This window comes from Mercenaria mercenaria, chromosome 18 (assembly GCF_021730395.1).
Source record: "Mercenaria mercenaria strain notata chromosome 18, MADL_Memer_1, whole genome shotgun sequence".
NCBI lineage: Eukaryota > Metazoa > Mollusca > Bivalvia > Venerida > Veneridae > Mercenaria > Mercenaria mercenaria.
The window spans coordinates 18,935,865-19,080,043 of NC_069378.1; the positions used below are offsets into that span (position 1 = coordinate 18,935,865).

Below are 144,179 nucleotides of genomic sequence, written 5' to 3' on the forward strand. Positions count from 1 at the left end.
TAACACTACACTTTGCTTGGCTAAGAAAAAGAAGTACGAAAATTAATTTCTGATGTCATGCATTCAATAATATGCATACTATTACAACGAATTCATTTATTAATGTCTATTTGGTTGTTCTTTAATACTTAATATTAGTTTGAAAAATGTCATCTTATTTCGGACGCTTAATGTCTTGTCAAGTTTAAGTTAGTAATATATTTGATAAAATAAGTATTGCTGAATAAGTCCAGACTGAAAGGAAATTCATCAAGAAATCATTGAATACAGTAGGAATCGAAGGAAAAACTTGCTAGAGTTATATTCCAGTTTCTATTTCCAGTGTCATGAAAGTAAACGCTTTCAGAATGAGCTATAACACTACTGGTCAGGTTGTACAACATGTGACTTGAAAAGAGTACAGTGTTACTACGACGTGATATTGTATGCCATGTTTGTTGCAATTATTCCTCAAGCCATTTTTACAAAATTAGATATAACCAAATATAGAAACTTAATTATGGATTTTACAATATAAAAGATTCAGTGAGAAATAATGGAGAACAATTGTTTTCTTTAGACAGCGAACGTAAGGCATCATATCCATCATCTGTAGAATATTGAAAACCTACATTTGTACTGACAGATTAGGTTTCATTCCATCTGTAATCTTTGAAATTCCGCAAATTGAGACACATTACTTGTTTAATAATTGTTTCCTTTCCTAAGTTAATCATACATACATAAAATACTATTTGTTTATAAGGCTTTTTAAAACCTCGTATTTAAATGTTATTAAAAACATAAAACCTCTCTTTATGATTTAGTGCAATAAACCGACAAAAAATACATCTTAAAGTTAAAAAATAAAAATAAAAAACATCCTGAAAAAGTTGATCTCAGTGAGGGTTGAACTCACAATAGAAAAGAACTGAAAAAGAAAATCAGTCAAGAGATTTAACCACTGTTTTACAGCGTCTACATAATGGAAAATTCAGCCGTCGTATTTAAAACAAGAGGGCCAAAATCGCCCTAGATCGCTCACCTGAGAAACAAACAATAACATTGTAAATATGTTTGACCTAGTGATTTCATGGAAACAAATATTCTGACCAATTTTCATTAAGATTGGACCAAAAATGTGGTCTCTTAAGTGTAAACAAGTACTTTCTTCACTTTGACCAAGTGACCTAGTTTTTGAGCGAAGATGACCCACATTCAAACTTGACCTAGATTTGATCAAGGCAATCATTCTGACCAAATTTCATGAAACACAATTGAAAATTACAGCCTCTATCACATACAAAACGTTTTTCTTTGAATTGTCCTAGCGACCTAGTTTTTGACACAAGATGACCAATATTCAAACCTGACCTTAACTTCATCAAAGCTATCATGCTGACCAAATTTCATGAAGATCAAAAGAAAAATACAGTGTATCGCATACACAAGGTTTTTCTTTGATTTGACCTAGTGACCTAATTTTTGACCATAGATTACCCATATTCTAACTTGACCTAGATTTCATCAAGGCAATCATTCTGACTAAATTTTATGAATATCCCATGTAAAATGTAGCCCCTATTGAGTACACAAGGTTTTTCTGTAACCTGAACGGGTGACCTAGTTTTTAACCCTAGATAACCCATATTCAAATTTGACCTAGACTTTATCCAGACAAACATTCTGGTCAAATTTCATGAAGATCCAATGTAAAATGCAGCCCTTACTGCATACACAAGGTATTTCTTTGATTTGACCTAGTGACCTAATATTTGATTCCAGATGACCCATATTTAAACCTGACCTAGATTTTATCAAGGCAATCATTTTGACTAAAATTCATGAAGATCAATTGAAGAAAGCAGCCTCTATCGCATCACAAAGTTTTTCTTTGATTTGAACTAGTGACCTAGTTTTAAACCCCAGATGACCCATTTCCAAAACTGACCTAGATTTCATCAAGGTAATCATTCTGACCAAAATTCATGAAGATCAATTGAAAAATACAGTCTCTATTACATACAAAAGGGTTTTCTTTGATTTGACCTAGTGATCTAGTTTTTGATCTCAAATAACCCATTTTCAAACTTGGCCTAGAGAAATCAAGGTTATCATTCTCACCAAATTTCATGAAGATCAGTTGAAAAATACAGCCTCTATCGCATACACAATGTTTTTCTTTTATTTGACCTAGTGACCTAGTTTTTGAGCCCAGATGACCTATTTTCGAACTTATCCTAGATTTCATCAAGGTAATTATTCTGACCAAAATTCATGAAAATCAATTAAAAAATACAGCTTCTATCGCATACACAATGTTTTTCTTTGATTTGACCAAGTGATCTAGTTTTTGACCCCAGACGACCCGTTTTCAAACTTGGCCTAGGTTTTAACAAGGTTATCATTCTGACAAAATTTAATGAAGATCAGTTGAAAAATACAGCCTCTATCGCATACACAAGCTAAATGTTGACAGACGACAGACAGACAGGCAGACGACAGACAGACGACGGACGCCGGACATCAAGCGATCATAAAAACTCACCTGAGCTCAGGTGAGCCAAAAAGTTTTGTCAAAGAACGTTATCTTAAAAAATAAAAGGAACATGTAGATGTGATTTTGGTAGAAAATAAGAAGCTGAAATGCGCGCTTTAGTAATTTTGTATTGCAAATCTCTTTGTTACACTTGCAGTAAAGTTTTACGTAACAGTACCGGCAAAGAAGGATAATTTTAAACAAAAGTATTAAATGATGAGGAACAAAAAACACGAAAAAATAGCAAGTACCAAACACATAAAACCCAAACCTATTGTCTACCTTATCTATTGTTAAAATAATACTTTACACACTTTACACACTTACACTTTACACTTTACTTTCTGCCTCAGAATTACCAAGTCCTTTGAAAACATTCTACTGTACAATACTTTAAAAAGACAATAAACATACTGTATACCCACAGTTCATGAAAAAAATGAATTTGATACTATATTAATCGTTTGACCATGGTTGTCAAAGATAAACGGTTTAGTCTTTTTTTAAAATAATTTATGAAAAATAGAGACACTAATGCTGCATAAGAAATATGGAAATCCTTTAACATTGGCACATCTAACTTACGTCTCAAACAAATGATAAACAACATATTTAACTTTTTTTATTAAATTTACATATCTTTGACAATGATGGCAATGAAATTAATCCAATAGACCAGAGTTAAACAAACTTGGACCTCTGACTGAAAATTTATATAAAATGTCTTACCTCTTAGCCTTGTCCTTTGGAGTAGAAGAGTTTTAAAAGTGTCTGACTTGAACAGCAAATCTGGCAGAGGATTAGTAGTCAATGCTTTATGTAAAGTCTCATAAGTTTGGAGTAGACGATTTAAACAAAAAGTTGATATATTGATATATGTAACTCTAAACACTAAACTGACTCTTGTGAGCTAATGGGATACGGCTTGACAAATACTACTAGCATATGCTTCATGTAAAAGTTCTTAAAAACTAATAAATAAAATTTATCACAAAATAGAAACATAAAACGCAACAAAGCAACATAATAGCAGACTCGGTTTGACTAAGTCTGTTTATGAGATGTAATAAAATGTGCAACGCCCTGCACGCCCCTTGCACCTAAAGGGACAACGATATATCAAATGGTTTCTGAGAATAATTCCTCTTAAACTGGTTCACTGGTTTTAGCTCTGTCCTGTTCTTAATGTAATCAAGCAAATCCATTTACTAGAAATTGAAAGAGATTCATGCAGATTCGGATACAAATTTTATTTAAAGTCAGTAGTACATAAATAGACAACATTAGCTATGTATAGCTATTGATCGAATACATTTATAATAACATAATAAATGTGTACCTATTAAATAGAATAAAAATATTAGCACACCACAGTACTACATACAAATTTGTTTAACCTGAAATACATAAGAGTTGTCTGACCAAGTTGGTTAAATTATATCTACAGGTTCATGAGAAAAATCCATTGAAGATGGTAGAGAACAGACGCCAGCTCATCCATCGCCTTAAAATCTCAATATCTCTCATTATCGCCTATTTTACATAGACTCTGTCTATTTTACAGGATGATAAAAACACTTGAGTACATGTTATGAATATAAAGTAATTCTCATTTGACAGAAATAAATTACAATTTTCCTAGCATAATGACATGAACCGTCTTAATTTCAAAACCACCGATAGTATCGGATCTAATTATACCTTCAATGACAATAAATTGTCTAAACGAAACTAGTTTTTCTCCTTCAGACAAAAGAGATCATGTAAACAGGCTTTAAACGTTCAGTCACGTGTATGGATAATGTGTTTAGGACAAAAATATTGTTTTCGAGGACCATCTGCTTCTTATTGATATGAGCGTACCCTTCCGCTTAGCTCAATAGGGAGAACGCAGGTCTACGGATCTCGGGGTCGTGAGGTCGATCCTTTGGCGGGGCGTATGTTCTCTTTGACGATTTAATAGAAGACATTGTGTCTGAAATCATTCATCCTCCATGGGGATTTTGGCAGTTACTTGTGGAGAGCAGGTTTGTACTGGTACAGAATCGAGGAACACTGGTTAGGTTAACTGCACGCCATTACATAACTGAAATACTGTTGAAAGACGGCGTAAAACCCAAAACAAACAAACAACAGTAACATTTCTATTAAATTAGGGTTAAAAATCCTGTTTTATTTTGTGATAAATTTGATAAACCGGAAGTAATGGCGTAACGTCATTTATCTGAATAGCATAGAATCATGTCTGGTAACGAGAATCATTTGATAAATAAATGGCACCCCTTGAGTAAATCTATTAAAACATCAACGTTTGAATCTTTCTAAAGATAAAATTACTAGCAGAAAGTTTGACACAATAAATAATTCCACATACTGTCTTAAAATCAGTTTGAAACAAGCGGATCTGTTTAATTATGGGGCAAATATTTAAAAAAAAAACAAGCACACGGACCAATACATATTATTTTGTCATATTATAGACCATATTTATATTCATAATTGTGAGAAGCGTCATTAAAATATACAATGTAGAATTATTTCCATTCGCGAAAATATCATCAAAATTGTGATTTTTCCATAGACTCTCATTATCAAAACTTATACGAGGTCCAAATTCAGTCTAGCACATATTCCCATATTTTGTTATTTGCCGAATTATCTAATTTGATTTCAATCAAATTCTACCCTGTAGACAAAAGATATATGAATGTACATATCTACTATAAAAATATGTCACTCTAAAACACTACACTCTAGATAATACAAGAGGGTCATCATGGTCCTTAGGTGCTCACCTAACCTTGAAATTATTATTATTATTATACCAGATTTATATAGCGCCCTTTTCATGATCAATTTCACGTTCAAAGGCGCTTTACATAGATCAAATGCAGCCACATATACAGGGCGCATAATTCATCCTCTACTAGTACAGACACAGAGCGATCTGACCAGAGGGACAGAGTGAGACAAAGCCCCCACGACAGAGAGATCAGAAATCAGATACAGGCTTGTCCGGCTAACTTGGCCTAGCTCGTTGCGAATAGACAGCCTGGTTCTTTAACGTGCCCAGTGTATAGCACTGATACACGCAAGGATTGCCTGGGTTCCTGACCAGTACACTTCCAGTTGGGTGGGAAACACTGAAAAGCGTTTCTGAAAATTCCCGAGTAGCTGCCGGGGATCGAACCCCCGACGTCAGGATTGGAAGGCCAGTGTGCAAACCACTGAGCTATCCGTCCACCACAAATTGATTATGTATATCAGGACACAATGTATCACGAAAGGAAATGACAGCTGTATGTGTTTAGTAATATGGTATATACGACAAATACAAAAATCTGCAAATGCAACACAAGAGATATTTAATTTACATAAACAAGGTGAAATAATGATATAAACATTTAGATGAAAAACATATAAAAAATTAAATCACCGTTCAAGGTACTCATATAATCATCTGCAGCTTCACTCTAAAACACGACAAGATAATATAAGAGGGTCATCATGGTCCTAAGGTGCTCAGCTAACCTTGAAATTGATTATGTATGTCAGGACACAATGTATGATGAAAGGAAATAACAGTTGTATGTGTTTAGTAATATGGTATATATGACAAATACAAAAATCTGCAAATGCAACACAAAATGCCACACAAGAGATATTTAATTTAAATAAACAAGATGAAATAATGATATAAACATTTAGATGAAATAATCATATAAAAATTTAGATCACCATTCAAGGTATAATCCTTAAATTGTATATTACATAGCAGTTTGAAATCTACTACACTTTTCAGACACTTGCCATTTTATTTTATGTGATAAGGCGGGTAGGGGCAGGAAGACATGGTGTAACTATTTTATTTAAAAATTGGACTTTAAATTTGCTTGTAAGATATTATCCTTGCTTCAACATATTGGAAACCAAATTCTGCTCTCTTTGTGTATGTATTTATTTCCTTCGTATTGATAAGACCGTAATGATAATTTTGGCTTAAAAACTCACTAGAATTCGGCATTTGGCTTTTGAAATATTCAAAAGCATCTATGGTACCACTTCCTGCAATGATCTCACACCTTATTTTACAATTGCCTATTAAAAGTATTTTTCATCCATGGATAATTCGTCATTATAATTGAGCCGCGCCATGAGAAAACCAACATAGTGGCTTTGCGACCAGCATGGATCCAGACCAACCTGCGCATCCGTGCAGTCTGGCCAGGATCCATGCTGTTCGCTAACAGTTTCTCTAATTACAACAGGCTTTGAAAACAAACAGCATGGATCCTGACCAGACTGCGCGATCCATGCTGGTCGCAAAACCACTATGTTGGTTTTCTCATGGCGCGGCTCATTTAACTTTAAGCTACAGTTATTGACAACAAAAGTTTCGGTTTTGTGTTAAAATCACCTTGCACGATGTCTATACACACCTTGCATTATTTCTATGTACAGTAATTCTGTTTTACCGAAATAAAATTTTGACTGAAAAATAAAGGTGAGCTTTTTCAAACTGTTTCGCTTCGATTTAAGTCAAGTAAGTCATACATAAGTAAATATGGTAGCATTTGCGTAATTACATATAAGTTCCAAAGGTCCATGTCTGCACATTTAAATTTTTTTGTTAAAATCCAAGTGTTTTTTTCCGGGGGCGTATGTTCCCGAACCCACATAATTAATCCCTGAACATCAATGTTTGACTGGTTTTGCCCCTGGTGGTTCAGTTTCTTGTGATAAATCTTACTTTCACACCAATAAAAACAAATTATTGACTCCAAATACAATCCCAGTCTACCCCCACCACAGAAGTTCAAATGAGCGGACCGTTATGTAAGAGTTGCAGACATGTCCGGGTTTTGCAAATTACAGTCATGTCAGAAGATTTCGTTTATGTTGATTTATTTTTTTTTTTACATTTAAAAATTTAAAAGTATAGTGAAAAAATGCTACAGGTTTGCTCAAGACCCCTCACGCGTTCTATGAGAAGAATCATTTAAAATTTCTTCTTTAGAATTGTTAGCCTTTTTGGAATATTGATTTACAAAATGAGAAAGGTCTTTATTAGGACGCTACATATTAAGTACGGTGAAGATCCATCACGAGGTACATGAAAAAATAGCATCCAAGTTTTGGAAATATCAGTCAAGGAGTCATTTAAAGGTGTCACATAATGATAGAGCGCGGGCAATCTTTCAGATATTTCAGCATTACGTTCGTTCATCTAATACTGTTAAGGGTAGAAAATTCAAATACTTCTTAGAAATACTAATCATTTTGTTTATATGTTTAGGTCATTGTTGATATTTATAACCCCAGCAAATTTCGTAACGGGGGAATGCTTTATCCATAAAGTTTTGGCCTAAATAAATTTGTTTTCTATTATATCATAGATTTGATTGACTTAAATTATTTTGTTATTGTTTTCGATGGAACTTTCATCAATTGTTCCGAAATTTTAATAACTTTGTTTACCTGGTCAGCATATTGTTGTTGTTTACAGCTTTAGCAAAGTGAATCACAGTCGAAATGTTATGTCTGCTAGATTTAATCTTAATTATTTTGTTTGTTTCATTACCTGTTATTTATTTGCGAAAGTACTCGGTAGTAATTGATTCTACAAATTTTGTTTCCGGTTATTGATTGACATGTTTTTGAAATTGCTATGAATATTTTGAAATACTTATAAACATGTTATTGAAATGCATTTATAGACTAGAATCAAGGTGACTGAATTGGAGTTAAAGAAAATGTTTTACAGAAAGGGAGAAAGATAATTGAACAATAGCAGAGAGAGTTAGTGCGAGGGTGTTAGAGGGTTGAGGAGATGGAAGAATTTGAAGGGGTTGGAGTGGTTAGGTTAATGTAACATTGAATTTTTGGTATGAAGAATAACATATCTAAAACTTTGGTTTGGGACAAAATCATTTAGAAGCTGACGTATTTATACCTGGATTCTTAGTTGATGTCATCTTGTAAATTAACCTTTGTATATGTTTACTGCTGACTTTCTTAATCTATGCAACTTACAAAGAGGCGTGAGATGTTACAAAGATGTTTCTTTTTTTTTTTGATTTGGCGATCCCGATTAAAGGGCCAAGCGGAACCATCTGATCAAATTTGAGAGAGGTTTATACAAGAATGTCACAGGCCAAGTTTGGTGATATCCATCAAATGGTTCATTTATAAGGTGTAGATTGAAAATATTTCGCTTTAGCTCTTAACAGAAGCTCAGCGAAACCATATAAACAAAATTGAGACCGCTCTATAAAAAGATTCTACAAAACATGTTTGGTGAATATTCTTCAAGCGATTCATGAGAAGAAGTCGTTTAAAGATTTTTCTAGTTTTAGCTCTGGTAAAACTTTAGAATCAAGACAATGACATATCAATCCTCGCTTTGTTCTTTTTTTCTGCAGAGGTTATAGGTTGCGAAATGTTATATGGCAAAATCGTCTGTAAACAAGAATTAATTATGAAACATCATGTGACAAAAACTTACACTGTTTCTCTTGAGGCTTGTTCAAACCGAGTCTACTATTCTATTGCTTAGTTGACTTCCATGCTTCGAAGAGATTACTTTACAGAATTATTCACATGTACGTTTCCCCACTTTCCTGCTCCTAAAACAGGTTTATCATTCTTAGCACTTTTAAACTTTACAAAATGACATTCTGCTTTCTGCGCTTCCACGCCGATGTCGTGCAGTGTCTCTTGCAGATTTACGCAGTCATCTCAACGTTTCTTTTATGGTAGTAAACATTTTACGCTTCTTAAACCTAAACTTTCTATCTTCTCCTTTCATTTCTTTCCATTCTGGAGTAGTATATTTCTCACATGTACGCAGTCAATAGGACAATTTGATAATTAATAATAAAAAGGAAAGGTTTTTCAGAGAAAAAAGCCTAAATGACAAACGATGGCAGTTATTATATAACAGCAGATATAGAATATAATGTTAGAAAGGAATTATGTTTTAGTTTTTATTATTAACTAATCAAGGATATGTGCTAGCAAATGTAAAAAAACACCTTGATTAAAAACGTATAATAAACTTATAGTAATTAACTTCGCTACGCTAAAAACTTGGAAGCAATATTATAAAATGCTTTGTCTGAGTGTAATTAAATACGACAACAAACACAAACAAAACACGAATGAGCATGTTAAAACACATATGCCTATTTTGCCCTTGCAAAGGTGAAAAATAACAGAATTAGATTCAGTTTAAAACAACATATGCACAGGATCAGTGTAAAAAATCAGAAACAAGTAACAACAAAAATATTTATTTCAATAATTACGCCAGGGAATGCTAATGCACAGATATAATAATATGCTGCATTATCAAAACATAATGTTTTATAACGTAATGTTACTGAATTTTATGTTGATACTTTTTTTTCAATAATGCGATTTCATGTCAAAAATTGCCGATCGCGATTTGCTGTTAAAGATGTAATTTGCAAACTTCGTAACTTTCTCAGTTATAGGCATTACCGATCATTATTTAAAAGAAAACATCTCAAATATCTGTTGTAATGATTGGATACTAGGTTACGTGGGTCAAGGACTACGTCAGATGAACAAAACAGGACTTTGGTGACCCTCGTGTTTAATCATCTTCTTTGTCCCCTTTAATTCTTTTTTCTTTAAGACGTAGGGGATTTGGAGAGTTTTCAAGATATTTTATTTCTCACCTGAAAGTGCGCACACACGGTGACTGTACACGTTTCTACTCGCGAAATATTAGATGTCAACATATTTCTGGTTTGGTAACAACATTATAGACACTTTTAGTGGTATGACTGAATGGCTTAATTACAAAATAAATTAAACAATACATTTCAAACACTTTCGTTGACATGATTTAATTGTTCAATGAAATGTTATTCCATTTTATGTTTTCACTGCAAATATCTTCGTTATTAAAGCTTATCAAAGTCCTTTGAAAGACAAATATAAACACAACATGCAAGGAATCATGCATTTGTAAACAGGGATATTATCGCCTACATGACGCACAAATGTCAGAATAACATAGCTAACTAACAGCATAGTATGTTATTCATAACATTTTTTTTTCGTAAGGGAACTAGTATGTTTACAAACACTTGGTTAAAACAGACACAGTTTAATCTACTTTTCATTCATTAGCTCGACTATTCATAGAATAGTAGAGCTATTGGACTCACCCATGCGTCGGCGTCCGCGTCGGCGTCTGCGTCGGCGTCCGCGTCGGCGTCCGCGTCCGCGTCCCGATTTGGTTAAGTTTTTGTATGTAAGCTGGTATCTCAGCAACCACTTGTGGGAATGGATTGAAACTTCACACACTTATTCACTGTGATAAACTGACTTACATTGCACAGGTTCTATAACTCTATTTTGCTTTTTTACAAAATTATGCCCCTTTTTTGACTTAGAAATTTTTGGTTAAGGTTTTGTATGTAAGCTGGTATCTCAGTAACCACTTGTGGGAATGGATTGAAACTTCACACACTTATTCACTCTGATAAACTGACTTACATTGCACAGGTTCCATAACTCTTTTTTGCTTTTTTACAAAATTATGCCCCTTTTTCGACTTAGAATTTTTTGGTTAAGGTTTTGTATGTAAGCTGGTATCTCAGTAACCACTTGTGGGAATGGATTAAAACTTCACATACTTATTCACTCTGATAAACTGACTTACATTGCACAGGTTCCATAACTCTTTTTTGCTTTTTTACAAAATTATGCCCCTTTTTCGACTTAGAATTTTTTGGTTAAGGTTTTGTATGTAAGCTGGTATCTCAGTACTCACTAATTGGAATGGATTGAAACTTCACACACTTGTTAACTGTCATGATCTGACATGCACAAAGCAGGTCCCATAACTTTATTTTTCTGTTTTACAAAATTATGCCCCTTTTTCAACATAGAAATTTTTGGTTAAGTTTTTGTATGTAAGCTGGTATCTCAGTATCCACTAATGGGAAAGGATTGAAACTTCACACACTTGTTCACTGTCATGATATGACATGCAGTGCAAAGGGTCAATAACTCAACTTTGCATTTTACAAAATTATGCCCCTTTTTAAACTTAGGAGTTTTGGGTTAAATTCTTATATGTAAGCTGGTATCTCAGTACCCACTAATGGGAATGGATTGAAACTTCACACACTTGTCCACTGTCATGAGCTGATAAGCACTATGCAGGTTCCATAACCCTATTTTGCTTTTTTTAAATTATGCCCCTTTTTCGACTTTCGTATTCATTCAGTCAACAAGGCTGTTGAATAGTCGAGCGTTGCTGTCCTCCGACAGCTCTTGTTTTTAAGGAGCAATTACCTCTCATAAATTGCAGACATAGGCTTTCGAATCCTCTAAAAATGTCGAATAAATACCTTCTAATTTCAGAGAGAAAAAACCTCTCAAAAGCAAAATTTAACTTCCAATAATGCTTCCGTGAAAACTTCATTGAAAACAGTAATTTGATCATTATTTAGTTGTTCGTGTTGTTTCACATTATCTTTGTAACGTATGAAACGAATATAGAGAGTAAAAACATATACGGAAAGCCTTTATTAAACCCATCCCTACTGATAAAACAATGCCGTATAACTCTTCACTTTGGTTTCTCAATAGAGGCTGTAAACGATATGGCTTTGTTGATATTGACTGAGTAATAAGTTATTTTGTAAACATTTCAGTGTAATGCTTACTAGTATATCTTTATCGTCATGTGTTAAAACAGCTATAATAGTAAATGACGTACCATACATATATATGTCAGGCTGCATACCACCAGATATATTCCGTCGTCATAGGTTAAGATAGGGTTAGGTATGCTCTATAGTGATGTGACGAGTATTTCTGAAAACAAAACATTAGCATGAGGAAAAAGCAAGCATGTTTGTTACAAAGTACCGAGGTAAATAAAGTCAATTCTTAGATGAATTTACTTTTAAAAAATAAAGAAACTCTCAATTTTATTCTAGAATGATAAATCTATTCGTAGCAGACATACTTTGTCAGGTCTAAATGAAGTTTTGAAATTAAACACCGAGAAGACAAGACAAAGTTTACTGAAAGACATCTTTCTTTCTATTACATAAAAGTTACCAGTCGGTAAGAAATTTAAGACGATAAATTATAGTCACGTTTACATATTTTTGTTGTTTATCTCATCTAAAAGTCAACTGTATTACGTTTGTAACAGCATATCTATTCTATTTTTAATGCATCTTTGACCTTTAAACTTTAAAGTTTTACAAAATATTCAGTTTACTTCATCATGTCTTAAAACAGTTTTACATAGAGTTAAAAAAAGATCGATCATCTAATATTTGAAAATATATTTTAAAAGGCTTTCGAGATATCATAGGAAGGTATTTAACATATCTTTTACAATTATTGCTCGATACCTGATACTATTTAGAAGAGGGTTACTCCAAAAACAGGAAACTCTTTAAGATATTATTTATTATATCAAAATAAATTTCATAGTACAATTCTGGATGTTGCACGAGGATTTTTCTAAACAAATGAAATGAAAATAGACATTCCCTTTTTTGACCGGTTTCAAACTAAGCGTTCCAAATAATCGAGTTTGTAATGAAAAATACCTTTGTAGTACGAGAGTGCTCAGACTCTGTTCTACAGTATCCCGGCACAACCTAATTTCGAACACCTCAAGGATTTTCCTTTTATACCTGAACGTATGTGTGCAATAAATTTGATTCGTATGCATCATCAATTTAACATTTCTAAGCACAATATTTGTACACAAGTATTGCATTATATGATGACCTACTTTAATTGTTTTCATTAGATAAAATGGCGGATGCTTACCTCATTCCCAGGTAGATTTCCAACCTCTTTTCGAACTCTTTATGGCACATGTTGTAAAAGTATACTTCAGGTAAAAAGTTTGCATCCAGTCAATAAAACAAATTGATTAAACACAGAAACAGTCAGTTTTAACAATTAACTAGTGTTTTTAACATATTTACATTGTCAAACATATTGTATTTTGCTTTATTCAGTGGTACACTTTGGGCAATAGAAGGGGTCTCCAACTGGACTGCAAAATTTCAAATGTACCCAGCCATTACATTTATCACATTGGCCCCAGTTTACTAGTATTAACTGAGGATACTTATCAAACTCTACAGACTAGACACTTTTACACATGATACATTTCTCTGATTCTTCTATGTCACTACCATCAGATGATTCATCCTCTAACATAACAACTTTTGTTTTCTTTTTGCATGTAATTTGGAAGTACTTGGGGCTGCTGGTCTCTTTGAGGGAACTTTTGATGATGTTGACTGCATTTCAGCTTTTTTAGATTTAGAATTTGTACCATTTTTGTCACAGTGTTCCTTTATTTTTTCAAGCACATGGTCTTCAGTGATAGCCTTTCCCCCAACCACCTTACTGAGTGTTTTTCTTACTTTGGAGACTTGAACATTTTTAAGTATTTCACCACCTCTATTCTCTAGGAAACTTTCAGCTGACTTGCTAAGATCTTGTGCAGATTTCAATGTAGCCTGAGAATCAGTTACTGGAAATGTAGTAGCAGGGGCAACTGAAAAGTCCTCAACAACATTTGGGTTAAAAGGATAAATACCACACCTTCTAAATGATGACTGTATATTATTGGCAGTAAGTGTCTTGGCATATACCTTACATGCAAGACGGCACACATCATACCTTGTGATGACTTTTCCTCCTGATTCACGCAAGTAATGGTGACAAGTCGCATTCCAGGCCATTTCAAAGGGGCCATAGCACCCTACATCTAAAGGCTGTAAGAGGTGGCTGCAATGTGGTGGTAAAACAAACAATATTATACCATTTTCCTTTGCCCATTCAATTAACCCAATTGACATATGACTTTTATGTCCATAATAAAGAATCAGGACATTGCTGTTATTCTGGATAGGTAAGTATTTAATGATATGGGATTTCAAGTAACTTGAAAAAATTTCTGTGTTTGACCAACCACTTGAAGAAATAGTACCATCAGCACCTGTTGAAGCACCATCTAATAGCTGTGGAAGCTTCCTAGCTCCTGGGAACACAAAATAAGGTGGGATAACTTGCCCAACACCATTACAACATCCAATTAATGTTACAGTTTGAGACTTCCCAGATGTAATGGCCTGTGTTTTATTAACAACACCAGATATGACTTTAGGTGGTTTATGCTCTGTGTGTAGTCCCTTCTCATCGATGTTGAAGATCAAGTGAGGCTTGTCTGTAAGGTCATACTTTTGCAAAATATTCCCTAACTCTAAAAAGTAATAGCACTTCTAGTGGCACTTTTGGCCCTACATATTTCAAGACTTCTTGGCTTTTTAACGTTTAATTCTGGCCACCTATTTAGGAAACTATAAAGCTACCTGTCAGTAGGTGCATGGTCTTTGTCTCTTAAACCCAGGAAAACTGCATAGTCTGTGGCCAAAGGGGCAGTCTCCATAAGGCTGTTTTCCTGGTACAAACAGATTTTGATATATTTTTGCTAACAGTTAGCCTTATGAATGGGCCTTACATCCCAGAAGTAGTTAGCCTATCGGAGCTTTAGTTTTGAGAGAATTATGTCTTAAGTGTGGGTGGGGTAATTCCATACTTGTCCTGCCTTACGTAACAAATAGGTGAATTTCAATGTTTTTATATCAGCTGAACTAAACGTAAAGGGGTATAATGTGTACACTATAAACACATACTGACATGATGTGGGACATTTGATTCTGCAGCATACCTTTACAAAAATATGCCACTTCATGCGCACTTTGTAGAATCTTATACATTTTGCATCTACCCTCTTTGCGGAAAACCACAACATTTCTTGATACAAGAAGAGAGACAAACCCCATTTATTGAGAATACTTGTTAATGACTAGACATTGCAGAATTATGGGGATTTTTCTGTGCTTTACCTGTGAAGTGACTTATTTGCCCTTGACTGCAGAAAAAGACATGGGAAAAATTCAGAAAATGCCAACTTTCTTATTTCACAATTTCAATTATTTTTATTTGTAAAAGTAACCACTGCTTAATGAAATGTACTGTACTTGACTCTTAAAATCCTATTTTAATTCTTTTAATTCTCAGTTGCTATTAATTTGATATTGTCATACAGCCTTTACACTCTCTTAGCGTTGCTGTACTGGTGAAAGCAATGGGGAAAAGATACATACTTTGCAATTAAATATAAGAGCCTGGTGTATATTTACTCCTTGTGTTATGTTTTCTGTTTCAACTTTCTGATATTTCATCGTCTTTATGTTATTCTGCATAACCATCACGTGAGGAGTTATGCACTTTCGGTGCCCCATACCTCAGATGCAGCATCTGTCAAAGCTATCATGAGTTTGTCATGTGTATTGGGATGGCTTTAATTTTGCTGCTGGCATTTAAAACTTAAATAATAAGTTATAATAACGCCTGTTTTTATAATAGTTATAATAACGCCTGTTTTTATAAATATGTTAGTTCTCTATTTTGGCGAAAGCTTTGTCATATTGGCATATTATAACAGAAGAAGGGGATGATGGTGGATCTAGTTCTGAAGTGCTGACATTATTATTTGATTGCCGTTCCCTTAAGATGGAGTTAGGCAAGGAGGAAGCTTGAATCCCGTAACATTTATCACACAGGTAATTACTCTCACTAACTTTTGATTTTGATATTGAAGGTAAAACACAAATATCATGTTCATTCAATCTTCTTAGTCGGGACAAACGCCCATATCTGACTTTACAGCCTCTGCAGATTTTGCCTCTTGACTTTGCCACATCATATTGAAAACAAAATGTATACAAATATAAACTTGTTATTATATATGCAGAACAATAACCTCCTAGGTTTTATATTCAATTCTTTGAATTAAAGTATTAACAGTGCATAACTACAATATATAATCTACCAGAACATACACGGTAATGATTTACATAGCATGTGTTATGCAAAATAAAAAAAAAACTTGCATAATTCATTAAATATTGGTGCAAAAGTTATGCACCATTTGTCATATGATGTGGGTGACGATGTGGAACAACTACTTAAAGTTTGGATTAAATATGCATTTCATAATAACTCAGCTATAGTGAAAATGCATCAAAATTAACCTTAAATTCTAAGTAACAGGGGGCTTAATTCATGAAAATATTGTGCCAGAGTTATGCACCTTGTGTTTTATGATGTGGGTAATGATGTGGAACAATTATTTTAAGTTTAAATCAGATCCATGCAGTAATAACAGAGATAGAGTGAAAGTGCATCAAAACTTTAACCTGAAATTCTAAGTAAAAAGGGGGAACAATTTATGAAAAATTTGTGCCAGAGTTATGCACCTTGTGCCATATGATGTGGATGATGATGTTGAACAACTACTTTAAGTTTGAATCAAATCAATTCAGTAATAATAGAGTTAGAGTGAAAGTTCATCAAAACTTTAACCTGACATTCTAAGTATAAATGGGGAATAATTCATGAAAAAAAAATTGTGCCAGAGTTATGCATCTTGCTTCATATGATGAGGGTGATGATGTTGAACAACTGTTTTTAAAGTTTGAATCGAATCGATTCAGTAATTACAGAGGTAGAGTGGAAGTGCATCAAAACTTTAACGTGAAATCTAAATGAAAAGGGAGGGATAAATAATGAAAAATTTGTACTAGAGTTATGGCCATTAGGTCAGATGATGCGGGTGATGATGAGGAATAACTATTTTAAGTTTGAATCAAATCCATCAAGTAATTACAGAGATAAGTAGAAAAAAAGAGAGAGTTTAAAAATAACTTTAACCAAGGTGAGGACGCGGAGAGACGCCGACGCTGACACCAGTCGAGTAGGATAGCTCTCCTTATACTTCGTATAGTGGAGCTAAAAATGATATTTAGTTAAATATGATATGATTCGTTCAGCCAGAATTTTTTTTACACATGAATGGATTGAAATTCTGAAATAAGAAAATTTGGTATTTTCTGCATTTTTCTCATGTCTTTTTTCTGCAGTCAAGGGCAAATAAGTCACTTCACAGGCAAAGCACAGAAAAATCCCAACAATTCTGCAATGTCTAGTCATTAACAAGTATTCTCAATAAATGGGATTTGTCTTTCTTCTAGTGTCAAGAAATGTTGTGGTTTTCCGCAAAGATGGTAGATGCAAAATGTGTAAGATTCTACAAAGTGCATATGAAGTGGCATATTTTTGTAAAGGTATGCTGCAGAATCAAATGTCCCACATCATGTCAGTATGTGTTTATAGTGTACACATTATACCCCATTACTTTTAGTTCAGCTGATATAAAAACATTGAAATCCACCTATTTGTTACGTAAGGCAGGACAAGTATGCAATTACCCCACCCACACTTAAGACATAATTCTCTCAAAACTAAAGCTCCGAATGGCAAACTATTTCCGGGATGCAAGGCCCATTCATAAGGCTAACTGTTAGCAAAAATATATCAAAATCTGTTTGTAGCAGGAAAACAGCCTTATGGAGACTGCCCCTTTATTGTTTCACTGCGGCTATATCCATATCCTACCTCTGCCATTGTAGTTAAATGACCAGCCAATAATGATTCTTGTTCCATGGTAAACAGAGGGGATGTTTCAGACTTAACAACGTCAACATTTACTTTACCATTCACTCTGTCAATGAGTGTTGTAACTGGAACACCATACTTTCTAGCAGTCCCTCTTATGGATAAACCTGTTTCTTTGACAGCTATGTAGGCACTTGACAAAGACTGGGTATCATATGACCTGTAAGACCCCCTCTGGTCAACTTTTATCTGAAGATATAAAGGGACATTTGAAAAAGAAAATTGAAACTTTATCATCAGTTCATAACATATGCACTAACTTGTAACGTAGTTTTTTACTGGTAGTATACATTTTAACACTATTCCGTATACCTGGGAATAAGGTAAACTTAACTTGATTGCAGACGCCAGCTGTCAAAAGTTTGAGTGCTCTTAAAATATATTTTTGGAACTTTTGAAGTTTATTACTGATTGGTATTAGCAAAATGGCTGAAAATAGGTAAGGGCATTATATTTTGACATGTAACTTACCTTTCTTACTTCCATTATCTACGTTTGAATTTGCGTGACATTTCGCCGGGTGTTTACAAACAAAAAATCACGTGACCTGTCAAAATGGCCGATTGTGTTGCGTCATTTCCTGTTTACATGCATGTGTTCGGATATATGTTGTGTTCGAATTTAAGTTGTGTGGGGATATGTGAGCAAATATCCTGTGTAGATTGTTCAGAATGTTTGGGTTTTCTTCATGAATGTCATTTGTTGTTGTAAATTTAGCGATTTGTATTGTATTCCTTTGTGTTAATATACCTACTTAGTGCGCATATGTTTACATTAACAATTATCCCTGTTTTCTGTGTGGAGTGTTGTTTTCGTGGATATGTTCTTTGAATTTGGATTTTCATGATGGATTTTTGTCTTAATTTTCCAAGCTTCGTTGGACCAGGATTAAATCATTAAAAATTGTCACAACTGTAATATGTCACAAGTATAAATGGATGATATAGGACAAAATTTGCAACTGATTTATTGAAAGAGCGATATTTGCAAGATTCTATTTTAACATGTTCAAATTACACATTTGTTTTTGATAAGAGTGTTTAAACATAATTCAGATAATTAGTGAACGTCTGGCCAGTAATATATGGATCAAGTGTCTTGCCTGTTATGGTTTTCCAGGGATAAGCAAAAGAGCAAGAACCATATCTCCAGCATTACATACACCAACAGAATCGAAGTCAAAGACGTGTCATCTTCAGGGACGAATTTCTAACAGGTTTCAAGACTGCACTGACATTGTGACAGTACACTTATCTTGCCCCCAATTAGAAACAGGTTATATTGTTTTGTATGGTGCCTGTGTTCAGTTAATGACTCGTCTTGTTTTAGGGGTCAGGATGTCAGAGGTCAATGTCACAGTGATCTTGAAACTGAAAACGGTATTCGCTACAGAAAACATTACCGTGTAATCAGTCGTCAAACGTCATAGTCCTACTTGATCTCGAGAACGAAAATTATTTCTGCTTTACAACTGAAGAACATTAATTTTGTTCGTGTTTTTTTTTTCTTCATCGTGGAGAAAGGTATAATGTGTTTTACTAACAGCTCTTGTTCAAATTGGCTGAGTCCAAGGGATACCTGTGCAAACTCTGTAACAGCAAACAACAAACAATGATGAACGCCCTCATCCCACTCGTTTTCTACATAACAACAGTATGGCCTAGCGAATTCGTTCTAATGCAGCTTGACTTTGTTTGTGATAGACTGAAGTCATACATTATTTGACTCCTATCTATTGGATGACATCTTGAAAATATAAGACATAAAATTAAAAACTTTACAGACTTGACTGATTTTGGTACACAAATGTGAAATATATATTAAGAATCTTAAAATAGTTTTGGCCTTGATATTCCATAAAAAATTGCTTAAGTAAAACATGTTGAAGCACGCAGGATTGTTGAAAGGTATCCATATCTTGCTATTCTGTAAAGAGTTAGCATGGTCGTTTATTCAAAGGGAGGGCTACTCTAATTAGGGATAGGCTGTAAAGGGTGTTATGAAGTGTTAAAGTTGGTTTTCTTGATTTACATTACATGTCTTCTGTTACCATTGCATTTGTTAGATATTCACCTAGCGGGGATATTTTTCATTGACATTATCCTGTGACTTTGGAACATGGTGTGGGGTAAGAATGAGGTCAGGTGCACCATAAACCAGTTTAAGCTCCCTAGTGGTGTTTTTGCAACTGACCGTTCCAAGGCGGTGCCCAGTTGTTTTCCTTAATTTGTTCGTTTCGTCCTCTTGTGTTTGCTTTTGTGTCTGTGTGTTGGTCTTGTGCACGTCCGCATGCGGTTTGGAAACACGGCGTTTTTGGAACGTGGCTATCCCTAGTGGATATTTATCTTTGATCATTAGATGGCTGTATGTAGACGCTTGCACTGTTCTACCTTTACCTGAAAAAATGTATACAAAATCTCGAGGTTTGTCCTTTTAAAGACATTTTAATGGACTATGTTTCATTTCGGAGTTAAGTTGTGAAATGATAAAGGAAAATTCAATAATTCATTAGTTGTTACGTAAACGAGATAACATCTGGAGGTAGCATATTAGTATCTCGTTTTGTCACTTAGAGTCACCTGTCCATCACACTTCAGTAGTCATATCGTACAACTAGCAAAACATGGAAATGTACAGTAAGACACATTTTCAAATTGTAGATGGTACAGGTGACAAATTAAGCTTTTGAGGTCCACATAGAGATAAAGGTGTCCCGCAATTCATATTTGTAAGTTTAAAAAATTTGCTTAACCATCAATTTATGATGAATATACAGCCGAAGCGATATGACTATGAACAGTATTAATAACAGAAATTATGGAGTGAATTGTTTTGACCGTCACTGTTTTCATGCAGCAGACAAATGCATGCATTTAACATTAAATTAGAACAAAACTACTTTGCACGTAAAAATTGTCATTCAGGACCTCAGAAGTGTGCACTGGTTTTATCCCTTGTCAACCAGTAAATCCATGATGATCATCAGAAAACATGTATAATAAGTAGGGATATGATTCTAATGACAGGTGTAAGGTGTACGCGGATGGTTTGATACTTTGAAAGCATAGAATAATGATTTTACGTTGGTTATAAATCTATTTCAGATATACTTCTCCAACTACAAAGTATGTCTCTCCAAGAGAACCTTTTTGTTACCACTTTTTAGCATTATATAACATCATGAAAGTCAGTGGGAGTGGGTGCAATACATGACTGGTGATTCATATTAGGTAGAAAATGGAGAAAATTATATTATATATCAAATGCTGAATTGCTCAATTTAGTGACAAGACGCAGGAAGGTAATCACTAGAAACAATATACATAGGAGAATGTTTTAAATAACACTAATCACTACTCGATCCTATTCATATCACAGTTCTGTTAGTATATAAAGAATATTAGATTACTGTCTGTCTGAACTTAAGTTTATTCAGCAAGTCGAAGAAAGGTATATCCCGAGGTTCTGCCGAGGAATCGGACGAGCTAAACAAACTTAAGAAAGACAGTTACCTAAAATTCTATTTATCCTATAACCAATTAAACCTGCTAAGAGTAAAACATTTCTTTTTGGTACAAAAATAATCAATTTGCATTTTACTACGTACCTGCCTACCTACCTACCTTCCAGTCTGAATTGTAAATTCCTCCGCCCATGCACGCTTCAGTTAAACACACGATTGGTTAGATATTACGAACAAAAACATCAATCGTTACCTTACAGTCTGACTTCTGTTAAATATAAATTATAGATGCTAACCAGGCATTCAACTGCGAAACAAGATGGCGTTGGGTCATTGGGTGTGTGTGTGTGCGTGTGCGTGTGTGCGTGTGTGTGTGTGCGTGTGTGTGTGTGACGGGGTGTGGGGGGAGGGGGAGTTGTGATGTTTGAACGATCATCACATCTTCGGAAATCTTGATACAGTTCAAAGTTCATTAAGTAGTAGTCCGTCAGCACCTGCAGTGTTAAGGCAAGGTGATGTACAGTCAACATTTACACGGCAACATAGCGAAATAAAGGGATTACCTGTGCATTTACATATCTCAGATTACCTAATTATATTTAATGCCATAAATGATAGTTTTCACGCCCGCCTCTGTGTGCAGATCCTATAACCGAGTAATATTTTTGTAATTAGATTTTGTCTTAGCCTATCCTGTACTGCTTCATACCCTACAATGCCTCTCTCTCTTTATAGAGTACTAACATTCGACGAATTACGCATATTTCCTAGTAATTTCTTTCAGAGGTAAATAATTCGAGGTCACTCGGCTTATTTCTTTTGAGCCGCAGACAACGTTGGTAAGAAATTATGAATTGTTCTTTAACATATTTTTAGTAAACGATCTCTCTCTCTCTCTCTCTCTCTCTTTCTCTGTCTATCTGTCTCTCCCTTTCTCTCTCTCTCTCTCACTGTACGTCTCTTTATAGAGTACTAAGGTACGATACAAAATTACGTATACAAGTACTCTTGTGAAAAGGTCAAAACTTCCATAAACACATATAAATACATATCTCAAAATATCTCGAAAACACAACGTAACACTATTCACGTTCAAATGAACTAATTATAAAGTACAGTTCTGAAACGCCGCTATACAGATAACAGATTCACTAATTAAATTACATTATCAATTCCGAGAAAATCTCCTTTCAACTTAATTAGTTTTGTTTTCTGACAAGGTGTTTTTAATTTCACGCCTACAAACGCTACGCAGTGCCAAGAATGTAATTAAAATTGATATCTATGATCTATGTAGAGCAGGTACATTAATTTTATATTACTTTAACGGGCATATTGTATTGCTTCAATGGGTATTTCTGTATTGCTTCAATGGGTTCTTTTGTATTCCTTCAATGGGTGGTTTGTAATTGTTTCAACGCGTATTTTTGTTTTGCTTCAACGGGTATTTTTATATTGCTTTAACGGGTATTTTTGTATTGCTTCAAAGTGTTATTTGGGATTGCTTAAACAGATATTTTTGTATTGCTTCAATTTGTGATTCATACATTAAATATGTCGTGAAGCACTGGTTTTGTTATTACGAACATTTAATAGTCAATCAAGTGACACGTACTTGACTTGTAATGATACCGGCTATTATTTTAATAAAGTGTTTAAAATGTTTTGCAAGTTAGTGCATGAATTGAGAATTTGAAATTACGGTATGCAGTACATTTGCAAATTGTTTTGGCTATGAGAAAGTGTCTGATCCTTTGCATTTAAGTTACAAACACATTGTGATTAGCTTAACAAAGCTGTATTTTATAACGTATAAATTGCGATGTTATAAGCAGTAATTCGTGTTGGTAAGAAGTTAAGATGTTAATTCATGTTGCTAAAAGCTGCGATATTATAAGCAAACTGGTAATTTGCGTTGCTAAGAAATTGCGATTTTATAAGCAATCCTGTAGGAAATTGCGATATTATAAGCAAACGGTAATTCGTGTTACTAAGAAAGTGCAATCATTCAAGCAAATTGCTAAGAAATTGCGATTTTAGAAACAATATAATTTGCGTTTCCATTTGATAATAAAAAGTTTATTCACACAAATAGAATTTTTCATTTGATAAGCCGCGAGTCCACAAGCATTGTAAACAACTGTTATTATCTTCGGTAATATTAATCAGCAAAAACTACATTGCATGTTATCAACGAAATGTTCGTTAAAGTTAATGTTTGATCCATTTTTTCTGCAGGAAGGGTTTACCCTGATTTCTCTGTAAACATGAAACAATATCATTCATGACAATGACATACATCATTTTTATAGGGTGGTTATAGGAACGTTTAAATTTTCAAAATATCAGATTACTTTTTAATTTGTCAAAAATCAATTTTGATGGGGGTATTTTTCATTGTAAATCACATTCATTCTGGACACCAAAACTATAAAGTTTTGTGTTTATTCGTTGACTACGGAAGCCTCAAAGGACCTTCAGCTACAAGAAAATAAGTAAGCATCAGCACTATTTACCTATTTCTAATCATTTCCTGTTGCCAGGCTCATCTACGCTTTTCTATTTTGGATGTTTCTGACGGAACCAGCGGAGGACTCTGTGATAAACAGTTATTAAATCCCACCGTGATTGAACTGTTTTGATATTTTCCTTCTGGCCTATTTCGTCGTGACCTTAAGAGTGTTTCTCTTACTGTTCTGTCTTCTGAAAAGGTCTTGATTACACGCGGTTTGGTTCTGCTCTTTGTATAAATTTACCAAAAATATTTATATATTTTTCAAAATGTTGCCATTGAATGTGACAGGGATTTACCTGGCAGGGATATTTTTTATTGGCACTATGGACCTTGGTAATGGTTTGGCGCACACCATGAATCAGTTTAATCACCCCTTTTGCCACTAACCGTTCCAAGGCAGTCCTCTATTTGTTCGTTTTGTCCTGGTGAGTTTGCTTTACGTGCGTGCGTGATTGTGTGTGTTTGTTTGTGTAAGGCGCATGCATGTTCACGTGCTGTGGTTTGGGAAGGCTGTGTTTCAGGAATGTGATTTTCCCTGTTTGATATTCATCCTTATGATTTACTGTTTTCATTTAGTCTAGCATATTGAAACGTTTGAAGGAGTTTTTGTTTCACTTAACGTTATGGAGACAGACATAAACATGAAACATTATTTCCTAACTGAACTTGTAACTCATATTAATGACCAGACCTAGGGTAATTAAAAATGTAATTGTAATTAATTGCTATTAAATTACATTTCCTAAGTAACTGAATTGAATTTGTAATTGGGTCATTTATAAATTGCATGTAATTGTAATTTAATTAATTACATTTCAATTACTTTCCAATTATATGGCACATGCTATTCCTGTTTGTTGAACAAATAGTATATATATGTTTATTACCAGTGGCACTTCACTTTAACATGCTAATTTGCATTTTATAGCTGTGAAAAACAACAAAAGAATATTATGGTAGGTGTAAATCCCTTGGACATAGCTCCTTTGTTCTGATAGAACCAACTGGTAATCTTTAATGATGTTTGGAACTATGTTTTAGGAGAAAATGATCAAATTATGATTTGAAATTGTTATTTGCATCATTATTATTTAGATTTTTATCAGAGCAAAAATTGAAATGCTTAGCATTTAGTTTTATCATTTTTTATCTGTGATAAAATTCGTTGTATTAAATGACACAATAAACATAGCATTTGACACCACAGTTCTAACAAGATAAAAATATAATTATCATTGTAGACATTATTCTACAGTTTTAGTGATATAGTTATTCTAGGATGGCTCATGAATGTTTTACAACTTATTTCAAGATGGTCCTTTGGATAACATGTAGTGTCAAGGATAAAAACTTTAAATATATGTTTAAAATGAAAATGATTAAATACTGAACTATACTAGTTAAATTTGATACATGTTGCAGAAGCTTGATCCTATAAACTTCAGAGAAATTCAGACCTCAGAGTAATACCTGACTTCACATGCATCATCTGTAACCGAATTCTGCTTGACAATGTATTAACTATTAATGAGGGCTGATTTCTAGCTCATTTTGCAATAATATAAAAGACTTAGAGCTGTTCTCCCGCAAACACATATTTTATTTTTCGCTTAAATTCAATTTTGAAATAATTGAAATCAGTTTACAGGTGAATTATCATGTATATGTAGTACAAAATAAAGAACTTTGCTACAGTGTTCATGTAAGAAGCACCACATTTGGTATTGTAATTGAATGAAATTAATTACAATTTGCAATGTAATTGTAATTTAATTAATTACATTGCTAAATTTTATGTAATGGTAATTGTAATTTAATTGGACATTTCTCAATGTAATTGTTATTTAATTAATTACATTTTAAAGTAATTGACCCCAGGTCTGTTAATGACAGAGTTTGTGATACTGTTTGTGAGTCTGCAACTAGTTTGCTTCATTGCGTTCGATGCTTCCGAATGATCTTATAGCTTTTACTAACTATCGGCGGCAAAAGATCTCCCCATACTTGAACTCCCAGTGTTGTTATGACTTCCGATCCTTTTAGAAAATGGAGTCAGTTCAATGTTTCTAAACAAGAGAGTTCCGCGTAAATGCTCGAAAGCGAGACTGGCGTTTAGTGGAGGCTATAAGACTGAAAATAGGCTCGAATTGTACACTTTTTATAAGAGTTTGGATCTTTATCTGATACATTACTATTATCTATAACGAAACATTTTAGATGTAGAACCCGCCTCTATCCACTCTTTTATGATCAATTATAAGGGACAGTGTTATGTCCCTTGAAACCATTTATAAAAGGCATTGGTATACAAAACCCACCATATACTTATTTATGTAATATAAATGTTCCATCATTTTATGCGAAATGTATATCGGAGGAAATTATTAAACAGTCTGGGGGCTCAGAAATGAAAAAAAATGTGCATATATATGAGAGTTACGGTCTTTGAATTTGTTAAATTATAGAAAAATTTGACAACACTTATAATGGTACATTTAAAGTTAGGTTTTTGAATAGTTCTGTTTAGCTGTCTTTCCGAAAACGATGTTATAAGTAGTATAGGACATGCTCATGGGTTGTAAACCCCTATTTTTATCCCCCCACCCCTCCTTCGAAAGAGGAGGGGTATATTGTTTTGCAGATGTCGGTCGGTCTGTCTGTCGGTCGGTTGGTATGTTGACCAATCGGTTTCCGGATGATAACTCAAGAACGTTTGGGCCTAGGACCGTGAAAGTTAAAAGGTAGTTGGTCATAACGAGCAAATGACCCCTATTGACTTTGAGATCAGTAGGTCAAAGGTCAAGGTCACAGTGACCCGAAACAATTAAACGGTTTCTGGATAATAACTTGGGCCTAGGATCACAAAACTTGATACGGAGGTTGATTATGATAAGCAGATCACCCCTATTGATTTTGTGTTTAGAAGGTCAAAGGTCACAGTGACCCAGAACAGTTAAACAGTTTCTGGACGATAACTTGGAAATGCTTGGGTCTAGGATCACAAAACTTAATAGGGAGATTGATCATGGCTAGCAGGTGAGTTCTTTTTATTTTGAGGTCAGTAGGTCAAAGGTCAAGGTCACATTGACTAAGAACATGTATACGCTTTCCAGATGATAACTCAAGAATGTATAGGCCTAAAATCATGAAAGTTTACAAGAAGGTTGGTCATGACCAGCAGATTACCCATATTGATTTTGAGATCACTAGGTCACAGGTCAAGGTCACAGTGACCAAGAACAATTAAATGGTTTCCGGACGAATATTTAAGAACGCTTGGGCCTAGGATCACGAAACTTTATAGATTGGTTGATCATTACAAACAGATGACCTCTGTTGATTTTAAAATCAGAAGGTCAAAGGTCAAGGTCACAGTGACCCGGAACATTTGGACCGTTTTTGGATGACAACTACAGAACGCTTGGGCCTAGGATCACGAAATTTGATAGAGAGGTTGAAGACCACTATTGATTTTGAGGTCAGTAGGTCAAAGGTCAAGGTCACAATGACTCAGAACAGTAAAACATAAATCTGCCAAATAACTAGAGAATGCTTTTGTCTAAGACCACTTATGACTGGTAAATGACCAATAATTATTGACTTGAGGTCAGTACGTCAAACGTCCAGTGCACAGTGACCAAATAATTTCTGTTCCTTGTGCAGTCACTGAATGCATCAAGGGGCATTTCGTGTTCTACGGCTCTTGTTCAATATTTCAGTCTGTCTGTCTGTCCGTCTCTATACCCGTCAATTTCTTAACATATTTATCAGATTCTTGTCTTCTGCGTCGTTATTTCAGATTTGTTTAAATTTGCGTAGGTATCATTTCATTTGATAGTACAGAAATATCCAACCGATTTTCCTCAAGGCCAAGAACAAGTTTAAACCTTCAGATCAAGGTCAGATGTGAAAAAGGCCAATAAATTATACAAACATAATTATTACCCTTACGCTTGTCATTATTACAAAAGCTCTAAGATGTTCCCTTAACGTAAGCTTATCCTTTGCAGGACAAGATTTTAATAAGATTTAACCATAAAACAATATTATACACGTAACGTTTTAAATTCAAGTTAATCAGGAGTCAAAGGCAAAAATAATCTTGTAGTATCAGCAAACGCAAAGTCTAAAATGTCTTGTTATAAAAGAAGATGTCAAAACCTTTCTCTACCGACCTACATGCGTACAATGTAATCACGTTGTTACGTTTTGAAACATGATTTTACGGTTGCTTAGAGCCGTCGTAATCCCATTTTGTTGTTTCCACGTCACAGGTCATGTCACCAATTTTGACAAAAAAAATGACACATTAGATACTTTTATATAAAAATAATTTCTATATCAACTGTTTTACTATTCCAAAAACTTTGTAGATGGACACAATGTTAGTGTTTCTATTTGTCAACAGAATAAAGGTCAGTGTCATCTGAGAAGAATTGCATTTTGACATTCTTATTCCTTTTCGCAAGTATTTAACCAATTATTATTTTTATAAAAAGAATGCAGCATCCTTTATTCAGATCTCATGGTATTACTTTACTTCAATTTTATATTGTGTTAACGCCAATTGTATATGCCCCATTTGAAAATGAGACATATTTTGTCTGTCCGCCTCAAAGCATGACTCCACATTTTGTCTCAATACATGCATACATTGAGCTAAATTTAAAAACAAGTGTCAATGAGAATTACAAAACGAGTTGTCAGGTGATTAGAGGGACGTTATTGCCCTTGCATTTATTCACATTTTCATGTTCTTCACATTTTATCGTCACTTGTAAAAAACATGATTAATACATGTAAAAAACCTTGCCACGAAATGTCAACTGATATATACTCTTTTATTTACAACTTGTTTTTTTTTGTATTCAGCCCGTTAAAACAAATTTCATTTCGTCGATGATAACATCTGAAACTCGTCTTCAAATATTTTGCGTGATGTTTTAATTCTTATATACGTAATAATTTCAGCATGTCGTCAGGTATAAAGGTTGCCTTTGGTTTATCTATGGTGGCTAATTTAGGATGTTTCGTAATGTTGCGTTGGCTTGGACGCTGTCATCATGGCACACACACCAACACACCATAACAAACTTTTAAAAGTTGTGTGTGTTTTTTTTTTCGACAAAACGAAACTGATAAAGTTACTCAGAACACGACAGAAGGATACATTTAATTTCGTATTTAACAGAGAGCACGAGTAACGGAAAAACTTTCATACACTTGATGGATTCTAAAACGTTCACTGGAAGATAATAAGGCGCAGCTGTTGGCGAGAAAGTGTTTTCTTTGCAGTGGAGAGAGAACGTCATCCACTTGCTCAAAGTTACTTATGAATTTTAAGTCCCTAAAGAGAGGATTCTATATGGATGGAAAAAAAGTTAACATTTTTAAAGAAAAATTCTAGAAAGAAACTAGAAAAGCATGCCAGTAATATTCTTAAGCAAACGCGACGAATGGCAAATAACGTCACGGTGTTATCGGCTCTCCAGAGACATATCTAGTGAATTACTACCTTCGTACCTGTAAGAAATGTCTAAGGTTCAAAAATCATTATAATTTTGGCTACAGTAAGTCGATTGTAAGCAGTTTTGCAAAGTTTGATAGAACGGTTATTATTACTTTTCTTATTTCTATTACTTTTCAAGGGACAGATGTAAGTACTCGAAAGGCCGTCAATTTCTGTGATAATGTCCCTGATGCGAAACCAAGGTGCGGAGAACACTTTAAAATCAGGACTAAGCCTAATTTGCGGAAAACGGTATCACTTTTGCATTAAATGTGAAAATGACATTCCATGTTTTTCTTAAAATGGTGTTCATAATAAAATTGTGATAAGAAAATACCAGTTTTACCTGGGTTGAAGCAATTTTCACGAAATGCAAGTTTTTCTTTATAGGTTAGAATGTACTGAATGTCTCTGCTACTATTTGCAATGTAAAATGACAATGCATAGCATCTTAGTGTCAGCATTTCTCTTCTTGCGAGATAGTCCTTGTCTTGAAGGTCTGTCTATAGACAATCAATAAATAACAAAAAACATTGGGTTTTCCATAATGCAGTGAAACATGGTCACGTGACTGAGATACATGATAAAAACGATAATATTGTGTAGGAAGACATCAGAAGGTACCTACATTCACTTTGATTCTACCCAACAGGTTATACACAGACTTAGAACAATGTAACGTCACATAGCTTTAAACATCCACAGACATTCTTCTTTACAATAAGTATCGATACAACTTATATCTGGGATGAAAATGATCTTTGCTAGGCGGGAAAATAGCACTATATACTAATATGGACTACTTTCGGTGTAACCACAGAGGCATAATCGGCGAATTTTGTTCCTTATTTGAATACTTTCACAGAAATCTCCACCTTCTTTTGAGTAGTGAATAGTTCCGTTGTAACAATGTCGTCAAGCTGGCTTTGACGCTTTGCCTTATTTCATATGAATGTCTTACTGGCTATCATCTGCATGTTTGTAAACAGTATTTTTCAATATTTACAAATGAATACGTGCATATTAGTAATGAATACAATTTGTCACGGTCCATTGGTTTTTACCATAAGCTTCAGAACATTATATGAGAAAATTGCAATGAATTTGTCAACTAAAAATGTTTAAGAAAAGTCTACTTATGTCTACACTGATATTTTATCCACATTTGTATCAATTCTAGTTGGCACGGCTTCAACCTTGTTCTTTACATGCATTTTTACAAAATAGGTCAATGTGTACATGTTTTACATGCAGAATTGCTTAAATCAATAAAGTTTGACACGCTCCAGTAATTTTGCAACAAACATCAAACAAATATACGTATCACGTCGGCATTTAGAAGACAAATATTTGTACAAAATATTTTTCGAATTAAACAAAAAATGTTATGACAAGTACAGTGAAAATCTCCACTGGTAAATTTTCATAAAAATCGGTCTATATTTTGATAAATCATGCAGCGATGGGTTCTACATCAGAATTGTAATATTATGATATAATACGCAAGAATCATACAAACAAACACTCTTCTACAAAGTGCACACTCTTTCGGCTTGTAACCTACACTTGTTTTACATTCCATAACCAAATAATAACCTGAGTCAGTCAAACAGAGTCTACTGACATTTTGCTCAGTAGTGCTATATACTTCTAAAGAATCATATCATAGTCCTTTTTTTTAAATATGTAAACCATTTAGTAGCAACTTTCTTCAGTCAATAAACTCTCAAATACTTATAAAATTAAATACGGACGAGCAAAACAGCTTGCAGTCTGTCAGTAAAGTTTGGTCACATTGACTTTGCATATTTTTGTATGTTCTGTTTCTGTAAAGTTGTTTCTTTCTGTTATCCGAAATCGTTTATCCGATAACTCCCAGAAACGCATTTTTTAATTTATATTTCACTGTGGTAGAATCTTGTTTTATTTTCCTGTTGTTACAATGGATATGTTAAACACGCTGATGATGCACAACCTATAACGCTATCTATAATGACAGAAGCGTTTATTTAAATTCTTAATATAAGCAGTCAGAATAACTTTTGTTCCAAAAGATCAACCATTGTAATGGTTTCGGAAAGGTGAAGGACTATCTTATTTAAACACTTTATAGTTCAAGATCGTTCCATGACATCTAATGTCAAATATGCAGCTCTAGACAGTAGATATGGAATCATACTGATTGTTCCTTGTGCATGGTGTTTTAGATAAAAGAGACTCGTTGTTACGTACTTCAAAGTTAAATACAGCTAAAGGTTAAAGGTAAAAAAGTTACAGCTGTATATCATGTTTGGTCTGTAACTTCTTTATACATGTATGCATATACAAAAGAACTTGTAACAAAAGTCACTAATGCCTAACTCTTTTGTATTTCGAATATCTCGTAAGGAGGTTATCAATTCATAATAGCTCGTCATTTTAACTTATGGGGTTGAACTAATTCCAACATAAACTGCTTGATGTGGAATAAATAATATATAAGGACATGAAATAAAAAAGTAAGTCCTCAAAAAATTTCATATTTTGCATTTAGAATTCTGAAGTAACCTCTAATACGTATTGTTACTGTTACTGTGTACCATATGTTGTACTGTTGTACTACTGGAATACTATAGCATAAATGTTTGCTTGTTATATCAGAAAAAAAGAAGATATTTTAAGATTTCTAGGAAGTACTTAGTATTTTACCATCTTTGTCAAAAAGCGTCGGGAAGTCAAAATTCAGAACATAGGTGTCGACATTCAGAACAGAGAATTTCTAACCATATTTATACGCACATATTTCTCGTCAACATTTGTGTTAAAAGGAGTTGAACGCTAAGCATGTGTATCTCAAAGTCAGAAACAAGGAAAAAGGATCAAAGGATTCGTAAAATAAAATGTATTCATAATAATACTGCAGATGAAAATATCATTTGTTGCTCGAAATTCATAAAGAGCTACAGCATTTATTTCAAAGATGCTTCTTGAACAGCTTTATTATGTATTGCGTGCCTGAGAATAAAAAAACAATATGAAACAAATATTTCGTTTAATTGATTTTATTTTAGAGAAAAATGCAGTAGTTAAAATCTAAACGAAGCTGCCTACTTCCAGTGGTTGTCTAGGATTTCCTTTGATGTCTTTTTTTCCTGTAATGCATTAGTAACTAAAGATTAAAAATCATCGATAAACCTTTCTTTTGGAATTAGTTTGAGGTTCTTACATAATTTCTAGTAATATAACCGGTCTATTAAGATAGCCAGAATGTCACACAGAATGTATGTTTGTTATCTAACTTATAAACTTATCTAAAATTAATAATAATTAAGTTTAAAATTGGTCCAGACACGTTTCAGTTTAACTGTTATTCATAACACTAATTTAAAACCCTTTGTTTTAGTTTGAATGTATAGCCAGCACATCACTGCTATTTCTTTATAAAACATTTCGACAGTGCCATTCGACCAAGATTGGACAACAATTGATCAGGAACTACAAAGGTTTCCTTAATTCTGTTAGAGGTAATGACTTATAATTAAACACACTATTTCATTATCTGTACGATTCTAATCAACACTTTTCTGCTTTTTTGTCTTCAAAGCGTTCATTTTACCATTGTTATATTTGTTAAAATGTAATGTATTTTGTGCACAAGATAATCTGCTAACAATTGTTTATCTTGTGTATAAGTTGGGTTGCTGTCATTCATTAACTGTTAGTACTTGTTAGAAATGTCCAAAAGTTAAAAAGTCTTTAAGAGACACGAATTTGTTTCAGTGGCATACAAATAGATATTTCGTTGAAGTATTTATCACAATGTGAGACCAGGGCTCCATCTACACAACCAAGGTCATAGGGAACAATTGTGTTTTTGATGATGTACTTCCTTGTACATGCTATATTTTCTACACAATGTTTAGAAGCGCAATAGAAATTCTGAGGACTATTGTTCTGATTGGCCATATTTATACTTCGATAGAATTTTATGGCTGCTACGACTGACGAACATATAAACACGACTAAAATACTCCATTATTTCAGTTGAAATGTGACCAAATTGCATATTGCAATTTGACTGTAAGTTGTAGTTTTATAGGAAAAATAATGAGTATACCAGCAAAAATAATTGACAGCTTTCATAAAGCAGACGATAATAAAATGGGACAAAATGGCAATGACTTCCTTGTTTCTTGATTAAAAATATTTATGTAATAACTCATCAGGATAGGCTAGTATCAAAAATCATATTGCCGACAATAAAAACATTAAAAAAATAGTAAAGTCTCAATCAATGATAAGATTCTACTGAAATTCTTATGGTTAATCTGTATTTTCAACTTTATAACGTAATAAGAACCAAATTACAAATATCAGACAAGGAAATTCCGGACATGCTACAGTAAGATAAATGGCACGGGAAGAAGATTAGAGACAAAATAAATGGTACAAGTCATTAAAATTATTTTGCAAGGTCTTTTCGAAAAGACTCGATCCTTTCTACGCTTATTCGTCGTTTCCAGCAAAAAAAAAGAGGAACAAAGGTCAAGTAAATGTTTATCTTGTTTGTCATGCAATATATAGAAAACATATATTATATTATAATACATACTAATCCAGGAAATAAACATTCTTTTTCTAAATGAAAGAATAAACCGAAATGTAAATTTATCACGAAAACCTAATGATAAATTGCATTCAGATCTATCTAAAAGTAAATAAAAATCTTTTCTAAGGGATCATTTGCGAGCTTTATCCTGAAATTGTTTCACTCAGTGTCTTTTTTTTAAATTTTATTTGACAACTCATTTTAGAAATAAGATAAAAACTTGTTCTAGAACCTTTCACAATGTGTAAAAAATATGTAAAAAGATCCTGCAGCCCTGACAGTCATAAGCGGAACTCTGTTATATCAAAATGAATGCGCTCCATGGTTACAAAATACCATAAAACATAACAAAGCACGAATTCCAACACACGGCACTTAAGGTTATGATATATATATAAATTAACTGTATACGTGGAGCTACATTGATAAGTAAATTTCATACAGTAACAGTTGATTGTGGAAAAAACGTCCAGTGTTTTAGTTGAAGTACACATTAACATAGTGTTTTGCTTTACATGTATTAAGTATGTACTATCTTAAACCTAATGCATCGTACTGTTAATACACATAACTTGTTAATTGATCGTTAACGGATACTTTTTTCCCAATTTGATGAGGATTTTCTACATTAAGTGTAAATACCTAAAGATAAAATGTTTTAGTGAAAAATGGGCATTGGATCTTTAAAGAAATCGGTCAGTAGTATAAACTGAATATCATGTCAAAATTGTCTTAAATACAACACTATACCATGATAAGGAAACTTTTTTTTTTTTTTTTTTTTTTTTTGAAATAAAATGTGATAAGGAAACTTGATACATTTTATTTCAAAAGTAAGACGGTTGGCTTGCAGATGAGCAGAGCTATTATTATTACTGGTTTTATACCGAAATTATTTAGCACCCTTTTCATGATAAACACTTTCAAAGGAACTTTACATACAAGGGCAGCCGCACCGGCTGAGAGAGAGAGACAGAGACACAGAGAGAGAGAGAGACAGAGAGACAGAGAGAGACAGAGAGAGAGGGAGATCCAAGCAACTGTGAACATAAATTGTATCCCTTTAAGTTATCTGATTTCTCTTCTAGAAAACCAAAAAGCCTTCTTTCAATTAAATGAGAGTTGTGGTCTCAGCGTTTAATTTCAATATATTTGTTGTGGTTTCATTCTTCGTTCAGTCAGATAATAACCTAGGTTTATCTTCTTAGACTGTATCTAAAAAGTTGGATGCATATCTAATTAATGTCGCACCACCAAAATATAGGTCACGTTTGATGTCGAAGGACCTCCAGGCATTAATATATCACAGACGGGTACCTAGGTAGAACAGCCGACCTTTTGTAAGTCACCTGGATGGTATACTCACATGAACGAATTATACATCCAAAGCGAGGTTTTGAACCCATAGGAGTTAATTCTAGTGATATGAAGCCTAACATAAGGTACGACACGCAGTGCAAAGTATTACACTGCCATGATTTCCTAAGTCCCGAGATATCACTTGACAATAAAAATATAAGCATTACACTGAATGAATTGCAAAATGACCCCGTTTAAGTCATTGTTAAACTAATAATGTACTATTAATGATGTACTGACCCATTTGCGGGCATAATTCTTCTACTACTTTGATACAAAAATGTTAATATACAGATGCTCCTATCTCTATTCTGAAACCAAAAGCGAGAACTCATTTTAAATTCAAATGTTACTCAGAAAAAGTTATTTAACTTTTCATACAGAATTATACATGTATATCTACTATTCTAAATAGGTTTTTGCTTCGTCGATGTGAATGCATCAGACCTTTTTTAATTAATTCCTTTTCAACAAATACTTTTTTTGTTAATCGCAATATTACCTAAACGTATGTCAATACGACTTGAAACTCAACAAAAACTAGTGTCCGTTTTTGTCCACGTTTATGGGAAATAAATCATTTATAGCCAACTAACGCCTGTCAAATCAAAGTTATCAATAAAAGGCTACTTTAGTTCTGAAGCAAAGCTGATTTCTGTAAAACTGCTATTTACGCAGAAACATCTTTGAAATAACTGCCACATTGCAAGGGAAGAAATTAATGGAAGCGTTTTTTTTTAATTCTGCACGACTTCGCTGTCAAACGTCACGAAAGAAAATAACCACACTTTGTGATAGTATAATGCCTTAACACAACGATATCATACAATCGTAGAGATCAATATTTTAACATTTCATATGCAAAATGAAAAAAAAAAAGAAAGAAAACAATGACGTGTATATTTTTTATTTATTGAATAGTGCACAAGAATGTGTCATTGTTTCCAAACAACGCTGTATGTTTACTAACAAAACTGATTTTTAAATTGCTCCTACCGAATTTAAGTAGAAATGTTGGTTACACTTTTTCTATTTTATTATCACAGCAGCGATGTTTGTGCCGTGTGGCGGCCGTAAAAAGTCACCCCGTACATTCAATCAGGGCTGTTATATTTCGATCTTCTCAGATCGTTCAGCACGACTTATATGTCGTGTTACTGGTACTGTTTAGTTTCTCAGCATGAACAGTTCGGCCTGGGTGGTTCCAATACTCCCGCTTTCATAGCTTTGGATATTGTTTAATCACCCCTTGGATATGGTGCCTTCTTTTTAATTTTGTCTTTTGGCAGTTCCTGTGATACGCAGGCTCCATAACCTCAGATCCCCTTTCTAAATTCCAGTTTGTTTAGTTCTGTTCATTGTTTTCTCGTTTAGGGCAAACCCATTATTTTAACTGGGGACCATACGCCGCTTTTCATGGAATTACACACTAGTGTAGCATTGAAGGTTCAATGTGCACCGCCGTATGAACACATCTGCGGATGTCTCTAAATTGTTTTTTGTACTTTTAGCATGTGTAAATGTTGAGTTATGCTCAACCCGGGGCTAGAGGGCGTGGACGGTAGCATGCATTTCCACCACCGTCCATGAACAGGCTCAATCAAACCGAGCCTGCAACATTTTCTTTTTTGTTGTGTTGAGCGACCTGTGGAGTTTCCACTTTTTCTATTTTACTACAACCAAACCAAGAGGTGACCATTGATCAATAAAAAGACCTTTTAAATGCTTAACTTAATCTAAGTTATTAAATAAAATATGAGAAGCATTTAGGCTTATGGAATATTACATAGATCTTTAGAAAATTGTGCCGACTAGTTATCAGATTAACGCCGTTTTTAAAACTACCTTTACTTTTTTTGACCTTGTAGATGATAGGAGAGTCAGGTCTGTAAAATATATGGAATAGCCATCTTTTGTGTCAGTAAAAAAATGATGGAAATAAGAAAGAATGTTAGTTTTGCGCTTCACAAGATAACAGACATCAATGATATTAATTTATTGCGTTTGATGATTTTGACGTCTTGTGCAAACTGCAGAGCATATAACATCATTCATTTATGAGTAGCGTGAGTGTAGAAGAGCATTTAGGCGAGTCTTGTGACGTATGGAATGGGTTTTTGACGCCGTCAATGTTATTCACTGGGAATTCAGCTAGTGTTTATAAGTTTATAGATGGTTTTGTGAAAAAGCGAAATGAAATGATAACTTAGCACTAAATACATATCGATGCTTCAGGCGCAAAAATGTTTACAGCATTGATGTAAAGAGGTAAAGAGGCAGTGCACTGTGGTGACGATATTAGACTTTGAGAGCCCTAAAATAAGGAAGTGTTACGTTATTCAAACCTTGACTTTGTATTCAAAGTGAAACTGTTGAATAACGATAGACACGGAAATTTGCTGTTCATATGTACTTCAGATACATGTACTCAAGTCAAATATTTACGCTTATTGCAATAGGATTTTCTTATTAACTTAGTGCAATGTCCTTTTGCGTGATCGAAAATAGTTATTTTACAGTTCTTAGCATGGCTCGACATTTTATGACTTATTCGAGCTATCTTTGTACTTATTCGAGCTATCTTTGTAATGGAAGCGCTACATTCAGCCTGTCTTTACAATGAACTGTACTTAAAGTGATTATATAGACTGAAAACAGCTTGGAATTTCTAATTGTCACAGGTCTTGTTTAGATACATTATGGCGTCATATCATGACGCATTTTAAGTGCAGAACTGTTCCATTAACTACACAGTCCATTGATATCCAAATTCTACTTGGTGGGTTATTATATCTAGTATGTGTTTCGTTGATGAAATATAGAAGAGAGCAAACAAACGTACGTAACTACAAAAGAAACGACAGGAGTCCATAAACATTTAAGAAATGTAAAATCATGTTCCGTTACAAAAGAATATCTTTGGCTACATGTTAGACTTACAAAATCTGTTGAGATCAAGTAACCTGCAATAATGTTTATTTCTTCCTTCATATTAAACCCTTTCCTCTCTAGGCTCAGAGTCAGAGATAAGAGAATTTGTAATTATTTTCAGAAAGTGCTATTAAAGAGAAATCTAAAGGACTGTAACGACTGATGCTAGTCTAGCTACTTGTTAGATGTATACATTATTAAAACACACTTAAACCAAATTACTTCAAGTCGTTTTCATTAGACTGAATTTGACTTAGAAGTCCTTTAATCTAGACCATTAATTAAAAATAAATTTAAAAATATGACACGCCTTGCTTGTAGTAGCATCGATTTCTATAAAACCCGATACAACCTAATGCGCGAGGAATGTCTCCAGCGTAGTATTATCGTATATTTGCACGGAGACATATGCTTCTGTTCAGTGTCACAGTAAATACTGAATGAATGTTTGCACAACATTAACACTCAAATATACGTTACCTGGTGTAAAAATAAATTTAATTGCACTGACTTTTTTAAGTACTGCTGTAAAATGATTAAATATAACAGATTATATAACAGATAGATGTATTAATTAAAACTAAATAATGTTCAATATGAGCAGAACGATGGAGATGTTTGGTGAAAAAGATGAAAACGATGAAAAAATACATCGTTTACCAACAGTGCCTATTTTCGATGAATTTATATGGATTGATACGCGAGAAAAACGCGATTACGGTACTGATACATCGTTGTTAAGGAATATTACACAAACATGTTGTGGAAACCTTGAACAAAATGTGGAGTCCACTATACTTTATGTACCAGATTATTTGTATATCATTTATTCATCATACATTTCCTTAATTTTTGTGCTTGGTTTAAGCCAGAATGCTGTTACTCTGTATGTATTTATTAAGGAGCGGTGCTTAAGAAGATCACACAATGTGTTCATTGTTGGACTTGCCTTGAGTGATATATTAATGTGTTTGTCTAGCACATGGATGGTAATAGTGTCATCTGTTTATCATCGATGGATATTTGGATATGCAGGTAAATTATATTTTATTGGCATTTTTTAATATTTGGATGAGCTAACTATTAGATAGTTTTAAAGTATGTTTTGTGTATGGCATTATTTAGCTAACACAGTGAGCTATATTTATATATATGATCATGCTATTTTGGATATATTGGTATCTTCTTTTTTAAATGTTTCATTTGTCAAGAAAGTAAACTACCCCTGTCTGAGATTCATGCATGGTTCACGCAAGTGATATGTGGTTTAATTAATGATACTACGATACATGTACTGTAGCTAGAAGAGGACAATCACATGAATTTGAATTTAAAGTGCTGAGTTACATTTTACCGGAAAGAGTATGTCCTTTTCAGACATGTTGGTCATTACTTTATCATTAAAGTATATAGCATGCTCGCAAAAAAGCAGATTTAAATTCGGTCAATAATGATGGTTCAATGATATGTTCGAATTAGGTACTATTAATACAAATGTCTCCAAATTGTTTTTACCTGAACGAAATAATGTCTTTCAATTGAAGACAATTTTTCTTTTTAAATATTTTTTTTTATGCTATTATATCCTAGCTCAGAAAGGCACGTATTTGCTTTTATTGCTAAATTTAACGTATATTATATTTAGGTCTAACTTTGAAATAATGAATTTCTTTTGTTTCATACATACTACTATTTCATGTAACGGTAACCCAACCCTTGTGGCTAATATTTTAAAGTTAAATGATAAAATTCGTCGATTTGTCACTTTATATTTACTTTCTTCGGTTTCATGGCAAATACACAATGAATATATATATACACACAAACTTTCATCCGACATATATTGTTATCACATTTTCCTATTTAGACACTTCTTTCGAAACATTCTAACTAAGGATCTTGTTTACTTTACTTTACCCTTAACAAGTGAAATGTAGAACGTATATATATATATATCATAATTTAGCATTTGATGCTAACAAACGTTACAAATGAATCTAGTCACAAACAACGATTTATTACTGTCAAATTTCCTAATTAGTAAAACAAAAGAAAAAAGAAATGATTACAGCCATTTTGGTCAGAAGGCATTAAGTTCACTATAGTTTTGTTTGGAAATTTAACTTTCCTAGAACATATCATTTTAAAAGGCGTTTTTGAACAGGGTATTCTTTTTTTAAGGAAAACCAATGGGGATTTTAAGTTTCAATGTCCTTAAATTCTGTGTTCTAGTAAATAGGTAATCAAAATGTTGAAAGATGAGAAACTATATGTAAGGTCTATTTTATCAGAAGTTTATTTTCACTGTTAATTGAGATATATGAGATTACTAAAACTAACACCCCCTTAGGGTGTATGGTCGTTACACACAAACAGTGTTTAGATTATTTACATTTACTCTCTTTTGTGCGAACTGACAACAGGCCTTTTTTTCATCAATTTGGGAATGACACCGACACCGGTGGAATTGGGAAAATGATCTCGGATATTATCTTAATTGGGACAATTTGTAAATTACCAAAATCTACATAAATGTGTTTTTGTGTGAAATATTAATGAATTGCATTTCAGTAATTGTTCAACAGTATTATAATTTACCTAAGTATACATACAAATTAGCAAAACTATCTTAAAACAGCAAAAACCCTAAAAGGTATAATCATTTGGGAATTTTAAATTCAACTTTGGGAAAAACCATACTTTTTGGCATTGGGATTACCTCCTTTTACCGGAGGTAGATTTATAGGGAAAAAAAGCCCTGGACAACATTCCAAAATACTTATTATATGTGTAATAAACTATATATTGTTAAGCCATCTACGAGTATATAGGCGTTGCCCGTAAATTCTGTGAGAATATTATGTACCAAATACTTGTAATCTGCTGTTCAAAATTACTAAATTTACCAATATACGATGTCAACACCTTGCTGTAGCGTGCTGATTACATTGACATGCTTAATCAACGCATTGGGACAACTGAATATTTGAATTTGGCTGAAATGTTTCTGTTTTATGAAGATGACTATGTGAATTATTGCCACTCGTTGACAAAAATAACCGAATTTACGGTCAGTTCATCAACAAGTATATAAACTGCGCATGGAAAACGAATTTTGCAACCTAACGCTTAATAGTCTTGTGTTGTAGCTACTTAGCTAACTGAGTTAATTTTCATGCTTGTTTTGAAATTAACTTTGATCTCGGACGAAATTAACTGTGTGTTATTTTAATCTAAAATCATGCATTCCCGGGGAGATTTTATAACAGCTTTTTCAGGTTGACGTTGAATCTAGGAATTGTGAAGGTATTGCTTCAAACAAGGACTCGGCAGTTAACCTGTAGTTATTAAAGGCTGTCTTTAATTTTGTGTTTTCTTATGAAAACCTTGATAGAAACATGTAGTTGATCCTTGAAATTCGTTGCAAATAAATACTACATACAAATGAAATGTTATGAAATGACATTTTTTGTTAATTATTTTAATGGAGGTTGTCTTTAAGAGAAAGACAATCCATTTTATTTATGAAGTTAATACTGGTGTAGTATTCTCTAAATGCTTTGATTTTATCTAATTATAATAGAGAAGAAAATATCTTCCTTTAAAGATAATTGAAACTTTTGCTAAGAGTACTTTAGTTGTAAAACCATTAAACTCATGGTCACATTTCTTTACTCATGTGACTCCATCGGAGAATTTATTAGGTAATTGCATCGATTCTAACTTTTATTCTGTGAAGAAGAGGTAATACGGTTCACCCTGGCGTAGCCCGGTGAAATACACACGCGGCATATAACCGATCCGATATATTTAAACATGGTATTGTTATCTATTATTTTGATTACAATATTTCCCTTAAATATACTCGAAGATAAGACAGGAATCACCATTCATGGTGCATTTATGGCGCCAAATGTAGTAAATCGATAAGATGTCAATGCCTAACCGTGTTTTAACAGTGCCAAAACACGGAAAGTAACACTAGAAAAATATTAGCTTACTCAGTTTGACTGAGTTCGTTCAGGAAAGATAATGAAATATTCAACACCCCTTACGCCCCTTATTGCCAGCTTAAGCGGCATTCTGTTACAATAAAATTCAGGATCAGAAAATATAACGACAGTGAGTTCAGTTATATCAGAAACTTATCTATATATTTCAGAAAGTAAATGGTACAAAACCTGCAAAATAGAAAAGATTATTTTTCTTTTTTTTTTCTCTTTACAAAGATTAGTTGTATGCAACACCTGATGCTTACAAGACTGATGGAAATTATATCATCCTTCTTTTCATTCAGAATCACGAGTATGAACCTTCAGCTGTTTACATTTCCTTGTGAATGGTAATTTATCTTTTCAACCTTACACATGTTTATACAACTAAGGTGTGTCTACTTCTGTTAGTTATATATTGAAAAAGCAGTGGAACCCATCGCATGGCGAAAAACAATAGATTGGGTCTGTAGAGGAAACTATCTGCCCTTGTAGAGAAATATTCGTTATCCAGAAGTGTTGTACGGCTGGTCTACTTTACGGTGACGGATTATTTTTTCTGTGTTGCCTTTGTTCAGTGGTTTATTGACTTTAACACATAACCTTTATTATTATATAATTTTTGTTTTGACTTAGAGAAACGCTTTTTGATCTGTAATAATCTGCCAAAACATGAGTAGATCAAACTGACAAATAGCTCGGGACGATGTACATAAACATAATAAATTTTGTTTTATTGGGTTTGACGTTACACCGACACAATTATAGGTCATATGGCAACTTTCCAGCTTTGATGGGGGTGGGGCGGGGAAGACCCCAGGCGCCCCTCCGTGCATTATTTCATCACGGGCGGAAACCTGGGTAGAACCACCGACCTTCCGAAAGCCAGCTGGATGGCTTCGTCACATGAAAAATTGAACTCCCCGAGTGAGGCTAGAACCCACAGCGGTGTGGGGCAGGTAGTTTGAAGTCAGCGACCTTAACCACTCGGTCAAGGAGACCCCTATACTATAATGTTAATGCCAAAGAAACATTTTAAAAACATGAAATATACAATAAACAATATTAAATTGTAAATGTTACGACATATCTCCCTATACTTGGAAGCACCGTTTTTATACGTTTGAGAACACGTGATCTATTCAGCGTGTCTGTATCTATAAGCTTCAGCTAGGATGCCGCCCGAGGAGTGCTGCATGTTTCATAACATCAAATAAACAGACTCAGTCAAACTGAATGCGGTCTTGTTGCTTGGTTGAGTTCTTTGCCTACAACGGATCTTTATACATTTTATTGATACTACATACTACATCCATTGGATCTAATGACCATAGAACATGCGCTGTAAAAGGTCAATATAAAAAACAAAGAAAATATCAAACAGGGAATGCCATGTTCCAAAAACGCAGCCTCCCCAAAACGAAACCCGCAGCACACAGACGTGCACACTACAAACACACACACACACACACGCACGCACTCGCATACAAAGCAAACACACGAGGACAAAACGAACAAATAAAGGCATTTGGCACGGTCAGTGGTAAAAACACAACTGGGGAGCTTAAACCGGTTATGCCTTTTTGTTTCCATTACGTGTGTAAGAGATTCACCTGGAGGGGATTACTTTTATTTACACTGTCCCATGTCTTTGGAACATGGTGGGGGTAAGAGTGAGGTTAGGTGCACCATAAACCGGTTTAAGCTCCCCAGTGGTTTTTTTTGCCACTGACCGTTCCAAGGCGGTGCCCCACTGTGTTCCTTTGTTTGTTCGTTTTGTCCTTATGTGTTGGCTTTGTGTGCGTGTGTGTTGTTCGTTTTGTCCTTATGTGTTGGCTTTGAGTGTGTGTGTGTGTGTGTGTGTGTGTGTGTGTGTGTGGTGCACGCGTCTGCGTGCTGGGGGTTTCGTTTTGAGGAGGCTACGTTTTTGGTGCGTGGCATTCCCTGTTTGATATTTTTCTTTGTTTTTTATGGTGCACACCCAACCTCACTCAAGCCATATTTAACCTTTACCCTGTTACGTTTCTAGAACTGACTGTTCTATCATTCAGTTTTGACAGTACCATCTATTACTTGAAGGGATGTTCACTGAAAATTTACTGACCGAATAGCGAATAGTGCAGACCAGCATCTTGGTCTGTACGGTCGTAGAGGCAAAATTACTTGGCGCCAGCAGGCTAAAGGTTAAGATAAATATACATGGATAGCCAATGCACATAAAACATTCGCCGTATAAGGCCAGTATAAGCTATATCAAAGAGAAGTATACATGAAAAAGGCACACTGCTAAGGGACGTAGAGCATGAGCAGAAAAGGAGTTAATATAAGCCATATCAAAGACATATACACGTGAAACCCCCCCCCAAAAAAAACCAAGGACCATAGAACATGCGCCTTGAAAAGTCAATATTAGCCATATCGTAGACAAATACATGTGGAAAAGAGTATTCGCCGTAAAATGTCAATATAAGTCATGTTATTTATGTTCAGTCAACGGAAAATATTATAATTCACTTTCTGTTTCGTATAGAAAGAAACACGTTTATTTTCGTATAAAACAAAATTGGTTCAATTATATCAAGGACGGCCTAGCTCGCCACATTACCAGATCATCTGACGGCATTAATAAAAAATGATCACACTGCGTTTTTCGAAAGCAAATCTTTCCAAATTGGTTAACAGAAAATTTCAAAAGGAAATCTTTAGAAGGAAAGATAAAACGGGATACTTGTTTTTGCATTTTGATGCATGAGTTTGCACGTCTACACCAGTTGGCATCGCTACGATTATCCTTATTTTTTTTCTTGACCGTCTTAAGTTTACTTTATAATGTCAAGTATATAAAACCGTCACAGCTAAGTTCACTTAGCACTCATTTAGGTACGTCTGAAAGCCGGTTCTAAGCTGTCTTTTGCGTTGATAAAAAATAACAATATAATATCCGAATCAGTGCTTGAATAATGTCTCTTGATAGGCTGTCCTTTATGTTGATAAAAATAACAGTAAATCCTTGACCCAGTGCCTGAAGAATGTCCCTTGATAGGCTGTCTTTTGTGTTGATAAATAACAATATAATCCTTAAATCAGTGCTTGAAGAATGTTTCTTGATACAAATAACAATGTCATTTTCAAACAGACATTTTGAATTTCCTCTTTTTACATGAACGCAGTACATTAAAGATGGTATTTCTTTAAAGTTTATTGGCACCTCCTTAGAACCTAGTATTTAGTATAGATTCCAATATCTACAATATATTATTAAAATTCTATACCTTACCTTTTTAGGTTGTGTGTATTATGGATTTTCCACGACATTACTGGGCATAACTCAAATATCTTTACTCGCAACAATAGCTCTAGACAGATACCTCGTTATTGTCAGACCAACGCACAACACCATCGGTATGAACAAAGCAGTTATCATGGTTTTGTGTTGCTATGGTTATGGATGTTTATGGGCAGTTTTACCAGGTAATTGACTTGACTGAAACCTCGGCTACTTTTTTTCTATAATAAAATCCGTGTCTTTATTACGATATGTTTATATTTTACTACGATATGACATATTTCTGCTGTGCAGTGGATTTTAACCATGGATTTCTTATTCCCACTTAATTTACATACATTTAGGACAAAAGTCACATTCAAAGAACGTAGCCACCCCCAAAGCACCAAACCGTAAATCTCAAATTACTGTGACACACGAACTTCTTCTGTGATCCCTTGATCCCTTGTCTTATTCACAATTCATAAGGACAAAATAAACATTTTCAGTAAGGCAGATTCGTACGATTTATTTTTGTTTATTTTATTCATAGACTTACACCTTTACAGTTTGTTTCACATTGTGCGAATGAAAATCATTTTTATTTAATCCTGCCTCATTTATCACTTCGAAAAGACACTATTCACCTGTTGTATGAACTTTATATACCTTTCTTCACTCTTTAGCAATTGGTTGGAGTTCTTATCAATTGGAGGGCATTCGACTTAGATGTGCCATAAATTGGAGAAGCAAACGGCCAATAGATTTATCATACTCGATGTCCATACTGGTATTAGCGTGGGTTGTTCCCCTTGGAGTGATACTATTCTGTTATGGAGGTATATGTACCTTGGTAAGTATTTCCTTTATCTGATAACAACACAAGGCTTAGTATATACAAGACAAGTTATATTCAATCTTCTGCGTAGCTGGAAATGTTCCATGAAACTTATTATTTTTATTCTAGGTAAGATAGTTTATGTATTTATATAATAGAAAAAAGTATGGGTTCAAGAGAACAATTTGTCTATTTTGAGAAGGCGTAAAACGTAATTATTCGAGTGATATTTACTCTTTCTAATTTGTATGAGGACACAAGAAAGACAAAAATCCGATAGGAATGAAAACGTTCTTAGAACGTTCCTAGAACGTCTTGGGGTACCATTTTTGATTGACAGCTTAACCCCGCCTTAGCAGCGTTATACAGTGGCATATGACGTCTCTTAATGTTCTGAATTTCCCTTATACTTAAATACCATATATCAATAAAATTCAAATCAATTTAAAACAAAACGTAAAATGCAAAATGTAAATTGAAACAATGCCCCCCGTGTAACTTATTTTGACAATTCTGTACTTTTTGGTAGTGTGACAGTAGTATGTTTATTGTATTTGTTTGTAGATATACCAAGAGAAAGAAAAACCCCTAAGAGCAATGATGAGGAAGGGAAAATCCACCAAACACAGACGTCGAGAACAACGAGTGGCAATTACAGTTCTCCTTATGATTGGTAATGTTTAAAAAATTGAGAAAAATTAAAACGTTCTTCATCAATTTCAATTCTTGAGGTTTAAGTTGTATTCAAATTTCAATTGCTATTTGACGATAAATTGTAATATTGTTTAGATATTTACTATTTACTCTAAGACTATGTTATCAGAAATAGTAATATACAGTCATAGTATCGAAAAAGCCATTATTACCGTATTTACAACATTTCATTCGTGAGCTTTCAAAATTAATTCTAATTGTTATTGTTTTGAGATACTGAAAACGTCTTTGCCACTCTTACTGAGGATAATCTTGTCAACATTTAGTTAATTGCGCAAGAGTGTGAACATTGTTTGACAGCTGGTTATTGCTTTGTAATGGAAAACACTTCAAATCACAAAAAGGACCGATAGAAATGGATATGCTCCAATAACGCGAAATGGAACCCAACAGTAGTTTATGAATTTACTTTTTCTTGAGTAACATGTACATAAACGTAATACTGACACACATACAACGTGGACTAAACAAACAAATTAAACAGCTGGAGACCAGTTGCAAAAACATCACTGAGTAGTTAAAACTGAACTGACAAACTGTGAACAAAATCCTTTTCTTGAATATAAGTATTTCGTGACAGGAACATTCAATAATATTCCTCCTCTATAAAACCTGTAACTTCAACAAAAGTTGATCGTCTTATAGATTTTATTATCTTGTTTAACAAACAAGTTACTACAACTGTTATTTCATGACGCGGACATCTAGAAAATTACTATTATTTCAAGTCATTGAGTGCAAGTTTGTTTTAAATTGATGTACACAATAACTTTCACTTTTAAAGGTAAAGTCTTACTTTTTCACGCGTCTTAATTTCAAACTTGTGTTCAGCTTACTTATTTTTTTTTTCATGATTAAATTTCTATCTATTTACAGGTGCTTTCTTCTTGAGCTGGACTCCATACTCTATTGTTACCATAATCGTGATATTCGGAAAACTAGATGATGTGCCAGTCTCTGTTATTATGATTCCAACATTAATGGCGAAATCATCAATCATTTGGAACCCATTAATTTATGTGGTTAGACATAATGAATTCCGGAAAGCGTGCGTGCGACACGTGCCATGTATATCATGGATCAAAAATACGTTCATTCTGTCACCATCGACAACGAATACAACTTCGAATTCTGTATAGTTCATAGAGTTATAGAGATTTTGTACATGAAACCCATCTTTATTTTGTAATGCATTTTATCGCCACATTAACCATTAAAACTGTAATTACATTTTGTGGACTTACGTATGTTTGTTTCGGGTTAATACTCAAGTGATATGTTTCTGTTTTACCATGATTCAACCACTCTGTAGTGAACTTGGTAATACATCTATTCATATGTTATTCTTAATATTGCCTTAACTACTTTAATGAAAATTATCCTTCTTTTTGAAACATTTGCTTGGTCTAGTATTCGAAAGTCAAATAGTTGTAAAGATGACATGATGAATGTTGCAGGAAGTGTTTAAAGCTTCTAGTACTATTTATTACTATCTGTTTTGGAAGATCAAACCATGGTCAAATAATGTTTAAATATGTTTGGACGTCTGCTGTCCAAATGCATTTAATGGTGTACACACGTCTACAATTGAAAACTACATCAAACCTATGTCTTTAAGGTCAGTAAATTAATCGATTAAATGTTCACAATGGTTGTATCTTTGATTGTTTTAACAAGCAGCAACAGCTATCAATGTTTATCCAAGTTTGCTTTCAAAACAGCTGTCAATATTTTGTGGTAGACAGTGAGAGGTGCCAGTTGTCTGCTTATAATTTTGAATAACTTTTACACCTTGCCAAATATGTAGAGCAGACTTTTCTTGTTTAAACGCGCCGTGCCTTCAGCGTTAGTGATTGATTTCAGCTGAGAAAATCGAGCGCTTAATTTAAAGTAGGTTTTAAAAACAAATATCTGTTGACATATTTACTGTATTTAGAAACTGTGTTAAACTGTGATAGTCATATAATGCTCAATGTGCGTGATATGTAAGTATTATATACATGTATTTCTTAAGTATATTTAAAATGTTAGTCTTTCCTTGTCAGTCATTTAAGACCAATGTAAATACATGAACATGAAAGTTTAGTATAACTTTAACTTTGTACTTTACCATTCTGTACACCATATTTGTTTGATTAAAGGTTTAAAACGTTTCGGTCTTTCGTTATTTCTATAGGTATTGCAACTAAATTATGACTGTGGCACAATACTTGATATACACGTCTACTGCGATGGCGTTTATAAATACAAGGCATGTATGATTTGACATTATTATAAGCAAATGTGTTTGAGGACAAAGTACCGACGTCACGAAGGAGGTGATTCAATATTGGGAGACGTTGCGAGAAATGTGTTTTATTAAAACACATTTGATATTAGCGAAAAAAAGACCAGCAATGTAGCAGTACTACAGATATAAAAGCTGTTTGATGAATAATAAAGTCTATAAGAAGACTATTAAGAAGCATGGAGCACTAAAAGCAAAGTAATAGAGGATTCAGTTGAATTGAGTGTATTCATGAGAGGTAAGGAAACGTGCAACACGTCCTCTAGCTTAAGACATAGGTTTAGGAGCAGAGGTGAAAGCCAGGAGGGCCGCCCCCAAGTAAGACAGTGTTCGTTGGTCCAGCATATGCTTTGTCCTCCCACACTTTTGACCCCAAACATATTTTCTCAGTAAAACGCAGTAGATTAAGAGAAAAAAAAGCTAATTTGAGAGAGGATAAGGTTTGAAATGATATCTATTGTCAATAAGGGCAAGAAAATTTCTTCTTTGTTTTTGGTTGTCCGAAGGAAAACATGAATAGGTTTAGCTGGTCCGTCCGCCCATTTACCCGAATTCATAGGCCCATCACTTCATAATATACTTCATAATTATATCACAGCAAGGTTACCTATCAGCCGCCCTTTTGTTATGCTATTATGTTTATTTTGTGAACACAAAACTGAAAGATCTTTGGCTATGGCCTAACTTTAAACAGTATCCACATTCACTTCCAAGACAAAGCAAATAGCGCATATAGAAGTAACTGAATAATTCCCATTTGTGACAGGAATCTTCGTTATGATCTAGATAAATTCTATATTTTTCACAGATCTAGCCTTAATCAGATCTAAACTGACGTAACATCATTCCTTGTCGAATTACACAGAACACGGCCATCGATAGCAAACAACTTTGGAATAATCGCGATAGAAAAGCTGGTCTTAGCGTGTAAGTTGCTTAGTGTACAGAAAGCAAGGTAAAAAGCCTCCACGGTACTCGGCCGCTTCTGTATTTTACGTCGATTTCACAAATAAAATCCTATTGACCAGTCAAGAACAGCCGGCGTAAAAATAAATGATATTCATAGAACAACTGTCATTCGTCATATATTGATTTAATTTTCAGCATTTTATGTATTTCTTTATTATTCATACAAAATTAGAAATCAAATAAATTAGTTAAATCCAGAAATCCATACATTTTGCTATCTAGACATGCATTGTTGTCTTTTTGAAACCTTAGAACGGAGGGACATTTTAGTACTTTACGAGTAACGAGCTGAATATAAGAATTGTAAAAAAATCATAGTTTTGCATGTATCTGTGACACTAACATCCGTAAGCAATGGATGAAGTGGAAACAGTTTATTACTGCCAAAATTGTTGAAATTTCCTTCTTACTACATGTCGAATTTTTTTTTTTTAAAAATCGTACCAGAAAACTGCAAACATCTGTTACAGTTAAACTTATCACGTATACTGTACTGAACATTTGTTTCTAAAGTTTAAACATTAGAATTGGTCAATGTCAGTCATTTCGGTCAAGATACAAGTGAGTATGGTTTGATAATTTTTTGTACATTTTTTCCTGGGAAGTAGAAGGCTTTAAAAAGAATATTCACTTTAGACGGAAATTACATAGATTTTCGATGTACATATTTTTTCTCATATGTTCCTAGTTAACATGACTTAGCACTTGATTTGTGTGTGAATTACTTTGACATGTTTAATCAGCGCGTCGAGAAAACTGAAAGGTAGATTTTGAATTCGGTAGATATATTTCTGTTTTATGTCGATGACGTCGTGCTTTAATATCACTCGCTGACAGTTGAAAAGAAGCAAAGAATAACCGAATTTACATATTATATTATTTTATGTAAACAGATACCCTGTTATTTGTACAAAATTTAGTTTTATACAACCGTTCAGGTGACACAATTTATTTCAAGAAGAGAATCAAACACATTCGACCAGATAAAGAATATGAAAAAGTAGCCCCACAACGTTCACTTCGTTATATTACACTTATAACTAGCTTTGACATTTGTGCAGTAACTCGAATTATGTATGTAGTACATGTATTACTTAAGTTTGCCGTAAGACAAAACGTGAAAAAATCTACTTAAAAGAAGAAAAACCGACGTACTCCAGATCCAACTTGAATATCTACGACCTCACCTAGATTAGCTTGAAAGCCACCGGTGATGTGAATATGGAATGGACTGCTCAATCTATTCAAAATGATCAGACTGAATGCGGTTATTGATGTAACTGTGGCTTGACTCTATAACTCATCCGCATTGTTCTTGGACTGACATGGCCATTTTTATTTAATGTTTCTGAAATAAAAACGAGCGTTTTCTGAATTATTCTTATGACTCTAGTAGCAGGTAAACCCGCAACCAAACGTCAGTTTGATTTGACATTTTATTAGATAACAAAACCTAATTATTTCTCAAGAGTTTTGGAGCGTACTTTTGTATTTGCGATTTAAACATACATTTGTAAAGATTATACTTTTATCCATAAATTTAGCAAAAGAATGAAGCAGACGTGAAGCTCTATCTTGTATCCTATCCGCGGCAGAGGCATCCTTATTATTTATCAAAATTCTGTCCGAGTACATCTGCTAATAAAAATCTTTTAGTATATTTATTATCAAAAGATACATAATAGTTTACAGAGAAAATGGTAAGAGCAAAACATTATTTTCCCTTAATGGTATTCGGTTTGGGGCGTATATATACCGGTAATACAGTACGTGCTAGACATTTGCAATCTGACTGAAAAATATCATATTTAAGGTAATCTATCGAAAACCTACGGATATATTTGCTACTAGTATTCGGCAACAAAAAGGGTTGCACTGAACAATCCATTTGTCTAAAGGAAATAGATTTATATCCACGCATTCGCAGATGGATAGGGTGACTTAACTGAATAGCACCACTAACGGCTTGATTGATAAAATAAAATAACTGAAAATTGCTACGAGTCTGAATGCTAATAAGCGAGAACTTAGAGGCACTTTCACAAAGTTTTACCTATTTTTGGGAGGTATAACATTCGTTTTAGCAAATATTTCAGCGACTCATTTTAAATGCAATTTGATTTACATTGCTCTCTGTAGCATTTTAAATTGTGTGATATTGAAGATGTTTTGATGTACTACGTGTTTCAAAAACCTTTATCTTAGACTATTTTACTTGCATTATAAATAATAATTAGGTCCTAAAACTATCTCTGTAGACAAGTAATTCTGTACTTCGTTTAATATTTAATATCAGAACGAAATGTTGTGATGTTGTCAGACAATTTTGTATTACTCGTAGTCGTAATTACTGGACAAATTATTCTTATTTCGGGAAAATGCTTTCAGTTTTGTCTTTAATAACACAAGTTACAGAATGCGGTGAAAGGCGTGTGTCTCGAGATTGATAATTGATACTATAAAACTTGCTTTACCGTTGATTTAACATACATTTAAATATAAACTATTACTGGAACAGACATTCGTCGTATGACTAGCTTCAACAAACTAAACTCAATTCTAAACAGTTGGTATTTCAAATCTTTGAAATATACTGCGGCTCGTCGAATTTATAATGCCCTTTGCAATAAAGTAGGATACGGCAGAATTTCAGATATCATCAACTGCCTGTTTTATATATGTACTCGTTGACTGAAATGTTAAAATCACATTAATAGAAATTACATTGTCTTCGGCAACAGTATTCTTATCGTAAGCTCATTAATCAAACATGGTGAAGGCTCTTATACAGTCTGTTTACAGAAACGGAAAAAATCGAATTTACTGAACGAAATTCACTAAGATAAATGCACTAATGAACACCACATATTTTAACAACTGAAATTGCAAACATGAATCAGTGTTAACAGACCTTAAAACAAGGAAGTTAGTTATGATCTAATAGTCTTATAGAGGATAATTTTTCTGGTGGTCTCTACCGAAAAATGCACAAATTAATTAAAGTCCAGAAGATATGCATATATATAATATAAACACCAAAAAATATCAATCATATAATTCCAAGTAAATATGTATCCGCACCTAATTTTCCTCTTTTTCTTCTTTTTTCTTTAATTTTTTATGAATTTGCTCTCCACAACAACACTTTGTAAAACAATCTCTCATCAAATTGTGAATCAAAATCATGATGATCGTATAGGAAAGTTTCCGTTTCGACTTAAGAAAGGTACTGCCACTTTATCGTGTGACATTTTCAGCTTGCCGATTCCGTTTTTCTTTGATGACATAAAGAGAAAACTTTCTGTTTCAAGACACTACATTTTTGAGTTTAAAATGTCCCAGATTGCAGTTTTAGTGAGACCTGTCCCCTATTATCTGCAAATGTGTGTCCTGAAACAAATGTATATTTTTAAAGCATGTGACCAGACGAAAATAATGGTGGTAAGAAAAGTTTCTCGGTACCGTAAACTTTTTTCCCCTAATCTGAGCTGAATCTAGATGGATGGGTGCCGTTTCCATGCCGTCTGATTTCCGATACCTTAATAAGATTTAAGACCCGACTGTCTACACTGAGCTAGGAAAATCGATTCAACAATATATTTATGTTACACAATAATTACTTGTACGCAGGAATTCTTAGTTTTATAGACATCATAAATAAGAAGTTGAACATAAATGCCTTTAAAGTACATCTGCCTATTTTATCCAGACAACGTACCCGGGCCACATTACCACACTGGCTGTGCTATTTTATGGTTGACTGCTTTCTTCAATTGTGTTTATCTATTCTGTTGAACGTATGTCTTTCTTTTAGATAAACAATTACAGTATTAAAAGTGATATCATTGTTCAGGCTATGATGATCAAAATTGATTGGGTGATTGTCTTTGACCAGTAAATAAACTCAGTTGTTTGAGAGGTTAATGCCTCTGTAGACTCGAGACTGAAAACTGTTTCGTTAAATCTAATTAAATATACCACTAGTAGGTTTGGGGACGAGTACGTCAACGTGCAATATATAGACTGAAATGGTTTTAGTCAAGGTTGGGCATCTGCCAACATATGTACGATAATTGTTTGTGATCAAGAAGTGGTCTTAATTGTTCTAGTTGCCATCTAGTCAAAGGTTCTTGAGACTAGATTTATATACGTAGTAATCTCAGGTTTCCTTTGTAGTGGTAAGATGTAATTTCTTTTACTCTTTGTTGAACTGTCTTAATGAATTAAGTTTTGAATCCTTCTTTTTCCGGTGAATAAGAATATATATGCGTCGATATTTCTTGACACTTCACGAAATTGTTGTAGTTTTAGTAGCAAGGAATCGTGTAACTACCTGAAAAATCAAACATAATATTATAATTTATTTTACATACGTGATTGCTTGAAATTTTAGGATTATGTTCGAGAAATCGAGAAAAAGACAACCATTAAATGCATAATCCAAGTGAGTACGGAAAAATGTCTAGAAGATGCAGTTACATGTATCTAGGTTCACTTCGTGGTTACACCTAAAAAGGTTTATTCAGGAGGCGATTATAAATCATTCACAAATAAAACTGATTAGTCGTCACATGACATTTAATTGTGACGGTGCGACGTTTAACCCAACAGAACGAAAAAAACTACTGTTGCATCTTTATTGTATATAAATTAGAATAACAGATGTTTATTCCTTAATGCAGATGCCTTCAATTATTTAGAATGCTGACTGGTGAATACCAGTTGCTAGTAATTTAAGAAAACAGAACACGATATATTGCACAATGCAGTAATATCATTGTGTCTTGCCCATGCATAAAAGCCTGTTTGTCGTAAGTAAATGTACAACTTATGTTTCTGTTTATCTGTTCGTTTGTTTGAGTGGTTAATTACCGTTTCTCCGAGGCATTTCAGTTATGTCATGGCAGTCAGTATGCTAACCTCAACAGGTTAACCTCAACAGTGATCTTGAATTCTGTTCTGGTACCAGGTAGATACAAAATTCTCTACACGAATCACAGTCAGTTCGTCAAGGAGAACACCTACTACGTCCGGAAAAACGAATTTAGAAAGTCGCCCTCATAGTTTTGTGTTGTAGCTACTGAGCTAACTGCGTTGACTTGTATGCTAGTTAGGAATTAAATTTTGGTCTCTGAGGAAATTAGCTGTGTGTCATTTTAATCTAACTTCTTGTGTTCCCAATGGTGAATTTGTGCAAGTTAACCAGATTGAATGATATTTTTTTGTAGAATATTTCTATTGTTGTAACAATTTTATTGACTTTTTCAGAGCGAACATTAAGGACTCAGTTAACCTGAAGTTTGTCTTGCACTGTATATGTTTTGATAATGAACACCTTGTTAAAAACACGAAACTCTTTGCAAATAAGTACTGCATACAAAGGAACAGTTTATCATATGCAATTGTTTTTAAAAAGTTTAATGAATATATTCTTACAGAGAGAGAGAGAGAGAGAGAGAGAGAGAGGGAGAGAGAGAGAGAGAGAGTCAATTTATCTATTGAGTTAATACTGTAGTATCCTCCAAATACTTTTATTCAGAGAAGCAAATGTTCATTGTCACGTTTTTACAAATGTGACTGCTTGAGACCATTTATTAGGTAAATGTAATTACATCGATTCGCGGATCGTACTTTTTTCATCATTATTTAATTAGAATTTATTGTCCATCAAAACACAGGTATTTTACTGGAAACATAATGAAGAATACAAGTCTAAGGATAATATGGATATCCATTCGGGAAATAAGTTTTCACAGCATTCGCAATGATTTCAATTATCAATGACGACATGGTTTCAGTCTGGTATTATATGTCCCAGAATTCAGTTTATCACTTTAACTTAGAAATGTAAGAAGATACATTGGAAATCTGGAACGCAACCAAGCAATACAACAACACTGATTCAAACTGGATCTGTCTGGTTCTTTTCGAAACTTTCTTTTTTTTCATAATTGTTTGATCTCCTGGGGTATTTATATAGTGCCTCTAGTTCGAGTTGTCTGTCTGTCTGTCTGTCTGTCTGTCGCGTTGATAAATCTGTCTTGCATTTAGAATAATCCTTTAACAGTTTTTGTCATAGTTTATTCACACTAAGTACTTGGTTGCAGTAACATGTCTAGCTATGCATATTGAACGCGTGATTCAATTTAGTTATTTTATCGCAGTTTAAATATTTACTTTTTAATATATATATTAAATTAGTTGCACATGTTATTTTTATGGTGTAGCCGAACTGTGATTATGGCGTTTTTCAATTTCTGGGATTACAAAGTACATTAGTGGGAACATCACTGTTTTCATGCAGAAGAATGCATTGGACAATGATTTACAACAAAAATACTTTGCATATAAATTTGTAATGCAGAACCTCAAAATTGTGCACATTTATTTTATTTCTTGTCACCCAGTAAATCCATTTTCATCATCAGAAAACATGTATATCTAGTAGGGGTATAATATTAATAACAGGTGTAAGACATTTTACCTTTACCTTGCTAACTTTTTAAAATGGACTAGTCTGTCATTCAATTTTGGCAGTACCATTTATTACTCGAAGGGGTGTTTAAAAATTTACTGACTGAATAGCGAACAGTGCAGACCAAGATCAGCCTGCACATATTTGCAAGCTTATTTTGTTCTGCACTGTTCGCAAAGGCAGAATCACTTGTCATCAGCAGACTAAAGGTGCGCGGATGTTTTGATATTTTAAATGTAGAAAGCATAGAAATGAGTTTATGTTTGTAACAAATGTATTTCAGACATACCTTTCAGGCTACACAGTACGTCTCTCCACATGAAACGGTTTGCTATCACTTTTTTCATTATATAACATTAAAATTCAGTGGGTGCAGAACTAGAATAATGACTCAAATTGCGATGAAAACGAAGAAAGACAATCATATATCAATACTGTAGTGACAAGATGCAGGAAGGTAATCACTAGAAATAATATAGAAAACCACTATTCGAGCTTATTAATATCGGAGTTCTGCCACTATAAAAACATGTACAAACAAATATGTATCTCAAATTATCTAGTTATGTTTAATTCCATATGTGATTGTTCACATGCTCTCCTTTTTATGCAGATCCTATTATAATATTAATAAGTACTAATATAGTAATATTATATTTAATCAGGGTTTGTCTAGACTATCCTTTTCGTATTTCGAATTTAATTATCAGTCCTACGTTCAACTAGTAATTACTTTCAAAACTTCCGGGTCAATTTATTTTTAAAGGGACTAACCAGATCGCACGACAACAGAGAATTAAACGAAGATTTCAACATATCATGGAATTGTTGCTATATTTCTTAAGAAGACCTTAAAACATAATTTTTGAACTCCATACAGATAACAGAGTCACAAATTAAGTTCATTGGTAAAACCGAGAAAATCTCCTTTCATCTAAATTAGTTTTGTTTTCTGCCTTTTTTAATTTCAATGTATCAGATCTCTCCGTGTAAAAGATCTTTTCGCATTCTATCCCTCTTTAACCTTAATCATGTTAGTTCTCTACAGTTTATACAATGAAATGGAAAGTCAACGTATTTAACACAACCATGGAATGTGCGACTAGGGCTGCGTTTACATTTCATTTTCATTAGGAGACAACGGTTCATTTGTTTGATGATGTACTTCCTTGTACAAGCCATATTTTCTACACAATGTTTCCAAGTACAATAGAAATTTAAGGGGTTATTGTAAAAAGGCAAATGTTCTGAATCGGCATTCCTTAGAGTACTCATGTTTAATTTAATGTAGAAAAGGCAAAACATTATATTAAAGTTTCGTTTTACTTCTTGCATTACTATTTAATATTCTAATAAAACAAAGATAAAAACTCAACATAACATTATAACGAAACAGTGTGATTAATGTGTTACGGCTTATATGATGTCAAAAGTGTATGACCTGTTTCTTCCATGATAATTCTAACTCTGACAGAAGACATTTAATGGTCATATGACCCGATTTTATACTTTGATAATTTTACAGCTGCTTCCACTCACGCACATCCATACGCGACTAAATCCTCATCCTCATCTTAATCCAGTTGAATGTGACATAATTTATTGTAATGATTTTACTTATTGGAAAACAATTATGAGTACAGCAACCAAAATAATTGAAAGCTTTCATAGAGCAGACGACAATTAAAGTGAACAAAACGGCAATGATCCTCTTGTTTCTTGATAAAATGTTTTGATGTAAGAACTAATTTTCTAAAATCATTTCCTACACAGCTGTCACAGCGTTGACATGAAAATCGGGAAAGGCTGGTATTAAAATGTATATTAACGACAGTAAAAACATCGTAAAAAAGTTGAGTCTCAATCAACTGAGATAAGGCTCTACTGAAATTACGATGATTTAAAACGTATTTAATAACAAATAACAAGGAAGTGCCAGGCATGATACAGTAAGATGAATGGCGCAGTTCATTTGTTGGGAAAAAACATTCAGACAAAACAAATTGTTAAAATGTTTGGAATTATTTTCCACGGACTTTTCGAAAAGACCCAATCCTTTCTACGCTTGTCGGTCGTTTGCAGCAACAAAAGTATCAGATGTAAACAAAATGTTTATCTTGTTTGTAATGCAATATATAGAAATCATATCATATCATGTCATATCATATCATATCATATCATATCATATCATATCATATCATGTCATGTCATGTCATGTCATGTCATGTCATATTATATCATATCATATCATATTATGATCCAGGAAATAAACATTCGAAATGTAAATCTATAATGATAACCTTATGATAAATTGAAATCAAATCTATCTAAAAGTAAATACAAACCTTTTCTATTGGATCATATGCGAATTCCTTACCTTCATAAGCGGAACTCTATCATATCCATGTTTACAAGAGACCAGACAAACACACGGAGTCCAAGTACGGGATGACTTTTTACAGCCAACGCACGGCACTCAATGTTATGATATGTATAAATTAACTCTATACGTGGAGCTATATTCATAATTTAATATCATGCAGTAGCAGCCGATTGTTGATAAACAGTTTCCAGTGTTTTAATTGAAGTACACATTAACATAGTGTTTACAGGTATTAAGTGTACTATTTTAACCCTAATGCATTGTACTGTTAAGGAGGTAGGTTACCTTTATATTTGTATATGCGCATGTCCAACCGGAAGCTAACGTGACGATTTACGACGACGTTTACGACAAACTAAATGTGTTTGTATATTCATTCTTCTGAAAACAAATCATAGACCTGTCTTCGATCTGACGCTTTATGGTTTAATAATGCAGAAATAATGAATAAATTGCCACAGAAACGCTTCAAAACAATGTTGCCTTAAAATGACGTCATTGACGTCATGACGTTATGTGTCAGTTACCGCGCAAAATTAATAGTTTTTATCTTGAAAGAAGGTAATTCTGTGCATTTTCTTTATTCAAACTATTTTCAAATAACCATTATTTGCTGAAATATTTTTTTATGAATCTTTTGCTCTGAATAATAATCAATATTTTGCTTCTTTTATGTAGTTATATTGAAATGTTATGCGGAATGTAAGAAAATGGATGATGGTAACCAATGTTATTTGGAATATATTTGGGTGAGAGGTTGCTTGTTACGGCCATTTTCAAAAAAAAAAATCTAGCAGTTTGATTTGTAATACCTATTTTACAGGTTCCGTTGATAATTTGTTACTTATATACTAAAACTAAGATCTAAAATTGTTCAAATTTCAGTAGAAAATTGTGGTTTCTTGAATTGAATTGATGTTACCATGGAAACGAAGCCCGTGACCTATGTATCTAAATGTAAAATTCAAAAGCGTTGACACTAGTCTATTTAAGAAACACAGCTTCGGCTTTTTATTTTCATTTCAACAATATCCATGAGAATAAAAGTAGAATGCTGAACGATTTTTCCATGAAAAATGCCAGACGAGGGGTACTGCTGTAAGTATTCTAAGCTTAGAAATTTGTTTGAATAAATGCAGATAACACGAAAATATAACTTACGTTAGAAATAATATGTTTTAAAGCTACATCAACTAGAAAGATAATCTTATTCAATATTATTTTATAAGAATTACGACAAAAAGCAAGATATAAGCCATTTTAAACATCTCTGTTGCCATGGTTACTTTAAACTTTAAGAAAAATAGGGTACCATGTATAGTGCTTGGTATTTTGCTAATAATATTACCCAAATATTCCATGTTGGTCATTAACAGAATGGCACTGAAGCCGTCGAAAACCCCTATTTTTATACATAGTTGTTTAAAAATGAGAGAAAATGCGTTACCATGGAAACACGAGCCCCGCGACACATACTTTTTAAGCTTATATTAGAAAGCTAACGCGCATACTAGTAAAATTATAGATTATGCTGACTTCTACGGACATCAGTGAAACTAAAATACACTGAAAAGAGTTAAATATCCGTATTTTCCTTCTTCTTTCAATATGAAATAGCTTTGGAGGGTCATGTTCTTCAAACCTGGATAAAAAATGAAGTTGAAGGGACAGAGACAAAGAAAACTGAGATTTTAGCAGTTAAAACTTCATATTACACGAAATACAAAAAGATGCTGCGGTTCAACTAATTTGAATTTACCCTTGTAACAAGGTAACCTACCTCCTTAATACACATAGCATGTCAATTAAATGTTGAAGCATTTTCATGAAACTCTGGGACTGTCTGATTAGATCAGCTATAGTTTCATTATGTTAAGATATAGTATTAACTTGTTTAAAGCTGTGTTCTTTTGTCAGTTTGCTGTATTCTCTTGTCTGATGATCATATTGTCTTATTAAAGTGACATGTCTTTATGTTAACATACAGTATCAACAACAACATTGCGTTGAACAAGTTAATGCTCTATGTTAACGTAATAGTTCGTCAAAGTGACAAGATAATATGGACTGTAGACAAGACAGTATATCAAACGGACAAAGTAACACAGAATTAAACAAGTTAATACTGTATATTAACATAATGACATGTCCGTTTGACAAGATAATATGGTCAGTAGACAAGACAGTATAGCAAACAGACAAAACACACATCTTTAAACAAGTTTATACTCTATGTAAACATAATGACATGTCCGTTTGACAAGAATAGTATGGTCAGTAGACAAGACAGTATAGAAAACAGACACAGACAAAATAACACATCTTTTAACAAGTTAATACTGTATGTTAGCAAAATGACATGTCTGTTTGACAAGATAATATGATCAGTAGACAAGACTGTATGGCAAATAGACCAAATAACACATCTTTAAACAAAATAATACTGTATGCAAACATAATGACATGTCTGTTTGACAAGATAATATGATCAGTAGACAAGACTGTATGGCAAATAGACCAAACAACACATCTTTAAACAAGATAATACTGTATGCAAACATAATGACATGTCTGTTTGACAAGATAATATGATCAATAGACAATACTGTATAGCAAATAGACCAAATAACACATCTTTAAACAAGATAATACTGCATGTAAACATAATGACATGTCCGTTTGACAATATAATATGATCAGTAGACAAGACTGTATAGCAAATCGACAAAATAACACATCTTTAAACAAGATGATACTGTATGTAAACATAATGACATGTCTGTTTGACAATATAATATGATCAGTAGACAAGACTGTATAGCAAATCGACAAAATAGCACATCTTTAAACAAGATAATACTGTATGTAAACATAATGAGACAAGATAATCTGATCAGTAGACATGACAGTATAACAAATGGAAAATAACACAGCTTTAAACAAATTAATACCTAACGTTAACATAACGGCATGTTTGTTTGACAAAATAATATGGTCAGTAGACAAGACAGTACAGCAAACCGACAAAATAACACAACTTTTAACAAGTTAATACTGCATGTTAACATAATAAAACTATAGCTGACCACATCAGACGGTTTTTTACATTTTTTTTAAATAGTTGCATACAATTGATGAGGATTTTCTAAATTTAGTGTAAATACCTAAAGATAAAATACTTTGCTGAAAAATGGGCATTGGATAATTATTTCTGTAGGCTTTCTACATCAGTTTAAGTTTTCAAATTTATTTTCGTCCATACATTGTTAAAAAAGGTGTACATTTTTTTCATAATAGTCACTCTGTTCCCAACCAATACAACATAATCCTAACCCAAGACGACGGAGGTAAATAAAGTTATATGAATAAAATCTGTAATGAGTGCAACTCCCATTACACCCATAGCTTTGGCATAAGCGGAATTCTATTACAATAAAAGTGTTTGTGCCATGATCCCAAAGGGCCAGAAAATATAACTACACTGAATCCAAATACGGTGAAACATTTTACAACCACCACACGGCTCTTTAGGATGTAAGAAACGAACTTTTTAAAACCTTTTCATTCTCTTTGAGCTTGCAGAACATTATTTTCCAACACAAACAAGAGTAGAAAAAGCACAGGTTACCGAACTCGTTTTAATTTTATAGGGCAATTTCTTCACCCGCTGTTTAAGCATTCCTGAAATTTTGTAAAATTGAACAAAACATGGTGGTACTTTATAAAACATATAGGGATTTCAGGTCTTACAGTTTAACATGAATACAAGGGGATGTCAGTATTATATGAGCATAATGTCAATAACAAATATCTTTTATTTTTACATGTTGATATATTAACCCCATGGCCACCCACTTTATTTTAAATGAATAAAAAAAACATGTTCAGATCAACAACCAAAAACAATATGACGTTAAGATTTTCAACATATTTTGCAGCTTTGATGACACACAATAATGTTTCAAATGGAGAGAAAAATATTGGGAACACCGTGCATCTAAGAGATTTATTAAAAAACAAAGTTAAAAACTGGTGACTTCGAAATTGTTCTTTTTGTTTTTAATTTATATTTTCTAGATAATATAAAGTGCTATCTTAAAACTTTCATTTCAATTATAGCTTATTATTATTTACTGAGTACATCTAGAAACGCAACACTTGGACTACAGTCAATATTTTTGTAACCTGATAATCGGCAAGAAAACTGCATTAACTTGACATTTATTTTTGTTTTTTGTTTCGGATGATGGCCAGGTTTCTACACGATTTTACAATACTACTAAACAAAATTCAAATATACATGTACAAGGAAAGTATGACAAAATCGAGCGTGAAAATGTTGCGTTTCTAGATGTACTGAGCATATGAATCCGTCAGGAAAATATCAAAACCAAACCTGATCTACTTTAATAGATATTTGAAATTATCTACCCCTACACCATTGTAAATCTTGCGTCAATTTTAGGCAAATGTCAGCCAAAAAATAAGGGTGAAAATTCCTTTTCCTCAAAAAGTAGCATCTATTTGGTTAAATGGTACATTAAAAGCCATATTTTAATTATTTAGCATTCAATTTGGCAAAATATTTTTAAGAAAGCAATATTCGAAGAAACATTTTTCAAAATAGCGGATATCCTGAAAGAAAAAGCTCTTACATCCTTAAAGATTAATGTTGTGATAGGTAATAAAATCTGTAACGAGGTCCTTAAGAAGCATAAAATGCATGCAAGCAAAATAATAGCAGAGTGACTCGGTTTGATTGAAGCCCACCATAGGGTACGACACGCAGTAAAAAGTTTTAAACTAACAAAAGGATCTGCCTTGATCTCCTTAATTCCCGACATGACAATAAAGATATAAGTATAACACTGAATGAGTTGCAAGCTGATTCCGTTTAAAGACACTGATTCACATTGTTTTCACTCGCCTGGTGTGATTTTCCCAGCGCAGAGCTTTCGTCCCATGGTTGTGTCGTAAACCGCAAAGACGATGATTTTTTGTTATCCTCTGAAGTCAGCTCAGGGATGCAATCACCTACCCCCAAATGGGGAGCCAAAACGGAATCAACGTATTCACGGTTTAAAGGGACTTGATTTACAGATACGTTTATATATTGTTTGTGCTACTTAAAGTTCGCAATTAATTAAAGAACTTGTCACGTCACTTTAAAATGGAACTGTAAGAACTTTGTATCTGGTGATACTGAACTTTGATTTTTTTTCTTTCTTTCTTTCTTATAATCAGTTTTTTTTTTTCATATCATCTATTCTTGTTAATAATCATCTTATGTAAATAAATTTGTAAATATTGTAAAGGGTGTTGATTTGTTTTGATGGTTACTGTCGCCGGAACGGCCTTTCCTGTCACAAAAAGCAAAAAGCCTTCTTTCAATTAATTGAGTGTTGTGGTCTCAGCGTTTAATTTCAATATATTTGTTGTGGTTTCATTCTTCGTTCAGTTAGATAATAACCTAGGTTTATCTTCTTAGATTGTATCTAAAAAGTTGGATGCATATCTAATTAATGTCGCACCACCACAATATAGGTCACGTTTGATGTCGAAGGACCTCAGATGCCACTCCAGGCATTAATACATCACAGACGGGCACCTAGGTAGAACAACCGACCTTTTGTAAGTCACCTGGATGGTATACTCACATGAACGAATTATACATCCAAAGCGAGGTTTCGAACCTATCGGAGTTAATTCTAGTGATATGAAGCCTAACATAAGGTACGACACGCATTGCAAAGTATTACACTGCCATGATTTCCTAAGTCCCGAGATATCACATGACAATAAAGATATAAGTATAACACTGAATGAGTTGCAAAATGATTCCGTTTAAGTCAATGACAAATTAATAATGTACTATTAAAGATGTACTCCAACCCCCATTTGCGGACGTAATTCTTCTACAACTACTTTGATACAAAAATGTCAATATACAGATGGTCCTATCTTTATTCTGAAACCAAAAGCGAGAACTTATTTTAAATTCAAATGTTGCTCAGAAAAAGTTATTTAACTTTTCATACAGAATTAAACATGTATATCTACTATTCTAAATAGGTTTTTGCTTCGTCGATGCGAATGCATCAGACCTTTTTTAATTAATTCCTTTTCAACAAATACTTTTTTATTAATCGCAATATTACCTAAATGTTTGTCAATACGACTTGAAACTCAACAAAAACTTGTGTCCGTTTTTGTCCACGTTTGTGGGAAATAAATCATTTATAGCCAACTAACGCCTGTCATGGCAAATCAAAGTTATCAATAAAAGGTTACTTTAGTTCTGAAGCAAAGTTGATTTCTGTAAAACTGCCATTTTACGCAGAAACATCTTTGAAATAACTGCCACATTGCAAGGGAAGAAATTAATGGAAGCGTTTTTTTTTAATTATGCACGACTTTGCTGTCAAACGTCACGAAAGAAAATAACCACACTTTGTGATAATATAATGCCTTAACACAACGATATCATACAATCTTAGAGATCAATAATTCAACATTTCATATGCAAAATGAAAAAAAAAGAAGAGAGAGAAAACAATGACCTGAATATTTTTTATTTATTGAATATTGCACAAGAATGTGTCATTGTCTCAAACAACGCTGTATGTTTACTAACAAAACTGATTTTTAAATTGCTCCTACCGATTTTAAGTAGAAATGTAGGTTTACTACAACCAAAGGTGACCATTGGTCTATAAAAGTGCTTATCTTAATCTACGTTATTAAATAAAATATGTAAAGCATTTAGGCACATGGAATTTTACATAGATCTTTAGAAAATTGTGCCGAATAGCTATCGGAATAATGCCGTTTTTAAAACTACCTTTAATTTCTTTGACTTTGTAGATGATAGGAGAGTCAGATCTGTAAAATATGTGGAATAGCCATCTTTTGTGTCAGTAAAAAATGATAGAAATTAGAAAGAATGTTAGTTTTAAGCTTAACAAGATAACAGACATCAATGATACTGATTTATCGCCTTTTATGGTTTTGACGTCTTATGCAAACTTCAGAGCATATGACATAATTCATTTATGAGTAGCGTGAGTGCAGAAGAGCATTTATGCGAGTCTTGTGACGTATGGAATGGGCTTTTGACGCCGTCAATGTTATTCACTGTGAATTCAGCTAGTGTTTATAAGTTTATAGATGGTTTTGTGAAAAAGCGAAATGAAATTATAACTTAGCACTAAATATATATCGATGCTTCAGGCGCAAAAATGTTTACAGCATTGATGTAAAGAGGTAAAGAGGCAGTGCACTGTGTGACGATATTAGACTTTGAGAGCCCTAAAATAAGAAAGTTTTACGTTATTCAAACCTTGAATTTGTATTCAAAGTGAAACTGTTGAATAACGATAGACACGGAAATTTGCTGTTCATATGTACTTAAGATACATGTACTCAAGTCAAATATTTACGCTTATTGCAATAGGATTTTCTTATTAACTTAGTGCAATGTCCTTTTGCGTGATCGAAAATAGTTATTTTACAGTTCTTAGCATGGCTCGACATTTTATGACTTATTCGAGCTATCTTTGTACTTATTCGAGCTATCTTTGTAATGGAAGCGCTACATTCAGCCTGTCTTTACAATGAACTGTACTTAAAGTGATTATATAGACTGAAAACAGCTTGGAATTTCTAATTGTCACAGGTCTTGTTTACATACATTATGGCGTCATGCCATGACGCATTTTAAGTGCAAGACTGTTCCATTAACTACACAGTCCATTGATATCCAAATTCTACTTGGTGGGTTATTATATCTAATATGTGTTTTGTTGATGGAATATAGAAGAGGGCAAACAAGCGTACGTAACTACAAAAGAAACGACAGGAGTCCATAAACATTTAAGAAATGTAAAATCGTGTTCCGTTACAAACGAATATCTTTGGCTGCATGTTAGACTTACAAAGTCTGTTGAGATCAAGTAACCTGCAATAATGTTCATTTCTTCCTTCATATTAAACCCTTTCCTCTCTAGGCTCAGAGTCAGAGATAAGAGAATTTGTAATTATTTTCAGAAAGTGCTATTAAAGAGAAATCTAAAGGACTGTAACGATTGATGCTAGTCTAGCTACTTGTTAGATGTATACATTATTAAAACACACTTAAACCAAATTACTTCAAGTCGTTTTCATTAGATTGAATTTGACTTAGAAGTCCTTTAATCTAGACCATTAATTAAAAATAAATTTTAAAATATGACACGCCTTGCTTGTAGTAGCATCGATTTCTATAAAACCCGATACAACCTAATGCGCGAGGAATGTCTCCAGCGTAGTATTATCGTATATTTGCACGGAGACATATGCTTCTGTTCAGTGTCGCAGTAAATACTGAATGAATGTTTGTACAACATTAACACTCCAATATTATACTCAAATATACGTTACCTGGTGTAAAAATAAATTTAATTGCACTAATTTCTTTAAGTACTGCTGTAAAATGATTAAATATAACAAATTATATAACAGATAGATGTTATAATTAAAACTAAATAATGTTCAATATGAGCAGAACGATGGAGATGTTTGGTGAAAAAGATGAAAAAATACATCGTATACCAACAGTGCCTATTTTCGATGGATTTATATGGATTGATACACGAGAACAACGCGATTACGGTACTGATATATCGTTATTAAGGAATATTACACAAACATGTTGTGGAAACCTTGAACAAAATGTGGAGTCCACTATACTTTATGTACCAGATTATTTGTATATCGTTTATTCATCATACATTTCCTTAATTTTTGTGCTTGGTTTAAGCCAGAATGCTGTTACTCTGTATGTATTTATTAAGGAGCGGTGCTTAAGAAGATCACACAATGTGTTCATTGTTGGACTTGCCTTGAGTGATATATTAATGTGTTTGTCTAGCACATGGATGGTAATAGTGTCATCTGTTTATCATCGATGGATATTTGGATATGCAGGTATATTATATTTTATTGGCATTTTTTAATATTTGGATGAGCTTACTATTAGATAGTTTTAAAGTATGTTTTGTGTATGGCATTATTTAGCTAACACAGTGAGCTATATTTATATATATGATCATGCTATTTTGGATATATTGGTATCTTTTTTTTTAAAATGTTTTCATTTGTCAAGAAAGTAAACTACCCCTGTCTGAGATTCATGCATGGTTCACGCAAGTGATATGGGGTTTTAAATTTAAATTTGATATAACGATACATGTACTGTAGCTAGAAGAGGACAATCACATGAATTTGAATTTAAAGTGCTGAGTTACATTTTACCGGAAAGAGTATGTCCTTTTCAGACATGTTGGTCATTACTTTATCATTAAAGTATATAGCATGTTCGCAAAAAAAGCAGATTTAAATTCGGTCAATAATGATTGTTCAATGATATGTTCGAATTAGGTACTATTAATACAAATGTCTCCAAATTGTTTTTACCTGAACGAAATAATGTCTTTCAATTGAAGACAGTTGTTTTTAAATATGCTATTATATCCTAGCTCAGAAAGGCACGTATTTGCTTTTATTGCTAAATTTAACGTATATTATATTTAGGTCTTACTTTGAAATAATGAATTTCTTTTGTTTCATACATACTACTATTGCATGTAACGGTTACCCAACCCTTGTGGCTAATATTTTAAAGTTAAATGATAAAATTCGTAGATTCGTCACTTTATATTTATATTCTTCGGTTTCATGGCAAGTACACAATGAATATATATATACACACAAACTTTCATCCGTCATATATTGTTATCACATTTTCCTATTTATACACTTCTTTCGAAACATTCTAACTAAGGATCATTTTTACTTTAATTTACCCTTAACAAGTGAAATGTAGAACGTATCTATATCATAATTTAGCATTTGATGCTAACAAACGTTACAAATGAATTACAACCATTTTGGTCAAAAGGCATTAAGTTCACTATAGTTTTGTTTGGAAATTTAACTTTCCTAGAACATATAATTTCAAAAGGCGTTTTGGAACAGGATATTATTTTTTTAAGGAAAACCAATGGGGATTTTAAGTTTCAATGTCCTTAAATTTCTTTTGTGTTCTAGTAAATAGGTAATCAACGAATGTTGAAAGATGAGAAATTATATGTAAGGTCTATTTTATCAGAAGTTCATTTTCACTGTTAATTGAGATATATGAGATTACTAAAACTAACACCCACTTAGGGTGTATGGTCGATACACACAAACAGTGTTTAGCATATTTACATTTACTCTCTTTTGTGCGAACTGACAACATTGCAAAATACTTATTATATGTGTAATAAACTATATTTTGTTAAGCCATCTACGAGTATATAGGCGTTGCCCTAAATTTTGTAAGAATATTATGTACCAAATACTTGTAATCTGCTGTTCAAAATTACTAAATTTACCAATATACGATGTCAACACCTTGCTGTAGCGTGCTGATTACATTGACATGTTTAATCAACGCATTGGGACAACTGAATATTTGAATTTGGCTGATATATTTCTGTTTTATGAAGATGACTATATACCTTATTGCCACTCGTTGACAAAAATAACCGAATTTACGGTCAGTTCATCAACAAGTATATAAACTGCGCACGGAAAACGAATTTGCAACATAACGCTTAATAGTCTTGTGTTGTAGCTACTTAGCTAACTGAGTTAATTTCCATGCTTGTTTTGAAATTAACTTTGATCTCGGACGAAATTGTGTGTTATTTTAATCTAAAATCTTGCATTCACGTGGAGATTTTATAAATTAACAAAATTGAATAACACTTCTTACAATTTGAGTATTTTAATTATTCTAACAGCTTTTTCAGGATGACGTTGAATCTAGGCATTGTGAGGATATTGCTTCAAACATGGACTCGGCAGTTAACCTGTAGTTATTAAAGACTGTCTTTAAGTTTGTGTTTTCTTATGAAAACCTTGATAGAAACATGTAGTTGATCCTTGAAATTCATTGCAAATAAATACTACATACAAATGAAATATTATGACATGACATTTTTGTTACTTACTTTAATGGAGGTCGTCTTTAAGAGACAGACGATCAATTTAATTTATGAAGTTAATACTGGTGTAGTATTCTCCAAATGCTTTGACTTTATCTATTTAATCTAGAGAAGCAAATATCTTCCCTCAAAGATAATTGAAACTTTTAATAAGAGTACTTTAGTTGTAAAACCATTACACTCACGGTCACGTTTCTTTACTCAGGTGACTCCATCGGAGAATTTATTAGGTAATTGTATCGATTCTAACTTTTATTCTGTGAAGAAGAGGTAATACGGTTCACCCTGGCGTAGCCCGGTGAAATACACACGCTGCATATAACCGATCCGATATATTTAAATATGGTATTGCTATGTATTATTTCGATTATAATAGTTCCCTTAAATATACTCGAAGATAAGACAGGGAATCACCATTCATGGTGCATGTATGGCGCCAAATGTAGAAAATCGATAAGACGTCAATGCCTAACCGGGTTTTGACAGTGCCAAAACACGGAAAGTAACACTAGAAAAATATTAGCTTACTCAGTTTGGCTGAGTTCGTTCAGGAAAGATAATGAAATATTCAACACCCCTGACGCCCCTTATTGCCAGCTTAAGCGGCATTCTGTTACAATAAAATTCAGGACCAGAAAATATAACGACAGTGAGTTCAGTTATATCAGACACTTACCTATATATTTCAGAAAGTAAATGATACAAAACCTGCAAAATAGAAAATATTATTTTTCTTTTTTTTCTATTTCTCTTTATAAAGATTAGTTGTATGCAACACCTGGTGCTTACAAGACGGATGAAAATTATATCATCCTTCTTTTCATTCAGAATCACGTGTATGAACCTTCAGCTGTTTACATTTCCTTGTGAATGGTAATTTCTCTTTTCAACCTAACACATGTTTGTACAAATAAGGTGTGTCTACTTCTGTTTGTTATATATTGCAAAAGCAGTGGAACCCATCGCTAGGCGAAAAACAATAGATTGGGTCTGTAGAGGAAACTATCTGCCCTTGTAGCGAAATATTCGTTATCCAGAAGTGTTGTACTGTCATTATTATACGGCTGGCCCACTTTACGGCGACGGATTATTTTTTCTGTGTTGCCTTTGTTCAATGGTTTATTGACTTTAATACATAACCTTTATTATTACATAATTTTTGTTTTGACTTAGAGAAACGCTTTTTGATCTCTAATAACCTGCCAAAACATGAGTAGATCAAACTGACAAATAGCTCGGGACGATGTACATAAACATAATAAAGTTTGCTTTATTGGGTTTGACGTTACACCAACACAATTATAGGTCATATGGCAACTTTCCAGCTTTGATGAGGGGTGGGGCGGGGGGGGGGAGGAAAGACCCCAGGCGCCCCTCCGTGCATTATTTCATCACGGGCGGAAACCTGGGTAGAACCACCGACCTTCCGAAAGCCAACTGGATGACTTCCTCACATGAAACTCCCCGAGTGAGGCTAGAACCCACAGTGGTGTGGGGCAGGTAATTTGAAGTCAGCGACCTTAACCACTCGGTCAAGGAGGCCCCTAAAATATAATGTCAATGCCAAAGAAACATTCTAAAAACGTGAAATATACAATAAACAATATTAAATTGTAAATGTAACGACATATCTCCCTATACTTGGAAGCACCGTTTTTATAACTTTGGGAACACGTGATGTATTCAGCGTGTCTGTATCTATGAGCTTCAGCTAGGATGCCGCCCGAGGAGTGCTGCATGATTCATAGCATCAAATAAACAGACTCAGTCAAACTAAATGCGGTCTTGTTGCTTGGTTGAGTTCTTTGCCTACAATGGATCTTCATAAATTTTATTGATACTACATACTATATCCATTGGTGCCAATGACCATAGAACATGCGCCGTAAAAGGTCAATATAAGCCATATTTAACTTTTACCCTGTTACGTTTCTAGAATTGACTGTTCTATCATTCAGTTTTGACAGTACCATCTATTACTCGAAGGGATGTTCATTGAAAATTTACTGACCGAATAGCGAATAGTGCAGACCAGCATCTTGGTCTGTACGGTCGTAGAGGCAAAATTACTTGGCGCCAGTAGGCTAAAGGTTAAGATAAATATACGTGGATAGCCAAAGCACATAAAACATTCGCCGTATAAGGCCAATATAAGCTATATCAAGGAGAAGTATACATGAAAATGGCACGTTGCTAAGGGACGTAGAGCATGAGCAGAAAAGGAGTTAAGAAATGAAAAGTCAATATTAGCCATATCGTAGACAAATACATGTGGAAAAGAAAGAGTATTCGCCGTAAAATGTCATTATAAGTTATGTTATTTATGTTCAGTCAACGGAAAATATTTTAATTCACTTTCTGTTTCGTATAGAAAGAAACACGTTTATTTTCGTATAAAACAAAATCGGTTCAATTATATCAAGGACGGCCTAGTTCGCCACATTACCAGATTATCTGACGGCATTAATAAAACTGATCACACTGCGTTTTTCGAGAGTAAATCTTTCCAGATTGCGTCACAGAAAATTTCAAAAGGAAATCGTTAGAAGGAAAGATAAAACGGGATACTTGTTTTGCATCTTTGATGCATGAGTTTGCACGTCTACGCCAGTTGGCATCGCTACGATTATCCTTACTTTTTTCCTTGACCGTCTTAAGTTTACTTTATAATGTCAAGTATATAAAACTGTCACAGCTAAGTTCACTTAGCACTCATTTAGGTACGTCTGAAAGCCGGTTCTAAGCTGTCTTTTGTGTTGTGTTGATAAAGAATAACAATATAATACTTAGTATCTGAATCAGTGCTTGAATAATGTCTCTTGATAGGCTGTCCTTTATGTTGATAAAAATAACAGTAAATCCTTGACCCAGTGCCTGAAGAATGTCCCTTGATAGGCTGTCTTTTGCGTTGATAAATAACAATATAATCCTTAAATCAGTGTTTGAAGAATGTTTCTTTATACAAATAACAATGAAATAACTTGAACGTAAAATATGTAAACTACATAAATACGTTTTAAATTACCAAAAAAAATTCTTCTTTTTACATAAACGCAGTACATTAAAGATGGCATTTCTTTAAAGTTCATTGACACCTCATTAGAACCCAATATTTAGTATAGATTTCAATATCTACAATATATTATTAAAATTTTATACCTTACCCTTTTTAGGTTGTGTGTACTATGGATTTTCCACGACATTACTGGGCATAACTCAAATATCTTTACTCGCAACAATAGCTCTAGACAGATACCTCGTTATTGTCAGACCAACGCACAACACCATCGGTATGAACAAAGCGGTTATCATGGTTTTGTGTTGCTATGGTTATGGATTTTTATGGGCAGTTTTACCAGGTAATTGAATTGACTGAAACCTCGGCTACATTTTTACTATAATGAAATACGTGTCTTTATTATGATATGTTTATATTTTACTACATGTGATATGACATATTTCTGCTGTGCAGTGGATTTTAACCATGGATTTCTTATTTCCACTTAATTTACATATTTTTAGGACAAAAGTCAAACAGGAAAAGACACTTTCAAAGAACGTAGGCATCCCAACAGCACCTAACCGTAAATCTCAAGTTACTGTGATACACGAACATCTGTGATCCCTTGATCCCTTGTGTTATTCACAATTCATAAGGACAAAATAAACATTTTCAGTCAGGCTGATTCGTACGATTTTTTTTTGTTTATTTTATTCATAGACTTACACCATTACTGTTTGTTTCACATTGTGCGAATGAAAATCATTTTTATCTAATTCTGCCACATTTATCACTTCGAAAAGACACTATTCACCTGTTGTATAACCTTTATATACCTTTTTTCACTCTTTAGCAATTGGTTGGATTTCTTATCAATTGGAGGGCATTCGACTTAGATGTGCCATAAATTGGAGAAGCAAACGGCCAATAGATTTATCATACTCGATGTCCATACTGGTTTTAGCGTGGGTTGTTCCCCTTGGAGTGATTCTATTCTGTTATGGAGGTATATGTACCTTGGTAAGTATTTCCTTTATCTGATAACAACACAAGGCTAAGTATATACAAGACAAGTTATATTCAATTTTCTGCGTAGCTGGAAATGTTCCATGAAACTTATTATTTTTATTTTAGGTAAGATAGTTTATGTATTTATATAATAGAAAAAAGTATGGGTTCAAGAGAACAATTTGGCTATTTTGAGAAGGCGTAAAACGTAATCATTCGAGTGATATTTACTCTTTCTAATTTGTATGAGGACACAAGAAAGACAAAGATCCGATAGGAATAAAAACGTTCTTAGAACGTTCCTAGAACGTCTTGTGGTACCATTTTTGATTGACAGATTAACCCCGCCTTAGCAGAGTTACACAGTGGCATATGACTCTCTAAATGTTCTGAATTTCCCTTACACTTAAATACCATAAAATTCAAATCAATTTAAAACAAAACGTAAAATGCAAAATGTAAATTGAAACAATGCCCGCCGGGTAACTTATTTTGACAATTCTGTACTTTTTGGTAGTGTGACAGTGTTATGTTTATTGTATTTGTTTGTAGATATACCAAGAGAGAGAAAAACCCCTAAGAGCAATGATGAGGAAGGGAAAATCCACCAAACACCGACGTCGAGAACAACGAGTGGCAATTACGGTTCTCCTTATGATTGGTAATGTTTAAAAAATTGAGAAAAAAAAAACGTTTTTCATCAATTTCAATTCTTGAGGTTTAAGTTGTATTCAAATTTCAATTGCTATTTGACGATAAATTGTAATATTGTTTAGATATTTACTATTTACTCTAAGACTATGTTATCAGAAATAGTAATATACAATCATAGTATCGAAAAAGCCATTATTATCGTATTTACAACATTTCATTCGTGAGCTTTCAAAATTAATTCTAATTGTTATTATTTTGAGATACTGAAAACGTCTTTGCCACTCTTACTGAGGATAATCTTGTCAACATTTAGTTAATTGCGCAAGAGTTTCAACATTGTTTGACAGTTGGTTATTGCTTTCTAATGGAAAACACTTCTAGAAAGGGTCCGATAGAAAAGGACATGCTCAAATAACGCGGAATGGAACCCAACAGCAGTTTATGAATTTACTTGTTCTTGAGTAGCATGTACATAAACATAATATTGACACACATACAACGTGGACTAAACAAACAAATTAAACAGCTGGAGACCAGTTGCAAAAACATCACTGACAAACGGTGCACAAAATCCTTATTCTTCAATATAAGTATTTCGTGACAGGAACATTCAATAATATTCCTCCTCTATAAAACCTGTAACTTCAACAAAAGTTGATCTTCTTATAGATTTTATTATCTTGTTTAACAAACAAGTTACTACAACCGTTATTTCATGACGCGGACATCTAGAAAATTACTATTATTTCAAGTCATTGAGTGCAAGTTTGTTTTAAATTTATGTACACAATAACTTTCACTTCTGAAGGTAAAGTCTTACTTTTTCACGCGTCTTAATTTCAAACTTGTGTTGAGCTTACTTATTTTTTTTCATGATTAAATTTTTATCTATTTACAGGTGCTTTCTTCTTGAGCTGGACTCCATACTCTATTGTTACCATAATCGTGATATTCGGAAAACTAGATGATGTGCCAGTTTCTGTTATTATGATTCCAACATTAATGGCGAAATCATCAATCATTTGGAACCCATTAATTTATGTGGTTAGACATAATGAATTCCGAAAAGCATGCGTGCGACACGTGCCGTGTATTTCATGGATCAAAAATGCGTTCATTCTGTCACCATCGACAACGAATACTACTTCGAATTCTGTATAGTTCCTAGAGTTATAGAGTTTTCGTACATAAAATCCATCTTAAAGTTTATTTTTAATGCACTTTATCGCCACATAAACTATCAAAACAAGCAATATCATGAAAAATTACATTGTATGGACGTTTGTATTATTTGTGAACGTACGTTTATGCCTTTTGTTTCTGGTTAATACCCAAGTGATAATTTTCAGTTTTACCATGATTCCACCACTCTGTAGTGAACTGGGTAATACATCAATTCATATGTTATATGTTATTCTTAAAATTACCTTATCATAACTACTTTAATGAAAATTATCCTTCTTTTTGAAACGTTTGCTTGGGCTAGTAGTCGACAGTTAAAAAGTTGTCAAGATGACATGAATGTCGCAGGAAGTGTTTATGTGTTTTGGAAGTAAAGATCAAACCATGGTCAAATAATGTTAAAATATGTTGGGACGTATGCCATCTAAATGCATTTAACGGTGTACACACGTCTAAAATTGAAAACCACATCAAACCTACGTCTTCAAGGTCAGTGAATCAATCGATTAAATCTTCACAATGGTTGTATTTTTGAACAAGCAGCAACAGCTATCAATGATTTCAAAACAGCTGCCAATGTTCTGTGGTAGACAGAGAGCGATGCAAATTGTCTGTTTATAATTTTGAAAAAACTTTTACACCTTGCCAAATGTATAGAGTATAGTTTTTCCGATCTTGTTTAAACGCGCCGTGCCTTCAGCGTCAGTGATAAAGGACTTCGGACATTATCATATGCTTCTAGCCTACATTTTGAAAGCAAAATTTCCATTAAATATTTAAACAATACCCAAATCGTTTCGATTCAATGATAAACCAATGTGTTAGTTAACTTATTACAGCAGAAACTGGTTTGTAGCTGTTCCTATCAAGATGTTTTTCTTATTTTATCTAGGCCAGAGTATATTTTCTTGAAAAAATAAAATATTTAATTTCCGTAAAAATATAATGTCATCACTTTACGGAAGTGTTAAATATATGAATTCCAGTCGAATAAAGTGACAAAATCATTTTATTTAAAGAAAAAATAACATTTTAAGATTAAAAATCCTATAGATAAATAAAAAATAAAACGATATTTTTGCAAACAACCTGTACTTGATTTATCTATACACTGTTCGTAATGTAAAGTTATTGATGCATTACATGTGTGAATAGGTATACATGTATAAATGACCGGTCAGTTTTATTACAGTGGTTCAGGTAGTTATTTAAGTACATGTACATGTCTGTATAGTTCTGTTATAAGTGATAGCAGATAGTTGTGTGCTGCATAATATTAATACTAAGAAAAGACAGTCATCTTACCAAGGCCGTAGGGTTGGTTCTTGTTTGGGATAAGTACCAGTGGCACAGATAACAATTGAGCCGCGCCATGAGAAAACCAACAGATGGCATATATAAATACGGTTAGACTCGAAAACGAACTGAAAGGTCCAGCCGAGTTTCAGGTGGATTTTTATGCAGTGACCTGGATACATTTTTATTACATGTTTAAGCCAAATGAGCCGTGCCATGAGAAAACTAACATAGTGCATTTGAGACCAGCATGGATCCAGACCAGCCTGCGCATCTGCGCAGACTAGTTAGGATCCATGCTGTTCGCTAACGGTTGGTCTAATTCCGATAGGCTTTGAAAGCGAACAGCATGGATCCTGACAATACTTCTTAGATGCGCAGGCTAGTCTGGAACCATGCTGATCGCAAAGCCACTATGTTGATTTTCGCATTGCACGGCTCATTTGGCTTAAACATGTAATAAAAATGTATCCAGGTCGCTGTATTAAAAATCCACCTAAAACTCGGCTGGATCTTTTAGTTCGTTTTCGCGTCTAGCCGTATTTATATATGCCATCTGCATGGAAAGCGACTTGACACATCACTTTCGTGGCAACACACTGAATGTGAAACCGTCACTGATATGATCTGCCATGAAGCTACTGTTCTTGACCTATGCTTCACAGGCATATCAATGCCAAGCGTTATTTCTGTTGGATAGACTATAGTCAGGATCAGAATAACTGCTGTGCACATATTGCTTCTTTTTTGTTGTGTTTAGGCCTAGTCCGCCAAAAAGAAGTCTTCAATTCAGTTTTTACAGAAGGAAGAACATGATGTTTACGTGTGACATTTAGTATGTGTCTAAAAAAATGATAAAAGCGCACAGAAGAAGATGAAAAATGAAAAATATAAAAGAAATGCAAAAAATAATAAAAACAAAATGGAAAACATATTACATTATCATCGCTAGTGGCGTGCCCGTCCTGACGGGTGGGGGGGGGGGGGGGGGGGGGGTGCAGAAGATTACCTGGTGTGTTGCATGCATGTTAAAGCACATATTTGTCAATCTACTGCAACAAACAACCAGGATAAACCAATGAAAATTTAACCCAACGAATAATAATGAATTCACAGTATTTGCTTCTTTCACTACTTTACATGTATAACCTGTCTATGTGTACCCTTTTAAACATTTGTATAGTATTTGAGTTACAAACAGATGTAAAAATATGTGACTATCAATTTATTAAAAATGAATATAAAAAGTATTGGTTACTTTACATTAGGGAACACCCTGTAGTTATAGTTTTTGTTTAAAAGTACTGTTCCACCCCTTGCATCAACACAATAGTCACAGAAAATGTGTATAATTAATATCTACATATGCTGGCCAAATATGGTGTTGATGCACAGGTGGGAACAATGTTGTATAAAGCAAAACACTTTTTCTATCTATATAACAGGGTACGTAATTCTGTTTAGAACAAAAATCACTGTTCTATGAAACAAATATTGAAAATTTGCCTTTAAGAAATAATCTCAAATATGTGTTTTGATGGCATATGTACTTAAATACTTATTTCTTAGTAGTTTATTTTTCATTCTTGGAGTAGGCAAATTCATATAGAAAGTGTCCGAAGTCCTTTCAGCTGAGAAAATCAAGCTTAATTTAAAGTAGCTTTTTAAAACAATGTATGAAATATTCAAACATTATGTGTTGACGTCTTTACTGTATTTAAAGAATTATGTTTTAAACTGTGATAGTCATCTCATGCTCAATGTGCTTGATAGGTAATTATTATATACATGTATTTCTTTAGTATATTTGAAATGTTAGTCTTTCATTTGTCAATCATTTAAGACCAATGTAAATACATGAACATGAAAGTTTAGTATAACATTAACTTTGTACTTTACCATTCTGTACACAATATTTGTTTGATTAAATTTTTAAAAACGTTTCGGTCTTTTGTTATTTCTGTAGGTATTGCAACTAAATTTGCTATGACTGTGACACAATACTTTATATAAACGTGCACGACATAATTAAGACAAACATAATTTGCCTAACTATTTGGACCAAGCGTCATCGTGATTAAATTCCGGCACAATCTGACTTTTGAACCGCTGCATATTACAAGATATACGTGATAGCTATGTATATCTAATAGACAGATATCATCAGCCATTAACCAGAACAAGATCTTGATCAGCAGAAAACAATTCAGCAGCACTCTGACACACATGTACATGTTTATAAATACATGTAGATTATCCATTCAATAGCAGACAAAACGAACATTGGTAAAAATGTATAAAAAGGTACATGTGCTCCTGTTATGGTTACACTTTCAAAACATGTTAATATGCAGTTATTGTCGGTTTCATTTTATCAGTTAGTCTGCTACCTGAAGCGAACAAAGAAAAATGTAAACCGGTGCTAGGGGCATAGTGAAAAGGCTTTAATCGTAGAATCAGTAGCGATGTGCCATATTACTTTGGATTCTATTAGAATGAAAGCACGAATAATGAAATACGTAAACTGACGTATAGAATCCAAGAAATTAACCTTATTATGCAAAATCAGTTTATTTCAAAATCAAACTCATAATTACCATCCGATATCTACTCATTAAATCAGCTTTTAACCCGATTAACTCAAGAAAATGTTTTGTCTCCTTTCCAGGGACAACTAATACTATTTTTTAAGTAAATAAGTGGTCTCAGTAAGACAAAGTGTACATTTTAAATTTAAAAAAACGAACTCCTGATTGCTTGGTGTATAGACTGTGTGCGTAGGTAATACCCATGAAGTCATTTGGGAATATGGAGCGAATGGTCTGGCATTGAACTTGTGTGTAATCTAGGAAGTTCGTCTACTGTGAAGGCGTTTATAAATACAAGGCATGTATTGAGTTGACATTAAGCAAATGTGTTTGAGGACAAAATACCGACGTCACGAAGGAGATGATACAATATTGGGAGACGTTGCGAGAAATGTGTTTTATTCTAACACGATCCGATTCATTTTCCTATTAAACAAAGAAGGCAGAAAACAGTGAATTATTATACAACAAATCACTGTTCTGACGTCACAATTATTACGTCATGGCGTCAAACGATTGGAAACGGTCAAATATTTAATGAATGTCGTCAAGGATGTACTTAAAAATCCTTGGGAACGTGTTAGAATCGAAATAATATATCTCATTTAGTGATTTGCTCTTGATATAATTCCTTCGCATCTGAACTCCAAACAATGATTTATTCAACGAGAAATCACTGGATGAGATATATTATTTCTTAATTAAAAACACATTTGATGTTAGCGAAAAAAAGACTAGCAATGTAGCAGTACTACATATATCAAAGCTGATTGATGAATAACATTGAATCTAGTCATGAGAAGTAAAGAAACGTGCAATATGTCCCCTAGCTTAAGACATAGGTTTAGGAGCAGAGGTGAAGGCCAGGAGGGCCGCCCCCGAGTAAGACATTGTTGGGTTGGACCCGCATACGCTTTGGCCTCCCATCATTTTGACCCCTAAACATATTTTCTCAGTAAAACACAGTAGATAAAAAGAAAAAACCTAATTTGAGAGAGGATAAGGTTTAAAGCGATATCTATTGTCAATAAGGGGAAGAAGGTTTCTTCTTTGTTTTTGGTTGTCCGAACGGAAACATGGATAGGTTAAGCTGATCTGTCCGCCCATTGCCCTACCCCACAACACATACACCAACTTTGAGATCGCTCATCAGCCAATATAAGAAGGCAAAAGCAAGGCAAACATCCATATCAGGTGATCTGTTTGTAAGACTGCATACTACATCTGGATATATGATATCCAGCTTGTTATTCAGAAAAGTTTTGTTTTATTGTTAATTTTTAATATTAAAATTTTATTAATCGTACTAGCCCTTCGGTCTAACCATAATCAAGTTGTTAAAACGTGATATTGATTCGCATGCGTAGTAGTGACGTATAGCATATAACTGTAATATATAAAAAAATAATTAAAGTATATTAACATTATAATAAATAAAGGGTATTGCAACGTTGTAGCATAAGGCGTTATGGTAATTTAATGTAATTCAATTACCAGCAGTGCCATCTCAAGATGATTTACGATCGAGGAATATTACGTACATGTCTCATTCATTTCTTCCTGTCGTTGTATACTAAATGACCTAAAGGGACAAAGCTTTGAGGATTAAAATATAGAAGGGTTTCAAAATGCAGATGAATAATAAATGATAACAGCGTGGATTAGCATGCTTTGAATATCCTTCGAGCTCACATCAGTCAACAGAAATGCTTTAGTGTGCAAAACGTCTTCAGGATGTTTCCTTAGATATACTGAATAAGTTGGTTAATCAAAATTTCTTTCCAGCCAGTTGATAGACTGAAGCTTTACTTTTAACGTAAACAAACCGAAAATGATATCTAAGGATTCCGTTGGACTGTGATTCCAAATGATGTCATTCTTAGTCCTGTATGGTCACTGCGTTACTTTTAAAAAAAAAGCATCATCATGCATCTCATGTGTCATTTCGAATGACTGAATTTTCAACAATGGTAATGGCGTACTTCGTCTTGAAGTGTATGACGTCTGTTTCTTAACAAATTATCATTTGTCAAAAAAGTAAACTCGGCCTGTTTGATAAGGATGATTGGTTCACGTAAGTGACATGTGATCTCATTAACCATATACACTGTACCCGGACGTAGACAATCACGCTAGAATAAATTTGAAGAGCCAAGTTACATTTATTTGAAAGAGCATTAATTTTTAAGATGTACCAGCCAGCACTATATCATAATATGACGAAATTGCTTGCACGCAAAAAAAGCCGTTAGTAAATTAAATTCGGTTAATGGTAATTATTCGGTAATATGTTCGAACGAGGTGATCTTAATAAAATTTCCTCAAAATTACTTAAACGGCATGTCTGTCAACTGAACAAATTATATGAAAGTATCATAATGTGGCAGGTAACTGTCGTTATTGCGAAAATGTATTTTATTTAGTGGAGACGTCAAATCTTGAAATATTGAATTTGTTCTATTCATACATACTAGTTTTGTATGCAACGCTTATCTACCGTATTTTGGAAGCTGCTGAGTAAAATACCCGAATTCATAGGCCCATCACTTTATATTTATATCACAGCAAGGTAAAGTGTCAGCCGCCCTTTTATTATACAGTTATGTTTATAAACACAAGACTGAAAGATCTGTGGCTATGGCCTAACTTTAAACAGTATCCACATTCACTTCCATGACAAGGCAAATAGCGCATATAGAAGTAACTGAATAAACTCCCTTTTGTGACGGGAATCTTCGTTCTGATCTAGATAACTCCTATATTTTTTCACAGATCTAGCTTGAATCAGAGCTAAACTGACGTAACATAATTCCTTGTCGAATGACTCGGAATAGTACATACAACACTGCTTGCCATCGGTAGCAAATAACTTCACTTATAAAGTGACACTTTGGAATAACCGCTTTGGTAAAGCTGGTCTTAGCGTGTAAGTTGCTTAGTGTACAGAAAGCAAGGTAAAAAGCCTCCACGGTACCCGACAGCTACTGTCTTTTATGTCGATTTCACAAATAAAATCCTGTTTACCAATCAAGACGAGCCGGCGTAAAAATAAATGATATTCATAGAACAACTGTCAATCGATCCTCATATATTAATTTAACTCTTCAGCATTTTATGCATTTCTTTATTATTCATACAAAATAAAATAGTTAAATCCAGAAATCCATACATTTTGCTATCTAGACATGCATTGTTGTCTTTTCGAAACCTTATAACGGAGGGGCATTTTAGTACTTTACGAGCAACGAGCTGAATATAATAACTGTAAAATAATCATAGTTTTGCATGTATTTGTGACACTAACATCCGTAAGCAATGGCTGAAGTAGAAAAAAAGTTTATTACTGTCAAAATTGTTGAAATTTCCTTACTACATGTAGAACAAAAGAAAAAAATAATCATACCAGAAACTATGCAAACATCTGTTACGGTTAAACTTATCATGTATACTGTACTGTACATTTGTTTCTAAACTTAAAACATTAGATTTGGTCAATGTCAGCCATTTCGGTCAAGATACAAGTGAGTATGGTTTGATCATTTTTGTACATTTTTTCCTAGGAAGTAGAAGGCTTTAAAAAGAATATTCACTTTTGATGGAAATTACATAGGTTTTCGATGTACATGTTTTTCTCATATGTTCCTAGTTAACATGACTTTTAGCACTTGATTGTAGTGTGTCAGTTACTTTGACATGTTTAATCAACGCATCTGGAACACTGAAAGGTAGATTTTGAATTCGGTAGATATATTTCTGTTTTATGTCGATGACGTCGTGCTTTAATATCACTCGTTGACAGCTGAAAAAAAGCAAAGAATAACCAAATTTACTATATTATTTTATGGTAACAGATACCCTGTTATTTGTACAAAATTTGATTTTATGCAACGGTTCACGTGAGACAATTTATTTCAAGAAGAGAATCAAACACAATCGACCAGATAAAGAATATGAAAAAGAAACCCCACAACGTTCTCTTCGTTATATTACACTTATAAATAGCTTTGATATTTGTGTAGTAACTCGAATTCCAGTATGTACATCACATTGTGTAGTACATGTATTACTTAAGTTTGCCGTAAGACAAAACGTGAAAAAATCTACTTAAAAGAAGGAAAACCGACGTACTCCAGATCCAACGTGAATATCTGCGACCTCACCTAGATTAGCTTGAACGCCACAAGTGATGTGAATATGGAATGGACTGCTCAATCTATTCAAAATGATCAGACTGAATGCGGTAATTGATGTAACTGTGGCTTGACTCTATAACTCATCCGCATTGTTCTTGGACTGACATGACCATTTTTTTTAAATGTTTCTGGAATAAAAATGAGTGTTTTCTGAATTATTCCTATGACTCCGCCCGCCACCAAACGTCAGTTTGATTTGACATTTTATTAGATTACAAAAAATAATTGTGTCTCAAGTGTTTTGGAGCGTGTTTTTTTATTTGCGATTTAAACATACATTTGTAAAGATTTTACTTTTTGTCCATAAATTCCGCAAAAGAATGAAGCAAACGTGAAGCTCTCTCTTGTATCCTATCCGCGGCAGAGGCATCCTTATTATTTATCGAAATTCTGTCCGAGCACATCTGCTAATAAAAATCTTTTAATATATTCATTATCAAAGATACATAATAGTTTTTAGAGAAAATGGTAAGAGCATAACATGATTTTCCCTTAATGGTATTCGGTTTTGGGCATATATATACCGGTAATATAGAGCTAGACATTTGCAATCTGACTGAAAAATATCATATTTAAGGTAACCTATCGAAAACGTACGGATATATTTACTACTAGTATTCGGCAACAATTTGTCTAAAGAAATAGATTTGTATCCACTCATCGCAGATGGATAGGGTGACTTAATTGAACAGCACCACTAATGGCTTGTTTGATAAAATAAAAGAACTGAAAATTGCTACGAGATTTTTGTAACACCCACAATAGTCTGAATGCTAATAAGTGAGAACTTAGAGGCACTTTCACAAAGTTCAAGCTTTACCCGTTTTAGCAAATATTTCAGCGAGTCATTTTAAATGCATGTTGATTTACATTGCTCTATGAAGCATTTTCAATTGTGTGATATTAAAGATGTTTTGATGTACTACGTGTTACAAAAACCTTTAGCTTAGACTATTTTACTTGCATTATAAATAATAATTAGGTCCTAAAACTCTCTCTGTAGACAAGTAATTCTGTACTTCGTTTAATATTTAATATCAGAACGAAATGTTGTGCTGTTGTCAGACAATTTTGTATTACTCGTAGACGTAATTACTGGACAAATTATTCTTATTTCGGGAAAATGCTTTCAGTTGTGTCTTTAATAACACAAGTTACAGAATACGGTGAAAGGCGTGTGTCTCGAGATTGACAATTGATACTATAAAACTTGCTTTACCGTTGATCTAAAATACATTTAAATATAAACTATTACTGGAACAGACATTCGTCGTATGACTAGCTTCAACATACTAAACTCAATTCTAAACAGCTGGTATTTCAAATCTTTGAAATATACCGAGGCTCGTCGAATTTATAATGCCCTTTGCAATAAAGTAGGATACGGCGGAAATTTCAGATATCATCAAATGCCTGTTTTATATACGTACTCGTTAATTGAAATGTTAAAATCACATTAATAGAAATTACGTTCTCTTCGGCAACAGTATTTTTATCGTAAGCTCATTAATCAAACATGGTGAAGGCTCTGATACAGTATGTTTACAGAAACGGAAAAAATCGAATTTATTGAACGAAATTCACTAAGATAAATGCACTAATGAACACCACATATTTTAACAACTGAAATTGCAAACATGGATCAGTGTTAACAGACCTTAAAACAAGGCAGTTAGTTATGATCTAATAGTCTTATAGAGGATAATTTTTCTGGTGGTCTCTACCGAAAAATGCACAAATTAATTAAAGTACAGAAGGTATGCATATATATATAAACACCAGAAAATATCAATCATATAATTCCAAGTAAATATGTATCCGCACCTAATTTTCCTTTTTTTTTTTTTCTTCCATTTTTATGAATTTGCTCTCCACAACAACACTTTGGAAAACAATCACTCATCAAATTGTGAATCAAAATCATGATGATCGTATAGGAAAGTTTCCGTTTCGACTTTATCATGTGACATTTTCAGCTTGCCGATTCCGTTTTTCTTTGATGATAAAAAGAAACTTTCTGTTTCAAGACACTACATTTTTGAGTTTAAAATGTCCCAAATTGCAGTTTTAGTGAGATCTGTCCCCTATTATCTGCAATGTGTGTCCTGAAACAAATGTATATTTTTAAAGCATGTGACCAGACGAAAATAATGGTGGTAAGAAAAGTTTCTCGGTACCGTTAACTTTTTTCCCCTAATCTGAGCTGAATCTAGATGGATGGATGCCGTTTTCATGCCGTCTGACTTCCGATACCTTAGTAAGATTTAAGACCCGACTGTCTACACTGAGCTAGGAAAATCGATTCAAGAATATATTTATGTTACACAATAATTACTTGTACGCAGGAATCCTTAGTTTTATAGACATCATCAGGTTTGGTTCAGCCATCAAATAAAATTGTGCTATTTTACAGGCTTAAAATTTTCTATAAAATGTTTCCAGTATTTATAAAAAAAATAACCTTGCAGTCAGGGAGCCAGGCTTTTTTGTTTTCTGCACCTTTATTTACAACGTTTAAAAATGTTTGATAAAAATCGATCCGGTTTCACCACCTTTGTTTTCTTCTTCATGTATTCTGCAACAGACCCATCTAAACGTCAGTTACGATTGACCAGGTCACTAGTGAGATAACTCATTACCTTGCTTTGTATTAAAAGGTCGTTACCGCCAGGAAACGCCATTAAATTCTTTGAAATTCGGACAAATACTTCAAAGTCTACAAGAAAGACAAGAGTTGTAAAATGTTTAGTGGACTGCGTGAAAATTTGATCCGGCTGTGAATAGTTGCTTACATCTTCGTTTCTTAGTTTTCTCAGAGTAGCAGAAACATTGTGGCGTAACACCAAAAGAGAAAAGAATATACTAGAAATATTTATCTCTCCTATCTATCAAATGTATATTTGATATCAATCTATTCAGCTGATATAATACATATCATATAAAATTATTTGTAGATTGCAAAATTAGCTTACTATAATAGACGAAGATTCGCATGCACAGTTAATATGACATTTTTAATTAAAAATACCGTGTTGAAACATATCGAAATAATATCGTTGCGTCAGAAAATCACGAGGCGCACGTATAACCGATTCGTATTTTTGATATATGTTAAAACCTGGTTCTGCTGTATATTATTTCGATTAGATGATATATGGAAGCAGTATATCATGGCGCCTGTTTTGCCAAAATATAGAAGGTCTACATCACGTCAACTCGTAACTGTATTTTGACAGTGCTAAAATACGGGATATTTACACGTCCCGCGGAATAACTTTGTAGTGCGAAGAGTTCTAAGCCTTCTTTAAAAAGGTAGATCAAATGTAGTTGAAATCTTTCTTGGTGCCTGTATGTCACAAAATAATATATCAGCGTGAATTCAGATTTGCTTTTTTTATAGAATTATCAATGGTTTTCCACATGTCATTTCTTAAGTAAATGATGAGAAGTAAATGATAAGTATGGCTACTGCGTCGATAAACGTCATATTATTTGTGTTTGCAAATAAATAAATAATTTTAATGAATGTAAAAACAACCCAGTATGAACTACTTATCAGACATAGTTACAGAGCTAAGGAAGCTAGAGGTTTAATTAATCTCTATCTTGTACCATTTGCGGTATTCTTTTTCGAAGCAAAGTGATTGTTAAGTGTGCACATTTATAAGTGCCAGAGCGGGCGAGAGAATCTAGCACTGAGACCTCAAGTTGCACAAATTGTGTAAATGGGGAGTTGGGGTATTAGGGGCTGGAGCACCCAGACCTAGTCATCCACACTGGGAATACGCCATTATAGGTAGTCCTGGACTAACTTTCTGTTTGTTCTTAAAACGAAATTATTGTATATTAGTGTTTCTCAGTGTTTAGACTGTAAGTCATCGTGGTAAAAAGAATCTGCGTTGCTAAACATCGTTTTATTTATGTGAAAAGTTAAAGATCAGTTTTTAAAAAACATCTGAATCTCTTTGACTTGTTATACCTTTATTTTTAGTTTTTGTTTCATGTAAATTATCAAATTGAATATGGTCGTTTCAACCGGGAATATTTATATTTAAAAATTAAACGACCGCACCCAGTATTCTACTTCTTTTTGACATACGTTAACTTCTGTGGGCCATTTAAATAAGTTGCCCTTAATTTTAATTTCAAATTTAGTGTAAATCACAGTTTGAATTTTGTACACAGAGCCTTCAAGGTAGTCTATTTGAAACCTTCTTTACGAGGTGAATTGCGACCCAGTTGTTTCATGTATGCATACATGTATGCTTTTATTTGTATATCATGACATACCGTTTACAGAACTAAGACTGGAACATGAATTGAATAAATATGCTGACCCAAGCTCCTAAGAATATAAAATATTCAGCCTGTAACAGTTTCTAATTAATTAAATTATCGATCTCGATCGGAAACCTCTAGTACTACCCAATTACCAACATCCAGCCCCCATCCCACTCCCTAAATTTCATAGATATTGAATGAGTTGCGAAAACGGATGGCACCTAATCAGACGACACCCCTATCTGACCTTTTCTACTTGTTTCAGAATAGACTGTATTCCTATTTGATTATTCAAAAAATAAAAACAATACACTTTTCTATGAAAAGTGTTTATTGGTATAAAAATATTCCTCTTTAAGTACTTTTTTCTGAAAATACACTCCTATTTGAAAATGTTTTACTTGTTTTTTTTGTTTTTTTTTTTTAAATATTATCTTCCTCTTTTATCTAAAAATACATTCCTCTTTGATAAATCTTCTCTCTTTAAACGTTTCGATTTTTAAGGGATAAATTGTACTTAACCCTTTCTCAATATTTTCATTTAGACATCACTCAAACAACTATGTGTAATATTATCGCAGTTATAAAATATTTGGAACAGAACAGAATTTATCTTTTATTTTCTAGACATGAGTTGATCAGCTGATCAGTTCGTATAAATATCAAGCTCAAAACTTATTACGGTGTTTCTGTTTGTTTATTGTATCCTTTACCGCGATATACGATGGTACGATGACGAAAACGTGATGGTGCGACGGCACGATGATGAAGCAACGATGGTACGATGTTGAAAATATGTTGTAAATAATGGTAAATTTCCTCTCACAAAATACATTGAGATACATTCATCTATTGCTGACAAAAAATCAAGTGTACAGAACTACGCGTTTCTAACCGGAAGGCGATGGTACGATGGTGAAAACGCGATGGTACGATGGTGAAACCGCGATATTACGATGGTGATAACGCGATGGCACCATGGTGAAAACGCGATGGTACGATAGTGATAACACGATGGCACGATGGTGAAAACGCGATGGTACGATGATGAAAACGCGATATTACATCAGCATTTCGGCATCGTACCATAGCAACATCAGGATTTCATCATCGTGCCATAGCGTTTTCACCATCGTATCATCGTTGTTTCATCATCGTGCCATCGCGCAATCGCCATACCACTATAAGATAAAATATAATGTCTTGTGTACAAGAATAGAAGTATTTTTGCTGTTTAACAATTTATCATAATCCTCTTAGATTATTTCCGATAAATTCAATTTGGAGCTAATAAGGGGGGATAGCACTTTGTATCTTTTAGCAACCTGCGTATGATTTTGTTATCATATTACAGTAGAAGTTACCCCCGGCATGAATGTAAACTGTTTTCTTGGTTTTAAGTGAAGCATTCTAGCTGCGACGTCGCAAACATTGCCATGCACGTCTGTTTTTGGCGCCACGTTAGAAAGAGGTAAAAATCGGTTTATTTTCTCTCATTTGTTTAATTTTACTTTACAGCAATACGATATGAATTATATAAAGGTCTACGGCGCTAGACAGTATTTGTCGCTTTTATTTTTAAAATGATGGAAAAATAAATGAAAAACGACATTTTCAATTTCATTCTAAAAATTGCACACTCGTTTGTTTAATTAACGGAAATACGGCTCGATTTTTTTAACTAACGATGATAGAAAATTAAAAGAATATTAAGTACGTTTACCATCCAGTTACTTTTTTACTAAATGATTTATTAAATCTATCCGTCAGTAAAAATTGACGTTTGATTGACGTTGCGTCAATAGAATATTCTAACATGGCCCGATTTGATTTCAAGTTTAAACAATGAAGAAAATCAAGCTCTGTATATTCTGTGATAAACAGTGGTCGACGCGCGGACCGGTAAGAGATCATTATGACGTCAAATATGATGTCAAATTGCCGCATGACTTCTGATACATTACTCCTCAGGTAAATGAATTCAGCATGATATTTAAAACTTCTTACAAATATTCACCCCTACAGAGAAATGCCGCCCGTCAACTTTCAGTCAGATTTCCGAAGCAACACTTGAGTTATGGTCCTTAGTAGCTTCTAGTGTTAGCTATATAGGGTACTATAAATATAGCAGTTTCTGCTTCATAACTTATGATGTATTTGACCTAGAACTATGAAACTTACAATGATATTAGATCACCATAATGTGGTAGTGCACACACAATTTCGTAAGGATTGAACATTTATAATCTACAAGTTGTGCACCAACACCCAGCCACTCCTGCTCATACACCCTCCCCATCCCAGAAATTATCCTTTTTTATGGAAGGCCTGTGCTTCATGCCAATTGCCAAGTGCTAATGATTTTTTTTTTAAATGCCAAATGCCAAGTACTTTGTATGTTTGCATGACATGACTGGCGTTTAGTATAAGCAATTTGCTATTTAGCATTTGGCAATTAGCATGGTGCACCAGTCTTCCATTGTAATATTTGTCATTTCGTTTGAAGATCATTTTGCATAAAGGTATTTGACATTTATATTTGGTTTCTAGCACTTGGCAATTAGCACTGCGCACCGGTCATCCGTAGATACATTTATATGAACATTAGAACGACTTTGGTAAAACTACCCTGCACTGAAAGGAAAATTTTACTCCCAATATGGTATCGCTGATTTAGGAAGAAAATTACAATTATATACAACGCATTTAGTTATCAAAGTCATAGAACTATAAGTTTTGAAATACTTGATTTCATAACAGTAAAAAAAAATCAACAAAAAGAAAGAAGTCTAATGCATTCATTATTATGTTAGCGTATCTTTACAATACTGACAGCTTACAACAGGTAGTGTCATCGAAAAAAATAGTCTGTCCACATTTTTTTTCCAACTAATTTATTTAACTAACATGTTTTTCATACTATAAACGTTAAATATTTCATGCCGATAGTTAACGAGTTATCCCTTAACGTCATTGTCCGTATGTATTAAACCTAAACGGCATGCAATCCGCTGCATTAATCTATCAAATGATTATAAACTTATGTATCAAAACCTTTAAATTGAGAATTATAAAATATTTTCATTCCAAAAAAAAAAAAAAAAACAGTCATAATTATAATTAAATCTAAATAATATTTTCTAATTAAAATAGACACTTTTGGTTCATTATTGAATGCACTTGCTAATTATTAGAAATCCACTTGCTAATTATTAGAAATCCACGAGCAGACGCTTCTAGATTTCTAGACTGGCTCATAGACATAGATATAATTATTTTTCAGTTGTATTTCATTCTATTTTTCAAATACGGCGAACAGTACAGGTCTTTATCTTATTTTCAATATGATAATCTTACAGTCTGAGAAAATCTTTACAACACGCTGGCTTTTGAAATAACATTGAAATAAAACTGAAATAAAAAAAAAAACACTATTATCAGTCTTGTGACTAATCTACTTGATTTCCTACACATACAAGTATGAAACTGCAACTTTTATGTTATTTCAAAACTGTTTTAATCAATTTTGTGCTCTCTTTAAAGTGACATTTATAAAATATGCTTTCATTATAAGCAGCAGAAATAAGAATGGGGTCGTCTAGTATTCAGACCCGATGTTTTCTGCACAGGAGATAATTATACAAATGTTGCATAATTATGCACGCCTTAGATAATAAGAGTTAAGAGAGGAGATGTTGAGTACAAGTAAAAGCGAAAAAGTAGAAATTTAACAAGAAAAAGATTTAAAAAACAAACATTAACATTAAACGTTATGCAAGAAGTTTAAGGTATGGTTGCTAAAAACGTGCTACATTTTTGACTCGGTCTTAGTTGCAATTGAAATACCTTGAACGTTCCCTTAGCAGGTACATCATAGAATTATATGCAGTGTAATGATATGAAGTAAACTGAAAGCGTAAATTTCTGTGTATTTGACTTCATTTCCTGTAATATACCGTCTCCCTGGTCCGCTATCTAGGCATTGCATTACGGTATACATGTAGCTCTAGGAACACTAACACTCGTTGTTTAACCATTTCTATGAATGTGTAAGAAATATATAATATTAAGAACACTGTGTCAGTGTGAAGTGAACGTTTTTGATAATATAGTCGATAATAATTCGTGATACTCTTTATTTTGTTGAGAAGTTACTAAACAATGATGTTGTGATCTACGGGAAAACAATTATATGCGATGTCTAAACTTGAATGGGATCGATTAAAAGATCAAAAGACCAATACTGGAAAAGCTGATGACTGTAAGTGAATATTTATATATCATTTCATGTCTTTTACGATATATTTGTATTTATTTGAATATTATGTGAGAATACCGTAATTGTGGATTATCTGACGGTGACCTTAATTAGCTCAGTAGGTATAGAGCGTTGGTCTACGGATCTCGCGGTCGTGAGTTCGATCCTCTTGCGGGGCGTATGTTCTCCGTGACTATCTGATAACCGACATTGTGTCGGAAATCATCAGTCCTTCACCTCTGATTCAAGTGGGGAAGTTTGCAGTTACTTGCGGAGAACAGGTTTGTACTGGTACAGAATCCAGGAACACTGGTTAGTTTAACTGCCCGCCGTTACATGACTGAAATGCTATTGAAAAAAGGCGTTAAACCCAAAAGAAACAAACAAACATAAGTATAGAACTGCAATTTATTGAAATCTTACATCTCAATCAACAATTCAATTTCAAATTGCATTAACCTTCAAAAACAAATCTTAACAAAACTGTAATTGTCAACCCGAAATTTTACTTACTTCAGCATAGAAAGGCTATGTCGAAATTATTTCACTATCTCGTCTCCCTAGATTTTCTTCAAACTGCGTTTGGAAAAGAATTTTTTTTAATTACTAGTTATACATGTAATGATATTTTTATTTTTAATGGTAGACCTTAAGACTTTTCTTTGAGTAGAACTTTGTAATCATAATCAGTTCATTTAATAGTATCTGAAACTCTTAACATTAGATTTCTTATTTTTACTTTCGAATAATGTAGAATTTTTATAATGGTAAATGGTGCGTGTGTTGCAGTTATCATTGTCAAATTATTTGATATTGAAATGATTCTTTTTTTATTGCTATCAATTTTGAATATCTTATCTGTAATAGGCCAATTCATTTTAATAATTGTACAGAACCGTCACAAATTCAAATTAAAATGTTGAACGTTTCGTTTACTGCTTGCACTGAAATATTGAGCCTCGACATTTCTATTCTAAATAATGTATTCTTTTTTTACTGCGTATAAATAACTGTTACTTCGAAAATAATTCTGAATAGTCTCTCGTGATGATTTCGCTTTTACGAAGTAATAAAAAGATTTTACCAATTGTAAAAATAAATATCTAAGATAAATATAAATATTATTCCGTGAAAAGAAATTATAATTTTCGTGCCTTGAAAAAAAATCGTTTTTCAAATTAAAAAAATACTTCTCGTTTAAACCAGGTAATATTTTGTTTTTACTCCTTTAAACAAAACTGCAAACTTCCCACTTGAATCAGAGGTGGAGGACGAATGATTTCAGACACAATGTCCTTTTATTAAATCGTCACGGAAAACATATGATATTTCGTTTTGACGATATGATACTTAATATTTTTAAAATATTATTTCGATTTTACGACGTTATATAAAAAAATATCTAAGATCGTAAATTAAATTGCCGGAAGTCTTGCGAAAAATTCATTGTAAATTAATAAAGAACAACAATTTAAAATTTATTCAATTGCATGTTACATTCTACAAAATCTTAAATAGAAGATGCTCTGATTTTGTTGTTGTTGTTTGGGGTGGTGTTTCGCTACTTGGAATGACGCACTTTTACAGCATTATTTTAAGCAAATATACTTTGTTGATGAGTAGTATGTACTGATTAATTGTAGTACATACTGTAGGATATAATGCATTCTAAACGTTATTTATAATGTTTCGAATAGTTATTATTAGATCAAATATTTTGTAAAGTAATGATTGTAAAATATATTGTAGGTGACAAAAGGCGCTAATCGAAGAAAACAAATATCAGAGACGAACAATTACATATGCATAAGATATACATGACCAAGAGAAGAACGAATAGACATTCATAACATCCCAGGTGCGTATACAACTGTATTTTTCATCGAAAGTCATGGTGAATTTCGAAGGGGTTAAAAAAACTATTCTAAATTTCATCTTTAGAAAACAAGCAGAACAAACTTGTTTTTGACAACAACCAGCGGGTTGAAAGTAATACATCTATTGTTTAGATAAAATTGAATATGATCAAAAATGCATATGATATTTTTGTACAAATTTTCAACATATGGCATTTATTTTGCCTATTGCTGAATTAAGGATCTTTTATTGGATTTGTTTTACCTTATGCTTGATTAATATATGAATAAAACATATATAAAATGTGACAAGTAAATAAAAAAATAAAGATTGTTCTGTTTATATTTAAAAATAAATAATACATTATTTAGGAGATGATCATACGAATACCAGTATCAATTAGTTACTCTCGGAAACTTTGCAATTATTTATTTACTTTACAACTTAGTCTCGTTTGCTACCGACTGAAAAACTTATTTTGTTATATATTCTGACATCATCAGTCTATTGCTCTGATTATCTAGTATTCGAGTAGACAAGGGACATGACTATAGAAAATTGAATATCCTCAGGAATTATGTCATGTGAACAAAACACAGGGTCTGAACACAGGCTAAACTTAGTCCAGACCATTCATAAAACTTTAATACTTTTATGTGAAAAAACATGGTAGACAAAATCATCTCCAGGTGAATAGTTTGAAAATGGTCGTGTTACATGAATATTACGATTTGAAGATACTTTTGCTTTGCTAATGATATACCAGTTCAGTTTGTCTATATTTTTCTTTTACAGATTTAACGTTGTCTATTTATCTGTCCCAGGCATTGTTTTCTTCTGTACACATACTAATTTATCATCATCTAGTTACTGACAATTTTAATTCATGAACCAAATGTGGAGAACTGGATAGGATAGAACACTACAGAAAGTTCATTTATTAGCTGCATGTTTACTTAAAGATGTAAAAAAAGACTGTTTGTGTTTTGTTTTCAAGCAAAACTTTTATCTTTATTTGCAGGTCAAATATTGAACAAGGATCAGAAGAAAGAATAGATTTAGACATTTGTGAAAGGAACAATGGAAACTTTGGAAGTGTACTCTTTCTGAAACGTATAACTACAACAAAGATGTGATCATTGTATTAGAAACTGAATTTTCCAGTCTTCTAGTGGTTTAATTAGCATACAATGATATATACCTTCATGTTTTTATACACTTAATATCTTTTTTATATTTTTTAATCTTTATATTATATTTGATCGAAGTAGCAATAAAAAAACGGGACTATATAAATATATAAGAGAAAATTATTGCATTTTATACTTGGAATAACTTAAAGTGGAGATATGACGTTTCATTGAGCCTTGGTATTAGCACAATTGTACGTGATATTAGTAACTCATTTTAATGGAATATAGCGGAATTCAGATACATCTGTTGGGAAAGCGATGCGACTCTGACTCAGCCCATATGTTTATTCGTATAGAATACCTTTTTGATCTTATTTGAAATTCCTTTTTAAATCAAAAACTATTTATTTGTATGAATGGGATCGTTCGACAAAGATTAAAGATATCAGGAAAATATTGCTATATTTCTTACGAAGCTTTTAAACTTAAGTACTGACAGATTATATGTTATGGAAACACTTCAGAATTAGTTACTTTAACTATTTTTCCATTTTAAAATTGAAAAGCATTTGTAACGGGTATCAAATGTAAATTGTCTCAATTATAAAGCTTTGTATAAGCGGCTGTTACATACGACTGTATATTAGTCAAAATAGTAGGAAAGCTTTTACTGGCGAGGCAACCCAGTTTCAATTTCTCAGTCGGACATATTTTTTGTTGATTAAGCATTTTTGAAATAGTTTAGAAACAAAAGATCATGTTCTAATACTCATTATATTACAAACTTTCCAGAAGGATCATTCTTAGCCTAAATCTGGAGTCCATGTGTATTTTATTTTTTAATATACATTTCTCTGTAAAGCTATTGTATTTCTTTTAAATAGCATACTTTTACAATTTGTATAAGATACGTTATTATTTTTTTGAGTAAGCATACAGCTGAAGCATCTTTAGTTCAGCTGCTTTGTCTGTGTGGATAACATCAAAGCGTATACATGTATATCAAAAACACTAAAAATAACAGATAAAAGTGAAAAATGTAAATTGAAACATTCGCAATATCTAATTTTAATAGATGATGTTTTTAAGGAGATTCAGACCAGGAACTAAAGAACTAGGAAATTCTACACGGTCGGGTATGCGTAACATTATACCACACGGCCGATAAGTCGATAAAAAGTATGTAGATATATTTCTCTAATTATGTGGTTGACCTTGCCCAAATGACAGGTCATCCCTATTAAAATTGCTAGTTTTATGCATGTGCAGGCTTTTCATTTACTTTGCAAATAAGTTATATATGCAACGATAAAGATGTTTACTAAGATTAACATATACATACACGAGACACTGGAAAAAATTATTAGCCACAGATAGGGTAGTTTTGATACAAGAACACCTTTATATTTTACTCTGCGGGTCTTAGTCGTGTAACGTATTGTTGAAATTACTGTTGTTATAATGATATCTTAAACAATGTGCGTCATTTCAAGTCTATGATTCACAGGTTTTGATTTATTCATGCTAATGTTAAAGATCTAGTAAGAAAAGTATATTAGCATAGGCATTATTGCTATACCCTGTAACACCTTTATACGTCTTTTCACAACATACATGTTCATATTTGTTAAGGTTTCGATGGAGGCCTTGAGAAACAAAAATCAAACAACACCAAATCATAGAAAGAAAGAGTTGTTTGACATGAAAATTGAACAGCATGTAAAACATGTATATTACTTTAAGAAACAAGTGTCAGTATACTGATATAAACATTGAATTCCGGAAAAGGGCTGCCTAAAGGGGCTCCACTTCCGGACAGTTAAACGCCTTTAAAAACTCACCATTTTCAAAGAACAGTTACACATGTTCGTTTTGATGCATTTGCAATAGCGTGCGAGTGGTGAAATTTCGCATAACAAGGTGGAACACAGTTTTCAACAATTGTTTATCTTTATTTCTTTACAAATGGCATTCATTTTCAAAGGGAGACAACTGTTCCCGATTATTTTAAGTACAAATGGCATTCATTTTCAAAGGGAAACAACTTTTTCCGATTATTTTTAGTAATCTTTGAGAAAAAGTTGTCTCCCTTTGAAAATGAATGCCATTTGTAAAGAAAAAAAGATAAACAATTGCTGAAAACTATGTTCCACCTTGTTACGTGAAATTTCACCACTCGCACGCTATTGCAAATGCATCAAAACAAACATGTGTAACAGTTCTTTGAAAATGGTGAGTTTTTAAAGGCGTTTAACTGTCCGGAAGTGGAGCCCCTTTAGGCAGCCCTTTTCCGGAATTCAATGTTTATATCAGTATACTGACACTTGTTTCGTAAAGTAATATACATGTTTTACATGCTGTTCAATTTTCATGTCAAACAACTCTTTCTTTCTATGATTTGGTGTTGTTTGATTTTTCTTTCTCAAGGCCTCCATCGAAACCTTAAAGGGAGCAAACTCAAATAAAAGTGATCAATTTTAAAATCGTTTTTATAATTTTGAGTTACGAAGAAACCAATTAAAGGGAGCAAACTCTATGAAAGATAAACGTTTTATTCTGTATTTATTTTGTGCTGTAATGCAAATTCTGTGGTTGCAGACTTACAATGTGTTTCCTAGTGAGTACGTATTTTAATAAGAAATAATGTAAGACTATATAACCACGCATATTGTCAACATATTACTTACATTTTATTAGGGAAAACATTGTTTATATTATTAACCTGCAAAGATTAAATTAAAATCTGTAAAATGATCGTGAATTTTTCGTCTCACGACTTCCCTGTCAAAAAGTAAATCAAGATCATGTGGAAATGTTATTGGTGTAATAGCTTAAACTAACATCGCATTCGTTTCCGCAGTCGATATGTGTGCTTGTTTTAGTAGAATTATTGCTATTTTGGGACAGATTTGGATTTTTTCACGTCGTCTTTAATACACATTTAGCATGAGTTAAAATTCTTTTTTCTCTCCAGTTAAGTAGATATCATTTTGATTAGTAATCATTGTCACTATGTGGTATCATGGGAGAAAAGACTCAGAGCAAAGGGAAAATGTTACAATAAACTAATTGTTAACTTCATTTTAAAGAAAATATAAAATTTGGTGTTAATTTGCAACCTTTAAACTTTAAAACCTGTACAAAGACATATATTTCTCTATATAATAGCTGATTTCACCAGATTTTTGTTGCGTTATTTTTGTTTGGATCCCGCTATAATTCAGCGGGATTACAACCAAAAACGCTCTATGATCCCGGTTATTCCCACAATCTATATATACCTGGATCCCACTGAAATCAGTTGGGATTCCAGCGGGATTTCGGTGGAATCTTACCGGGATCTCAGTGGGAAAAATTTTCGGGATCCCGGTATATCCCACCGGAATTCCCATATGAATTCCCGGTGGAAATCCCACTTGAAATCCGGGATTCCCGATGAGAAATCAAGTGTGATCCCGCTGGGAAAACCAATATTTCCCATTGAGAATCCCACCGGAAGGCACTGGGAATCCCGAAAATTTTTCCCGCTGAAATTCCCACTGGAATCCTACCGAAATCCCATCGGGATTTCCACTTAAATTTTCTATAGGCTCACCTAAAAAGGTTTATTCAGGAGGCGATTATAAATCATTCGCAAATAAAACTGATAAGTCGTCATATGACATTTAATTGTGACGGTGCGACGTTTAACCCAACAGAACAAAACAAACTACTGTTGCATCTTTATTGTATATAAATTAGAATAACAGATGTTTATTCTTTAATGCAGATGCCTTCAATTATTTAGAATGCTGACTGGCGAATGCCAGTTGCTAGTAATTTAAGAAAACAGAACACGATATATTGCACAATGCAGTAATATCATTGTATCTTGCCCATGCATAAAAGCTTGTTTGTCGTAAGTAAATATACAACTTAAGTTTCTGTTTATCTGTTCGTTTGTTTGAGTAGTTAATTACCGTTTCTCCGAGGCATTTCAGTTATGTCATGGCAGTCAGTATGCTAACCTCAACAGGTTAACCTCAACAGTGATTCTTGCATTCTGTTCTGGTACCAGGTAGATACAAAATTCTCTACACGAATCACAGTCAGTTCGTCAAGGAGAACACCTACCATGTCCGTAAAAACGAATTTAGAACGTCGCCCTCATAGTTTTGTGTTGTAGCTCTTGAGCTAACTGCGTTGACTTGCATGCTTGTTAGGAATTAAATTTTGGTCTCTGAGGAAATTAGCTGTGTGTCATTTTAATCTAACTTCTTGTGTTCCCAATGGTGAATTTTTGCAAGTTAACAAGATTGAATAATAATTTTTTTTGTAGAATATTTCCATTGTTGTAACAACTTTATTGACTTTTTCAGAGCGACGTTAACTCTAAGCAAACATCAAGGACTCAGTTAACCTGAAGTTTGTCTTGCACTGTATATATTTTGATAATGAACACCTTGTTAAAAACACGAAACTCTTTGCAAATAAGTATAACATACAAAGGAAAAGTTTATCATATGCAATTGTTTTTAAAAAGTTAAATGAATGTTTTCTTACACACACAGAGAGAGAGAGAGAGAGAGAGAGAGAGAGAGAGAGAGAGAATCAATTTATCTATTGAGTTAATACTGTAGTATCCTCCAAATACTTTTATTCAGAGAAGCAAATGTTTTCCTTTAAATATAAATTAGTTTCTTAAAGGATACATTTTTGTAAAACATCTATGTTCATTGTCACGTTTTTACGAACGTGACTGCTTAAGACCATTTATTAGCTAGGTAAATGTAATTACATCGATTCGCGGATCGTACTTTTTTCATCATTATTTAATTAGAATTTATTGTCCATCAAAACACAGGTATTTTACTGGAAACATAATGAAGAATACTAGTATAAGGATAATATGGATATCCGTTCGGGAAATAAGTTTTCACAGCATCCGCAATGATTTCAATTATCAATGACGACATGGTTTCAGTCTGGTATTATATGTCCCAGAATTCAGTTTATCAGTTTAACTTAGATATGTAAGAAGATACTTTGGAAATCTGGAACGCAACCAAGCAATACAACAACACTGATTCGAACTGGATCTGTCTGGTTCTTTTCGAAAGATTCCAGAAACTTTCTTTTTTTTCATAATTGTTTGATCTCCTGGGGTATTTATATAGTGGCTCTAGTTCGAGTTGTCTGTCTGTCTGTCTGTCTGTCTGTCGCGTTGATAAATCTGTCTTGCATATTAGAATAATCCTTTAACAGTTTTTGTCATAGTTTATTCACACAAAGTACTTGGTTGTAGTAACATGTCTAGCTATGCATATTGAACGCGTGATTCAATTTAGTTATTTTATCGCGGTTTAAATATTTACTTTTTAATATATATATATTAAATTAGTTGCACATGTTATTTTTATGGTGTAGCCGAACTGTGATTATGGCGTTATTCAATTTCTGGGAATACCAAGTGCATTAGTGTGAACATCACTGTTTTCATGCAGAAGAATACATTGGACATTGATTTACAACAAAAATACTTTGCATATAAATTTGTAATGCAGAACCTCAAAATTGTGCACATTTATTTTATTTCTTGTCACCCAGTAAATCCATTTGCATTATCAGAAAACATGTATGTCTAGTAGGGGTATAATATTAATAACAGGTGTAAGACATTTAACCTTTACCTTGCTAACTTTTTAAAATGGACTGGTGTGTCATTCAATTTTGACAGTACCATTTATTATTCGAAGGGGTGTTTAAAAATTTACTGACTGAATAGCGAACAGTGCAGACCAAGATCAGCCTGCACAGATTTGCAAGCTTATTTTGTTCTGCACTGTTCGCAAAGGCAGAATCACTTGTCATCAGCAGACTAAAGGTGCGCGGATGTTTTGATATTTTAAATGTAGAAAACATAGAAATGAGTTTAAGTTTGTAACAAATTTCAGACATACCTTTCATGCTACACAGTACGTCTCTCCACATGAAACGGTTTGCTATCACTGTTTTCATTATATAACATTAAAATTCAGTGGGTGCAGAACTTGAATAATGATTAAAATTGCGATGAAAACGACGAAAGACAATCATATATCAATACTGTAGTGACAAGATGCAGGAAGGTAATCACTAGAAGTAATATAGAAAACCACTATTCGAGCTTATTCATATCGGATTTCTGCCACTATAAACCTGTACAAACAAATATGTATCTCAAATTATCTAGTTATGTTTAATACCATATGTGATTGTTCACACGCTCTCCTCTTTATGCAGATCCTATTATAATATTAATAAGTACTAATATAGTAATATTATAGTTAATCAGGGTTTGTCTAGACTATCCTTTACTGTCTCTTTTTTATACCATGCCCTTTTCGTATTTCGAATTTAAATACCAGTACTAAGTTCAACTAGTAATTATTTTCAAAACTTCCGGGTCAATTTATTTTTAAAGGGACTAACCAGATCGTACGACAACAGAGAGAAAAAGAAGATTTCAACATATCATGGAATTATTGCTATATTTCTTAAGAAGACTTTGAAACATAATTACTGATAGATTATTTATAATAGAAATACATGAGAATAAGTAGTTATACTAATATTTCCTTTCAAAATTAAAAAACTTTTGCCATAAAGTACCAATGGTTAACCGCCTTATTCAGACTGCTTTATGTAAAACGGACGAATTTCTAAAACATGGTATTTGTTGCCGTGGCAACCTGTGTTTGATTCCCGATTCAGACATGTATCTTGTATTTTTCGTTGATTTAGCTTTCTTTTAAATGTTTTTTTTTTTTTTTTTTTTTTTGTTTAAACTCTCGTTCATATCTTCGTAAAATGACCAACTTCAATAATAAAAACGTCATATTCAGCCAAACTCTTAGAGTCCAGTCCCTTTTAGAAAGTAACCTGGATGTAACTTAGTATTTGGTAAACCGACTTGTTCAAATTACCTTGACATTATTATATAATCAGCATGCAGTTCGAAGGAAATTAAAATAAAACAATAATTCTTTGCAAAGTTATAACTGATAAAGACACAATTCCTTGCAATAAATGTAAGCAATAACAACATTAGAACATATCATACAGTGTTCTAAATGGGGTTCAACGAAATACGCATATTTTGCTGGTAATTTCTGCATCATCCAAAGATTTTTTCGAACCCGAGCGGTAAATAGTTCGAGGTCACTCGGCCCAATTCTTCTGAGCTGCAGACAACGCTGGCAAGAAATTATGATTTATTCTTTTACATAACTTTATTTTATTAAACAATCTCTCTTATTTATAGCTTTGTATCATGCGGTACAAAATTTCGTATAAAATTACTCATGTAAAAAAGGTCAAAACTTCCATACACAAATGTAAATGCACGTCCCAAAAGATCACGAAAACAAAACGTAACACTATTCATGTTTAAATGAATTAAAGTATTGTTTTTGAACTCCATACAGATAACAGAGTCACAAATTAAGTTCATTGGTAAAACCGAGAAAATCTCCTTTCATCTAAATTAGTTTTGTTTTCTGCCTTTTTTAATTTCAATGTATCAGATCTCTCCGTGTAAAAGTTCTTTTCGCATTCTATCCCTCTTTAACCTTAATCATGTTAGTTCTCTACAGTTTATACAATGAAATGGAAAGTCAACGTTTTTAACACAACCATGGAATGTGAGACTAGGGCTCCGTTTACATTTCATTTTCATTAGGGGACAACGGTTCATTTGTTTGATGATGTACTTCCTTGTACAAGCCATAATTTCTACACAATGTTTCGAAGTACAATAGAAATTTATAGGGTTATTGTAAAAAGGCAACTGTTCTGAATCGGCATTCCTTAGAGTACTCATGTTTAATTTAATGTAGAAAAGGCAAAACATTATATTAAAGTTTCGTTTTGCTTCTTGCATTGCTATTCATATTCCAATAAAACAAAGATAAAAACTCAACATAACATTATAATGAAACAGTGTGATTAATGTGTTACGGCTTATATGATGTCAAAAGTGTATAACCTGTTTCTTCCATGATAATTCTAATTCAGACAGAAGACATTTAATGGTCATATGACCCGATTATATACTTTGATAAACTTTTACAGCTGCTTCCACTCACGCACATGCATACGCGCTCATCTTAATCCAGTTGAAATGTAACATAATTTATTGTAATGATTTGACTTATTGGAAAACAATTATGAGTATAGCAACCAAAATAATTGAAAGCTTTCATAGAGACAATCTAGAATATGTGGTGTTCGCTAGTGCATTTATCTTAGTGAATTTCGATCAATATGTTTCTATCAAAACCTACTTGTTTTAAGGTCGTTTATCATTGATTTATGTTGGCAGTTTGAATTGTTAAAATATGTGGTTTTCATAAGTGCATTTATCTTAGTGAATGCCGTTCAATAAAGTTTAAACGAAACAGTTTTTTTTTGTTCTGTAAACAGACTGTTGCAGAGCCTTCACCTTGTTTGGTTAATGAGCTTACGAAGAATTTCATTTCTATAAATGCGATTTTAACATTTCAATCAACGAGTACGTATATAAAACAGGCATTTGATGATATCTGAAGTTTCCGTCGTATTCTACATTATTGCAAAGGGCATCAAAGTTACAAAATACCAGCTGTTTAGAACTGAGTTTAGTATGTTGAAGTTAGTCATGTAATGGATCTCTTTTCCAGCAATAGTTTTAAAAATGTATTTTAGGTCAACGGTAAAACAAGTTTTATTTTACCAATTATCAATCTCAAGACATACGCCTTTCACCGTATTCAATAACTTGTGTTATAAAAGACGAAACTGAACACATTTTCCGGAAATAAGAATAATTTGTCAAGTAATTACGTCTATGAGTAATGCAAAATTGTCTGACGACAGCACAAAATTTTCGTTCCGATATTAAATATTTAACGTAGATGCAATAGTACATTACTTGTCTACAGAGAGAGATTTAGGACCTAATCAATATTGATAATGCAAGTAAAATGGTCTAAGCTAAAGGTTATTGTAACACGTAGTAAATCAAAACATCATTAATATCACACAATTTAAAATGCTACAGACAGCAATGTAAATCAACATGCATTTAAATGACTCGCTGAAATATTTGCTAAAACGTATGTTATACCTCCCAAAAATTGGTAAAGCTTGAACTTTGTGAAAGTGCCTCTTAGTTCTCGCTTATTAACATTCAGACTATTGTGGGTGTTACAAAAATCTCGTAGCGTTTATCAGTTCTTTTATTTTATCAAACAAGCCATTAGTGGTGCTATTCAATTAAGTCACCCTATCTATCTGCGAATGAGTTGATATAAATCTATTTCCTTTAGACAACTGGATTGTTCAGTGCAACTCTTTTCGTTGCCGAAAAGTAAATGAGCCGTTCTTCAGCAAAACCAGGCTTAATGACTTTTTTTTTTATTTTTAGGTTTTGACATTTTCCGATTTATCAAGCTTTTACAAGTATGTCTGTGAAAATTGTTTTATTCTACGTAAATTAGTTTTTTATTTATAGAGTTTTAAAGTTATATGGTGCTATGCGCAGGAACGTCAAAAATGCGCTGTTATGACGTCGTGATAACGTCGTAAAGAGCTTTATAAAATGTGTTTTGGTGTCAGTTATAATTACTACTCAACATTATTCTGCAGACTATAACTATAGGAGAAAACATTTCTTTTGTCAAAATAAACGTCTTATTCAGTATAAGATACATATGTGGTAATTTGTCTTTCGTTTTGATATACATGTAGATCTAGCGATCATTGCGATTTTAAAGCAACTAAGCAACAGTTTTCCAAGATTGTTTCAACATATTCATTTTCACCAAGTTTGAAATAAAATGAATATGTAACATTGAAAAAATAAAAAAGTTGGTGAAAAGAAGAAGTAAATATCAGTAAAAACACAAAAATAATGTATTTGTTTACATTATTTGAAAAGCGTTGCAACGGTATACTACTGTTTTCACAATATATTTTGTCATTCATAAGGACATCTTTGACAAATTCATATGGCAATTAGTTTGTGCCACTAGCAACTTTCAGAATAAACACATACTGATTTTTTTTAAAGAAAAATATTTTCGTCAAAAATGTTCGGGTTAGTCCCTTTAAAACATGGGAGTAAAACTTAATTGTATATAAAATTCTTGATTCTCATCGATTTTGCCCTTTCAAGAAACAATGCCTGTCTGGTTCCACATTTATTTAAACATAATGTTATAATAACAACGTAAATATAACAGCAAAAATTAAATAATTGGTCAAACTAATCGTTTTAGTCAAGAAGTACCAGTATATATGAGCCCCGACACGGGAAAATGTGTCTTCGGGAATCTTCGTGAATTTCCGGAAAGTATTTATTTAGGCTGTCCTGTGCATTAATGCACCTGAAAATTGCATCTTCAGGTAGAATAAGCCTTCTTTGACATAACAACGAACAGTGTGGGCCCTGATCATACTACGCGGATGCACATGCTGATCTGGGCCCACGCTGGTCGCTAAGCCTCGAAGATTCCCGAAGGCACATTTTTCCGTGACGCGGCTCATATATATTGCAACTCAAGTGTCTACAAATGTCAAACAACTACTGATCACTAGGCGCTGGACACGTGCTATCCTGGTGCATTGGGCGTATATAAGGTCTGACGGCCTTATAAAGGTAATCCTGGCGTTCTCGTGTAAGTCCATGGGCAGGGATAACTGTTGGTAAGTCGTCTGCTGGAAATACACGATCCTGAGACCGCAGCACGTTTACAGTCGTTTCATCTGTGTCTCTGTTCGTTTTCACAGTTACTACACAAGGTTTGTCAGAAGACATCTTGAAGTACTGGTACTTCCTGCATGAAGAAGAAAATGAAGTAATCATCGAAAACAAATAACGCCTTGCTTTTTATATGTATACAGCTTTGCAATAAATTACTTATTCTGTAACGCACTCTTGTGCAACGTGATTACCATTACCTAGCATTTTTTGACAAAATCACTAAATATTTTTTTTTTTTGCAAAATAAGCATTTCGTTGATACAGCTTGCTTCTATGGACACAAGTGGCTTTGAAAAATATCATAGCTACCTTATCCCACGCATTGGTTTGATAACAGGTCCCAAGAACGATTTCCATTGCCAAGCAGGATATCGAACAATCTGACTAAAGTACTAGATCTTCTAAACGAAGATCTGAGAACGACCCATTCACATTCGTCTTCTGTATATTTTGGATTTCCAGTATTGCTATTTTTATTTTAACCAATCAGACGACTTGTTCGAATGTCAAAGAGTAAGAAAGATGTGCAGTCATTCCAGGGTTCGAACCCGGAACCCCTCGCTTACAAAGCAAGTGGCCTACCAACTGAGCTAACCGGCTATCTGATACACATTACGACATAAGAATTGTAAATATCAAAAGTCAAGGCTACAGGTAGATTTGCAAGATGTTGTAAGTTAGGCTCTGATTGGCTAGCGAAAGGGTCGTCAGAACGAGGCAATGAATAGGTCGTTCTCAGATCCTATGCGTAGCGTAATAGGATATGTACTTTAGTCAGATTGGATATCGAACAGCTTCATTTGTAGCAGACGACATATCAACAATGTGTTGCAATTAAACAAGGGAATCACAGTCGGTGCGCCGGTAAAGCTTCTTTAAAGAAGCAAATCCACTGTCAACAAGGCAGCGTGCATGGCCAGGAATCTGCATATGGTATTCGATCTCCTGGTGTCTTCCTGTCATGACACGCCACATGAAATATCCAATCACATACTGATTCTTGTTCTGGCCTGGAAATAATAAAGTAAAGAAAACTTCAGTGCATGGAAATACGTTTTTATTTGCATTAATGCACCTTTGCTTAAGGCTTCAACGATTGAACAGAATGTTATTTTTAGTAGTGCAAATCATTAATTATTAATGAAAGTCAATTTGATATGTTCAAAACTTAAATTGCAACATCAATTACCGTGAATAAAGCATTATCAATCTAATTAGTATAGCTATATAAGACCTAAGTGAATCATTGAAAACTCTACTGTAGCTCTACTGTTTATTGAAAAGTGGTTATAAACTTTTTCTTCACATAGATATAAATGCATTTATTCCTTTAATATTGTTTTATTATTACCGATATTCTAGTACTTGAACTGATATGTAAAACAATCTCACCTGGACAATTATCAGCATGCATGGCACACTTTGCTTCCCCAGTACTGTACGAATTCATGGCATAATCTATCATGGATATAACTGCATTCGGCCCATGTGTTGACGTTCCATCTTTCCCAATAGTTTCGTTTTCATCTGTTAGAAAGTTCAACTGTTTAGACATTCCATCGATCCGAAAACCAAAAATCTGCACTTTTCTCAGAGTGAGAAAATACAAGGGGCCCATTTGTCTGGAATGGTGAGGGATACTAACATTCTGGCAAAAGTCAAACGTGTAATGTACGTACTTTTCCAGGTTTTCATTTTGGTAGAACTCCTTAGCCATTTTAATGCAGTCATTATAGACTTGCCTCTCTTTTTGTGCATCTATCACATGGTTCTGAAAATTGCTTGTTGATTGTATCTTTTCATCCTCCGTAACTGAATCCACAATGGCCTTTCTCATCTTTTCACACGTGGCACACACGTCATCTCGTGGAGTAGCAATCCTTATATGTGGCAAACAATGTGTCCATATATTACAAAAAGTGGAATACTTCACAGAACGACAGGGTGGTTCTAACTGCGCGCACATGTCCACATATTTTTCATGTAAATTCATCTTTGTTGTTTCACTTGTAAGATAAATTGGTGCTATATTGTCACCACCTCGTGGTGCTGCAGGCTGTGGCATACCATAGTCATCTGCATAAATAGATACAAATTGCACCAATCTTTTAATGTCCTCAAAAACGAGTGATTTTGCCGTTTTCCTTCAAGTATTTCCGTGTATCCTTGGAGCAACACCATTCTTATTCACATGTGTCATAATGTTCTGTAGACTGTGTTTTCCAATGTCAAAAACAAGCATAAAAGTCTTTCTACACACAAACTTGCCTTGGAATTTGAAGTCATGTCTAAATCTAACATGTTTCCTCCCTTACTTCGTGTTTTCTTTGTCCCTGCTATCAGCCAATGTTGCCATTATGTACATTTCCTTATCTTGTTTTTCCATTTCTCTAATATTTAGAATGTGTCCGTGCAATTCATCTATTTCAAAACAGGCATGACAGTTTCTTTGGCAACCACAACCAACTGACTTAAATTGTCTTACCCTAACCAAATCCGGGTCAGCTTGAGCCAACGATGTCGATGTCCTATTTTCATCGTTCTCGTTGCTAGATTCTTCACTTTCATCAGAATGGCTAGCTGGTAAACTATCCAGATACTGCCTTACTCTTTGATCAACATCTGCTACACGGCCCAACTCAATATGTTCATCGAAATCACTTTCCTCTTATCACTGTAATCACTCATCTGTGAGACACATGGGGTAGCACTCGGGGTCCGCCCAAAATGTTCGGAAAACAAACGTTCCAGCTCCTGAAAAATGATTGAATATATTTCAATGTGTTTTATTTCTTCGGACAAAAGTGATAATTTGGTGCAATAAGCAAGGAATTGTAAATCAATCTAATCGCAATCTTTATTCCTCTTCTACTGTATCGTTCAATGCGAATTTGATGCAAGATTTATAATTCACCATAATACTGTTTTCCTATATAGAGAGTTATTGTGCTTATAGAGAAACGTAATTTCGGATGATAAAAGAATGACCTCAATTTAGATTCTAAATGACGAGCCAATCTATATCCAAAAATGGTAAATTATTTAAATTCATTCAATGAGTTTTTTTTTTTTAAAAGTTCTTTTTCTAGAAAGACATTTTTTCGAATAATAGAAATATCATAATTTTATTGATTAAAAAAAAAAAGAATTTAAAAAAAGTTCCTCTTTTAGGTTTCGAACCCACGCCTGTCTGATACCAAAAGTAAGACAGTATAAGTGCCTTAGACCACTCGGCCACTGACTCATTAGATGCAAAGCATCTGATTTTTATTGTATATAACCATAATAGATCGTAAGGCAGCTACGACCCGCTTAAATTTCGTTGCTTTTTACATTTTTTTTAATTTTTTTATGTTTGCCGTGCCAATTGATCTCAACAATGCCAATTGATCTCAATATATTAACTGCTGTCTTTGTATGAAAAATGAATCTCTCAAATTGCATCGAGCGTTTAACGGAAACTTGACGATGCAGTTTAGTTAGTGGGTGGGGACACCGGGAATCGTAGAAATCTGATGTAGATCGAGATGCTTTACGCTAAATCATGAGAAAAAAATCTAAATAGATATATCTAGCGAGACAAAATTATATTTTCTTCCTTACTTAGGTCTTCATCTTTGAACTTTTTGTCCGGTTTTCCGATACCGACTTTCTGAGGTCACCTCTGTCTCAAAAGTAAACAAATGAAAACACATTTCTAAAATGCACAAAGCAATGCACAAATCATTATTAGTGAACTATTGGATAGGTTTAGAAGAAAACTCTTACCTCTGACTCCTCATCCATATTTAATTATCATTAACTAGCAAAAACAAGAAAACGTGTTGTTTGTAAACTTTCTGAAAAGTTTATGACGCACTGTGTTGATGACGTCAAACTTTAAACTGGAATTTTCAAATAACGTCACGAGCGTCAATAAGCCCGGTTTTGCTGGAGAACGGTCCATAGGTTTCCGATAGATCAATTTAAATTTGATACTTTTCAGTCAGATTGCAAATGTGTTGCACTGTATTACCGGTATATATACACCCAAATCCGAATGCTATTAAGGTAATTTAATAAAATACTATATCAACCTTGAGTTCCTGTACTTTGTTCCGTTTGAGTTTAACCGCACACACCATCAAAGGATGATAAATATAACAAGCAACTCATGAACATCTATATACACTTTTTTCATGAGGTTTCGTCTTCAATGGGTATAATGCACACCACTTCTTTGTATAGAATGAAAACTTTAACTGGATAAAAGTTTTGATTACTAACAGGAAAAAGCTATTAATACTAATGAAGTTTCTAAGTACAGAAGAATAAAAAATATTTACATTCATAATTATATTATAATTTGTATAGAAAGTAGAAAACATTTATTTTCGTATAAATGACTTTGGTGCAATAATAACAAGGGCAACCCTTTCCCAAACATTGTAGTTGCGACCTGACGTCATTCAGAAATTACAGTCCATTGTCAATAATTACTTGAAAATATTTGTAATTAATCAAATATAAATTATATATGTATAGATTATATTTAGATTATTAATTCACAACGCAGTGAATGTTCTCTAAATTATCCAGTGGCCATGCATATTAATAATCATATGGATACAAAACCACGTGATCTGGGAAATGTCATTTTATGCTCTTACCATTTTGTCTGTAAACTTATATGTATCTTTGATAACGAATATCTAATCCTAAAAGATATTTATAAGCAGATGTGCTCGGACAGATTTTCGATAAATAATAGGGATGCCTCTGCAGCGGAACTAAGATTATTGGTTTGGGAATAGGAAACAAGAGGGAGCTTCATGTTTGCTTCAATTATTTTTCATAGGAGTTTTGCGAAATGTACGCACAACAAATTTAAGCTTTAAGTTATGTTTAAAACGCAAGTTAAAAGTACGCTCCAAAACTCTAGAAACACAATTATTTACTGTAATCCTCCGACTTTAAGACATTAATAAAATGTCAAATCAAACCGATGTTTGGTGGTGAGTTTACCTGCTATCAGAGTCATAAGAATAATTCAGAATATCACGTTCATTTTTATTCCAAAACATTAAAAAGGTCATGATCAGTCCAAGAACAATGCGGATGAGTTATATTTTATAAAGTAGTCAAGCCACAATTACATCAATAATCCCATTCAGTCTGATCATTTTGATTAGATTGAGCAGTCCATTCCATATTCACATCACCTGCGGCATTCGCGCTAATCTAGGTGAGGTCGCAGGTATTCAAGGTGAATCTGGAGTACGTTGGTTTTCTTTCTATTAAGGAGGTAGGTTACCTTGTTACAAGGGTATATTCAAATTAGTTGAACATCAGCATTTTTTTGTATTTCGTCTAATACGAAGTTTTAACTGCTACAATCTCAATTTCGTTTGTCTCTATCCCTTCAAGTTCAGTTTTTATCCATGTTTGAAGAACATGACCCTCCAAAGGTATTTCATATTGAAAGAAGAAGGAAAATACGGATATTTAACAGTTTTCAGTGTATTTTAGTTTCATTGATATCCGTAGAAGTCTGCATAATTAATAATTTTACTAGTATGCACGTTAGCTTTCTAATATAAGCTTATAATGTATATGTCGCGGGGCTCGTGTTTCCATGGTAACGCATTTTCTCTCATTTTTAAACAATTATATATAAAAATACTGGTTTTCGACGGCTCCAGTGCCATTCTGTTAATAACCAACATGGAATATTTGTGTAATATTATCAGCAAAATACCAAGCACTTTACATGGTACCCTATTTTTTTCAAAGTTTAAAGTAACCATGGCAACACAGATGTTTAAAATAGCTTATATCTTGCGTTTTGTCGTAATTTCTTATTAAGAAATATTGAATAAGATTATCTTTCTAGTTAATGTAGCTTTAAAACATATTATTTCTAATGTAAGTTATATTTTCGTGTTATTTGCATTTATTCAAACAAATTTCACAGCTAAGAATACTCACAGCAGTACACCTCGTCTGGCATTTTTCATGGAAAAATCGTTCAGCATGCTGCTATTATTCTCATGGATATTGTTGGAATAAAAATAAAAAAGCCGAAGCTGTGTTTCTTAAATAGACTAGTGTCAACGCTTTTGAATTTTACATTTAGATATATAGGTCACGGGCTTCGTTTCCATGGTAACATCAATTTAATTCAAGAAACCACAATTTTCTACTGAAATTTGAGCAATTTTAGGTCTTAATTTTAGTATATAAGTAACAAATTATCAACGGAACCTGAAAAATAGGTATAACAAATCAAACTGCTAGATTTTTTATTTAAAAATGGCCGTAACAAGTAACCTTTCACCCAAATGTATTCCAAATAACATTGGTTACCATTGTCCATTTTCTTACATTCCACATAACATTTCAATGTAACTACATAAAAGAAGCAAAATATTGATTATTATTCAGAACAACAGACTCATAAAAAATATTTCAGCAAATAATGGTTATTTGAAAATAGTAAAAATAAAGAAAATGCACAGAAATACGTACTTTCAAGATAAAAGCTATTAATTTTGCGCGGTAACTGACACGTGACGTCATGACGTCAATGACGTCATTTTAAGGCAACATTGTTTTGAAGCGTTTCTGCTGCAATTTATTCATTATTTCTCCACTATTAAGCCATAAAGCATCAGATCGAAGACAGGTCCATGATTTGTTTTCAAAAGAATGAATATACAAACACATTTAGTTTGTCGTAAACGTCGTCATAAATCGTCACGTTAGCTTCCGGTTGGACATGCGCACATACAAATATGAAGGTAACCTACCTCCTTAAGTAGATTTTGTTCACGTTTTGTCTCACGGCAAACTTAAGTAATACATGTATTACATACTGGAAGTCGAGTTACTACAAATTATATCAAAGCTATTTATAAGTGTAATATAACGAAGTGAACGTTATGGGGTTTATTGTTCATATTCTTTATCTTAAATGTTGAATGTGTTTGATTCTCTTCTTGAAATAAATTGTGTCACCTGAACGGTTGTATAAAATTAAATTTTCTACAAATAACAGGATATCTGTTATCATAAAATAATCTATGTAAATTCGGTCATTTTTTGCTTCTTTTCAACTGACAACGAGTAACATTAAAGCACGACGTCATCGACATAAAACAGAAATTTATCTACCGAATTCAAAATCTACCTTTCAGTTTTCCCGCCGCGCTGATTAAACATGCCAAAGTAATTGACACATTACAATCAAGTGCTAAAAGTCATGTTAACTAGGAACATATGGGAAAAAATATGTACATCGAAAATCTATGTAATTTCCGTCAAAAGTGAATATTCTTTTTAAAGCCTTCTACTTCCCAGGAAAAAAATGTACAAAAAATAATCAAACCATACTTACTTGTAACTTGACCGAAATGGCTGACATTGACCAAATCTAATGTTTAAACTTTAGAAACAAATTTACACTAAATGTTCATCACATGGCCCGGACTCAAAAATGATCGAGGGCCAACTAAAAAATCATCCATTTTCAAGATTGCCGCCAGATTTCAAAATGGCTGCCAGAATTTAGGCATTTTTCATATAATCAAACTCTGTAAGTTTCTGAAATGTCATATTTGTGTGGATATAACATGTTTTCCCCTATAAATGTGTCCCCATATGCTGTTAGTTTTATTTTTAATGCTGCTTTTTCCAAATACCGCCCATTTGAGATGGTCGCCATCTTTAAAATGGCCTCCAGACTTTTAAATAGCATTTGATTTTTCCACTTTCTATGCTATTACCATCGATTGTTGATCGGATCCTGGTACCAGATAAACTTTAAAGCATATATTATGATTTTGGCCTGAAAGACACTAAATTGTTTATATGGACTTTCTTTAATCATTTATAATTAAATTTAATGTGTAATCATCGTATCTGAATAGACGGAATGTGCCATCTCAGAAAAGCCGAACCAAGGAAAACGGTGCTTCAGTCCTCCGGATGGTGTACAGATCGCACGGGAGTTACATGTTATCGGATGTTCGATCGGCCTATCTGTAGGAATAACATCAATAAACCAAGTCGTATCCCATACAACAAAATGTTGAAGTATATATTGAACATGGTAAAAGGATAGTCCCTCGGCCTTTAAATTACAATAGTACATACTTTGCATTAACATACCAAATGCATATCTATCATTGTAGGTTTGAGTATCTATGCTTTGTGTTCTATTTCAAACATTTGCTAATGTCGAAAATGGTTTAATAGGGGATGAAAATCCCCGAGACGGTAACGTCCGTATATAGTTATTCGTCTTTGTTGTCTGCATATACTGAGGCAATTTTTTCGATGTTTTCCGGTTCCGGTTTATGTACACGCCGCAGACTGGTTGTCTGCATGAACATCCGAGCATCCCGAATCAGTCACAGAAATTCGTAAACCGCGCCAACATGCTTCTTTTACTTCTTTTTCATCAAGAAAACTGTACATGCAACTGAAAAACACTTTTCATTAGTAAGGAAGTGTAAAGGCCGTCAAGTTTCTGCGAGGAGTGCAAACAAACAAACAAAATCCTAAAGCCAGTGCGAGAACGCGGTAAATGACGTCATCGTCACGGCTTCCCGTAAATTTTGCAAAGTATGATATCCGCTGTAAAAGGTATGATGACACTAAATGTAAACTTAACTGTTTAGAGCGAAGTTTCACTTTCTTTTGAGTGTTGAATATTTCTTTGTAAGTTGATATATAAAAGATAAATCCCCATGCTAGGCAGTGCCTTAATTCATATTAGTAGACCTCCTAAATCATGGAAAAGCTTTCTTTGATACGATGAAAATAAAACTGAACAATTTAGTTTTCGTGCAGATAAAACAAGACCTATCACTGATGGTGATGAATACCCCAAGACAGCAGCTTATTGTCAGAGGAACAGTGTGATTGAAAATGTGATGCCTTTGTATATTGTAAAGGTAGAAATTGTACAAAGATGCACAAAAATGTTGTGCAAAACTGTATAAAATCTCCAAATTTCATTATTATAACTTATAAGGAAGAAAGTAGGTCAAAATTAAGGTCACAGAAATTCAGTTTTGAGATGTGTTTTCAAAACTGTACAAGTTGTCCAAATTTTAAGACAATTTCTTTAAAAAAAAGAAAAAAAAACGTCAGAAGGTCAAGGTCATGGTCAAGGGACCTGTCACCATGTAATCTGTTTTTTTTTGTCTCGTCTTTTGGCAGTTTCTGTGATATGCAGGCTCCAAAACCAGAGACCCCCTCTCTTAATTCCAGTTTGTTTAGTTCTGCCCGTTGTATTCTCGTTTAGGGCACAGCCATTATTTTATCTGGGGACCATATCCCGCTTTTCATGGCATTGCACTCTGTGCATCATTGAAGGTTCCATGTGCACCAACGCATGCATACAGCAATTGCATTCTGGTACTTATAACATGTGTAAATGTTGAGTTCTGCTCAACCCGGGGCTAGAGGGCGTGGACGGTAGCTTGCAATTCCAATACCCTCCATGAACAGGCTTAATCGAGCCTACAACATTTTCGTTTATGTCAACTTGGGCGACCTGTGGTTTTCCACTTTTTTTTATTTTATTATATCACTAGGGGTCATGCGCTAGTTATACTTAACAGCATTTGAAATATGTTAGAAATAAGTCTTTTCCAATGTAACTCTATTTATATTTGAAACAAATGAAGGGCCATAACTTAGTGAGAAATCATTCATATGGAAAGTTTGATAAAAGTCTGGAATATAATGACTGAGAAGAAGCGCAGACATTTCTTTCAATAAACATGTGAAGAAAAATTAATAAAGGTTCATAATTATGTGAAAAATAATTCATATGGAACATGCTTTTTACATGCACAACTTGACTTGGTACCAATGATAATTACAAGGTTTGATAAAAGTCTCGCATATGATGACCGAGAAATAGCGTGGACATTTTTTCCATATACATACCAAGAAAGAATTATTAAAGGGTCATAACTAAATGAAAAATCATCCCAATGAAACCCGCTTCGCATATGCATATACAATTAGGCTTGTTACTGATAATAATTACAAGGTTTGATTGAAAGCTGGCAAATAATTGTTTAGAAATAGCGCAGACAAATTCCGTCCACAGACGGACGAAGGGACCGGAATCCAATATATCCCCCAGATACTAAAATCTGGGTGTATAATGATAACTGTACAAACCAATAAAATGATCATAGTAATAAAAGGTGCCGATATTGTTTGTAATTTATATATAAACAAATGCGCTTGCTCCATGTAATCACGAAGAAGCCAACAGTCGTATGATTGTTCATGTAAACCATGCCTTATTGACAGGAAATGGAACAATTACAATAGTTAGTTAGTTCTGGCTTATAGCAGTGTACCCTGATGCTTTGTGGCTAGCTTTTGGAAAAGGAAGAATTTTAGATTTATCCTGATTCATGATGTTTGTAGATCACTTGGTCCTCGCTCAAAGACACTGCCATTTTTTTCATGATTTTACCGGTTGCGGCACTGTTTTTCCATTAGTCGACAAGGGCAAGAAATCTGCATGGCAGGCATGGAATCTGTGTGAAACAACTGAAGTATTTCGTAGTCTCAGTGCTACCAAAGGCACAATAACTGAGTCGGAAATGGATATATTAGAAGAATTTGTAGTTGTACTGTATGACCGATCAAGCACAACATGCATGGTGGATGACGTTCGACTTGACTTGTTTGCCCGGAAAAAAGAGCGTATAATGTGATTCTTCCAACAAAATGTGCTCTGAAACAACGCATCAAATGAGCTGTTTTTCAGGCAGACCATGTCTAGGGTCATGCAGCAACTGCCATCTCTGTCAAACTGGGGATGGCTGAAGCAGAAAAATGTGTGGATCTCTAATTGGGCGGAGTTGTCTGCTATAGCTGAATGCTGCCAAAAGCTTCAAAAGTGTGGCTACAAAAGGGCTTCCTGTACTGGAAATTGCAAGTGCCACCATTCAGGTCTGTTATGCACAACATTTTTTTTTTCTGGCAACTGTCAAGAAAATGTCTAATTGCAGCATATGCATATCTTTTGCTTCGGTTAGGGCATGCTTTCTGATTTGTATGGTTTCATGTGTATATATAGTAAATCAACTGTGGTAGTTTCTTAAGATTTTCATTTTAAGAAAATATTGTTCTTGACTGTGCAAGTGCTCACCCTCCTCTGTTTCTTTGTCCCCACATGGTTTATAAGACGCAGTTTCTAACGATGTTGATATATTGCTTTGAATGTAATCTAAATGTAATGAATATACAACTTATACTGGTTTGTGTGCTGCAGATTTAACCATTGTTCGAAAAAATAAAACACTAAGTTATAAAAACTAAGTGTTGAGATGTCTACACCCATGAGCGTAGTCATACAATTGATTACAAATAAAAAAAAAACATGCATACTTCTTATTGGTTTTCTGTTCTTAAGTGAAACGAAAGTGTATAAATAAAAACTGCTATCGTGCTATCGTTTAAATGTATTATATCCCGCTTACCTCAAATAAAGTATTGAAAAGTACATAAAATGGCCGCCATTTTGTTTTTGTGGCGGCCGTTTTGAAAAGTGGCTCTTGATCTTATCTTAAAGTACATGCCAAGTAGTTACTATCCTGTAAATATGGTGCTTGTATCACCAACTGAAGTATTTTTTGCAATATCCTGCTCCACTAATGATAATTTCATATAATTTGTTATCAGTTGACAGACATGCCGTTCAAGTAAAAGTAATTTTTAGGAAGTTTTATTAAGATGACCTCGCTCGAACATATTGCCGAATAATTACCATTAACCGAATTTAATTCACTAACGGCTTTTTCGCATGCAAGCTATTTTGTCATATTATGATATCGTGCTGGCTGGCACATCTTAAAAATTAATGCCCTTTCAAAGAAATGTAACTTGGCTCTTCAAATTTATTCTCGTGTGATTCCGGGTACAGTATATGTATCTTATGTGGTAGATCACATGTCACTTACGTGAACCAATCATCGTTCTCAAACAGGTCGAGTTCACTTTTCCGACAAATGATAATTTGTTATGAAACAGACGTCATACATTCCAAGACGAAGAATGCCATTATAATTGTTGAAAATTCAGTCATAAAAAGTAAGGCAGTGGTCACACAGGACTAAGAATGGCATACTTTGGAATCACAGTCCACACGGAAACCTTAGATATCATTTCCAGTTTGTTTACGCTAAAAGTAAAGCTTCAGTCTATCAACTGACTGGAAAGAAAATTTTGATTAACCAACTTAGTCAGTCTATCTAAGGAAAGCTTCTGAAGGGAGACGTGACGTTTATTTGAATAATCAAAACACTTTATGAAGGGACATCATGTTTAGACCTTCTAAAGCAAAACTTTTCAAGCAGTTTTATTGTCATATGATTTAGTACACATATTTATGATGTTAAGGTATCCTTTCCTTTAGTTATACTTGATCTTTGAAGTTTTAAAGGGGTAAAATACACTGTTACAGGATTTAAATGCCATCATCACATTTCTACTACTAATTGAACAAACTTTGCTTCTATAGTTGTAGAATTGAACTCTAGTTCGAAAGTTGATGTTTTGCTCACTAAAGCATTTCTTTGATCGATGTCAGTTCGAAGTATATTCAAAGTATGGTAATCCACGCCGTTATCAATTATTATCTATCTGCATTTTGAAACCTTTCTATATTCTAATCCTCAAACCTTTGTCCTTTTAGGTCACTTAGTATACAACGACGGAAAGAAGAGGGACATGTGCGTAATATTCCTCGATCGTAAATCATTTTGAGATGACAGCTGCTGGTAATTAAATTGCATTAAACTAAATGACCATTATGTCGTATGCTACAATGTTGCAATACCCTTTATTATAATGTTAATATACTTTAATTATTTTTGATATATTAAAGTTATATGCTATACATCACTACTACGCCTGCAAGTCAATATCACGTTTTAACAATTTGATTATGATTAGACCGAAGGGCTGGTACGATATTAAAAAATTAACAATAAAACTAAACTTATATTAATAACAAGCTGGATATCATATATCCAGATGTAGTATGAAGTCTTACAAACAGATCATCTGATATGGATGTTTGCCTTGCTTTTGCCTTCTTATATTGGCTTAGGAGCGATCTCAAAGTTGGTGTATGTATTGTGGGGTAGGACAATGGGCAGACAGATCAGCTAAACCTATCCATGTATCCGACAACCAAAAAACAAAGAAGAAACAATGACAATATCGCTTTAAACCTTATCCTCTCTCAAATAAGCTCTCTTTTTTTTCTTTTTTCTACTGTGGTTTACTGAGAAAGTATGTTTTAGGGTCAAAAGGGTGGGAAGCCACAGCATATTCTGGTCCCACCCAACACTGTCTTACTTCGGGTCGGCTCTTCTGGCCTTCACTTCTGCTCCTAAACCTATGTCTTAAGCTAGCGGACGTATTGCCGTTTCTTTACCTCTCATGAATAGATTCAATTCAGCTGAATATTATATTACTTTGTTTTTAGTGTTCTATGCTTCTTAATGGTCTTCTGATGGACTTTATTATTCATCAAACAGCTTTGATATCTATAGAACTGCTACATTGCTAGTCTTTGTCTTTTCTTTTTCTTTTGCTAACATCAAATGTATGTTTAGTCAAAAACATTTCTCGCAACGTCTCCCAATATTGTATCACCTCCTTCGTAACGTCGGTATTTTGTCCTCAAAGGACATTTGCATATAATAACCTCAAATCATACATATCTTGTATCTATAAACGCCATCGCAGTAGATGTGTATATGAAGTATTGTGTCACAGTCATAATTTAGCTGCAATACCTATAGAAATTACGAAAGACCGAATCGTTTTAAAAGTTTAATCAAACAAATATTGTGTACAGAATGGTAAAATACAAAGTTAAAGTTATACTAAACTTTCATGTTCATGTATTTACACTGGTCTTAAGTGATTGACAAAGGAAAGACTAACATTTCAAATATACTTGAGAAATACATGTATATAATACTTACATATCACGCACATTGAGCATTAGATGACTATCACAGTTTAACACAATCTCTAAATACAGTAAATATGTCAACAGATATTTGTTTTAAAAACCTAGTTTAAATTAGGCTTGATTTTCTTAGCTGAAATCTATCACTAACGCTGAAGGCACGGCGCGTTTAAACAAGAAAAAATCTGCTCTACATATTTGGCAAGGTGTAAAAGTTATTCAAAATTATAAGCAGACAATTTGTATCTCTCACTGTCTACCACAAAATATTGACAGCTGTTTTGAAAGCAAACTTGGATAAACATTGATAGCTGTTGCTGCTTGTTCAAACAATCAATCAAAAATACAACCATTGTGAACATTTAATCGATTAATTTACTGACCTTAAAGACGTAGGTTTGATGTAGTTTTCAATTGTAGACGTGTGTACACCATTAAATGCATTTGGATGGCATACGTCCAAACATATTTAAACATTATTTGACCATGGTTTGATCTTAACTTCCAAAACATATAGTAATGAACAGTACTAGAAGCTTTAAACACTTCCTGCAACATTCATCATGTCATCTTTACAACTTTTTGACTTTCGAATACTAGACCAAGCAAATGTTTCAAAAAGAAGGATAATTCTCATTAAAGTAGTTAAGGCAATATTAAGAATAACATATGAATTGATGTATTATTAAGTTCACTACAGAGTGGTTGAATCATGGTAAAACAGAAACATTTCACTTGAGTATTAACCCGAAACAAAACGCACGTAAGTCCACAAAATGTAATAACACCATAATATTACTTGTTTTGATGGTTAATGTGGCGATAAAATTACAAAATAAAGATGGATTTCATGTACAAAAGCTCTATAACTCTAGGAACTATACAGAATTCGAAGTAGTATTCGTTGTCGATGGTGACAGAATGAACGCATTTTTGATCCATGATATACACGGCACGTGTCGCACGCACGCTTTCCGGAATTCATTATGTCTAACCACATAAATCAATGGGTTCCAAATGATTGATGATTTCGCCATTAATGTTGGAATCATAATAACAGAGACTGGCACATCATCTAGTTTTCCGAATATCGCGATTATGGTAACAATAGAGTATGGAGTCCAGCTCAAGAAGAAAGCACCTGTAAATAGATAGAAATTTAATCATGAAAAACAAAATCAAGTAAGCTTAACACAAGTTTGATCGAATGAAAATAAGACGCGTGAAAAAGTAAGAGTTTACCTTCAGAAGTGAAAGTTATTGTGTACATACATTTGAAAACAAACTTGAAATAATAGCAATTTTCTAGATGTCCGCGTCATGAAATAACAGTTGTAGTAACTTGTCTGTTGAACAAGATAATAAAATCTATAAGAAGATCCTTTTTTTTGGAAGTTACAGGTTTTATAGAGGAGGAATATAATTGAATGTTCCTGTGGCGAAATACTTATATTCAAGAATGAGGATTTTGTGCACAGTTTGTCAGTTCAGTTTTAACTATTATTCAGTGATGTTTTAGCAACTGGACTTTTCTATAGGGTGTCCAGCTGTTTTATCTGTTTGTTTGGTCCACGTTGTATGTGTGACAATATGTTTATATACATGCTACTCAAGAACAAATCAATTCATAAACTGCTGTTGGGTTCCATTCCGCGTTCTCGGAGCATGCCTATTTCTATCGGAGCTTTTTCGTGATTAGAAGTGTTTCCATAAGAAAGCTATAACCAACTGTCAAATAATGTTGACACTTTTTCGCAATTAATTAAATGTTGACAAGATTATCCTCAGTAAGAGTAGCAAAGACGTTTTCAATATTTCAAAACAATAACAATTAGAATTAATTTTGAAAGCTCACGAATAAGATGTTGTAAATACTGTAATAATGGCTAATTCGATTGACTATGACTGTATATTACTATTTCTGATAACATAGTCTTAGAGTAAATAGTAAATATCTAAACAATATTACAATTTATCGTGTCGTCAAATAGCAATTGAAATTTGAATACAACTTAAACCTCAAGAATTGAAATTGATGAAAAACGGTTTTTTTTTCTCATTTTTTAAACATTACCAATCATAAGGAGAACTGTAATTGCCACTCGTTGTTCTCGACGTCGGTGTTTGGTGGATTTTTCCTTCCTCATCATTGCTCTTATGGGTTTTTCTCTCTCTTGATATATCTACAAACAAATACAATAAACATAACACTGTCACACTACCAAAAGGTACATAATTGTCAAAATAAGTTACCCGGCGGGCATTGTTTCAATTTACATTTTGCATTTTACGTTTTGTTTTAAATTGATTTGAATTTTATTGATATATGGTATTTAAGTATAAGGTAAATTCAGAACATTTAGAGACGTCATATGCCACTGTATAACTCTGCTAAGGCGGGGTTAATCTGTCAATCAAAAATGTTACCACAAGACGTTCTAGGAAATGTGACATACTTTATTGTAATGATTTGACTTATTGGAAAACAATTATGAGTATAGCAACCAAAATAATAGAAAGCTTTCATAGAGCAGACGACAATTAAAGTAAACAAAATGTCAATGATCCTCTTGTTTCTTGATAAAATGTTTTGATGTAAGAACTAATTTTCTAAAATCATTTCCTACACAGCTGTATCTAAAAGTAAATACAAATCTTTTCTGTTGGATCATATGCGAGCTTTATCCTGAAATCCTTTAAAAGCATGAAAACACATTCACAATCAAGCAACAAAATGGTAGACCCGGTTTGATTTAGTCTGTTCATGAGAGATAATGACATGTACCACATTCCTTACCTTCATAAGCAGAACTCTATCATATCCATGTTTACAACAGACCAGACAAACACACGGAGTCAAAGTACGGGACGACTTTTTACAGCCAACGCACGGCACTCAATATTATGATATGTATAAATTAACTGTATACGTGGAGCTATATTCATAATTTAATAACATGCAGTAGCAGTCGATTGTTTATAAACAGTTTCCAATGTTTTAATTGAAGTACACATTAACATAGTGTTTACAGGTATTAAGTGTACTATTTTAACCCTAATGTATTGTACTGTTAATACACATAGCATGTTAATTAATTGTTGACGGGTACATTTTCATGAAACTCTGGGACTGTCTGATTAGATCAGCTATAGTTTCATTATGTTAAGATATAGTATTAACTTGTTTAAAGCTGTGTTCTTTTGTCAGTTTGCTGTATTATCTTGTCTGATGATCATATTATCTTATCAAAGTGACATGTCTTTATGTTAACATACAGTATCAACAACAACATCGCGTTGAACAAGTTAATGCTCTATGTTAACGTAATGGTTCGTCAAGTGACAAGATAATATGGTCAGTAGACAAGACAGTATAGAAAACAGACAAAACACACGTCTTTAAACAAGTTAATACTGTATGTAAACATAATGAAATGTCCGTTTGACAGTATAGAAAACAGACACAGACAAAATAACACATATTTTAAAAAGTTAATACTGTATGTAAATAAAATGACATGTACGTTGGACAAGATAATATGGTCAGTAAAATAGACGGTATAGCAAACAGACAAAATAACACATCTTTAAACAAGATAATACTGTATGTAAACATAATGACATGTCTGTTTGACAAGATAGTATGGTCAGTAGACATGGCAGTATAGCAAACGGACGAATTAACACCGACTTTAACAAGTTAATACTGTATGTAAACATAATGACTTGTCTGTTTGACAAGATAATATGATCAGTAGACAAGACTGTATAGCAAATAGACAAAATAACACATCTTCAAACAAGTTAATACTGTATGTAAACATAATGACTTGTCTGTTTGACAAGATAATATGAACAGTAGACATGACAGTATGGCAAATGGAAAATAACACAGCTTTAAACAAATTAATACTTAACGTTAACATAATGGCATGTTTGTTTGACAAAATAATATGGTCAGTAGACAAGACAGTACAGCAAACCGACAAAATAACACACATTTTAACAAGTTAATACTGCATGTCAACATATAGCTGACCACATCAGACGGTCCCGGCGTTACATTTTTTTTCAATAGTTGCATACAATTGATGAGGATTTTCTAAATTTAGTGTAAATACCTAAAGATAAAATACTTCAGTGAAAAATGGGCATTGGATAATTATTTCCAAAGAAATCACTTAGCGGTACAAACTGAATATCATGTCAAAATTGTCTTATCCTTTCCAGAACACCTAAAAAATTTCTTTCAATTAAATGAGCGTTTAATTTCAATGTATTTGTTGTGGCTTTATTGTTCGTTCAGTCACAAATTAATCTAGAGTGTATCTGTTTAGATTGTCTCTACATAAAAGTTTGACGCATAGCTAAATGTCAACATGTAGTTGTTCGTTGAATTTAATATCGCACCACCAGAAACATATGTCACGTGGCGACTTTCTAGCGTTTGATATTGAAGAAAGACTTCAAGGGCCCATCCAGGCATTATTACATCACAGGCGGGCACCTAGGTAGAACTTCCGATCTTTTGTAAGAAACAAAGATGACACCCTCTACACCCAAAGCAAGATTTCGGACCCAGAGCGGAGAGGGGCAAATGATTCGAATACAGTGACCTAAATCACTGGGCCATGGAGGCTCTTAAAAAATGTACATAAAACTCACATTGGTCTGTAGGCTTTCTACATCAGTTTAAGTTTTCGAATTTATTTTCGTCCATACATTGTTAAAAAAGGTGTACATTTTTTTCATAATAGTCACTCTGTTCCTAACCAACACAACATAATCATATTACACCCATAGCTTCGGCATAAGCGGAATTCTATTACAGTAAAAGTGTGTGTGCCATGACCCCAAAGGGCCAGAAAATATAACTACACTGAATCCAAATACGGTGAAACTTTTTACAACCACCACACGGCTCTTTAGGATGTAAGAACGAACTTTTTAAAACTTTTTCATTCTCTGTGAGCTTGCAGAACATTATTTAAGAAATAATAAATCTGTTCCTATATTTTATCAGTTAATAAAATATGGGCAGGAGTTTGGATGCGTAATAATTAAATCACGAGTGCGTAGCACGAGTGATTTAATTATTCGCATCCAAACGACTGCCCATGATTTATTAATTGATAAAATTATTGGAACATATTTTATTATTTCGATTCTAACAACGCAAATAATTCGCATTTTACAGTACTACATTTTCAGCGTAATACGTCATTCGGGTCATATGCTGTTACAATTTACCCCCTATGGTTAGAAAGAGTTGCATAGCCAATGGAACGTATAGATATTTGTTTCCTTTTATCAGAATTTTGAGAAGTATTTATAATTTAGAAATCTAACAGCTCGCAAACTAATTATGGAGATAAACATCAAATTAGGCGAGTTGACCCAGTGTTACAAGTTACGAGCTTAACTTTATATGACGTCACATCATTATGACGTCATACTTTATGTCATACATTTATGACGTCACCGCTGAATCTTAATTAAGCTAATTGAATTCGCTTGTAGAGATCGAAACGTGTTTTACGGTCCTACACATAAGTCAGTATGACATTTTATCATATTTATGTTTTTGAGATGCTGTTTTCAACCGTTTGGCCCTGAAATAATTTGCATGTAATGGAACTGAAGTAGAATATCTTATGTCACAATCATAGGGGGTGAAATGTAACAGCCAACCATATTTTATCGTAGATTCATGTATAGGCGATTTCGCTATATGTTTATATACCAATTGCTGCAGATCGTGTTAGAATTTCCAACACAAACAAGAGTAGAAAAAGCACAGGTTACCGAACTCGTTTTAATTTTATAGGGCATTTTCTTCACCCGCTGTTTAAGCATTTCTGAAATTTTGTAAAATTGAACAAAAATGGTGGTACTTTATAAAACATTTAAAATCCCACTTATTTTACAGGGATTTTATGTCTTACAGTTTAACATGAATACAAGGGGATGTCAGTATTATATAAGCATAAATGTCAATAACAAATCTCTTTCATTTTTACATATTGATATAATTACCCCTTGGCCACCCACTTTATTTTCAATGAAAAAAAAAGCATGTTCAGATCAACAACCAAAAACAATATGACGTTAAGATTTTCAACATATTTCGCAGCTTTGATGACATACAATAATGCTTCAAATGGAGAGCAAAATGTTGGGAACACCGTGCATCTAAGAGATTTATTAAAAAAAGTTAAAAACTGGTGACTTCTGATATTGTTCTTTTTGTTTTTAATTTATATTTTCTAGATAATATAAAGTGCTATCTTAAAACTTTCATTTAAATTACAGCTTATTATTATATACTGAGTACATCTAGAAACGCAACACTTGCACTGCAGTCAATATTTTTATAACCTGATAATTGGCAAGAAAACTGCATTAACTTGACATTTATTTTTGTTTTTTGTTTAGGATGATGGTCAGGTTTCTACACGATTTTACAATACTACTTAATAAAATTCAAATATACATGTACAAGGAAAGTATGATACAATCGAGCGTGAAAATGTTGCGTTTCTAGATGTACTGAGCATATGTATCCGTCAGAAAAATATCAAAACCAAACCTGATCTACTTTAATAGATATTTGAAATTATCTACCCATACCCCATTGTAAATCTTGCGTCAATTTTAGGCAAATGTCAGCAAAAAAATAAGGGTGAAAATTCCTTTTCCGCGAAAAGTAGCATCTATTTGGTTAAATGGTACATTATAAGCCATATTTTAATTATTTTGCATTCAATTTTGGCAAAATATTTGTAAGAAAGCAATATTCGAAGAAACATTTTTCAAAATAGCGGATATCCTGAAAGAAAAAGCTCATACATCCTTAAAGATTGATGTTGTAATAGGTAATAAAATATGTAAAGAGGTCCTTAAGAAGCATAAAATGCATGCAAGCAAAATAATAGCAGAGTGACTCGGTTTCATTGAAGCCCACCATAGGGTAAGACACGCAGTAAAATGTTTTAAACTAACAAAAGGATCTGCCTTGATCTCCTTAATTCCCGAGATATCACATGACAATAAAGATAGAAGTATAACACTGAATGTGTTGCAAGCTGATTCAATGTCAAACTAATAATGTACTGGTAATGATGCACTCCCCAATTTGCGGACATAATTCTTCTACTACTTTGATACTTTGTTTAAAACAGCTTGGTTTGCCATCTAAGAAAGGTGTTAGTTCTTCTAGCAACATTGGTTTGAAAATTGATGGAGAAGTCAGCTTTGATTTTTTAAATGTTGCTGAAAAATTCAATAGTTTTTATACAACCGTTGCATCAAAATTAGTTGAAAAACTGCCAAGTAGTTGTTTTAAATATGGTAAATCATTTGTAAATAAATTTTATTTATCTAAAGGTATTTTTCCAAATAGTTTTTCATTTTCAATTGTTTCTGAAAACAAGATTCTGAAGTATCTTAATAGACTCAGTGCTAATAAGGCTACTGGTTTAGATGGCATCCCCTGTAGGTTTTTAAGGGACAGTGCTTCAGTTATAGCCAGTCCTTTGACTCATATTATCAATCTTTCAATTATCCAGGGTTCTGTTCCCGATGATCTTAAGAATGCCCGGGTTATCCCTCTTTATAAGAAGAACGATAAAACCGATGTTGGTAACTATCGTCCTGTGTCTATTTTATGTATACTTTCCAAGATTTTTGAAAGGGTCATTTATGATCAAATGGAAGGTTACTTGAATGAGAAAAAAATTTTATACAGTTTTCAGTCGGAGTTCAGACGTGGATTTTCCACGGATACCTGTCTTATCCATCTTTCAGATTTTGTCAAGTTTCAAATGGATAAAGGTAACATGGTTGGAATGGTTCTGCTGGATTTACAGAAGGCGTTCGATACAGTTAATCATAGTATTTTGTTAATGAAACTGAATGCAATTGGCCTTAGTTCAGATGCTGTTCTCTGGTTCCAATCATATCTTTCTGATAGACACCAGTTAGTTGCTGTTTCAGGTGTCCATTCCAATCGTGCCCCTGTAACCTGCGGGGTTCCCAAAGGTTCAATCCTTGGTCCCCTTTTATTTTTAATCTGTGTCAATGATATGTCAGCTGTGGTCAAAAATAAGTTATTACTGTATGCTGATGACTCTGGAATTCTTGTTTATGGGAAAATATAGCTGATATTGAGTCAATTTTATCTATGGAAATGGAAAATGTAAGTGAATGGCTTGTTGATAACAAGCTTTCACTCCATCTTGGTAAAACAGAGTCTATTCTCTTTGGGTCTAAGCCTAGGTTAAAGACATAAAATGTTTTAAATGTTTCTTGTAATGGTACAAACATTCAAGCAACCAGTTCAGTGAAGTATCTGGGTGCTACATTAGACCAAAATCTTTCAGGTGATGAAATTGCACGTTCAGTGGTCACAAAGTCTAATGCCCGGTTAAAATTCCTTCATAGAAAGAATCAGTTCTTGGATCTTCATACTAAGAAGCTTTTAGTAATGTCTCTGATACAGTGTCATTTTGATTATGTATGCTCTAGTTGGTATCCAAGTTTGACCAAGTATTGGAAAAATAGGCTTCAAACTACTCAAAACAAAATGATCAGATTTGTTTTGAACATGGATAGTAGGTCTCATGTTGGGTCAGAGCAATTCAAGTCTCTAAATTGGTTGCCTGTCTCAAAGAGAGTAGATCAGATAACTCTCTGTCATGTCCATAGAATAAAGTCAGGCACTGCACCGGAATATCTTAAGGAGCATTTTACATCCCATTTTCCAGCCCATGACCATTTTACCAGATCTAGAGTGTCTGCACTTCCATCATCAAATTCTTTTGATTCTAATTATTCCTTTGTTGATACTGGTCAGTTTTCTTTGCCAGAGAGGATGGGTAGCTTTGGCAGAAAGTATTTTGCTTACAATGGGATTGTTTTGTGGAATGGTCTCCCTCAACATCTTAGGGATATTGAATCTTCCCATTCATTTAAGCATGCCATCAAGTCCTATTTAATGCCTAATTGATTTGAACAGTCTTTCAGTTGTAGTATATTAAAAAAATTTAATTGATTTAAACAGACAAGTCTTAGAAATATAATTCTTATCTCAGTCATTTATATTTTTTATTCTGGCTGCTGTACTGATTTCATTTAAATGTAGCTATACTTACATTTTTAAAGTATAAATATTTTTATTCTCGTCAGAAGTAGTGAGTTTTCTATTTTGGCTGACAACTTTGTGATCATATTATCATTCATTGATCATTCCTCATGAAATATTATGTGATAAATCTTTACTGTGATACATATATGTGATCTCAATTAGCTTTCATAAATTATTTAGTATTTAAGATTATGTATCTTGCTTTATTACTCAAAAATATAATATGTAGACATGACTTTCTGTGTCATGCCGCCAATAACAGGGACCACAATGGAAATAAGAAGAATCATTTCATCTTTTTTGTGTTATCCCTGGTATTGGTGAGCATTACATGGCTTTGCTGAGTAATATGATATAATTGTCTAATGATTTGTTGGTTTGTCACTATTTAATATTTATTATGCATTGATTTGTCATTTGTTTTATCGCTATATTGCCATGTCATGTACACTTGTGCCAAATAAAACTTACTTACTTACTTACAAAAATGTCAATATACAGATGCTGAAACCAAAAGCGAGAACAAATGTTGCTCAGAAAAACTCGGGTTATTTAACTTTTTATACAAATTATACATGTATATCTACCATTCTAAATAGGTTTTTGCTTCGTCGATGTGAATGTATCAGACCTTTTTAAAATTATTCCTTTTCAACAAATACTTTTTATAAATTGCAATATTACCTAAATGTGTGTTAATACGACTTGAAACTCAACAAAAACTAGCGTCCGTTTTTGTCCACGTTTGTGGGAAATGAATCATTTATAACCAAATAACGCCTGTCATGGCAAATCAAAGTTATCAATAAAAGGCTACTTTAGTTCTGAAGCAAAGTTGATTTCTGTAAAACTGCCATTTTACGCAGAAACATCTTTGAAATAACTGCCACATTGCAAGGGCAGAAATTAATGGAAGCGATTTTTTTTAAAAACATTCTGCCTGAATTCGCTGTCAACGTCACGAAAGAAAATGATAATGTGATAATATAATGCCTTAACAAAACTATATCATACAACCGTAGAGATCAATATTTCAACATTCCATATGCAAAATGAAAAAAAAAGAGAAAAAACAATGACCTGAATAATTTTAATTTATTGAATATTTCACTGTAATGTGTTATTGTTTCCAAATAACGCTTTATGTTTACTAACAAAACTATATCTAAAAAAAAAAAAAAAAAAAAAGATATTGCTCCAAGATTTCTAATTTTATAAGAAAGTTTAGATGTGACCAAACTATACAGTATTCTACCACGATCTGCAGCAATTGGTATATAAACATATAGCGAAATCGCCTATACATGAATCTACGATAAAATATGGTTGGCTGTTACATTTCACCCCCTATGATTGTGGCATAAGAGATTCTACTTCAGTTCCATTACATGCAAATTATTTCAGGGCCAAGCGGTTGAAAACAGCATTTCAAAAACATAAATATGATAAAAAGTCATACTGACTTATGTGTAGGACCTTAAAACACGTTTCGATCTCTACGAGCGAATTCAATTAGCTTAATTAAGATTCAGCGGTGACGTCATAAATGTATGACATAAAGTATGACGTCATAATGATGTGACGTCATATAAAGTTAAGCTCGTAACTTGTAACACTGGGTCAACTCGCCTAATTTGATGATTCTCTTCATAATAAGTTTGTGAGCTGTTTAGATTACTAAATTATAAATGCTTCTCAAAATTCTGATAAAAAGAAACAAATATCTATACGTTCCATTGGCTATGCAACTCTTTCTAACCATAGGGGGTAAATTGTAACAGCATATGACCCGAATGACGTATTACGCTGAAAATGTAGTACTGTAAAATGCGAATTATTTGCGTTGTTAGAATCGAAATAATAAATATGTTCCAATAATTTTATCAATTAATAAAACATGGGCAGTCGTTTGGATGCGAATGATTAAATCACTCGTGCTACGCACTCGTGATTTAATTATTACGCATCCAAACTCCTGCCCATATTTTATTAACTGATAAAATATAGGAACAGATTTATTATTTCTTAAACAAAACTGAATTTGTTTTAAATGGCTCCTACAGTTTGTAAGTAGAAATGTAGGTTTTATACAACCAAATTAAAAGGTGACCATTGGTCAATAAAAAAAGACCTTTTAAATGCTAAACATTAATCTAAGTTATTAAATGAAATATGTAAAGCAGTTAGGCACATGGAATTGATTTATCGCTTTTGATGATTTTGACGTCTTATGCAAACTGCAGAGCATACACTATTCGTTTATGAATAGTGTGAGTGTCGAACAGCATTTACGCGAATGTTATGACATATGAAATGGCGTTTTGACGTTCTCAGTGTTATTCCTGGGAATTCAGCTGGTGTCTATAAGTTTTTGAATGATTTTGTGTGAAAGCGAAACGAAAATATAACTCAGCATAAAATATATATCGAGGCGTCAGGTGCAAACAATCTTTACTGTATTGATGTAAAGAAGCAGTGCACATTCCTTTGCACTGTGGTGACGGTATTAGACTTTGGAAGCCTTAAAATATTTTTTTCAAACCTTTGTGAAATTGTTGAATAACGATAGACACGCATATTTGTAGTTCATATGTACTATGTAGTTACGCTTATTGTAATATGATATTTCTATCAAGTTAGAGCAATATCCTTTTGCATGATCAAAAATAGTTATTTTACAATTCTTGCCATGCTTCTTTAAAAAACATGACACGACGTTATATGACTTTTTTGAGCTATCTTTGTAATGGAAGCGCTACATTCAGTTTGTACTTACAATAAACTCTAATTACAGTGATTATATAGACTTAATACTGAAAATAGCTAATTTCGTAACTACAAAAGAAACGACAGGAGTTAATTTTGCTAATATAAACATTCAAGAAATGTAAAATCGTGTTCCATTACAAACGAGTGTCTTTGGCTACATGTTAGTTGATATCAAGTAATCTGCAATAATGTTTATTTCTTTCTTTATATTAAACCCTTTCCCCAGAGTCAGAGATAACAGATATTTTAATTATTTTCAGAAAGTGCTATTAAAGAGGCTTTTATGGAAGAGATATCTAAAGGACTGTAACGACTGATGCTAGTCTATTTACATGTTAGATGAATACATTATTAAAACACACTTAAACCAAATAACTTCATGTCGTTTTCATTGAATCAAATACAAGATTGTATTGACGTAGAAGCCGTATATTATTGGTTTAAAATAAAAAGATCTTTAATCTAGACCATTAATTAAAAATAAATTTAGAAATATGACACGCCTTGCTTGTAGTAGCATCGATGTCTATAAATCCCGATGCAACCTAATGCGCGCGAAATGTCTCTAGCGTAGAATTATCGTATATATTCACACAGAGACATAATTCTTCTTGCCAATGTCGCAGTAAATACTGAATATATGTTTGTCAAGATTAACATTCCAGTATCATACTTAAATATACGTTACCCGGTGTGAAAATAAATTTAATTGCACTAACTTCTTTAAGTACTGCTGTAAAATGATTAAATATAACAGATTATATAACAGATAGATGTTATAATTAAAACTATGTTCAATATGAGCAGAAAGATGGAGATGTTTGGCAAAAAAGATGAAACGGATGAAAAAATACATCGTATACCAACAGTGCCTATTTTCGATGAATTTATATGGATTGATACACGAGAACAACGCGATTATGGTACTGATATAACGTTGTTAAGGAATATTACACAAACATGTTGTGTAAACCTTGAACAAAATATGGAGTACACTATACTTTATGTACCAGATTATTTGTATATCATTTATTCATCATACATTTCCTTAATTTTTGTGCTTGGTTTAAGCCAGAATGCTACTACTCTGTATGTATTCATTAAGGAACGGTGCTTAAGAAGATCACACAATGTGTTCATTGTTGGACTTGCCTTGAGTGATATATTAATGTGTTTGTCTAGCACATGGATGGTAATAGTGTCATCTGTTTATCATCGATGGATATTTGGGTATGCAGGTAAATTATATTTTATTGGCATATATTAATATTTGGATGAGCTAATTATTAGATATTTTTAAAGCATGTTTTGTATGTCATTATTTAGCTAACACAGTTAGCTATATTTACATATATGATCATGCTATTTTGGATAAATTGGTATCTTCTTTTTTGTGTACACCTGTAAACTTGGTTCACATTTAGAAGTTCTGCACATTTGATTAACCTAAAGTGACAGTGTAAATAAAATCTGGAAAGTAGATCCCTCGGAAGCACCGAGAACAAGGCAATTAGTGAAAATTGCAGACTCGGTTTGATTGAGTCATTTATCCAGAAAACCAAAACGTTGCCGGGAATCTATAACATCCCGGGTGTTAAAATTGTTATGCTGAACAGTCGGCGCTACTATCTTTACATGTATTAAGATTAAGGTTTATTATGACAATAGATATGTTTTCATGCCCAATAATTAAACAAATAACAAAAATAAGGAGCAAGGTAAGGACTCTAATTGATAGTTGACAAATTGTGAAAATTTACACGAGCCTATACATGTTATTAAGCCTTACAATAGAACATAAGATAAACAATACATAAGTAAAATTTCATTAAAATCTACATTGTGGAAAATGCAATCAATAGTGCGATTTTTTCATGGTTCACGCAAGTGATATGTGGTTTAATTAATCATACTATGATACATGTACTGTACCTGGACGAGGACAAGCACATGAATTTAAATCTAAAGAGCTGAGTTACATTTTTCCGGAAAGAGCATGTCCTTTTTCAGACGTGTCGGCCATTACTTTATCATTAAAGAATATAGCATGCACGCAAAAAAAGTCGTTAGCAGATTTAAATTCGGTCAATAATGATGGTTCAATGATATGTTCGGACTAGGTTATAATAATGCAAATTCCTCCAAATTGTTTTTGTCTGAACGGAATAATGTCTTTCAATTGGAAACAAATTATTTGAAAATATGATATTGTATCCTCGTTCAGAAAGGCCGATATTTGCTTTTATTGCTAAATTGAACGTATATTATAATAATAAAACAAAATTATTTAGGGCTTACTTTGAAATAATGACTTTTTTTTAATTCATACATACCAGTATTGCATGTAACGGTTACTCAACCCTTGTGGCCAGTATTTGGAAGTTGAATGATAAAACTCGTAGATCCATCACTTATATTTATATTCGGTTTCATGGCAAGTCACAAGAAGAATAATATATCATACAAACAGTATAACTTTCATCCGTAGTATATTGTTATCACATTTTCCTGTTTAGAAATACTTTTTTCGAAACATTGTAACTAAGGGTCATTTTTACTTTACTTTACCCTTAACAAGCAAAATTATAACTCATATATATCATAATTTAGCCTTTGATGCTAATAAAGGTTACAAATGAATCTAGTCGCAAACAACGATTTATTACTGTCGAATTTCCTATTTAATAGAACAAAAGAAAAAAGAAATGATTCCAGCCATTTTGGTCAAAAGGCATTAAGTTCACTATAGTTTTGTTTGGAACTTTATCTTTCCTAGAACATATAATTTCAAAAGGCATTTTGGAGCAGGATATTCTTTTTTAAGGAAAACCATCATGGTGATTTTAAGTTTCAATATACTTCAATTTCTTTTGTGTTTCAGTAAATAGGTAATCAAGGAATGTTGAAAGATGAGAAATGATATGTAAGATCTATTTTATCAGAAGTTCATTTTCACTGTGAAATGAGATATATGAAATTACTAAAACTAACATCCCTTTAAATAGTGTGTATGGTCGTTATGCACAGTGTTTAGCATATTTACATTTACACACTTGTGCGAAATGACAACATTCCAAAATACTTATGCGTAATAAATTATATTTTGTTGAGCCATCATCGAGAATACAGGAGTTGACCGTAAATTTTGTGAGAATTTTATGTACCAAATATTTGTAATCTGATGTTCAAAATGGCTTATTGTACCAATATACGATGCAAAATATGTATTTAAGCACCTTCTGTAGCGTGCTGTTTACACTGACATTTTTAAACAATGTATTTCTGTTTTATGACGATGACTACGTGCCTTATTGCCACTCTTTGATAGTTGGAATGAAGCAAAATATAACCGAATTTACCGTCATATTACCAACAAGATCATATACCGCCCACGGGAAACGAATTCGCAACCTAGCGCTTAATAGTCTTGTTTTGTAGCTTTTTAACTAACTGAGTTGACTTGCATGCTTGTTTGAAAAATAACTTTGGTCTCTGAGGAAATTAACTGAGTGTCATTTTGATCTAGAATCTTGCATTCCAAGGGTGTTTTTACAAGTTAACAAAATTGAATAATACTTTGTTATAATCCGAGTACTTCCATTATTCTAATAGCTTTCTCAGGATTGCGTTGAATCTAGGCATTGTGAGGGTATTGTTTCAAACAAGGACTCAGCAGTTAACCTGTAAAGGTTATCTTGCACTTTATGTCTCTTAAGCAAACCTTGTTAGAAACATGTAATTGATCATTGAAATTTGTTGCAAATAAATACTACATACAAATGAAATGTTACGACATGACATTTTTGTTAATTATTTTAATGGAGGTTGTCTTTAAGAGAAAGAGGATCAATTCTATTTATGAAGTTAATACTGGTGTAGTATCCTCCAAATGCTTTGATTTTATCTATTTAATCTAGAGAAGCAAATATCTTCCTTCAAAGATAATTGAAACTTTTACTAATAGTACTTTAGTTGTAAAACCATTACACTCACGGTCACGTTTCTTTACTCAGGTGACTCCATCAGAGAATGTATTAGGTAATTGCATCGATTCTAACTTTAATACGGTTCACTCTGGCGTAGCCCTGTGAAATACACACGCTGCATATAACCGATCCGATATATTTAAACATGGTATTGCTATGTTTTATTTCGATTCTAATATTTCTCTTAAATATACTCGAAGATAAGATAGGGAATCACCATTGGCGCCAAATCTAGTACATCAGATGTCGATGCCTAACCGTGATTTTATAGTGACAAAACACGGAAAGTAACAGGAGAAAACTATTAGCTCACTCAGTTTGACTGAGTCCGTTCATGAGAGGTAATAAAAAATTCAACACCCCTTACGTCCCTTATTGCCAGCTTAAGCGGCATTCTATTTCAATAAAATTCAGCTTTAGGATAAAAAAATATAACGACAGTGAGTTCAGTTATATTAGACATTTACCTAAATATCTCAGAAAGTAAAAGGTACTAAATCTACACAATAGAAAAAGATTATTTTTATTTTTTCTCTTTACAAAGACTAGTTGTATGCAACACCCGATGCTTACAAGACTGATGAAAATTATATCATCCTTCTTTTCATTCAGAATCACGTGTATGAACCTTCATCTGTTTTCAGTTCCTTGTGAATGGTAATTTCTTTTTTCAACCTTATACATGTTTGTACAACTAAGGTGTGTCTACTTCTGTTTGTTATATATTGCAAAAGCTGTGGAACCCATCGCTTGGCGAAAAACAATAGATTGGATCTGTAGAGAAAACTATCTGCCCTTGTAGAGAAATATTCGTTATCCAGAAGTGTTGTACTGTCATAATTATACGGTTGATCTACTTTACGGTGACGGATTATTTTTTCTGTGTTGCTTTATTGACTTTAACACTTAACCGTTATTATTATATATTTTTTGGTTTGACTTAGAGAAACGCTTTTTGATCTGTAATAATCTGCCAAAACATGAGTAGATCAAACTGACAAATAGCTCGGGACGATGTTTTTGATAAAACATAATAAATTTTGTTTTATTGTATTTAACGTTACAGCGACACAATTATAGGTCATATGGCAACTTTCCAGCTTTGATTGTGGGGGAAGACCCCAGGCGCCCCTCCGTGCATTATTTCATCACAAGCGGGCACCTGGGTAGAACCACAGACCTTCCGAAAGCCGGCTGGATGGCTTCCTCATATAAAGAATTGAACTCCCATAGTGGGGCTCGAACCCACAGCGGTGAGGGGCAGCTGATTTGAAGTCAGCGACCTTAACCACTCGGACAAGGAGGCCCCTTAAACATAATGTTAATATCAAAGAAACATTTTAAAAAGTGAAATATACAATAAACAATATTAAATTGTAAATATAACGACATATCTCTCTGTACATGGAATCAGCGTTATTATACCTTTGGGAACACGTGATCTATTCAGCCTGTCTGTATATTTGAGCTTCAGCTAGGGTGCCGCCAGAGGAGTGCTGCATAATTCATAACATCAAATAAGCAGACTCAGTCAAACTGAGTGCGATCTTTTTGCTTGGTCGAGTTCTTTACCTACAACGGATCTTCATAAATTTTATTGATACAACATGCATTTCCATTGGATCCATTGACCATAGAACATGCGCCGTAAAATGTCAATATAAGCCATATTTAACCTTTACCCTCCTATATTTCTAAAATGGACTATTCTATCATTCAGTTTGGGCATTACCATCTATTACTGAAAATTTACTGACTGAATAGCGAGTAGTGCAAACCAGCATCTTGGTCTGTACTGGTCGCAGAGGCAAAATCACTTGGCGCCAGCAGGCTAAAGGTTAAGATAAATATACGTGGAAAAGACAAATAGCCAATGCACATAGAACATTCGCCGTATAAGGCCAATATAAGCTATATCAAAGAGAAGTATACATGAAAAAGGCAAATTGCTAAGGACGGTAGACCATGAGCAGAAAAGGGGTTAATATAAGCGATATCAAAGATATACACGTGAGAAAAAACAACAACAACAAAACAAGGACCATAGAACATGCGCCATGAAAAGTCAATATTAGCCGTATCGTAGACAAATACATGAGGAAAGATTATGCGCCGTTAAAAGTCAGTATAAGGCATTAAGCCATGTTATTTATGTTCAGTCAACGGAAAATATTTTAATTCACTTTCTATTTCGTATAGAAAGAAACACGATTATTTTCGTATAAAACAAAATTGGTTCAATTATATCAAGGACAGCCTAGTTCGCCACATTACCAGGTCATCTGACGGCATTAATAAAAAATGATCACACTGCGGTTTTCGGAAGCAAATTTTTCCAAATTGGTTAACAGAAAATTTCAAAAGGAATATCTTTAGAAGTAAAGATAAAACGGGATACTTGTTTTGCATCTTTGATGCATGAGTTTGCACGTCTACACCAGTTGACATCACTATGACTATCTTTAGTTTTTTTCTTGACCGTCTTAAGTTTAGTTTATAATGTCAAGTATATAAAACTGCCACAGCTGAGTTCACTTAGCACTCATTTAGGTACGTTTGAAAGCCGGTTCTAAGCTGTCTTTTGCGTTGATAAAAACCAATATAATACTGAAAGCAGTACTTGAAGAATGCCTCTTGATAGGCTGTCCTTTGTTTTGATACAAATAACAGTAAATCCTTGAAGCAGTGCCTGAAGAATGTCTCATGATAGGCTGTCTTTTGCGTTGATACAAATAACAATATAATCCTTAAATCAATGCTTGAAGAATGTTTCTTGATACAAATAACAATGTCATTTTCAAACAGGCATTTACTTGAACGTAAACTATGTAAACTATATGAATACGTTTCAAATTACCAAAGAATTTCTTCTTTTTACATGAACGCAGTACATTATAGATGGCATTTCTTTAAAGTTTATTGGCACCTCCTTAGAACCCAATATTTAGTATAGATTTCAATATCTACAATATATTATTAAAATTCTATACCTTACCCTTTCCAGGTTGTGTGTATTATGGATTTTCCACGACATTACTGGGCATAACTCAAATATCTTTACTCGCAACAATAGCTTTAGACAGATACCTCGTTATTGTTAGGCCAACGCACAACACCATCGGTATGAACAAAGCAGTTATCATGATTTTGTGTTGCTATGGTTATGGATTTTTATGGGCAGTTTTACCAGGTAATTGACTTGGCTGAAACCTCGACTACTTTTTTTCTATATTGAAATACGTGTCTTTGTTATGATATGTTTATATTTAATTAAATATAATATGAAATAGTTCTGCTGTGCAGTGGATTTTAACCAAGAATTTCTTATTTCCACTTAATTTACATATTTTAGGGAAAAAGTCAAACAGGAAAAGTCACATTCAAAGAACGTAGCCACCCCAACAACACCAAACCGTAAATCTCAAGTTACTGTGACACATGAACATCTTCTGTGATCCATTGATCCCTTGTCTTATTCACAATTCATAAGGACAAAATAAACATTTTCAGTTAGGCTGCTTCGTACGATTTATTTTTGTTTATTTTATTCATAGACTTACACCTTTACAGTTTGTTTCACATTGTGCGAATGAAAATCATTTTTATTTAATTCTGCCTCATTTATCACTTTGAAAAGACGCTATTCACCTGTTGTATGACCTTTATATAGCTTTCTTCACTCTTTAGCAGTTGGTTGGAGTTCTTATCAATTGGAGGGCATTCGACTTAGATGTGCCATAAATTGGAGAAGCAAACGGCCAATAGATTTATCATACTCGATGTCTATACTGGTATTAGCGTGGGTTGTTTCCCTTGGAGTGATACTATTCTGTTATGGAGGTATATGTACCTTGGTAAGTATTTCCTTTATCTGATAACAACACAAGTCTTAGCATGTGTAAATGTTGAGTTCTGCTCAACCCGGGGCTAGAGGGCGTGGACGCTAGCATGCATTTCCACTACCGTCCATGAACAGGCTCAATCAAACCGAGCCTGCATCATTTTCATTTTTGTCGTGTTGAACGACCTGTGAAGTTTTCACTTTTCTCTATTTTAGTATATACAAGACAAGTTATATTCAACTTTCTGCGTAGCTCGAAATGTTCCATGAAACTTATTATTTTTATTTTAGGTAAGATAGTTTATGTATTTATAAAATAGAAAAAAGTATGGGTTGAAGAGAACAATTTGGCTATTTTGAGAAGGCGTAAAAGCTAATTATTCGAGTGATATTTACTCTTTCTAACTTGTATGAGGACTCAAGAAAGACAAAGATCCGATAGGAATAAAAACGTTCTTAGAACGTTCCTAGAACGTCTTGTGGTACATTTTTATTGACAGCTTAACCCCGCCTTAGCAGCGTTATACAGTGGCATATGACGTCTCTAAATGTTCTGAATTTCCCTTATAACTAAAAACCATATATCAATAAAATTCAAATCAAATTAAAACAAAACGTAAAATACAAAATGTAAATTGAAACAATGCCCGCCGGGTAACTTATTTTGACAATTATGTACCTTTTGGTAGTGTGACAGTGTTATGTTTATTGTATTTGTTTGTAGATATACCAAGAGAGGGAAAAACCCCTAAGATCAATGATGAGGAAGGAAAAATCCACCAAACACCGACGTCGAGAACAACGAGTGGCAATTAGAGTTCTCCTTATGATTGGTAATATTTGAAAATATTGAAAACAAAAACGCTTTTCATCAATTTCAATTCTTGAGGTTTAAGTGGTGTTCCAATTTCAACTTCTCTTTAACGATAAATTGTAATTTTGAATAGATATTTATCATTTACTCTAAGACTATGTTAACAGAAGTAGTAATCTACAGTCATAGTTAAACGAATAAGCCATCATTACCGTATTTACAACATTTTATTCGTAAGCTTTCAAAATTAATTTTAATTGTTATTGTTTAGAAATATTGAAAACGCCTTTGACACTCTTACTGAGGTTAATCTAGTCAACATTTACTTAATTGCACAAGAATGTCAAGATTATTTGACAGTTGGTTATTGCTTTCTTATGGAAACATTTAGAATCAAGAAAACAGGTCCAATAGAAATAGGCATGCTCCGAGAACGCGGAATGGAACCCAACAGCAGTTTATGAATTGATTTGTTCTTGAGTAGCATGTATATAAACGTATATACATACAACGTGGACCAAACAAACAAATAAAACAGCTGAACACCGTTTTGAAAAGACCAGTTGCAAAATCATTACTCAGTGGTTAAAACTGAACTGACAAACTGTGCACAAAATCCTCATTCTTGAATATAAGTATTTCGTGACAGGAACATTCAATTATATTCCTCCTCTATAAAACCTGTAATTTCCACAGAAATGGATCTTCTTATAGATTTTATTATCTTGTTCAACAAACAAGTTACTACAACTCTTTTTTCATGACGCGGACATCTAGAAAATTACTATTATTTCATGTCATTGAGTGCAAGTTTGTTTTTAAATGTATGTACACAATAACTTTCACTTCTGAAGGTAAAGTCTTACTTGTTCACGCGTCTTATTTTCATTCGATCAAACTTGTGTTGAGCTTTCTTGATTTTATTTTCATGATTAAATTTCTATCTATTTACAGGTGCTTTCTTCTTGAGCTGGACTCCATACTCTATTGTTACCATAATCGTGATATTCGGAAGACTAGATGATGTGCCAGTCTCTGTTATTATGATTCCAACATTAATGGCGAAATCATCAATCATTTGGAACCCATTAATTTATGTGGTTAGACATAATGAATTCCGGAAAGCGTGCGTGCGACACGTGCCGTGTATATCATGGATCAAAAAATGTGTTCATTTTGTCACCATCTACGACGAATACTACTTCGAATTCTGTATAGTTCCTAGAGTTATAGAGTTTTTGTACATAAAATCCATCTTTACTTTTAATGCATTTTATCGCCACATAAACTATCAAAACAAGTAATATTATGATGATGTAATTACATTTTGTGGACTTACGTTTATATTATTTGTGAACTTACGTTTATGCGTTTAGTTTCGGGTTAATACTCCAGTGATATGTTTCTGTTTTACCATGATTCAACCACTCTGTAGTGAACTTGGTAATACATCAATTCATATGTTATATGTTATTCTTAAAATTACCTTATCATAACTACTTTAATGAAAATTATCCTTCTTTTTGAAACGTTTGCTTGGGCTAGTAGTCGACAGTTAAAAAGTTGGAAAGATGACATGAATGTCGCAGGAAGTGTTTATATGTTTTGGAAGTAAAGATCAAACCATGGTCAAATAATGTTTAAATATGTTGGGACGTATGCTATCCAAATGCATTTAACGGTGTACACACGTTTACAATTGAAAAACACACCAGACCTACGTCTTCAAGGTCAATGAATCAATCGATTAAATCTTCACAATGGTTATATTTTTGAACAAGCAGCAACAGCTGTCAATGTTTATCCAAATTTGCTTTCAAAACAGCTGCCAATGTTTTGTGGTAGACAGTGAGCGATGCAAATTGTCTGCTTATAATTTTGAATAACTTTTACACCTTGCCAAATGTATACAGCAGATTTTTTCCTATCTTGTTTAAACGCGTCGTGCCTTCAGCGTCAATGATTGATTTCAGCTGAGTAAATCAAGCTTAATTTAAAATAGTTTTTTTATAACAATGTATGAAATAGTCAAACATATCTGTTGACGTCGTTACTGTATTTAGAAATTGTGTTAAACTGTGATAGTCATCTAATGCTCAATGTGCTTGATAGGTAAGTATTATATACATGTATTTTTGAAAAGGTAGTACAATGTAAATGCATGAAAATGAAAGTTTAGTATAACATTAACTTTGTACTTTACCATTCTGTACACAATATTTGTTTGATTAAACTTTTAACAACGTTTCGGTCTTTTGTTATTTCTATAGGTATTGCAATTAAATTAGCTATGACTGTGGCACAATACTTTATATACACGTGAACGACATCATTAAGACAAACATTATATACCTCACTCGATATGATTTTCAGTTACAAAAGGAATGTTTATCGTTTATTTTTTCACCGATTATTATATGTTTCAATGTGCAGACCGGTAAAAATCTACTTAGACCTCATATTTCGACAAGATGTCTGATTCATCACCACTTGGATGAATGAAGTTTTGCATTATTTTAATCTCAATATTTCTATGAGAATTTAAGGAAGAAAATAACTAATCCTTTATAACTAACCATTTGAACCAAGCGTCATCGTGATTAAATTCCGGCACAATCTGACCTTTGAACCGCTGCATATTACACGATACACGTGGTAGCTATGTATATCTAATAGACAGATATCAGCCATTAAGCGGAACAGGATCTTGATCAACAAAAAACAATTCAGTAGTACTCTGTCACACATGTCTTTGCTATGACTTATTGCATGTAGAGTATCCATTCAATAGCAGACAAAACGAACATTGATAAGAATGTATAAAAAGGGAAAGGCATGTTAATATGCAGTTATTGTCGGTTTTATTTAAGAAATAAGTTATAGCAAAAGAGCGTTTTAACACTTATTTATGCACGATGGGCGGTAATACGTCGGTCGTAATAATTTAACGAGGGAGCAGCCCGAGTGAAA

General features: G+C 33.3%; 1 protein-coding gene and 1 long non-coding RNA gene across 2 annotated transcripts; both read left to right on the top strand.

Annotated features, from left to right (window-relative positions):
- Positions 1-39,097: 39,097 nt before the first annotated feature.
- On the top strand, positions 39,098-76,275 carry LOC123538002 (melanopsin-like). Its single transcript, XM_053529688.1, has 8 exons — positions 39,098-39,209; positions 45,767-45,952; positions 46,433-46,599; positions 47,149-47,257; positions 73,616-73,801; positions 74,297-74,463; positions 75,004-75,112; positions 76,004-76,275. The coding sequence occupies exons 1-8, from the start codon at positions 39,098-39,100 to the stop codon at positions 76,264-76,266; spliced, it is 1,299 nt and encodes a 432-aa protein (XP_053385663.1). The 3' UTR covers positions 76,267-76,275.
- A 16,497-nt stretch (positions 76,276-92,772) lies between these two features.
- On the top strand, positions 92,773-97,516 carry LOC123541092 (uncharacterized). The gene is made up of 3 exons (XR_008368437.1): positions 92,773-92,906; positions 94,653-94,761; positions 95,782-97,516. It is a non-coding gene; the product is annotated as an uncharacterized LOC123541092 (long non-coding RNA).
- The last annotated feature ends 46,663 nt before the right edge of the window (positions 97,517-144,179 follow it).

Excerpts from the sequence above, each read along its gene's own strand:
- LOC123538002 (XM_053529688.1), top strand. The coding sequence starts at position 39,098 with ATGGAGATGTTTGGTGAAAAAGATGAAAACGATGAAAAAATACATCGT. Across the intron at positions 39,210-45,766 it reads GCGAGAAAAACGCGATTACG|GTTGTGTGTATTATGGATTT; the intron begins GTACTGATACAT and ends TTACCTTTTTAG. Across the intron at positions 46,600-47,148 it reads ATGGAGGTATATGTACCTTG|ATATACCAAGAGAAAGAAAA; the intron begins GTAAGTATTTCC and ends ATTTGTTTGTAG.